The sequence below is a fragment of the Carassius carassius genome, chromosome 34 (assembly GCF_963082965.1).
Source record: "Carassius carassius chromosome 34, fCarCar2.1, whole genome shotgun sequence".
Lineage (NCBI taxonomy): Eukaryota > Metazoa > Chordata > Actinopteri > Cypriniformes > Cyprinidae > Carassius > Carassius carassius.
In genome coordinates, this window is record NC_081788.1 from 3,238,552 (window position 1) to 3,360,447 (window position 121,896).

The 121,896-nt window shown below is 39.4% G+C and overlaps 1 protein-coding gene and 1 pseudogene across 4 annotated transcripts; one reads left to right on the forward strand and one right to left on the reverse strand.

The window, feature by feature from the left end:
- The first annotated feature begins 1,894 nt into the window (after positions 1-1,894).
- On the forward strand, positions 1,895-8,939 carry LOC132114714 (taste receptor type 1 member 1-like; annotated as a pseudogene).
- A 34,511-nt stretch (positions 8,940-43,450) lies between these two features.
- LOC132115325 (probable G-protein coupled receptor 153) lies at positions 43,451-121,648 on the reverse strand. 4 transcript variants are annotated; one of them, XM_059523729.1, is made up of 7 exons: positions 121,311-121,648; positions 77,339-77,911; positions 51,916-52,348; positions 48,149-48,338; positions 46,567-46,739; positions 44,887-44,906; positions 44,199-44,634 (listed from the first exon to the last, which is right to left on the reverse strand). In XM_059523729.1, exons 2-7 carry the CDS (start codon positions 77,689-77,691, stop codon positions 44,352-44,354), a joined length of 1,452 nt encoding a protein of 483 aa, XP_059379712.1. In that variant the 5' UTR covers positions 77,692-77,911; positions 121,311-121,648; the 3' UTR covers positions 44,199-44,351. The 4 variants fall into 4 exon arrangements, with proteins under 4 accessions (XP_059379709.1, XP_059379711.1, XP_059379708.1 ...); XM_059523726.1 differs by lacking the exon at positions 44,887-44,906 and having other exon boundaries at positions 43,451-44,634; positions 121,324-121,648; XM_059523728.1 differs by lacking the exon at positions 46,567-46,739 and having other exon boundaries at positions 43,451-44,634.
- Positions 121,649-121,896: the final 248 nt, after the last annotated feature.

Below are 121,896 nucleotides of genomic sequence, written 5' to 3' on the forward strand. Positions count from 1 at the left end.
AGTCAAGTCACCTTTATTTATATAGCGCTTTAAACAAAATACATTGCGTCAAAGCAACTGAACAACATTCATTAGGAAAACAGTGTATCAATAATGCAAAATGACAGTTAAAGGGAGTTCATCATTGAATTCAGTGATGTCATCTCTGTTCAGTTTAAATAGTGTCTGTGCATTTATTTGCAATCAAGTCAACGATATCGCCATAGATGAAGTGACCTCAACTAAGCAAGCCAGAGGCGACAGTGGCAAGGAACCGAAACTCCATCAGTGACAGAATGGAGAAAAAAACCTTGGGAGAAACCAGGCTCAGTTGGGGGGCCAGTTCTCCTCTGACCAGATGAAACCAGCAGTTCAATTCCAAGCTGCAGCAAAGTCAGATTGTGCAGAAGAATCATCTGTTTCCTGTGGTCTAGTCCTGGTTGTCATCTGAGACAAGGTCTTTACAGGGGATCTGTATCTGAGGCTCTAGTTGTCCTGGTCTCCGCTGTCTTTAAGGGATGTAGAGGTCCTTTCTAGGTGCTGATCCACCATCTGGTCTGAATACGTACTAGATCTGGGTGACTGCAGTGACCCTCTGATCTGGATACAGACTGGATCTGGTGGCTACGGTGTCCTCGCAATAAGATAGAAACAGACTTATATTAGCATATATACCATTCTTCTAATGATGTACCAAGTACATTGGGTGTTATGGGAAGTGTTCCCGGTTCCGGTTTACCTAATTAATGCAGCCTAAAAATCCTTTAATGGATTTAGATATTAAAAGCATATTAATATGTTATGTCTAAACCAGGTTAAAGAGATGGGTCTTTAATCTAGATTTAAACTGCAAGAGTGTGTCTGCCTCCCGAACAATGTTAGGTAGGTTATTCCAGAGTTTAGGCGCCAAATAGGAAAAGGATCTGCCACCCGCAGTTGATTTTGATATTCTAGTTATTATCAAATTGCCTGAGTTTTGAGAACGTAGCGGACGTAGAGGATTATAATGTAAAAGGAGCTCACTCAAATACTGAGGTGCTAAACCATTCAGGGTTTTATAAGTAATTAGCAATATTTTTAAATCTATACGATGTTTGATAGGGAGCCAGTGCAGTGTTGACAGGCCCGGGCTAATACGTTTAAACTTCCTGGTTCTAGTAAGAACTCTTGAACTAGCTGTAGTTTGTTTACTAAGCGTGCAGAACAACCACCCAATAAATAGCGGGAAATAGTTAGGCTGACAGAGAAAATTTCAGAATTAGAGACACGCATCCAAACTTGAATTGAGGACAGTAAGAATGTTAGGGCTCTAGATACAGCTTTGGATGCGTCTAGCTCAGGGATTCCTGTACATTGTTCGGTCCAGCAACGGAGCCCCTGCAGCAGGGCAACTGGGTGACAGTGAGGCAGCATAGTCGCGGGTCAAAACACTGCTCTTTTGTTCAGATAAAAAATTAAACAGGTTCTCCCCAGTCTGATGAAACCTGATGAAAGTGCTCTAGTTATTGGCGATTCTATTGTATGGAACATGAATATAGAGACACCAGCCACCATAGTCAAATATTTACCGGGAGCCAGAGCACCTGGAAAATTTAAAAGTGCTGGCTAATGCTAAACGTAAATACAGTAAGATTGTTATTCATGCCTGCTAATGATGTTCGACTTCGCCAGTCGGAGATCATTAAAAATAACATTAAAGAGGTATGTGAACTTGCAAGCATGATGTCAGACACTGTAATATGCTCTAGTCCGCTCCTTGCTTACCGTGGTGACGAGATGCATAGCAGATTGTCATTACTCAATGGCTGGATGTCTAAGTGGTGCCCGCAGAATAACATAGGTTTCATAGACAATTGGACGAGCTTTTGGGGCAGACCTGACCTGTTGAAAAGAGATGGACTTCATCCCTCCTGGGATGGCGCCGCTCTTCTCTCTAGAAATATGGCAAATAGTCTTAGAGTTTGTAAGGTGAGGTGAATGTTTTCAGGATTTCTCAGAGGGCAGGCTTCAAGTATAACTCTTTTGAAGTAATGGTGCTTCATATAACATTATCCAGAGAAACAAATGTTAATGATAAATCCCCTGTGATTTTTGTACTGGCTACTGTATACAGGCCATCAGGGCACCATACAGAATATATTAAAGTGTTTGCTGATTTTATATCCGAGTTAGTGCTGGCAGCAGATAAATTTTTAATAGTTGGTGATTTAATATCCATGTTCATAATGAAAAAGATGCATTGGGATCAGCATTTATAGACATTCTGAACTCTACTGGGTTTAGACAACACATCTCAGGACCATTGTTGAAATCATACTCCAGATTTAATACTGTCACGTGGAATTGATGTTGATGGTCTTGATATTATGCAGCCAAGTGATGATATCTCAGATCATTATTTAGTTTTGTGCAAACTTCGTATAGCCAAAACTGTAAATTCTACTTCTTATTAACCTCTTAGCCAGCACAAAGATGTCCTCGTTCTCAACGCCTTTCAACTTGCATGTGTCAGTGTTTATGAATAGGTTAAATGAAACGGGACAAATTTAATCTTGGCAATCTATGTATCATTATAAAAATCTAAGCCTCAAGCATCGACGACAGATCACTGTTTTTCAATGGAAAGCTTATAAAAACTGTATTTGCTACATTTGTGTAAGCAGTACACATAAAAACATAAGCAATGAAAACGATGTACATATCAGATACGTTGTAATAACGAGTCATAAACTCATTCACAGCTGTAAATCCCGGTTTAGTTAGAAAGGTAAGGGTCCACTCAACGACATCTCATGAAGCACGTTTAGTCCAACGATGCAATAACGTTGTAATATGGATCATAATTCCTTTGTTTACGTTTCAGTTCTTCAGCGACAGAACTGTTTGTGTCCGTTATGGAATAACTCACGGTCGGAAACTGCGTCTTGGTAGTAAAAAAATGGCATGGTTTTGCAGCGTACAGTGTCACGAACAGAATGAGGCGATCCACCGGAAAAAAGAATGAATGAAAAATAGGCGAAAGATAGTTTATTTGAATTTTGGCGCTCCCTCGTGACGCGCTCTGACGCACCTGTCAGCTGATGGAGGCAGAACTTATAGCGATCGCCTTTTTCTTTGATTGTTTTATTTTTCAACCGTTTTAATATATGTGAGAGTATGTTTTATGTTGAATGTGAATGTATCTGCATGATTACCATCTGTTTGAGTGCAAATCAGCTTGCTATTACTATATGATCACGGCTATCAAAGTGAACACGTCTATGTGAATAGAGAGAGGGGATTATTTACTTTATGGCACATTTGTGTTATTACCATCTGTATAAGTGGCCATCGGCACATCAGCACTTATTTGCATCATAATTAATTGTTAATGCTGCATTTCTAGCAATCTCATGATTTTCTGTAATTGGCAAACAAAGTTAAATCTTTTTTTATTTTTCTTATTATTCTTATTTTTCTTACTCCAATTATTCTTATTGTATTTTTCTAGTGCTCAAATAAATCACTTATATGATGTCTAAGTTTCTGTCTAGTGTTTTATAACTGAAAAAAACTAACCTGTGTACTTGTTTCGTCTGGTCAGATGAGAACTGGCCCCCCAACTGAGCCTGGTTTCTCCCAAGGTTTTTTCCTTCTCTTTCAAAGGTGAGTTATGGAGCTTCTAGCTATACATTAAGCAATAAACTTCAGTATCCTTCCTTTGTTAAAACAATCCCTTGCAACAAAAACCTGATAGAGATGATTATTCACATCATACGGTGGTTTGGATGGAATTGGGTTGCCCTTCTTGGTAGCCAAGATGATTACAGCGAAGACGGTCTAAGAATATTTAACAAGTATATAAGCAATACTGGCATTTGTTTGGCATATCAAGAGGCTTTAGGCCAACAGGAAAACTACAGTCAAACACTTAAAAACATTGATATGCTCAACATCAATGTCATTGTTATTTTCACTGTGCCACCATATGGAAGAAAAATTATCAAAGCAGCCATAGCAAATAACATCCAAGGCAAAGTGTGGATTGCAAGTGAAACTTGGGCTATGAATCCACAGATTCCGAGAGAGCCAGGGATTTGGAAAATTGGAACAATCATTGGCATTACGGAGAGATCATTTTCATTACCAGGATTTGATAAATTGATCTACAAAGACAGGAGAACGATGAATGCTTACTGTGCTGAGAGTAACGTCCAGAGTAAGAATAAGACATGTAATCAAGTTTGTGATTACTGCCCACTGTTGACTGCAGAGGAGATTATAAACGAAAATCCCTCATTCTCCTTTGCCATCTATGCTGCTATATATACCATAGCTCATGCATTACATAAGGTTCTGCAGTGTGACATGAATGAATGCCACAAAAACATGACAGTTAAACCATACATGGTGAGTAATTATATCATAATAATGACATTTTTCATGAAAAGTAATTCTTAATAATACTGTTTGTCCTTTATTCGGAGGCATTTTTACCACACTTTACAACAGCTTCTGGAACAAATGAAAATGTTGGAACTTCCCACTTAATGGCCATCAGGTGAAATACGATGATAATTGTGATCCAACCGTCAGTTTTGCAATCATACTTTGGAATACTGAAACAAATCCTCTACAGTTTGATATGGTTGGCACATATGATACATATCCAGAAATTACTTTTAATATCAACAACTCGCTCTTGCACTGGCATAACAATGGTTCTGTAAGTTATATTTTCTGCAAGTATTTATCTAAACTTTTACCTTAATTTGATGTTAATTACACATTTTCCCATTCCATAAAGGTTCCATTCTCAAACTGCTCTGTTGAGTGCAAAGAAGGATATTTGAGGGAACCTGATCGATATCATAGTAGCTGTTTTCTGTGCAAAAAATGTCCACGTAACAGCTATGTGAATTATTCCCGTGAGTACTTGAAGCAATGTGTGGCAAAACATTGGAATTTCAGCTTTCTCAGTCCATGCTATCAAGGAAAGATAAGGGAAGAGGGTAAGAAAAGGCAAAAGAAAATGCACCAGATGATAATTCATCATCTAATATATTTGAGGGAATAAATTTTAATATTTAAATATTTAGTTGTTTTAGTCAAAAAAAACAGGGTAGGACATTTTTTAATGAAGATGATGTGAATGCAGAGAGGGCTGTGAGAAAAGAGATCAGGGCTGAAATTAAAAAAGCTAAATTAAGGTATAAGCAAAAAATTGAAGCAGATTTGAGAGGTAACAATTTAAAGAAAACCTGAAATGGAATGAAAACATTGATTGGGTCTAATGATAAAGCCAACAGAGTTGTCCTGGATGGTTTTTCATCTGATAAACGTTTGGCTGATGAATTTAATGTATTTCATTCTCTATTTAACAATTTAGATATTAATGATGAAATGAAAGGTACCAGGGCTATCACACAGGCAGCTCCATCCATTACTGTTGACAGTAGTACTGTGGCTAACATTTTCAGGCACAGCAGATCAAAAAGTCCGGGGCCAGATGATATTTGTGGGCAATTATTAAGAACATGTGCTGATCAAGAAGCTTTGAGAAAATTATCAAAGAGGCTGTCCTACTGCAGGTTGGAGATCAGTTACTCATGTCAGACTTTTATTTGTTGATTTTACTTCTGCTTTTAACACCATTCAGCCCTTTCTGCTCACTGAGAGACTGTTGCAGATTTTAACCTTGATTTGAATTTGGTGGGCTGGTTATTGGATTTTTTAACAGACAGATCCCAGAGTGTGAGGGCCAACAGCACCCTATCTGAAGTCACTTTTACATCCACTGGTTCCCCCCAAGGTTGCTGTCTGTCGCAGTTTGTACCAGGATAGATACATACTTAAGTTTGCTTATGATTCTGTCATTGTCAGCCTGCTATAGGGGGATGAGCGGGACCATGGGCCAGTCCTCAGTGACTTTGTAGAGTGGTGCGATAGTTCCTTTTTACAGATGAATGTATCTAAAACTAAGGACATGGTCATTGACTTTCGCAGGACACCACCTACCCCTACAGTCACGGTTATTAAAGGCACGGACATTAAGCTCGTGGAGACATACATATATCTTGGAGTCATTTTAGACAACAAACTGTGTTTTGAACCTTTGTTTGAAGCTATCTCAAAGAAAATCCAACAAAGACTGTACTTCCTTAGGAAAATGAACACTTTTAATGTTTCTTCAGAAATGATGACTCTGTTTTACCATACTTTTATTGAATCAGTTTTATCTTTTTGTATAGCTGCTTGGTTTGGAAGCCTCTCCCTGACATATAAAAACAAACTTGGTAGTCTGGTCAAAGTGGGGAGCAAGACTTCCAGGAGAAGTCAGGCTCAAACTGGGGAGTTATACATAAAACAGGTCCAGAGGAAAGCTAGAGTCATAGCTCATTCACAGGATCATCCCCTTAGAACAGAGTTTGAGCTTTTGTTCAAGACCTGAGCGGTGCTATCGAGTTCCTAGCTGCAAAACAAAGAGAATGCAAATTTATTTTATTTCGTCAGCTGTGAGACACCTTAATGGCACTTAGCACTTTATAATACTTGATTGTGTCCTGTATTTTATTTATTTATTTATTTGCACATTATGTACATTGGGCGTTAATTGTGAATTCCTTCTCTGCTGGTTGGTCTTTTTTGGTGAGTGTTGTGGTATGTTTATGTGTTTTATATGGAGCATTTGCTGCAAATCCAATTTTCCCTTGTGGAACAATAAAGGTACTTTGAATGTCCAAACTATGGCCTCTCTGCCAGTTGTGACCCAGAAATGAATTTCAAATGGACTGCAGCTTGTGTAAAATATATTATATGTGGCATATACATCCCAAATTAAGCTACCGCTACTGTCAACTTAAGCTACTGTCCAAGAGACAAAGTATGCAATATTAATGTTAAATCAGGTGTTGATGCCACTGGTCTCAAATGTTAGTTTGGACTGGAGCCCTGTATGTAAGCTGGTATTGTGTGGGTGTGTGTATATATACAGTATACAGAATTCAGCCCCCAGGTGTGTCCAAACATTGAATCTGGCCCTCTTTAAAAAAATTAAATAAAAAGTTTGGACACCCCTGCCTTTACCCCAACTCCAGATGATTTTAATAATTAAAAGTATATCAAACATGTATTTTGCAAATATTTTTCACCATATGTAAAATGTAAATGTGTTAGTTAACAGATTGACAGATAGTTTATGAACAAACATTTGTACAATTTAATTTATGGAACTCTATTAATATTATTATAATAGTTTGTATTTGGTATTTGGCGACAGATAAGTTTAAAAAAAAACAAAGTTGAAGGGACATTTTACCCCATCTTCTTCTTTTGTGCTTTCTCTCAATAAGTAAGACAGTGCTGTGCAGAGCTCTAATGCAGTTTACTGCTGTTCCATTCTCCATCTTTCGCCACAAACCAACTCTAATGATCTCATTATTTTAATGAATCACCTCCTTGTTAACTGCATGGTTACCAAACTGGCATTCAAATCTTTGTGCAGTGCACAGACCTCTGGAGGGGCAGGGGATTAGTGGCTTTACAAGGGAATCGGTAGACACTGTCTGTTTTTAAAATTAAAAATAAAATGATTATTCCATTGCTTTATCTGTTTTGTTTTGAAAGAAAACAAAAACTAGGATTATCTATTTTGTACTGTTTGAACTTCATGATCAAAAATGTCTAATTTTGGTTGCATTGCATTCATATTATTTTGCTGCTTTTCAGGGAGCCCCTATACCTGTTCCTTGTGTGCAGAGGGTGAATGGTCTATTGAGGGCAGCACATGTAAGACACGTACTGTTGTCTATCTTGAGTTCACAGAAATCCACTCCATCACTGTCATGTTTTCTGCCACATGCCTAATTATTCTTCTTATTGCCATTTTTTGCCTTTTTGCCTACAACTTCAACACACCAGTGGTAAAGTCTGCTGGTGGTAGCATGTGTTTCCTAATGTTGACTTGTTTGATAATGTCTACAATAAGGGTGTTCTTTTTCTTTGGAAAACCCACACCTCTACATTGCCTTCTGAGAAATGTTGTATTTGCATTTTTCTTCACTGTTTTTCTCTCCTGTATGGTTGTCCGTTCCTTTCAAATTGTTTGTATCTTCAAAATGGCTGCCAAGTTCCCTAACATGCACAGCCTTTGGGTAAACACAATGGACAGTTGTTACGGATCACTCGGGAAGCTGAGGAGTAACAGAATAAAGATGTTTATTTGACACAGACACAAGCAGAGGAGCAGGTAGTGATGAATGATGATGAGGAGGGATCCGTGCAGGTAGGGTGAAGACTTCTTGGAGGGACGGTGAGCCACACACATGCACACAGGGGAATTGGTCTTTGGAGAATTGCTGGAGAGAGTAGAAGAGGAGTTAGTCCTTATAGTAAGCATACAGGAATGATCTTGCCGCGAACGTGACCGGACAAAGCTTGAGTGCGTGTGTGGCTTTTATGGTGCTGAGGTGATTGGAAGGTGATGTGGATCAGGTGGGTATAATTAGAATGCCGGTGAGGGTGTGCGTCGTGAACAACAGTGGCTCTTTGTTGGATTTTTTTCTCTCATTCATTTAACTTCTTGTGTACTTTGGATGACTCCCAAACCCTCCAGTGACTCTTTAACTTTAAAAGACAAGATCATACTCAGCTGTGAAATGAGGAACACTGTAACTTTAAGCATAGTTGTGTTTTTAGGTTGGTTTCTTGGATTCCTGTGTCTCTTATTTTTTTACATGGGAAGAGATCAGCCAAAAAATTATAATGAGGCAAAATCAATAACTTTCAGTCTCATTTTGTACAATGTGAGCTGCATTGTATACTTCACAGCATACCTCATTCTCAAAAGCAAATACATCCAGCTTGTTAATGCGATGACACAGCTATCTAGTATACATGGAATTATCTTCAGTTATTTTATACCAAAATCTTACGTTATAATATTCCAACCGCAAAAGAACACAGATCCACTTGTTAATTAATATTAATATTAATATTACATACCTCATTTAAATCTGTTTTTATGTCTGTTTTTGTTGGTGCTGTATTTGAACATTGTTAAGAAAAAGCAACTCCCTTGATAAGGCAAAATGTTTTAATACACTTTAAAAAGGCTGCCGGTGGACATTTTACATGCTTACATAAGCCTAAATGTTGATTAAAACAGCCCCTGTTGTGATTAAAAAAATTTGCTCACCCTGTCTTTATTTGTTCATTTTCATTTTCTTCCAAACATGCATTTATTTCTTCCATGGAACACAAAAGAATATCCTTTTAACATTATATTAAGAGTGATTTACCAGAACACTGGTATATTCATATAGATGCATGAGATATGTCAAAATAATTTTTTTTCAACCACAGATTAGTAGTACAATTTTTTACTTGACTCATGATAATTTAACAATATAGCCCAATTTATATTTTTACTTTAATAAATACAGGTCTTCCATTATATAATTTTTTTTTTGGGATCATATTCAACTATACCTGAATGAACAAATTACAGGGTTCTTCAACACTAGGCCTGTCCTGCTGAGTTTAGCTTGGATGCTAACCAAACACACCTGAACATTAAAATCTCAAATGAAAGCTCTTGGTGAGCTCTTTGTACTATTCAGCTCTTTGTTATTCATTAAAAACCTAAATACTGAAAATAATAAGCCAGTTGGTGCCAAAAGTGTATAACTGCACGTACACCACTTTGGCATTGACAAATGTATGGAGGCTAAAGTTTGTGGATAGCACATGAGTCAAAATGACTGACACAACAAGTAAGCCTGGTAGGTCAACCATGAGAAGACAACAGTTCTTAGCTACTGAAGATGTACAGTACAGACCAAAAGCTTTGACCCACCTTCTCATTCAAAGAGTTTTCTTTACTTTCATGACTATGAAAATTGTAGATTCACACTGAAGGCATCAAAACTATGAATTAACACATGTGGAATTATACATGGAATTATATATATAACAAAAAAGTGTGAAACAACTGAAAATATGTCATATTCTAGGTTCTTCAAAGTAGCCACCTTTTGCTTTGATTACTGCTTTGCACACTCTTGGCATTCTCTTGATGAGCTTCAAGAGGTAGTCACCTGAAATGGTCTTCCAACAGTCTTGAAGGAGTTCACCGAGAGATGCTTAGCACTTGTTGGCGCTTTTTGCCTTCAGTCTGCGGTCTGTACTGTATAATTGAGCTTGTTTTGTGACAAAGAGATGGATGATAGAGAAAATCAAAATATACAGCATTTGCTGTATCTACAGTAGCTAGCAGGTATTAACCAATAACTTACATTCTAATGGGATTTCATATAGGCACTCCACTGCTTAGCGACAAGAGAGAGAATGCAGAAAAGGTATTATTATTATTGTTAATAAAAATTAGTTCTGCAATTTATTAGTCAAGTCACCATTATTTATATAGTGCTTTAAACACAATACTTTGCGTCAAAGCAACTGAACAACATTCATTAGGAAAACAGTGTGTCAATAATGCAAAATGACAGTTAAAGGCAGTTCATCATTGAATTCAGTGATGTCATCTCTGTTCAGTTTAAATAGTGTCTGTGCATTTATTTGCAATCAAGTCAATGATATCGCTGTAGATGAAGTGACCCCAACTAAGCAAGCCAGAGGCGACAGCGGCAAGGAACCGAAACTCCATCGGTGACAGAATGGAGGAAAAAAAACCTTAGGAGAAACCAGACGAAACCAGCAGTTCAATTCCAGGCTGCAGCAAAGTCAGATTGTGCAGAAGAATCATCTGTTTCCTGTGGTCTTGTCCTGATGGTCATCTGAGACAGGGTCTTTACAGGGGATCTGTATCTGAGGCTCTAGTTGTCCTGGTCTCCGCTGTCTTTCAGGGATGTAGAGGTCTTTTCTAGGTGCCGATCCACCATCTGGTCTGGATATGTACTGGATCCAGGTGACTGCAGTGATCCTCTGATCTGGATACAGACTGGATCTGATGGCTACGGTGACCTCGGAAAAAGAGAGAAACAGACTAATATTAGCGTAGATGCCATTCTTCTAACGATGTAGCAAGTACATTGGGTGTTATTGGAAGGGTTCCGGTTTACCTAATTAATGCAGCCTAAAAATCCTTTAATAGATTTGGACATTAAAAGCACATTAGTGTGTTATGTGTAAGCCAGGTTAAAGAGATGGGTCTTTAATCTAGATTTAAACTGAGTGTAATAAGAGATTAAAAGAGATTAATAGAGTGTGTCAGCCTCCCGAACAATGTTAGGTAGGTTATTCCAGAGTTTAGGTGCCAAATAGGAAAAGGATCTGCTGCCCACAGTTGATTTTGATATTCTAGGTATTATCAAATTGCCTGAGTTTTGAGAACGTAGCGGACGTAGAGGATTATAATGTAAAAGGAGCTCATTCAAATACTGAGGTGCTAAACCATTCAGGGTTTATGAGTAATAAGCAATATTTTAAAATTTATACGATGTTTGATAGGGAGCCAGTGCAGTGTTGAAAGGATCGGGCTAATATGGTCATACTTCCTGGTTCTAATAAGAACTCTTGCTGCTGCATTTTGGACGAGTTGTAGTTTATTTACTAAGCGTGCAGAACAACCACTCAATAAAGCATTACAATAATCTAAACTTGAGGTCAGAAATGCATGGATTAACAATTCTGCATTTGACATTGAGAGCATAGGCCGTAGATTAGATATATTTTTGAGATGGAAAAATGCAGGTTTACAAATGCTAGAAACATGGCTTTCTAAGAATTGCGATCAAATAGCACACCTAGGTTCCTAACTGATGACGAAGAATTGACAGAGAAGCCAACAAGTCTTAGAGAGTGTTCTATGTTATAAAATGCAGAGTTTTTAGGTCCTATAATTAACACTTCTGTTTTTCAGAATTTAGCAGTAATAAATTACTTGTCATCCAGTTTTTTATATCGACTATGCATTCCATTAGTTTTTCAAATTGGTGTGTTTCACCGGGCCGCAAAGAAATATAGAGCTGAGTATCATAACCAAAACACTGAAAGCTAACACCATGTTTCCTGATGGTATTTCCCAAAGGGTAACATATAGAGCGAGAAGAGTAGTGGCCCTAGTACTGAGCCTTGAGGTACTCCATACTGCACTTGTGATCGATATGATACCTCTTCATTCACTGCTACGAATTGATGGCGGTCATATAAGTACGATTTAAACCATGCTAATGCACTTCCATTAATTCCAACAAAGTGTTCAAGTCTATGCAAAATTGGTCAGTTGTGTCAAATGCAGCAATAAGATCCAATAGAACTAAAAGAGAGATACAACCACGATCAGATGATAAGAGCAGGTCATTTGTAACTCCAAGGAGAGCAGTCTCAGTAATATGATACAGTCTAAATACTGACTGGAAATCCTCACATATACCATTTTTCTCTAAGAAGGAATATAATTGTTGTCTAACCCCAATAGACTTCAGAATGTCTATAAATGCTGATCCCAATGCATCTTTTGCATTATCAACATGGATATTAAAATCACCAACTATTAAAACTTTATCTGCAGCCAGAACTAACTCGGTTGTAAAGTCAGCAAACTCTTTAATAAAGTCTGTATGGTGCCCTGTATACAGTAGCCAGTACAAACATCACAGAGGATTTATCATAGGGCTGTGCAAAAAATTAAATGCGATTTTCATGCACATCTCATCAGTAAAGATGAGAAGCGCCTGGAAGCGCGATTGGACTAGTTTTGGACTAGTTTTGAGAAGCAACTTGGCAGGATTTGTTGTGAAAACCTGGCAACCCTGATCTGAATGCACATGCTGGAGAAATACTTCTAATCACAGGAGCAATCTTTACTGATGAGATGCGCATGAAAATCGCATTCGATTTTTTGCACAGCCCTAATTTATCATTAACATTTGTTTCTCTGGATAATGTTATATGAAGCACCATTACTTCAAATGAGTTATACTTGAAGCCTGCCCTCTGAGAAATCCTGAAAAAGTTGTTATAAATTGAAGCATTTTATTACTTCAGTATCATTCAGTTAATGGTATTTGCTATCATATATTTTATTACAAACCCTAGTAAAATAGTAATATACTGTATAGAAAATACATTTATTTCATGCTAGTTCAAATCTATTAACATTTTATTTGCTTAATTTATTGTCTGCACCCCCTGGAACACAGTCAGAAATCTTGAACCATAGCTCACACATACTTGCATGTATTTATATGAAATTTTATATGAAACTCTGAGCCAAACAACTTTCACACTCTACGTCATAGGCTCAGCCCAACAGGAAATCAGCTATTCACGGCTGTTTAAAAAAAAGCATGCTCTGGAATTTGATATACTCCTCTGAGAACTTTTAATAATTTGCCCCGAAACTCAGTGAATATGATCTCAAGACATGGGGGATGCAAAATTGCCAAGGATTTCTGATATCTTGAATGGTTTGTCCATGGCGAGAAGATGAATTTATGGCAAAAAATGAGAAACAGGAAGTGTCTAATAACATCCACATACATTTTCTGATCTTGATCAAACTTCAGGGGGTTGTTCGTTGTAAGATGCCTAACGCATAGTTGTGACTATTAGGAGCCAAAATTATAGCGCCACCAACTGGCAACAGGAAGTGTGTCTTTTTCAAAATGCTTTGAATTCAGCATTCTATTTTTATTCTATTTGCTTCAGACATCATAAGAATAATGTCAAAATACAGCTGATACAAAACTATTGACGTTATATTAATATCTATAATATTGTTGCCATGGCAAAGTGTCAAACTTTAGCATTTCTTTCTGGTGATTTTGAAGCATAACATGCTCAGGACTTCATGAAACTCAAAACATATCAGTATTAATGATAGATAGACATTGGCAAAAGCTCATAAAAGGGCATGGAGGAGGCACTCTATAGCGCCACCTTTTGTCAAAAGTGGGGGGTGGGGGGGGGGGGGGGGGGTTAGTTTTAGCCACAGACACCAAACTCGGTACATATATTGTTCTTATCAAGCCGGACAACTTTCTATTTTACAGTCATTAGGTACAACCAACAGGAAGTTGGCTATTTTTTTGTGTGAATTTTTCAAAATCATTCTGTAAATTAATTCATACTCCTCCAAAAAGAAACAAGTAGTTCACACAAAACTGTCACCATGATGCCAATATACTGAAGATGTTAAATTGCGAACAGGTTTAGGATACCTTGAACGGTGTGGCCATAGCGATTTATTAAAGTTACATTAAAAATACAGCAGTTATTTTCCTATATCTTTACAATTCTTTATTCTAACTCTTCATAATTTGTATATATGTAGAAAAGGTCATTCTTAGGAAACACATTAGGTTTCATAACTTTATCATGCTCAGGGACCCCTAGAAAATTAAAACTATCACAAACCTAACTAAAATGTGTAGACTGTAATACCAAGGATGACCACAAGATGGATGAAAGAATGAAAAACAATTCATAGAAATGCACTGTACTCTCAGTATTATTTTAAATAATTATTGTAGCGCATTTAAATAATTTATAAAACTCTTTAAAATAAAAATTATGTATTTTACAAAAGTTAATATGAATTTTACCGGTAATATAAGTTTATTATTATATCACAAATGTTTATAGATCATTAAAATTATTTTTAAAAATAGTTATAGATCATGAAAAGTGTTGGCAACAATTTATAATAAACTCTCTTTGGTTTACATTAGTTAATGCATTAACTAACATGAACTAACACTGAACAATCTATTTTCTGATCATTTATTAATCTTTTTTTAATGTTTGTTAACCATATCATTAAAAATATTCAAGTTCATGTTAATTCACAGTACATAAATTAACCATAAAAAATAAAACTTTACATAAAAAATGTATTAATAAATAATGTATTAAAATATGTTTAACTAAGCTTTAATTAACATTAATGAATGCTATATAAATATTTTTCATGTTAACTAATATAGTTAAATAATATAGTCTTACTACAAGCTAAGTATGAGCAACACATTTTTACTGCATTTATTTGTGTTAGTAAAATTTTTTATATGTTAATTCATGGTATAGTAACTGATGTACATTAACTATACATTTTAATTATGTTGTAATCCATTTGGAACATAATAATTAACTAAGATTCATAAATGCTATATAAATTATGTTCATGTTAACTTATATAATGTTAATAACTGAAACTTTATTGAAAGTGTAACCGAAGTTTTATATATTGTGTTGTGTGTGTGTCTCTTGATGGTTCGGATTAACCCTTTCATTGTTGTATCCCTTAAAACCAAACTGCTAAAGCAAGTGTGCCCAATCCTGTTCCTGGTGATCGACTGTCCTACAAAGTTCAGCTCGAACTCCAATCAGTTACACCTACCTTTAATTTTCAAGCGATCTTGAAGACCTTAATTAGTTGCTTCAGGTGTGTTCTTGTTGAGGCTTTCGAAAAATAAAGCCTCAACAAGTGTTGACATTTCCCAACATCACAGCAGTAATGACTTTACTACTCAGACAGTGCACTATAGACCCCCTGAGGAACAGTTCCACTCTTTCTCTACTAAAGGAGAGGAAGAATTGTATAAACTTGTTAAGTCATCTAAACCAACAACATGTATGTTAGACCCTATACCATCTAAGCTCCTAAAAGAGGTGCTTCCAGAAGTCATAGATCCTCTTCTGACTATTATTAATTCCTCATTGTCATTAGGATATGTCCCCAAAACCTTCAAACTGGCTGTTATTAAGCCTCTCATCAAAAAACCACAACTTGACCCCAAAGAACTAGTTAATTATAGACCAATCTCGAATCTCCCTTTTCTGTCCAAGATACTAGAAAAGGTGGTATCCTCCCAATAACTGTATATTCCTTCTTAGAGAAAAATGGTATATGTGAGGATTTCCAGTCAGGATTTAGACCATATCATAGTACTGAGACTGCTCTCCTTAGAGTTACAAATGATATGCTCTTATCATCTGATCGTGGGTGTATCTCTCTATAAGTTTTATTGGATCTTAGTGCTGCATTTGACACAATTGACCACAACATTCTTTTGCATAGACTTGAACACTTTGTTGGCATTAATGGAAGTGCATTAGCATGGTTTAAATCGTACTTATATGACCGCCATCAGTTCGTAGCAGTGAATGAAGATGTATCATATCGATCACAAGTGCAGTATGGAGTACCTCAAGGCTCAGTACTAGGGCCGCTACTCTTCACGCTTTATATGTTACCCTTGGGAGATGTTAATTACAGAGGTGATAATTATAGGACCTAAAAACTCTGCTTGTAATAACCTAGAACACTGTCTAAGAATTGATGGTTGCTCTGTCAATTCTTCATCATCAGTTAGGAACCTAGGTGTGCTATTTGATTGCAATCTTTCCTTAGATTCCGTTTCTAGCCTTTGTAAAACTGCATTTTTCCATCTCAAAAATATATCTAAATTATGGCCTAAACTCTCAATGTCAAATGCAGAAATGTTATTCCATACATTTATGACCTCAAGGTTAGATTATTGTAATGCTTTATTGGGGTGGTTGTTCTGCACGCTTAGTAAACAAACTACAGCTAGTCCAAAATGCAGCAGCAAGAGTTCTTACTAGAACCAGGAAGTATGATCATATTAGCCTGGTCCTGTCAACACTGCACTGGCTCCCTATCAAACATCGTATAGATTTTAAAATCTTGCTTATTACTTATAAAGCCCTGAATGGTTTAGCACCTCAGTATTTGAATGAGCTCCTTTTACATTATAATCCTCTATGTCCGCTACGTTCTCAAAACTCAAAACTACCTAGAATATCAAAATCAACTCCGGGCGGCAGATCCTTTTCCTATTTGGCGCCTACACTCTGGAATAACCTACCTAACATTGTTCGGGAGGCAGACACACTCTTGCAGTTTAAATCTAGATTAAAGACCCATCTCTTTAACCTGGCTTACACATAACATACTAATATGCTTTTAATATCCAAATCAGTTAAAGGATTTTTAGGCTGTATTAATTATGTTAACCGGAACCGGGAACACTTCCCATAACACCCTATGTACTTGCTACATCATTAGAAGAATGGCATCTATGCTAATATTTGTCTGTTTCTCTCTTATTCCGAGGTCACCGTAGCCACCAGATCCAGTCTGTATCCAGATCAGAGGGTCACTGCAGTCACCCGGATCCAGTACGTATCCAGACAAGATGGTGGATCAGCACCTAGAAAGGACCTCTACATCCCTGAAAGACAGCGGAGACCAGGACAACTAGAGCTCCAGATACAGATCACCTGTAAAGACCTTGTGTCAGAGGACCACCAGGACAAGACCACAGGAAACAGATGATTCTTCTGCACAATCTGACTTTGCTGCAGCCTGGAATTGAACTACTGGTTTCGTCTGGTCAGAGGAGAACTGGCCCCCCAACTGAGCCTGGTTTCTCCCAAGGTTTTTTTCTCCATTCTGTCACCGATGGAGTTTCGGTTCCTTGCCACTGTCGCCTCTGGCTTGCTTAGTTGGGGTCACTTCATCTACAGCGATATCATTGATAACTATCAGATATAATCACAGAGTTATTTAACTCATTTCCCTCTACCCATTCCAAGGCCAACAAAATTGCAACCAGCTCTGTTGTGTATACTGATAAATTATCTGTTATTCTTTCCTGACATATTACCCCATTCTTTGGTATATATACTGCTGACCCAGCGTGTCCTGTCTTTGGATCCTAAGAAACATCTGTAAATATGAATGTATAGTCAGAGAAATGCATATCCAGATAATATTCAACAATATCCCTCACTGCTACTTCCTTTGACTTACTTTTGATTTCCTTATGAATGCCTAAATCTACATCTGGTATAGGGAAAAACCATGGTGGAATAGGAGGGACTGAAACCGTTGAATAGTACTGTAATTTATGTAACCCAATATTCTCAGCTGTCGCATCGCCAATCCACCCAAAACTTTTGTAATTGGACTTTCCATGTTCCCAGCAATCTTTTAAGATAGCTTTATCTGGGTGGCTATCAACTTTTCCCTTCACATTAATCCAGTATGCTAACATCAGTTATACCCTTCTGATCCTCAAAGGCATCTCATCCATTTCCACTTGCATAGAAGATACCGGCGATGTTTTAAAAGATCCACTACATATCCTTAGAGCCTGAGCTTGTCCTGATAAACAGCGTAGGATATTAACAATCTTTTTACATTTATTAACCAATTTTTCCAAAAGAATCTTCCATGTCAGTTTTTCATCAAACCACATCCCAAGAAACCTAATAATCTTCATTTGCTCAAGAGGCTGACTGTACAATTTTAAGGATACAGGTGTGATCTTATGCTTTTTTGAAAAACATATGACTTGTGTTTTTGACACTGATAATCTAAATCCCCATTTTTTTGTCCATTTTTCCACTTCCTTAATTGCCTCTTGCATTTTTGATTTAACATAATATTCATTACGGCCACTAAACCATAATGCTCCATCATCAGCATACAGGGATTTTCCAATTTTATGTTTATGTTAATCATAATATTGAATAATAATGGGCTACATACACTACCTTGTGGAGTTCCGTTCTCTACTGTATATACCTCAGAAAATTCTGCACCTACTCTTACCTGAATATTCCTATTAAACAAAAAATCCAAAATCCAATTGTATACTTTACCACCAATTCCTAATCGTAATTTAATCAATAACCCTTCTTTCCAAAGCATATCATATGCTTTCTCTACATCAAAGAAAACTGCTATTACCACCTTCCTATTAGTCTGTGCTTTCCTAATATCGGATTCTAAACATAATAATGAATCCTTTGTACTTCGCCCCTTACGAAACTCACTCTGATATGGGGAAAAAGGGTCATTGCTTTCTAAATAATGGGTCTGTAATTCTGTATCTGTAATTCTGTATAATATCTGTAATTATTCTTTCCATTATTTTACACAACTGCGATGTTAAAGCAATTGGTCTATAACTAGACGGGTCAGACGGGTTTTTCCCTGGCTGTAAAATAGGTACTATAATTGCATGTTTCCACACTGATGGAAGCTGACCAATTTCCCAAATTTTATTAAAAATTTTTAGTACTATTTCTTATGTCTCATCTGTCATAATTGCTACCATTTTGTAACATACCATGTCTTTTCCTGGAGTAGTCTGTTTTGCATTAAGGACTGCTTTTTTCAACTCAAACATATTTAAAGGTACATCTAATGGATTTCCGAATGTCCTTTCTTTTTTAAAACATCTGGGAAACTTTCTAACACTTTCCTTCTGTTCACTTGTGTTTCCTTAGTGAGGTTCTCAGAACTATGCACTTACCTAAATGTTTGAGATAAAACTTCAGCTTTTTCTAAATTAGTAACTGCCACTTTATCACCACTATTTAATACAGGTAATTCATAATTCCTTCTAACTCCTCCCATCCTCCTTATTATTCCCCATATATCAGATAACTTCACATCCCTTCCTGTTTCATTACAGAATTCCCTCCAGAAATTGCGTTTTTGTGTCTTAACTGTTTTCCTAACTACTGCCTTCTTTCTTTTATACTCTATCAAAGCATCCTGAGAATGATATTTCTTAACATATTTAAAACTTTGTTTTTAGCTTTAACTGCTTTACTGCACTCATCATTCCACCATGGTACATTCTTACCTTTCCTATTTCCTTTACTTTTAGGTATTGTTTCCTCAGCTGACAATAGTAGTTCATTTACTAATACACTATTAAACTCATTTATTCTTATTTCTTTATCCTCATTTTAAAGTTTAAGACATTTTACAGCACAAATGATCTGAAACTGTTCCCAATTCGCATTATCTATTTTCCACCTTGGAATATCTTTTGTCCTTTCTTGACACATCCCTGATCCAACTTTAATTAGAATAGGGAAATGATCACTACCTATTGTAGATTCCTTATCTACACTCCATATACTAATGCCTGCTATTGCACTGGATACAAAAGTTAAATCAAGTACTGATTCAGTATTGTTTATGCTGTTAAACAGTGTACCCTCAACTTTGTTAAGACATACCAACCATTTATCATCAATATATTCTTCTAAAGCTAAACCATTTGCATCTGTACTGTTACTTCCCCATAATGTATTGTGTGCATTAAAATCCCCACATCATATTACCTCACTGAGTGGTGATCCCACAATATTTTCCAAAATACTTCCCTCTATTTTCCCACAAGGATTATAATAATTTATTACATCTATAGAACCTTTACTTGTCCATATCCTTATCGTAATTGATTCATTCTTATCATTTACATTTATAATTTTATAGCTTAAACCATTTTGTATGAAAGTTACTAATCCTCCCGCTCTACCATTTTCTCTATCTCTCCTAACTGCTGAATATCCCTTAATGATAAAATCTAACTCTGATTTCAACCATGTTTCTTGTACACATATTATATTTGGTTTCTCTTTTAACTCATCTACATATTTCTTAAATTATTGGCCATTAGCTGTTAAACTTCTAGCATTCCATTGTAGTGTGCCTACATTTACCACCATTTAGTCTATACCAACATTGTGCTGGGTAGACTGAGTGTCTGTACTTAAGTTATCCCTAACTGTTTCCCAAACCATTCCTTTTATCCCCAAATTTTTTTCAGCTGCTTTCACAATAATTTTAATCCTTTCGGTACGACTCGTTGTCTGTGCAGAACAGTTGATAACTTCAACCATAAAAATTATGTTTGCTGACAACTAAATTGTCTTTCCTTATCTCTTCATTTATTATGTCATTTCCAATGCCCTCATTTTGTTTTGGTATTACATTCACTCTGGGGACAAGCTTTACTGCTCTAATGCCTTCAGTTACCTTAATTCTTTGTACCTCTTTGGCTCTTTTACTAAATTCACAACCCTGGTATGCTGCACTGTGCTCCCCTCCACAATTGCAGCATTGATTGCGAGCTTTGTCACATTCATCATACTCATGGTCTCCTCCACACTTACTACACCTCTTTTTTCCTTTACATACAGCCGCGATATGCCCAAACCATTGACATTTATAACATCGATGTGGTGGAGGGATGTACAACTTAACCACATAACTCATAAAACCAACAAAAACCTTATCTGGTAACGTTTCTCCTTCAAATGTAAGCATAACTGATAAGCTGTCGCAAATGTCTCCAAATCTCTTAGTTTTGAGTCTTTTAGCTTCGCATACTTTAGCCTGCTTAATGTTTGCTATTATAGCATCTGTCTCTACATTTACCGGAATGCCTTTAATGACTCCTCGGACTAACCTTTTGTCATTAGCCTTTGAACATTGCACTAGTTTACCATGAATTTTACTCATCTTAACTGCTTTTTTGAGTTGTTCTTCGTTTTTACAAAACACCAGAAGTTGTCAATTTCTTAATATTTTTGCACTCTTTACCTCTCCAATTTCTTTACTTAGACCTCTTGTAAGTTGTATCGGATTCCACTCTCTGAACGTGGTACCTTCTTGCCCCAACTTAACAAATACCTTATATTGTTCCCCACCATACTTTAAAGATGCACTTTCACCACAATCAGTTGTATTATTCTTTTTCTTTTTACTTTGATTAATATTCCACTCTTCGTTAACCTCGCTGTCTTCCAACTCTCCAATGCTCCCCACCTCTCCTGTCTCACATGGACAACTTGTTGACTGAGGTGTGTGCTTTTATGTGGTGGTGAATTGATGACTGAATAGTGAACAGGGGCTGGTGATTAATACTCAGGTGAGGGAGTGCGCTGTGAGTGGCTGAGTGATGAGCCTGATCGACTTACGTAAGCATCTGCAATGTGTGCATGTGCTAAACATCTTTGTTTCTCCACGTCTCTCATATTTTTAGATGTAATACAAACACATTTGAGGACTATGATGTTCCACACTTTTGTTAAGGTTATAGAAAACAAAAATCAAACATAATCTTTACATAGGAATTATCTTTGCACTAAACAAATTGACTAAAAATCATTGAATTACGAAATGCTTAAATGTGTACGGGATTTGGCAAAAGAGAACTTTAGCTTTAGTTTTTTGAGAAACTTGTTCATGCCTTAATCACCAGCAGGGTTTATTGTAATGGTTTCCTCACCGGTCTTCACCGGTGCATCTCATCCAGAACGCCGCTGCCAGAATTCGGACTAGAACCAGAAAATCTGAGCATATCACACCAGTCCTCAGGACCTTACACTGGCTTCTGTCACCGGCTGACTAATCCGAGCCAGATATTGTTTTTTTCCGGTTGGCCCAAAGCGGGGAAATTATCCCAGATACACGTCAGGTGTGGGAAGAGGACGTGTTGGATACCGATTGGAGGATCAGGAAGGAAGCAGAGATATAAAAGGGGCTGGTTTATGAACAGAAAGAGTAGTTTTTAGTTCCGCTGTTGTTCCACACGATACGGAAGTGGCTGGTGTGGCGTGGATGTTGTGATTTACAGGCTGCAACGGAGAATCCAAGGAAAGTGGATATTGGAAGTGCGGAGGAAGATAAGTGCTCAACCTTTTTGTATGTTGTGTTTACATCTTATTGTGGATTTAGTTGAAGGAGCGATCCTATGTTTGGAAGGCCCCTGGGTGAAGGAGATCATTGAATTCGTATTGGGAGAGGACAACACTGTGTACTGGCGGGTGAAAACTTTATGAACATTCCTTGTATATTGTGGAGAGTGGATGACGGATGTGGAGGGAGACTAACTGCCTTTAAGAAAGTGTTCTGACTGCATATTTCCCCGTAGCAGTGGGTAACCCCCCCCCCCTCTTTTGTGTTGATCTAATAATCCTCAGTGCTCGTGTGTTTACTCAGGGTTGATTGTAGTGCCTTGTGTTGGAGATCGCTGGGAAAGACGGAGAGACTCCGGTGTACGATATATATGCCTGCCGTGGTCTGCCCCCTGTCTTCGTCCATCTGACACGCCCCGCCAGGACTCTGAGCCCGAAACGGGAATACACCGCGGATCTTCTTTCACTGAGTGTGTGGAGTGCGGTGAGTGCTGCTATATTGAAGTGTACACACGAGAAGAATTGTAGTGTCTTTGTGGTGTGTGGTGTTTGTCCGTGGCTGTGTCCCCGGTCGTAAGAAGGGATCTGACGGAGAGGAGCAGTGTATTGGTGGCGACCACAGTCTTTACCTTAAGTAAGCTGGAGCTTGGACGTGTTGGAGGCGCCTCTGGAGGAGGTTGGATGACGTCGCCCACGCAGCAATCTCTGTAAGCTTTTAAATCAAAGCCTTACCCTTGCATCCACGTGACGTTGTGTCATTTGCCTTGTCAGCAATCACCGGCCTTGTGCGTGTCGTCTGTGCTGTCTCTTCGCCGAGGGAAGCGAAGGACAACAGCCAATCCTCCCCCGTGTGCCCTCCTGCCAAGCTGGGCGGGAAGCCCAGTATTGTTTGCAGTCTCGCCTGTAAGGCCCACCAGCCGTCGGTCATCGACCAAACCCGTATCTGCTTGGAATACCGACCTCTGAATATCTTCAGTGGTGAGTAGCCAGTTAACAGCCCAGCCCTGTGAATACTCACCTGTGTATTGAACTCTGTACTTACCTGAGAGCTAGAAACCCCTGCATGCTAACAGCCCAGCCCTGTGAATACTCACCTGTGTATTGAACTCTGTACTTACCTGAGAGCTAGAAATCCCTGTATGCTAACAGCCCAGCCCTGTGGAAACTCACCTGTGTATTGAACTTTGTACTTACCTGGGAGCTAGGACCCCTGCACGCTAATAGCCCAGCCCTGTGAATACTCACCTGTGTATGGAACTTTGTACTTACCTGAGAGCTAGAACCCCTGCACGTCAACAGCTCAGCCTTGTGAATACCCACCCGTATTGAACACTGTACTTACCTGCGAGCTAGAACCCCTGCACGCTAACAGCCCAGCCCGTGAATATCCACCTGTGTATTGAACACTGTACTTACCGGAGAGCTAGAACCCCTGCACGCTAACAGCCCAGCCCTGTGAATACTCACCTGTGTATTGAATTCTGTACTTACCTGTGAGCTAGAACCCCTGCACGCTAACAGCCCAGCCCTGTGAATACTCACCTGTGTATTGAACTTTAAACTTACCTGGAGAGGAGTCGGCTGGAAATCAAGGGCTGAAGTGGAGTGCTGTCTAGGAAGGGCTGAAGAGTAGCATTATTGAGGACTGGAATCCGTATCTGTGGACAAAAATAGTTCGAGTCATCAGTAGTTTTAAAGTTTCCTCTCCCCTTTTCCCCAAGCTTTTAAATAAATAAAATTGTTAATTTTTAATCTTGGTTGTCTGTCCGTTCATTGGGGTGTTGTGGGACCTCCTCGAGGTGGAAGTTAGAGGGAGGAGCGAGACCCGTTAAATTGGTGGTCCGCTCTGTCCTGCGACACTTCCAGTTACATTTGATATTAAAAAAAAAAGTACTTTTACTTGTTTATAAATCATTTAATGACCTAGGACCGAAATACAGGTGCTGGTCATATAATTAGAATATCATCAAAAAGTTGATTTATTTAACTAATTCCACTCAAAAAGTGAAACTTGTATATTCTATTCTTTCATTACACACAGACTGATATTTTTCAAATGTTTATTTATTTTAATTTAACATTTACTCGTTTCTTTCAACATTTCCTCTTGACAGTTGATTTTAATTGTTTGCCCCACTAGCTGTGTATCTTTTTTTTATAGTTTTTAGATGAAGACTATTCTCAGAGTTTGGTCAAACATGCCTGCAAGTGTTCACAGGAAAACAAAAACAGTATAAGATAATTAAATGAATGTTTAAAGAGTGTTTAAACTGAGATTGGATACCGTTCTGTCTATGATGCTGTCTACTTGTGTCACAAAGACACATAATAGCCCCTAGCTCAACTTGAAAATGAGTCTTGTTATCTTTATCTTTATCTTTATCGTTATCTTTACCCTTATGATCGTTTCACTTAATACAAACCCCATCTATTACAATTAAAGTTAAATTAAAGCTAAAGACATTAAAAGTCAAGGATACCACAGACACTATGTCCGTTTGTCTGTGTCTCTGTAACTCACACCAGTAAATAAACCAGAGATGACATGTAGAGATGATTCATTGAATGGGGCATGTTTTAGTCCATTTTAGACGGTCTGCACCGACACACAGACACATGTTTAGGTATAGATCTGACCAAAAGGTTTGATCCGAGAAACACGCATGACTGGAACTGCATGATTTTCGTAATTGATCTACTTTCATTAAAACAGCATAGCGTGAAGTTACTCTCTTCCACAGCACGGTCGCCTGAAATGTTGTAGTACAGTATATCTTTATTTTGATTTTTTTTCTAAATATGGAAACATTTATTCAGCTTAAATATTAGTTGTTAAATGTTTACAAAATTGTCATGTCTGATGTTTATATTTTATGAACATTTTATATACTTTATCGTTTTTAATTTTATAACATATATTTCAACAAACCTTAAGGACTGAAAAATAGATTGTAAGAAGTTTTGTTTGTGAGTGTCTTTTTTTTCTGTAAACGGTACTGCTGTAATGTTGGTGAGCTCTTTGTGTTCTTGCATTCACTGTGTTCATATACGTCACTTGCTTAGCTATGATGACTTTCACCTTGATATTTTTTTTTTCTGAATTGCTAATGCAGCCTTTTCACACCACAGTCTGAACAAAATTAAGCATTGCTTGGTAATTGTTCTACAAAGTATTGATGGTAGTGTAAATATTGTCATAATAACAGTTGTCTGTAGTTTTGGTTTATTGTAATCCATTACATACATTTCTATCAAAGTTATGACATTATCAAGACAGATTTGTTCTGAAACAGTTTAACTCTAAGTTCTTGTCATATTTTAGAACCATTTTACAAGCAATAGCAAATAAACTGTAATAATGTGAGAAATGTTGAAGGTGTCTGAATAAATTTTGGTTTGATTGTATATTTCATTTTTACATTGAAGACTTTCCAGTGCTATTTTACATTTTAATTATTCAGTTTCTGTACCTTGACACCTACAAACTTGAAAAAAAAAACTTAAACATTGTGTAAATAGCACAGATAAATAAAAACGAATGAACATACAAATTAAACAATTTCAAACAGGGCCCATTAGTACAACCTTCACTGGGGCCCCGCTGACCCCAGCTATGGCCCTGGGTGCAGAAGCAGCAAGGACTCATACTCATTGTGCTTTCACACAGGACGCGTTTGCAGTCCGCTACTCGGTACGTAAACGATCGATCACCTGGAACGCACTGACGGACCGCAACTGTGTGGACGCTGGAATCCGTTAACATGGGTGCAAAAAAAAAAACGAAACACATACACACTGCAGATGGATTATGTGTGAAACAGGCGTAAGGTTGTTTGCACATTGTGCAATGTCGAATTCGTTTACAGCTTTCTCAAGCAGTTTGTGATGCATTTTGGAAACGAGATGAGCCCTGGTCTAATGCACCACATGTCTTCAGAAACCCATTCTAAAAGACTTACTTTTAGTCATTATTTTATTTGGGTAGCACACATATTCTGAATGCCTTCGGCAGAATTCAAATGAGACATTTTAATCTAGATTAATTCCAAGATTACAGTGAGATTAATCTAGATTAAAAAAATGTATCTATGCCCACCACTAATATATATATATATATATATATATATATATATATATATATATATATATATATATATATATATATTTATATTACAGCTATAATTCCCTTTTTTTTCAAATGCCGTACACACTTTTGCATTTCATAACTCAGTTTTCATTTTTCCTATAACCTTTACAAAAGTGAGAACATCATAGTTCTCAAATGTGTTTGTATTACAAGAGTAGCCCATCTAACAAATCTGACAGATGTAAAGAAACAAAGATTTTTAGCACAAACACACATTGTAGATGCTTACATACACCAGAGATGTTGCTTTATTCCAATTCCTAAATCTAGGTATGTAAGAAAAACATTGTTATTCTTAGCTGTGACACATCCTTGACATAATCTCTTGGCATGAATAAATAGTCATAAATGTTTTAGCACAGCTATTTACACACATAGTATGAGAACTGTATATCATGTCACTTGCATAGAAAATTCATTAACAGTTTATCAGGGTCAAAAGGAAATGATGATAATAGTCGAAACATCCTTAGCTTGTACATTTCTTTCCTTTTGAAAATCACAGCTGCTGGTGCTTTAATTTTTTTGTAAACCTTTTAACATGATACTTACAAAATAGTTAAATAGTCAACATGTACAACTTTTGTGTTCTAGGTGAGAAATTTACACCAATAAAGGTTTCATGAACTTTAGAAAACAGCATGTATTCCTTGTGGCTGTTAAACACCTCGGGTAAATAATTTGAAACGTAGGTCTGTCAAATGAGAAAAGTTCAGTCATATATTTACATACATCAGCTGCCATAACACCATGACCGGTTTCCCACTGAAGCTAAGCAGGGCTGAGCCTGGTCAGTACCTGGATGGAAGACCTCCTGGGAAAACTAGGTTGCTGCTGGAAGAGGTGCTAGTGAGGGCAGTAGGGGGTGCTCACCCTGTGGTCTGTGTGGGTTTTAACACCCCAGTTTAGTGGGGACATTATACAATCAACAAGCACCGTCCTTCGGATGAGACGTTAAACCAAGGTCCTGACTCTCTGTGGTCATTAAAAATCCCAGGATGTCTTTCAAGTCAAGTCAAGTCAAGTCACCTTTATTTATATAGCGCTTTAAACAAAATACATTGCGTCAAAGCAACTGAACAACATTCATTAGGAAAACAGTGTGTCAATAATGCAAAATGATAGTTAAAGGCAGTTCATCATTGAATTCAGTGATGTCATCTCTGTTCAGTTAAATAGTATCTGTGCATTTATTTGCAATCAAGTCAACGATATCGCTGTAGATGAAGTGACCCCAACTAAGCAAGCCAGAGGCGACAGCGGCAAGGAACCGAAACTCCATCGGTGATAGAATGGAGAAAAGCCTTGGGAGAAACAAGGCTCAGTTGGGGGGCCAGTTCTCCTCTGACCAGACGAAACCAGTAGTTCAATTCCAGGCTGCAGCAAAGTCAGATTGTGCGGAAGAATCATCTGTTTCCTGTGGTCTTGTCCTGGTGCTCCTCTGAGACAAGGTCTTTACAGGGGATCTGTATCTGGGACTCTAGTTGTTCTGGTCTCCGCTGTCTTTCAGGGCAGTAGAGGTCCTTTCTAGGTGCTGATCCACCATCTTTTTTTTTTTTTTTTTTTTTACTTTCTTTTTATTGGGAAAAGCAAAACAATACAATATTTCCATTCACAGATACAATTTATCCTTTTTTCCTTTTTTCTCCTTCTTTAAACATACATGAATATGTACATGGACACATATACACGCATATAAAACACACATATACACACATATATACACACATATACATATATATATATATATATATATATATATATATATATATATATATATATATATATATATATACATACATACACATATACATACATATACACATACACATACATCCCCATGCACACATACACATACATATACATACGCATTAAAATATGCATAATCAAAAACAAACCAAAAACACTTTGATCAAGATGTAGGAGAAAATAATTACAATGGATCACAGAGTACTATAATAAACAATGAACAACCCCCCCATCCCCTTGGCACACCACGACCAACACACATATTACTGGTTATTTATGCAATGCAAACAGTACAAAAAAAAAAAACAGAAAAAAAAGAAAAAAGGAAGGCACACATTCAATTGGGTAGTACCACTAAATCAGTGAAATAGGAAATAAAAGGTTGCAATTTATGGAAAAATCTGACTGTACATCCTCTCAACGTGTATTTAATTTTCTCATGTTTTAAAAAATACATGACGTCTCTGAGCCATCGGGAGACAGAAGGATATTTAGCTGACTTCCAGTGTAACAATAAAGAGCGCCTTGCTAGTAAAGATGTAAAAGCTATGATGTCCTTTTGTGTAGGGTTAAGTGCAAGCGAGGGGTCAGGAATTCCAAATATAGCAATCAGAGGACAAGGTTGGAGATTTACCCCCAGAACAGAGGACATAATATTAAAATAACCCAGCCAGAAATCTTTCAAATCAGGACACAAAAAAACATGTGGCTAAGATGACAAGGTGAGCCATGACATTTATCGCATTTGTCTTCCACGTCCAGATTTTTTCAGATAGTCTAAGCTTAGAGAAATATACACTATGTAAGACCTTAAACTGAATAAGCACAAGTCGTGGTAGAACGTATCCTCTCTATGGCCTGTTCCCAGGACTCCTCCTGTATTTGTATTCCCAGTTCCCTTTCTCATGTACACTTAAGTTTGTCATTTGAATCATCGTTTAAAGCTAAAATAATGTCATACAGCTTAGAAATGATTCCTCTGTTATGAGGGACAAATGAAAGCATGGTTTCCCAGCAATGCTCTGGAGGTAAAGAGGGGATATTATGGAAACACTTAGCGACAAAATTATGAGTTTGAAAGTAGCGAAACAGATGACTAACAGGGAGTTCATAGCGAGATGACAAATTGGTAAAACTGTCGAAGACACCGTCTACATATAAATCTCTAAATTGTGTAATACCCTTGTCATACCACAGTGAAAATGTCGAATCCGAAAGCGATGGAGGAAATAAGTGGTTGTCATTGATAGGACCCAAGGAAGAACCATTTACAAATTTAAAGTGTCGTCTAAATTGATACCAGATTTTGAGCGTGTTAAGAACCACTTGATTATCGGTATATAGAGAAGGTGTTGTGGGTAAAGAGGTATAAAGTAAAGCAGGTACAGAAGATCCCCTACAGGATGATAGTTCCAATTTACACCAAGAGGATCCAGGGTATTTTAACCAGTAGCAAAGTTTATGAATGTGAGCCGCCCAATAGTAATTAAAAAAATTAGGTAATGCTAGTCCCCCACTAAGTCTGCATTTCTGCAGTAGAGTTTTACGAATCATAGGTGGTTTTCCACCCCAAATAAAAGAACAAATTAACTTATCAAGTGCGTCAAAAAAATCTTTTGGCAGAAAAAGAGGAATTGACTGGAATAAGAATAGAAATTTTGGTAAAATATTAATTTTGACAACATTGATCTTGCCGATTAAAGAAAGGGGGAGGTTACCCCATCTTTGAATATTGGTTGTAATCTTAGAGATAAGGGGAGTGAAATTCTCAGAAGCAAGGCTAGACAAAGAACGAGTCACGTTGACACCGAGGTATTTGAACCCTGATGGACTAAATCGAAGAGGCAAATCTGACTGTTGCATATGACATGCTGCAGTATTAATGGGAAAACACTCACTTTTCTCCAAATTTTATTTATAACCTGAAAAAGAGCTGAAGTTCTCCAGAATACTTAAAACAGCAGGGATAGAGAGTGAAGGATCAGATATATACAATAGCAAATCATCCGCATACAATGATAGTTTATATTCAGTTCTATTAAGGATGATTCCTTTGAATAAAGGGGAAGATCTTAATGTAATTGACAGAGGCTCGATAGCAATAGCAAAGAGCAAAGGTGATAAGGGACATCCTTGGTGAGTTCCCCGTTCAAGGGTAAAATAATCAGAATAAACATCATTAGTATGAACACTGGCCTTAGGAGATGAATAGAGGAGGCGAATCCAAGAAATAAAATTTTCACCAAATCCACATTTTTTTAAACTGCAAACAAGTACTCGCACTCTACCCCATCAAATGCCTTCTCGGCGTCCAAAGAAATCACAAGCTCAGGAAGTTCAGCAGAGTGTTTAGAGTAAATTATATTAAAAAGTGTACGGGTATTAAAAAACAATTGACGTCCCTTTATAAAACCATTTTGCTCTTCGGATATAATATGAGGAAGCACATTCTCTAAGTGGGATGCAATTACTTTAGCCAATACCTTGACGTCAGCATTAAGCAAAGACAATGGTCTGTAAGACCCACAGGAGGTTGAATCTTTGTCCTTTTTGAGAAGGAGAGCAATAGTGGCTTGTGTCATGGTTGGTGGTAAAGAACCACTTTCCAGGGATTCAGTGAATACGGATAAAAGTAATGGTGCCAATTTGCCAGTAAATTTTTTAAAAAATTCAATCGGAAACCCGTCGGGGCCTGGGGCTTTATTAGATTGCATGACATTAATTGCATTTAATACTTCTTCAAGAGAGAGTGGAGAGTCTATTTGCATGGCAGTAATAGAATCAATGACAGGGTTCGAAAGATTCTGAAGAAATGTATTCATTTTAGTGTTATCTGTAGGAAATTCAGATTTATATAATAAAGAGTAAAATGATTTAAAAGTAGCATTAATTTCTAAGGGTTCTGCAGTAATAGTGTCATAAGTGTTTTTAATAGTAGGTATCAAACGGGAAGTGGCCTGTCGTCGTAACTGATGTGCCTGTAAACGACTTGCCTTATCACCATGTTCATAGTATGAGCCACGGCTACGTAGTAGCAAGCGCTCTGCCTCTTTAGTTGAAATAAGATCAAATTCTGCTTGCAAATCGAGACGCTGCTTAAGTAGCTCTGGAGAAGGGTTCAATGCATATTTCTGATCAAGGTTACTAATCACAGATGTAAGTGCATTAAGCTTACGATTAATCTTTTTATTAGAGAGAGCAGAGTAAGAAATAATTTGACCTCTCAGGTAACATTTAAGTGTTTCCCACAGCAATGAATACGAAGAGGAGTCATTGTGATTAAAAGACAAGAACTCATCAATAGAATTTGAAATGAGTACACAGAAATCTTTGTCTGCCAAAAGAAGAGAGTTAAATCTCCAAAGTGGTGGGCTAGGTTTATAATTAGAGAGTTGAATATCTAATAATAATAAAGGTGAATGGTCAGATATTACAATACCTAAATAGTCAGAAGAATTAACACATGAATTAAGTGTACTATCAATAAAAAAGTAATCAATTCTAGAGTAAGAATGGTGCACCTGGGAAAAGAAAGAGAATTTTTTAATAGATGGGTTACAGGATCTCCATGGATCAATAAGACCATTCTGTTCCATAAAATCAGAGAATGCTTTAGACATAGCAGATCGAGTCAGATTTCGAGGATTAGACCGATCCAAGATTGGGTCAAAAACACAATTTAGATCCCCACCAAGGATCAGCAAGTGTATGTTCAAGAAGGGGATGTTACTCATAAATCTGTTAGCGAATTCAACATCATCGAAGTTCGGGGCGTATACGTTTACCAACAAAACCTTTTTTTGAATCAGGGTCCCAGCAACTATGAGATATCTGCCATTCCTATCAGCAATAACATCAGTGGATGAGAATTGAACTTTTTTGTTAATTAAAATGGCGACCCCCCCTTGCTTTTGAATTAAAATTTGAGTGGAAGACTTGGCCTACCCAGGGGCAATGTAACCTACACTGATCTTTCACACAAAGGTGAGTCTCCTGCAAAAATATTAAATCAGAGTTTAAACGTTTCAAGTGCGCAAAAACCTTAGATCTCTTAACAGGATTACCCATACCACGTATATTCCAACTGATGAATCTGAGAGGTGTGCCTGACCCAGCAATGCTGGGATATATATTGTCATTAACCATCTGAATAAAAAAAAAATTAAAATGGTCATACAGAGCTGAGGTGAAACACCCTATTCCCCCCCACCCCAACAATCCCTTAAAGACAAATACACCCAAAGTCTCCATATAACCACAGAACAAAGGAGACAGCAGTGTTTCTCACAATAACCACAAGTTGTCCACAATAGTGTTGAACAACTCGGAGACCATGCCGAACTAACAAAAGCGAGAGAGAAAAGAAAAAACTCCCGCCGATCTCAGCATTATTTAACAAATGCACATGAATACAGTAACGCACGTGAAAATACTAATAAACAAATAACAGTAGGTCCTCAGTCTTGCGCAAATAGATGCAGAAGCCATAAAATAAGAAAATACAAAATATGGTATAGTCTTGTTAACAATGTCCAGTAAGATTGAGGAAAATAAATATAAATAAAATAAAAATGTACCTGCTACAAACAAACCATAATTACACTAATTTAGTAAGTGTAGCAAGCCAGAAAACCATCTAATACTGAACAAATAGAGATTTAAGACTGGAGTAGAACAGATCTGAAAAGCTATTGGAGCTCACCCAGGAACCAAAGTTTTGACAAAGTCACTGGCTTCCTCCGCAGAAACGAAATCCTTCTCAACACCGTTGTATGTGATGCGAAGTTGTGCTGGATGAAACAGACCATAACGCGCACCATCAATGCCACGAAGTTGGCGTCTGACCTCATTGAATGCAGCCCGAGCCCGAGCTATCTTGGCGGTGTAGTCAGGGAAGACTGAGACGGTCACGCCTCTGACTTTTATCTGTCGGAGCTCTCTAGTGCGGCGCATAATGTCCACACAGTCACTGTGATAATGAAACCTGCACACAATGGCTCGCGGACGGTCACCAGGCTTGGGTTTGGGTTGGAGGGTCCGGTGGGACCGGTCCAAAAGCGGCTCCTTTTCCAGATTGAACGCTTCCTTCAGCAAGGCGGCCACAGCTGCAGTGGTACAGGTGTCAGGGCCCTCCGGTACTCCCACTATCCTAACGTTGTTGCGCCGTGATCTGGACTCCAAGTCTTCACATTTATTTTCCAGCTTGGCTACGTTATCTGTGAGGCACTCGATTGTAGTTTCATCTCGGCGATGTCATCGGAGCACTCAGTGAGTGCGTGCTCCATTTCTCCAACCGTACCTTTAAGCTTGGACATGATAGCCTCGGTAGCAGCTTTATCATTCGCCAGCTGTGACTTTACCGCTTGCAGGTCAAGCCTAATAGTAGGCAGAGCATCCACGAGTGTATCCTGGAGTTCCTTTTTAAAAATATCAGCAATCTCTTTCCTCACCGAGGCCAAGAACTCGAGCTTGAGTGCATCGGTGTCAAGGTTAGCATGCGCCGAGGCGCCCTCGACCTCTGAAGCAACAGATGACCCACTCGAGGGTGTGGTCGCGATTTGAGGACTAGGCCGCAGTTGTGTCTGAATAGTTTTGCGAGTTTTAGAGTTCTTTCCAGCCATCTTACGCAGTCCAGAGTTAGACTTCCTAACAAAAAAAAATCAGCGGAGGAAGACTATGCTAAATATGTGTCGAAAAAGCACAAAAGAATTACAATATTAATCAAAATCGGCAGGAGCTTCCAAACTCACGTCTTACTCCATTAGAGCTCAGCAGCGCCCCCCGATCCACCATCTTTTAACGAATTTAATATTGAAAGCATATTAGTATGTTATGTGTAAGCCAGGTTAAAGAGATGGGTCTTTAACCTAGATTTACACTGAGTGTTAAAAGAGATTAAAAGAGTATGTCCACCTCCCGAACAATGTTAGGTAGGTTATTCCAGAGTTTAGCCGCCAAATAGGAAAAGGATCTGCCGCCCGCAGTTGATTTTAATATTCTAGGTATTATCAAATTGCCTGAGTTTTGAGAACGTAGCGGACATAGAGGATTATAATGAAAAAGGAGCTCATTCAAATACTGAGGTGCTAAACCATTCAGGGCTTTATAAGTAATAAGCAATATTTTAAAATCTATAAAATGTTTGATAGGGAGCCAGTGCAGTGTTGACAGGACCGGGCTAATATGGTCATACTTCCTGGTTCTAGTAAGAATTCTTGCTGCTGCATTTTGGACTAGCTGTAGTTTGTTTACTAAGCGTGCAGAACAACCACCCAATAAAGCATTACAATAATCTAACCTTGAGGTCATAAATGCATGGATTAACATTTCTGCATTTGACATTGAGAGCATAGGCCGTAGGTGTCACCTCGGCATCATGGCTAAATTCTCCAATTGGTCTCCGACCATCATAGCCTCCTAACAATCCCCATATCCACTGATTGGCTTCATCACTCTATCTCCTCTCCACCAAGCTGGTGTGTGGTGGGCGTTCTGGCACAATATGGCTGCCGTCGCATCATCCAGGTGGATGCTGCACACTTGTGGTGGATGAGGTGATACCCCCTGATTATGTAAAGCGCTATATAAATGTAATGAATTATTATTTAGAGCTTTTGAGATGGACACTTGTCTGTATATCTTCCAACCCCAAACAAACCACATTCCCGTTAACAAACATATTAAAACATTATACCAGTCCCCTACTGTACTACATCACTGTAGGGAAACAGACAGGGGAGAAGCTTTGTGTTCTGGGGTGTTCAACAAGGGTGTTGACCTAAAACACAAACTCGGAAACAGACAACCTCCTTGCTTAGGGCTAGATGCAGATGGGGCAGTAGCCACTGTACAGTGTACACTGTACAGCACGTAATTTCAACATTTATTCTCATAGTCTATCCCTATGCAAAGCATGCTGGGAAAATCCACTGCCCAGTTTCAGTCAATGCAACATAAATTATTTATCTAGGCCCAACTTAACTTCAATGGTAACTTCAAAAGTTAACATTTTACAATTGTAATTCCATTTAAATTAAACTTATGCATTTAGCAGACACTTTTATCCAAAGCTAACATTTTTTATCTAACATAAAGATAAAGTTAAAGTTCCCTGAGAATCATAAACATAAAGTTCCCTGAGAATCAAACCCACAACCTTTTGCACTGCTAACACAATGCTCTACCACTGAGCCACTGGAATACATTTAATATAATAAAATTGAGTGCAAATGACAACTGAATAAAAAAAAAATGTTGTTTTAGCTTATTCTATTTAAGTAAACTGATCAAACAACGAAAATCTAATGAGTGTGGGGGTTTTCACTAACATTGTGGCAAATGAACTGGAAGCACACAAGACAAATCACTTTCACCCATAACAACTTTACAACCATACAGCATCCAGGCAACATTGCTGTGGAGAGATCTAATTACTGTACAATATGATTGTAGTGGTTACTTTCAAGGTCAAGCTGCCGAAGAAGATGCTGCAGCTGCTGCTGATTCTCTTGACATCAAGGCAATATATACATCATGCAGAAGCAAAAATTTTAATACACAATATGTTTGGTTACTTATTTATATTTTATCATGAACAAAAATAAATAAATAATATATATATATATATATATATATATATATATATATATATATATATATATATATATATATATATATATATATATATATATATATATATATATCATCTGAGCAGATGACACAACTGCAAATAAATAAATAGGATAGCGGAAGATGCCCCCTAAAGAACAAATTGGGTTTACTTTTAAACTGTAACAGACAGATTTAGGTTTAGCCTATGCAGAAAGATGTTGCATCAGCCAATGTGATATTACAGGAATTAATGAATATAAACATTTTCTAATTTATTTATGACACAAAATGTAAAATATTAAAATAGGGGCAAGATGGCCCATACTGGAGAAAATTGGCATATTTTAATAAAAGGTCCATTCATAGTGTTATAATAGTCATAATAGCAACACTATGAATGCAAATTTAATTTACACTCAATTAACCTATTGGTTTTAGCGAAAGAGATGATGTCTAAAATCTTATTAACATAAATATTTAATAACAAAGCCACAAATTACAATAAGTTCATCAAAAGTGGTGAGATGAGATTTTGTGCCATCTATAGTCAAGAAGGCGGGTGGGGGTGGGGGTGGTAGGGGTCTGTCATCTTACCCTGGCTTAACACAATTACCTATAGTGGTCTATTTTTTATTTAGATATTTTTATTATTATTATTATTTCTAACAAACACTGACAGTGCGAATAAAGTAACGGAAACAAAGAACATGCATTTATTTTGTTTTTTTGAAGTTACAAATCTGAGGACAGCACATTCTTATGACTTTTCATAAGTATGTTATGATTTGACAAATTGGCACTCATGGCACCCTGAGGGTTAGGTTTTGATGCATCATAATTACCTACAAATTGTACAATTTTGTCAGATTGTACTAATTCATTTGAAAATGCAAACCTCAGCAAACCTAACCTACTATAGTTACAAATACTCAACTTTTCTGTTTTCTGGCCAGCAAAAAAAAAAAAAAAACATAGGCCTGAACTCCACTGACCACTTTCAGGATTAATTGGAACAGCAACTACAAACCATTTTTCTCAATGTCGGTGCCTCATTGTTGTGCTTGTCTTGTTGAACATTAAATTTTAACAGTTTGTAAGGCCAGTCAGTAAACCATTGCTTGATAGGAACTGTGCACACACAGAAATTTATCGTCTCCAAACTGCTGCAACAAATCTGGATACGCACCATTCTCTAGAATGGTCCTGGAGGGCCACTGTCCAGCAGAGTTTAGCTCCAACCCTAATCAAAGACAACTGAAGCAGCTAATCAATGTCTGAAGCAGCTAATCTCAATGTCAAGATCAATAGAAAGCTACAGGCAGATGAGTTTGATTAGGGTTAGAGCTAAACTCTTCAGGACAGTGGCCCTCCAGGACTGAAGTTGGCCATCCCTGTTCTTGAATGTCATTATGATTAGTTTCACTAATGTAATGCAATAGTCAAGCCTATGTAGGTAATCATTATTTGAGGTGGGGTTAAACAATTGTTTCCAACAGAATAGTCAAGAGAGACAGAGGTGAAAGACAAAAAAATAAAATAAAAGTTTAGGACACCACAGATCCAACGATAAAAATCCACTTGAAAATAATAAAGTAACTTACCTTTCATCACTGTAATGAAGTGTGTATATTTTTTTTCATCTTGCATGACAGCATACCAAGCTCAGCAAGGACATTTTGGAGGATGAACATATTTAAAACATTGATTAGTTTACAGTATAATATATATACAAATTTACTTTAAAATATAAACCTACAATAAAAATACTATTCACTGGTGTAAAAAGTTAAAAAAAAGCCATGATTATATATATATATATATATATATATATATATATATATATATATATATATATATATATATATATATATATATATATATATATATACATGTTTTTACACTTGGGGAACAATTCTTAACCATGTCATCTGTATTTGAATCTAACGATTTCAGCGATTTCAGCAGACAATTTGATTCAGCAATAAAAGATCAGACTGACAAGGCACGTAAGGCTTATTATAGCATAATAAAATCATTGTTAATCATACACTGAACACAGTTATAAATGATACACTTTTGTTTTCACCCCCATTTTTCATGAGCTGAACTCAAAGATCTAAGACTTTTTATATGTACACAAAAGGCCTATTTCTTTTAAATATTGTTCACAAATCTGTCTAAATCTGTGTTAGTGAACACTTCTCCTTTGCCGAGATAATCCATCCACCTCACAGGTGTGACATATCAAGATGCTGATTAGACAGCATGATTATCCAACTGGCCTCACAACCGCAGACCACATGTAAGCACACCAGCCCAGGACCTCCACAGCATCTTTACCTCCAAGATCATCTGAGAACAGCCACCCGACCCGAGTGGGTAAATGCTCACATTTGATGGCATCTGGCACTTTGGAGAGGTGTTCTCTTTACAGATGAATCCCAGTTTTCACTGTACAGGGCAGATGGCAGACAAATGTATGTAGTTGTGTGGGTGAACGATTTGTTGATGTCAACATTGTGGATAAAGTGGCCCATGGTGGCGGTGGGGTTATGGTATGGGCAGGCGTATGTTATGGACAATAAACACAGGTGCATTTTATTGAATGCATTTTGAATGCACAGAGATACTGTGTGTGGCCCATTGTTGTGCCATTCATCCACACGATCACCTCATGTTGCAGCATGATAATGCACAGGCCCATGTTGCAAGGATCTGTACACAATTCCTGGAAGCTGAAAACATCCCAGTTCTTGCATGGCCAGCATACTCACTGGGCATGCCACCCATTGAGCATGTTTGGGATGCTCTGGATCGGTGTATACGACAGCGTGTTGCAGTTCCTGCAAATATCCAGCAACTTCGCACAGCCATTGAAGAGGAGTGGATCAACATCCCACAGGCCACAATTAACAATCTGATCAACTCTATGTGAAGGAGATGTTGCACTGTGTGAGGCAATTGGTGGTCACACCAGATACTGACTGGTTTTCGCACCCCCCCCCAGACCCCCCAAAACAGTAAAACTTTACATTTTAGAGTGGTCTTTTATTGTGGCCAGCCTAAGGCACACCTGTGCAATAATCATGCTGTCTAATCAGCTAAACCACAGGTGATATGCCACACCTGTGAGGTGAAGGGATTATTTTGGCAAAGGAGAAGTACTCACTAACACAGATTTAGACAGATTTTTTGAACAATATTTGAGAGAAATAGACCTTTTGTGTACATAGAAAAAGTCTTAGATCTTTGAATTCAGCTCATGAAAAATGGGGGTGAAAACAAAAGGGTTATCAATTTCAAAGATGATCAAAAAATACATTAAAAAAAGCTGCTGATGAGGAATTGTGTAAATGAAAACAGTCTGTCTGTAGAAATTGGCGGACACAAGAGCAGGAGAACAGGGAGCATGGAGTCGTGGAGGACAAGTTGCATTTCTTCACAGAGTGCACCAAATAAGATCACTAGAGACAATTATTTTTTATATGTCGAAATATTTCAATTTTCCTTTTAAATATATGTATGGGTTTATTATTTCATTTGTTTGTGTGTGTAATATGTTTGGCAAAATTGTGCTACTCTACACATTCATACAATTAAGCACAGTCATGCTCATTCAAACTGAACTGAATTAAATTGAGTTGAAAGAGAGAGAGAGATTATCTGTTCAATGAATAGATTTTAACACAGTGCATTTTCATGAGTGCATTGACACAACACAATATTGTACCCTCAGAAGTTATTTTTAAAGCTTAATTAAATTACATTTTAACATATAATATATGATTGTTTGAAACTGAATAGGTCTGGTTGCATTCATTATTAAATGATTCACTATACACACTGTGCTACTGCAATAGTGATCACCCTCACCGTTAATGTAGACTCAAATTTGTGTCTCAAAAGTGACTCAAAGTGGCTTATGTTTCAGTGCTTATCATTGTAGATAAATGTGAAATATGTCATATATAAGTGGTTATACAAAACTAGGCTTAGGCCATTTCAATTTGATCTTAGTTAATATATATTCTGTCAGGTACCAATTCTTTTTACACATTCATTTTTAAGCCATCTCAACTATGATGTAAAACACAACTCTCTTCAGAAGCCAATGACAAAAAACAAAAACAAAAAAAAAAACACTTGTACAACCATCCAGAGTATAGGAGGAGGAAGATTCTTATTGATGCCCTTAATGTATATATAGTTGAAGCTGCCTAGGTATCAAGCACGATTTGATATTTCAACACCAATATCTGGCTGTATGAAATGTACAAACGTGCATGCTGGCAGCAAGTATATATGTACTTCAGATGCAAAACCTCTAAGTCCACCTGAGAATGTCCTTTTTTCAAATGTGAATTCAAATGCGGCCCGCAATATGCTGAATAAAAAAATAAAATAAAAAACTTTCAGTTTTACAATTAATTTAATTTTTTTACATTAATTAAACATTTTGGCTACTAATGAAATATAAGCTATATCCTCATGTTTTTATGTGAAATTATTTTGTTTTTTTATATATTATCTTCAGACATGAGCAGACCTATTCACATAACATTACGCATTTAATGAACACATACAAGCGCGCACTTTGGCAGAATTCAATTCAAATAGTCATCAACAGCCATTAGTCAAGGTAAAATTGAGCATCAGAATGGACAAATGTGTTTTTAAGGGAGAAAAAAAGAAATGTGAATAATGCCAGCGAATGAACACGTACAAACAAGAATAGTCGCAGTATCAGTAGTGAAGGAGAAGTGCTGGATTTTCGGTTTGCCCCGCTACTCACTTGAAGAAGTCCTTAACTGAAGAAATGTGTCAAAACATCTCTGGAGAGAACCTCATATTATTAAATTCGAAAGTGCTTTCCATATTTGGATCAACATAGGCTACATTTGTGAACGCACATTTTCTGCAAAGTTGCGCGTCTTACAGACTGCATCTTAAAGCCTCTTTATACTTTCTGCGTCTGCTAGTCCGCTATGGACCGCTAGGTAGGTATGACGTAAAAATCGTCATCGGAGAGTGTGTGCCGAGGCTCTGAGCAGACGCCCGCGCGGACAGGTGCACGTGGTCATTAGGCTTCAAAAGCACAATTGCACATGTGCAGGCAGTGTGAAGAAGCTCATTGCTACTCGAACCTGTGCAATCTGTCAATAAATGAATATAAAGACAGCGATGTGCAATAATTCTGGGCAATTGTTTGTTAACATGTTTGTTGCAGAGCGAACCATCAGCCTGCGCATTCAGAAGTATAAATTGAAGTCTGCGTCCGCGCTGGCCGTGTCTGCGTCCGGATTGCTCATGCTGAAAGTATAACACAGGCTTTACAATCGCAACTTCTTTGTGCTGTTACTCCTTTCGAGCTGAATCTCACATAATTGCTTTATTTATGGGGAGTATATTTATTTATTTATTTCAATGAATGTGATAGATTAGATATCATAATATTTAGGCTATAATATTATAAATCAGGTTGGTTTGTATTGGTGACGTAATGTGTAAATTATATGCGAGACTTGCACTGGACCATAGTGCTGCTGGCTGGAAAAAAAAGGTTGAGAACCACTGTTCTATGGCCTCAGTTGAAGAGCCTTTTAAAGCACCTTTATTTTTAAGTGTGTATGTCCAGTAATTTCATTTTAATGGCAAAGAACAGGTTATTAGTCAGTTATTGAATGCCTTTTTTTTCAAAAATGTCCAATGCTATTTTCATAGGAGCTTGAAAGAATAAAAAAAATAAACTCAGATGGTCTTTGCATCTGAAGTCTTCATATATAGTTTATATTTCATATATATGTATGCATGTTTATGTGTGTGTGTGTATGAATGAACAAAATAAACGAACAAATTATTTAAAAAACTGATGTTTTGGGATATGTGTATAAAATCTGGTTAGATACAACATTAACTAATTCAGCAAATACCAAATTTCAATTCAGTGCTTATGTCAACTATAACAAATCAAATTGCACCAGCTTTCTAAAGGTCCTATTCTCCACATGACAAAAGATTATGTCACTTATATTGTAAAAAGTGCATGTCGACTTCAGGCTATGGATGTTTTTAAATTGTGTCACTTTTCATATTATAATTTGTTATGGACAACCAGACAAATAAGACTGTAATCATGAGAATATGCATTAGATATACATTTTCAATCATCACAAAGAACTTAACACAAACTCATTTAAAACATTTCTGTGAAAAGAAACATTTTAGCGTTTTTGACATACATGTCTGAATCAGAGAACCTTGTGCTTCAAAGATATGAATTCAAATAATATAACAAAATATATTTTCGTTTTACTTAAAAAAATAAATATATTAAAAACATGCCACACAACCAAAAACAACAAAAACACATTTAAATAGTTAAAAGCATTGTAAAGAAACACTATATAACTAACCTTTCCCCCACCAAGTTGACCTTTGAGATTATTTATTTATTTATTCTTTTAATTAAAGTGTAACTAAACCCCTGCTCAGAGCCTGACTCCACCCACTGACAATATTTGAAAAATGCTGAAAAGTGGGCAGATCACAGCAGAGATAGAGGGGACGAGCCGAGGGCGGGGCTGAGCGAGTGCGGCGTGATCCTGAGACTCGCAGTGACGGATTGATTGACAGCTGCTGTCAGAGACGCTAAAATGGAGAGTGACTGTAATGACGCAAGTAGCTTTGCAACAGAGCGATCATTTGAAGTAAAGGACTTTTCTCCTCCACCTTCACCTGTTCATATCAATTCGAGCCGCTGGCTCAAACTGCGGTCTTAACTCCCGCTCCGCGTTGCCTTTCAGCGCGAGCTGTGTGGAGAAGCCCATCTCCACCTCCACTGCATTGGAGAAGCACTCCCGTGTAAAATGCAGTCTGCACACTCCAGCTCTAGGCGGGAACTCGCGGTCTTCCAGGCCAAGTGCATGCAACCACTGGCGCCTAATTTTAAAGTCTGCTGGTAAACTATGCAGTCCAGCAGTGCTGTCACAGCCAGCAACACACCTACGTACCATCCTGACCACTGTACTAAATACAGATAAATCTACGCTAACTTGAAGATATAAATAACTCTATAATTGATATGCTAAATAGATGCTATAATAGTCTATCCTGATCGTTTTCAATACTCGCAATTCTAACTCCTGACTCACTACAGTGATTTTGACGGAACAAGATGGTTTTATACTGACAAGGGCGTGGTAGCTCGTACCAAGGGGCGTGGTGAGCTGGAAACTGCTTACGTCACCTGCCACCGCTTACGTCACTTGCCACCGCAACATCCAATAGGAAAAATCAACTGCAGTAGCCACCGTTCAACCTGAAGAGGGCAGCACTCAGACGTTTTTACACCATATATTGTAGAATTAAAACACTTTATACTCAAATGTCAAAAAAGTTACTCGAATCAATAAACAGCAGTAATAAAGCCCCATTCTTATCGATCATTAACTAAAAAAAGTTGGTTTAGGGTTTAGTTACTCTTTAAGGTAGGAAAAAAATTGAAATCTTCAAATAAGCTCTTTTGTCAAGTTTCAATCCTCCATCCACCTATATTGTTGACGTTTATGAGCAGAAGGCCTAGTGCTCATTTCCAACTTTAAGTGCTGAGCTTAGGACACTTATCTGCTGCTCAGCTTCCCTTGTCTTGAAGGTCCACTGACCCTATAATTCAGCCCTGCATCAGCAACACATAAAAAATAAAACGACAACAAAAAAAAACAACAACAACAAAACAAATTCACTGATTATGTCCTTATACCATTTTGAATCCATCACATCTCAAAAATCCCAGTTCCAAGTTAACAAAAACATTCCACTTAGTCAAAACTTTAATACTAATAAGCATATCAGGACCTAGTTTAAAACACTCATAAAACTGTTACTCAGTTTGTGGATCCTATGGATGTCATAAAGCCTGACGATGCAGATTGTGAGCTTATAAAGTTATTTGTGCTTCCTTTGCTTTCCCCTTTAGGCAGGTGCTTCTGGTCCACCCAAGCAGATGCATCTACCTGTCCCGTCCTAATACTTAAATTAGATAGATCCCCTGTCCGTGCACCCTGTCCCAACGGAACAAGCTCTGATGCATGCTTGGGATCATGCCTGTGTTCAGGGCATCCCTTGATGTCTGAGCTTTCACCACTGCCGCTCCTGCAGTCGTTACCACCCTTCGTCTTTCTCTGCAGATCCTGAGTGATCTCGCCTAGCGTGGCTCCTTTGCCGTGGTCAGAGCAGCGTCTCAGCACTTGAGGCTCGCGCTCAAAGTGTGTGAGTGGGAAATGCGGCAATAAGACAACGTGCTGCTCAAAGGTCTCTGGAACCAGAGAGATTGCAGAGGCTCGCCACGGGCTTCTCAGTGGACTAGCCAGTGGCGTCTCGTCAATGAAGTTAATCACTTCGTCGCGGCTAAAGCACTTGAAATCGTCCTCATGACGCTTGACTCGTGGAATCTGCTTGAGTGAATGCATGTCCTCGGATCTCCTCCTTTTGCGGTGTGGGTGGCTCTCCTCGTGGTAGGATGCCGGGCTGCTCCGACGTCTCTCGTGGCGTGGTGAGCTGTATTGCGGGATGACAATGATGTCCTCTGTGGAGCCCCAGTGATGCAGGTAAGACGGGATCTGACCGGTGGTCCACATGTCGGTTTCGTCGTGGGAGTATCTTCTTGTAGGGGGCACCTGGAGTAACACACAAGCGAATGAACCGGGACATTTCTAAAAGCAAAAAAAATTCTGTCTCAGCTCTAAGGACCTAAAACACGTTGTCAAAGCTTCAATGGGATTCTGTGAACTATGATGGCAACACAGGCCTGTTTTCTCTTTAAAGTACTAAATATTCATAGATCTACCTTTTAACAGGGATAAAAATGTGGACAATTTAATATTATTTTGCTTAGTTTATAATCACTCATTCTACAAACAGATACTCACATTCCACATTGTTCTGAGAACTACACAGGAAAGACATTAAATTAGTTTCTAGTATATAAAAGAACTTTAAGTGCACTATCCAAAGCATACAGCACAAGCCTAACATGAAAGCAACTGTACTGGTTAATGCAGGAATGAGACAGCAGTTTACAAAAAAGCCCTGCATATGCATTATGAGGACTGATTGATAGGTGTATTATACTTTGGCCAGTAGAGGAAAGCAAAGCATCATTTAAGCAATGGCATTCAGTTACTCTGCTGACTTGTCTATTTTATAAAAGCTTGTTATTTTGCTTTAAAAACAAAACATTTTTGTTATATAAAATTTGTCTTAGTTACTTCAAAATCGATAGACAGTTTTAAATATTATTGTTTGGCAGCCTTTAGACATCAAAAACAGTAGCAGCTTGTACTTCCCAATTATTATAACATTCCAATATTTTACATAGCGATGACAATGCAAAACACTTGTGAAATTGAAAAAAGAACTTTATTTCTACTGAAATAGTACTCTAAAAGTACCAAAAAGTGAATAATGTTCTAATGCAGACACATCGGCTTTCAGTTCTTTATCAATATGCATCAGTGTTTTTTTGCTGAACATCACTGGATCAATTCTAAAACACACAATGTTAATGGTAGTTTAATAAACTTTGAAGAGAACTTCAAACGTTGTTTCGTGCAACGTTTATAGCAATAAAATCAGCAATGGGAAGCAGTCAAGCACTGCAGATTGCCTAACAGAGCTTTGGGAAGTGTTCGGCATGCACATTTATGGCATATTCTCCACATTTAACCTCCAAATCTAATTTTTTATTCCAGACATACAGGCATAAATTTAATATTTTTTTTACACACAGAGAAAAATGGATGATATATATAAAAGGTCAATGAAAGTTACATGTGGAGGTTGCATATGAGCGCTTAGGGGCAATATGTGAAGTAATCATTGAATGTAAAAAGTTTAAAAGTTTGAAGTGAAGCATTGCACAGCTCTAAAACATACCAGCAGCCTTTTATACGAATTCTCAATTACATTGTAAGCCTTTATAGTATTATGGAGGTGGTTCAAATTATTGGAATGATTTTTTTTATTTTATTTATTCAGTACTTTTTATATTCAAAAGAACAATCTAAATTTGGATTTCTATGAAAGTATAAATTCCTACCCAGATCACACATCAGCTGTGCCTCTAAAACTACACATATACAACTAATAAAATTAATGTCAAAGTCATAGTATCAGTATCAAGGGATTTTTACAATTTACTGAGTATGTTTTTAATCCAGACTTCTCTTTGCAACTGATTAAAATTTGCAATGTCTTCAAGCTTTTAACTTTAAAATAAAAACTGAAAAGGCATCAGTGGAAGTTGCCCTGCAATGTTAGAAATACGACATAAAAATTCCAAGATGTCACTGGGGTGAAGAAACAAAAAGATTTGTTAGATCATACCCCCCACAAAAAAAAATTGCAATTTCACATTTTTGACATTTAAAATATCTAATAGGTCACACAACAGGAATGTCAACTAATTCCAGTAATATTGTTGCCAATTATATAGTGACTATAGCCTACGTTTTTTTGCAAACACGGAGGTGGAGGGCCATTGCAGCATGCACATTTTAGTTCAAAATAGAGAAAAGATCAATTTGAAAACAAAATCAATGGAAATATACCTGCAAATAGTGCATTTTATCTTCCTGAAGCTCCCTCAATGGATAACACCTTTCTAAGGTTGAGAATTCGTACTTGGCAATACGGTCTACCGTCATGATATCACCAGCAGAGCTATAGTCAAATGGTCTGTCAAATATTAAGTCCGGATGAATGCCTCCATTCTGGCTGTTTTCTGCAAACGCAGAAAGCATATATATGTATCAGGATTAAAAATCAGTGTGCTCAAAATACACAGACAGACAGACAGACAGACGGATAGGTAAAAAAAAATAAAAAAAGAAGGAAAACAATTCAATTTTACAGATTTTCGATGGCCGCATTAGAATTTGACGTTGTAAAAAATTGGTTCATGTGAAATCATTAGGATCCACTGAAGTGTCTTGTACTAAACATTGCGACTGACTGACTGTCCCTGTTTATTAATAAATAAGTGCTATAGATTGCAGCTAGAGCAAACTGTCATTTAAACATATTCCCTAAAATATTTTTGGGGGCAAAAGATCGTTTGAGGGGTGCAAACAAGTTTTTAAAACTTTAAAAACAGCTGTAGGGCAATGTGATATGTTGATCTTTAGGCAAAATGGGGGCACAGAGCGGGATGATCAGATGAGATTAGCTATTAGCACAGGCAGCTTAGCATGCATTTGAGTGAGACACAAGTACAAAAAGCAACCCTTATACATACAACTGAGTTGTGTTACACAAGGCAAACTGTCTGGAAAGAAGCAGAGCACTGGCAAAATTAAGATAAAAGAATCCATTTCTTGCACATATTCCTTATGATTGCAAACTTAGAAATGAGAAAGGGCTGAATAGCAGGAAGGGCAATGAAATACAGCTAACAGCAAAGTCACACACTTAACACCTACATTCATCAGTATATACTGACAGCCTCAGTTCATGAATCGTTTTTGATGAAGCATATTAATCATATAATTATCACGTGACCACTAGATATTTTTATCTAGATAACCCCTTGTTTCTATATTTTTGAATTTGTTTTTATGTTTTAATATTAACCATAAAAATTACAACGTAACTATATATTGCAACCAAAATTCCATTGTTTCTGCCAAATAACTATTGTCATTGCTGTAAAATCACAGTAATTTAATATGAAATCTCCTTGAAAGGGTGTAAGAAGCTTTTTTCTGTAATTTTAATGAATCATTTTATTTTTTGATGACAGTGGTGGCTAATACAGAGTTTTATTAGTCAGATGCCTGTAGCAACTATGGTATTTTGGCCATTGGCCCTGCAAATCTGTAGGGGCCCTTTGGTCACATGTCAAATGAGTAGTGACATCATGCAACTCTGTGACACTTTACTTTTAGAAGCAACTTTGCAGCACAACTTCTACAATGGAGCTCACTCCAAAAGCATCCTAACAGGTATTCCAGTTATATATATTTCTTGAGTGTATGTCAACAAAGATATTAATGAGATACTCTTTATGAAAATAATATCTATCCATCTCAAAATGTAAATCACGTGGTAAATCCAATGACTGTAGTCATCACTGGTTGAACACAGCTTTGCTTTCTCCTTGGAACAAGCTAAAGGAAGTTCAGTGATACTTACCTTCATCCACTTCATCATTGGACATGATGGCCACACATTTCTCCCAGACCATCTTGACGTCTGCTCTGTAGCGGTCGCAAGCCCACAGGAACATGGGGAGCAGGATTGATTGTGCTATGGAGCACCAGAGGACACACAGGACCATCCAGCTATAGGAGCGGTCAAATTTCAGGCTGGCAAAGCTCACCACCTACAATGGAGCACTGCAATTATTTACATGTGATAAAGCTAATTCAAATGACATCAATTCAAATGATAACTATAAATATAATTATATCCTGTTTTATCCACCTACATAAAATACATAATTAGGCTTATTACTGTACTTAATTATTATAAACTGTATAAAACCTAACCTATTTCATAACTTTCAAATATTACAGAAAAACTGTCACCGCATAATGTATTATTAACTCCAAATCTTGTCACCAGTTAAGGTCTAGCAGCAAGGTGTAAAGTAACAAACTAGTGATTGTACACATGCACCATACATGCTAATATTCAGAGATTCTATATTTAACCCTCTGGAGTCATTTGTGCTTTTTTCAGTTTCTTATAAATATCTAAATGGGTAAAGTCTAATCTCACTGTAATCAGCAAAACCTGGGCTATAATCATATGTGAGCAGCCTGTATGTACATGATTGTATTTTTGAGAAAAAAAATGTTATGCGTGGTTAGTGAAAAACGAAAAATGTTAAAACACTTGAATAAGGCCATAAAACACATAAAGAACAATGGTTCCCGGGATTTTTGAGAACTGGAGCTTGTAGCCTAGAATTTTTCTTTCTAAATTATGTGAAAATCTTCTTGTTTACTCACTTACAGAAAACAATATATTGATTTTAATTTTCTAAGACACTTTTTGTTGGTAAAAGTCATATGCAAGTAGGCATCAACTATCATGAAACGTGAAAAACGGACATCGCGTTGTTTTCATATGGATTACTTCATCACAGAATATTTGTTTTCGGCAGCACTTGTTTAGTTTAAATGTAGACATGGTGTCAAGCTTTCTATAGATATCTCTCTCATGTTTCTTCGTTGAGTATTCACGGAGTTACAGTTCATTTTAATGACGTGTTTGTAAATGAAGATCAGCGCAGACAAAGGCTGCAGACAGCACACCTTGTTTGTTATCTTTATTTTATAAGTGCACAAAGTTTTGTTGTTATTATGTCTGTATCCAAAAAAGTAGACCCTTTATAGATTCGATTGATGTATTGCTCTTATCTGTACGATCAAAACTGAAAGTGTAATTTAAGTTCTTTTCGGGGTTATCAGGAGAAAATGACTCATAACGTGTATACGCGTTAATCGACTCCAGAGGGTTAATGGCTTTAGTGTATGAAGATGGGTTTAAGAGCAGCACTTATTATTGTGGCTTGGTAGGTTTTTGTTTCAAAGGCCTATGAGGAGAACAGCAACAGGCATTTGATGAACTGGCAGTGAAAGTGACATGACATGTGGCCAAATATGGTGTCCCATACTCAGAATTTGTGCACTGCATTTATCCCATCTAAGTGCTCAAACACAGCAGTGAGTAGTGAACACACACACACACACACACACAAACACACACCATTAACGCACACCCGGAGTAGTGGGAAGCCATTTGCTACGGCACCCGAGGAGCAATTGGAGGTTCAGTGCCTTGCTCAAGGACATCTCAGTCATGAGTACTGAAGGGGGAAGACAGCCCTGTTCATTCAATCCCCCCACCTACAATTACTGTTGGTACTGAGTCTCAAACCCGCAACCTTCAGGTTACAAGTCCAACTCTCTAACCAATAGGCCTCGACTACCATAAATTGTTGATAAGTGTTTAGGAAATCTAGAGTTACTTCACACACAACACTGATCTTGAATGACTATGCTATAAATACCAGTGTTGGTGGGGGAGAATCAAATATGTGAAAATTATGGTTTTTATTCAAATGCGGGTCAGGGTGAAATGGCTGGACTGCATGCATGAAAATTACTACAGAACAGTGAAAAAAAAAAAAATAGATGGATGGATGCAAAAATATAGCAAACCCACTCCAACAAACTCCACACAAAAAGGCTTAAGCTGTATGATTGCTGCAGAACATGCACAAGGTGGTGGTGTTTCTTTTGTGAGGCATTCACTTGTTTCTTGTTTCATGTGTGGGATGAGATGCCTGAGAACTTTCCGAACTGCTTGTGTTCTGTCTTGTGACTTATCTATAGTGCTAGAAGGTTTACCAAGCCTCCTTTTGAACCACATGAGTCAGCTTCAGATTAAATTCTGACTCTTATGGCAGTCTTTTTGTTGGCATTTACATCCCTTAAGAGGATTGGTGATTTACAGGCTATATCAGTGACATAAATTTTGTTTCCTGACTGGTGAAAGTTTTGGTTTACCTAAGGTTGTATATCTTTGGAGGACATTTGTGTATTGGCAGGCTTTTCCTTTCCAACACTTTTATCAGATTTTAGATTCTGACACTGATTTGAGCTATGAATTGCAACATTCAATGTAAAATCATATGTATGTAACCCTGGGTCCCTGAGAAGGCTTTAGACAATAGTGTTGTCAAGAGTATCGGTATAAAAGTCATATGCGAGTAGGCGTCAACTATCATGAAACGTGAAAAACAGACATCGCGTTGTTTTCATATGGATTACTTCATCACAGAATATTTGTTTTCGGCAGCACTTGTTAGGTTTAAATGTTAAAAACATTATTTGGTACCAAGTCAATACTCTCATTTTTAAAGCACAAGCAGCCTTTCCACAGTACTGGTAGTAGTGTTGACCCGCTGACAGGCCACTACTGTCAAATGCTCCTGTGTTTGTGTGAGTGTCTGAGAAGAGCAAGTCAGAATCAGTAAATCAGAATTGCTAGAGTTTGTTTAGCTTGAGTTCTGCACTCTCGCAAACAGTTTTGCTCTAACCAGCAAAGTATAAACACAATGTATTTGATTATAGCAGGAGATTTCACTCAGTCAGTGAGCTTGTGCTGCAGATGAATGGCGCTGAGCGTCTTTACTCACTTTCTTTGTATAACCCATTCATAATTTGAATAAAGGTTTTCATGTACACACTGCAGGAGTGATGACTATTTTAAAATGCGGGACTGAATCTGAAATTTTTATGTTTGACATTGTGATAACCATAGCAACAGACAGTACAAAATCCATATGATGTGTCAGAATAGATAAATTATTGAACAATATTTGAAGGCCACATGTTAATGTTTTTATTGTATTGACTTATATTAAAATTTGAAATTAGTACAGAGAAACATGTAAGGAACACATCCCAACAAACCATCAAAAAGTAAGCCACATTTCTACTGTTGTTTATATGTTCTATGTTAATTTTATGACTGAGTTCGCAACATATTTACGTAAAAAAGAAAAGAAAAAAAAGGATTACTCCGATTAATTAGCACAATTTAAAATTAAACATTAGAATAACTAATATATTGTTTCAGCTTAAAAAGTATGTGTTTGGTGCTTGACTTAAAATTATACGTTTAGTTAACTTTAGATTACATATGTTGGATATTTAAGTTATCACAACAAATTTCTTATAACTAGCATTTTTCACAGTGTTGCTGGGATTTTTGGATGTTGGATCATCAAAAGCACTCTCTTCAATGATAGTACTCAAAAAGTCAATATCATTCATAGGTCAATCAAGGCAACTCCTAACTCATATTCCTATGCAAATATAATCACCACTGAGACTCAACTGAAGACTGCATCTCATGTTCTCTTAAATAAAGACAAAAACACTCACCAATATGGGGAATCCAGTTAGAAAGTCGTATATGAAGACTATTCCACTAATCAGATAGGTGATCTGCAGCGATGTCTTAACGGGCTCTGAGCCGTCGATGGATGAACGCCTCTTGCCCTGGGCATCCTCCACTACAATCGTGGGTACGTTAAATTTGTTCTTGTCCACGTTTTGACCCATCTGGATGGAAAAGGTCTGGAAGAGGGCAATTCCAATACAGATGACGCCCATCACTACACTCCCACTGATCAGCAACAGGAAGCAGACACCAAATCCCAAGCCAATCTCGGTCACAATGAAGCGACAGTTGTCGTGGGTGTAAAAGCGCTCAGTGGTATCATGCCAGCCCACAGCGGGCAAGGTGGACAGAATGAATGACACCATCCAGATGCCCATGACCGTATGGACAGCCTGCTTTTTGGTGTTACTCAACCTGGCAGAAGATAAAAGACATTAAAGATTATAATGTTAATAATGCTAGAATGAACATACTTTGAGATTAATTAAAGAGATTAATAATACTAGATTACAACATCAAGCTAAAAAAAAATTTTCCTGTGTTCGTGCCACATCAATCCTTAAGTTAATTTTACTGAAGATGGTTGTAACAACTGGTTGAATTGTATCATCGTCAGTTAGAAACCATTTACAGGGATGAAAAAACCATCAAACCATGTCCACCACTGTGCCACACTTTTCTAATAGTGTTTAACTTCACTCCACCCACTGTTACAACTCATGTTATAACAGCACCTTTTGCACTTGCCATTCGTTTACAAAGTGGGAAAATTATATCAATGTTTAAGATAAATTTTGCAAAAACAAAACAGACAAAATCAGACTACAGAGTTATAGATGGTAAAACAAAAAAGTCATACTACCATCCCCGTCTCCCCTATCTAACACCCACCTGTCATGATCATGTCTATTTCTGATTGATAGATTTAAGTTCCACCCTATTTTTTTCTAATTAATGTTCAGTTTAACTTGAAAATGTCACATTACCAAAGTAAAATAGGTTGCGAACAGTGTTTTATGTTGACTAAACTAGCGTTCCACTTTTGAGCACAGCACTGATTAGAAATTATTTGACTGAATTACTTAAGAGTAAAATCTTTACTAAAAATAAAATATTTATTTAATTATGATTTAAGGTGCTATTATAGTGCTAAAGTGGAGTGCTATATTAAGGACTGCTTTGTCAGCAAAGAGAAATAATGATTTTTACTCTTAGGACATAGACGTTCCAGTCATGATTATCAAAAACATTTTATTTATTTATTTTTTTACACGGTGAATGCAAATGTCAGTATATGTCAACTAGCTTAATTAATGTTTTCCCTCAACACGAGACACAATTTTCTAACTTTTTTTTTTTCACAATCATAATTCTCACAATTCCTTTATGTTAAGATGTGCTTTTTAGTGTACAAAATGTTATAAACTTTCATTTTTGTAGTATCATTGAATAATTTTTCCTGGTTTTAACCAGAGGTTCAAGGTTTTATCATATTGACCACTGTAAATGTCGTATTGCACCAATACTCATGAAAGGAAGTCGTGGCCTACTGGTTAGAGTTCGACTCCTAACCCTAATGTTGTGGGCTTGAGTCTCAGGCTGGCAATACCATGACTGAGGTGCCTTTGAGCAAGGCACCGAACCCCCAACTGCTCCCAGTGTGCTGCAGCATAAATGGCTGCTAGGGCTGGGAATCGATTCCAAAAAGAATAGATTCCGAGGCGTTGGGAATCAGGTGTCGAATCCATCAAGGGGAATCAACTCCTCATTAAGGGTCTTTTTCAGTTCAACAAAGCTAACCAATGGAGTCTCTCAAATGGAAGTCTACATCCTACAAAGGCTGCACACATTTAAATTCACGAAAATAAACAGAAAGGAAAAGAGTCGTACTGAATATTTGAATTTTATGATGTAGCCTTCTGTTTCAGAAGCACAATTCACCAAGAGCCATATTTACAAGAGTTGCGAGATAAAATATCAGAATCAGAATCAGAATCAGAAAGAGCTTTATTGCCAAGTATGCTTGCGCATACAAGGAATTTGTTTTAGTGACATAAGCTTCCAGTAAACAGAGACAACAACACACAGGCAAAAAAAAAAAAAAAAAAACAAAAAAAAAAAAATTTACAGGAGAATTACAAATTGGCAAATAAATAAGTGTATAAACAATTGTGCTATAAATGATAATGGAATAGGATTGAGTGAGATGCAGGAATGTTCTAGGATGGAGGGGTAACAAATAAATATAAGGATATTGCACATTTTTGCATAAGCATACGTTTAAGTGGGAAACATTTAACTGTTCATGAGGTAGATTGCCTGGGGGAAGAAACTATTCTTGTGCCTTGCTGTTCTTGTATTTGCGGCTCTGAGGCGCCGGCCAGATGGCAAAAGTTCAAAGATGGGGTGACTTGGATGTGAGGGATCCAGAGTGATTTTCTGAGTCCTTTTCCTCACTCTGGATGTGTACAGTTCTTGGAGGGTGGGCAGGGGAGCACCAATAATCCTTTCAGCAGTCCGAACAGTTCTCTGTAGTCTTCTGATATCTGATTTTGTAGCTGAACCAAACCAGACAGTAATTGAAGTACACAGGACTGACTCAATGACGGCTGAGTAGAACTGTTTCAGCAGCTCCTGTGGCAGGTTAAACTTCCTCAGCTGGCGAAGGAAGTACAACCTTTGTTGGGCTTTTTTCACAATGGAGCCAATGTGATTGTCCCACTTCAGGTCCTGAGAGATGGTGGTTCCCAGGAATCTGAATGACTCCACTGCAGCCACAGTGCTGTTCATGATGGTGAGTGGGGAAAGTGCAGGGGGGTTTCTCCTAAAGTCCACAGTCATCTCCACTGTTTTGAGCGTGTTCAGCTCCAGGTTGTTAAGACTGCACCAGACAGCCAGCTGCTCAACCTCCTGTCTGTAAGCAGACTCGTCACCGTCCTGGATGAGGCCGATGACTGTAGTATCGTCTGCAAACTTCAGGAGCTTGACAGAGGGGTCTTTAGAGGTGCAGTCGTTGGTGTACAGGGAGAAGAGCAGAGGGGAGAGAACACATCCCTGAGGGGCACCAGTGTTGGTGGAGCAGCTGTTTGACATGAATTTCCCCAGTCTCACTAACTGTTGCCTATCTGTCAGAAAGCTGGTGATCCACTGACAGATAGAGCTAGGAACAGAGAGCTGGGTCAGTTTGGTTTGGAGGGTTGTTGGGATGATGGTGTTGAAAGCCGAACTAAAGTCCACAAACAGGATCCTCACATAAGTCCCTGTTTTGTCCAGATGTTGCAGGATGAAGTGCAATGCCATGTTGATTGCATCATCCACGGACCTGTTTGCTTGGTACGCAAACTGCAGGGGGTCCAGTAAGGGTCCAGTGATGTCCTTCAGATAAGCCAGAACCAGTTTTTCAAACGACTTCATGACGACAGACGTTAGAGCCACAGGTCTGTAGTCGTTAAGTCCTGTTATCTTGGGTTTCTTTGGAATGGGGATTATGGTGGAGCGTTTGAAGCAGGAAGGCACTTCACACAACTCCAGAGATCTGTTGAAGATCTGTGAAAAGATGGGGGCCAGCTGGTCGGCACAGATTTTCAGACAGGCTGGTGTAACGCCATCTGGGCCTGGTGCTTTTCTTCTTTTGTTTTTCTTGAAGACCTGGCGCACATCATCTTCACAGATTTGAAGAGCAGGAGGTATGGAGAGGGGGATTGCAGGAGGTGTTAATGGTTGTGTAGGGAGATGGTCAGAGTGGGTGTTGGGGGTTTCAAATCTACAATAAAACTCATTCAGGTCGTTAGCAAGTCGTTGATTAGCCTCAGTGCAAGGGGATGGTGTCTTGTAGTTTGTGATGGCTCTCAGTCCTCTCCAAACTGAAGTAGAGTCGTTGGAAGTAAACTGGTCTTCCAACTTTTTAGCATAGGTCTTTTTAGCCGCTCTAATCTCTTTGTTCAGTGTGTTCCTGGCCTGATTGTACAAGACCCTGTCCCCATTTCTGTAGGCATCCTCTTTGGCCTGACGAAGGTGTCTGAGTTTTACTGTAAACCATGGCTTATCATTGTTGAATGTTAAATAAGTCCTGGTAGGAATGCATATATCCTCACAGAAACTAATATAGGATGTCACAGTCTCTGTGAGTTCGTCCAGATCGGTGGTAGCAGCTTCAAAAACGCTCCAGTCTGTGATGTCAAAACAAGATTGTAAATCCTGCTCTGTTTCGCTGGTCCATCTCTTCACAGTCTTTACTACAGGTTTAGCAGATTTAAGTTTCTGCTTGTAGGTCGGTATAAGATGAACCAGACAGTGATCAGAACGTCCCAAAGCTGCTCGTGGAACAGAGTGATATGCATCCTTTATTGTGGTGTAACAGTGATCCAGTATATTACTGTCTCTGGTGGGACAGGTAACATGCTGTCTGTATTTTGGCAGTTCACGGGAGAGATTGGCTTTATTAAAGTCCCCAAGAATGATTAAAACAGAGTCCGGGTGTTGTTGTTCTGTGTCTGTTAAAGTTAGCGAGTTTCTGTAAAGCCAGACTTACTTGCGCTTGAGGTGGAATGTAAACACTAACCAGAATGAGCAAGTGAAACTCCCGCGGCGAATAGAACGGCTTGCAGTTGATAAACTGCGTTTCTAGATCAGGACAGCACATCTTCTCTAACACAGTTACATCTGTACACCACCATTCATTGATGTAAAAGCATGTCCCGCCGCCGCGCGATTTCCCCGTTGATTCTGCGTCGCGATCCGCTCTAAACAGCTGAAAGCCCGGCAGATGGAGTGCGCTGTCCGGTATGGCGTCATTCAGCCAGGTTTCCGTGAAACACAGAGCAGCAGAGTGAGAGAAATCCTTATTTGTCCGAGAGAGCAGAAGGAGTTCGTCCGTTTTGTTGGGTAGAGAGCGGAGATTTGCGAGATGGATGCTAGGCAATGGCGTTCGAAATCCGCGCTTCCTGAGTCTGACGAGCGCTCCCGCTCGCTTTCCCCGTCTGCGCGTCCTGAAGCGCTTGATCAGCGCCGCTGCTCCTCCGATAACAATGTTCAGTAAAACGTCTGTATAATAGAAATCCGGAAAAATATCATGTGGTGTGTTCTGCCGAATGTTCAGCAGTTCATCCCTGGTGAAACTGATCGTGTTTGTTAAACAAAAAACAGGAAAAACGAACAAAAACAGTACAAACACTGGAGAGCCAAGCACTGAAGCAGCCATGTGCGGCGCCATCTTGGAAAATATTATTTTATATTTTAAAACAATGATTCAGAGGTTATTTTACAGTTTTGAGCGCTGCATGCGAGAATAGATCATGACGTCACTGAGGGTCTTGATCTTATTACAATCTAAAATACTACAAACCCGATTCCAAAAAAGTTGGGACACTGTACAAATTGTGAGTAAAATATAGTGGAGAAATATCAGAGAGGAGTTTCTCAGAGAAAAAATGCAAAGAGTTTGAAGTTATGGGCCTTTATCACAGTGCACATGACGTCACTCCCAAAGGCGAATAGTAGTGTAAACCTACTTCCCGTCTAGTCTGTAGCAATAGCAGCAAGCACAGCGAGGAATTGTTGTTGCGTTCCTAAATGTTCTAATAGTTCTACTAAACAGCCGTATCTCAGTTTCCATTCTTTTCCAACTGATGAAAATGCGAAGAAAATGTGGATTCATGCTATTCGGCGGGATGAAGGCAATAGTTTTGCAGTTTTAAAAGGGAGTACGTATGTATGCTGGCAACACTTCACAGAATCTGACTACTCGTCAACAGCCGATCGTCCAGGTTCGAATGGAACAACTGGGAGAGTGCCTCGCTGGACAGGGAGAGATAAAGAAAACCCATGCTGGGAGGCTCTCGCTGCATCCGATGGGGTATCAACTCAGAAAATCGAACGGGTAAGCCGTGCCAGCCGGGGGGGGGGGGGAGATGTGAGGATAGAGGAGAGAGTTTAGACAGTATTTGACGGGAGGTTGAAACTTGTGGCGTTGGACGGTTCAGCCTCACCTACCGTCAAATGGAAAGGTAAAGTTATGTAGCCAGGAGACTCTTGCTGACGTCAGACGGGAGCACACATGATCGAACGGCTAAGTGTTGCCAACCATAGACTGAAAAAGTAAGATTGGTAAGCCTCTCTGACCATAGAAAAGGAAAAGTTGATTTGTCTAGCTGGGAGACTCTCGCCGACGTCCGACGGGAGCTTGTACTCACGGCATCGAATGGGTAAGCCTCTCCGGATGTAAGATGGAAAGGTAAAGTTGTGTGGCCAGGAGGCTTTCACCAGCATCCAAAAGAAACTATATGCTTGCTGTATAAGCTGGGTCAGCATCACAGGCCGTAGGATGGAAGAGGTAAGTTTGGGTGGCCGTGAGGCTCTCGCCAACGTCCGATGGCAGCTTGTACTTACGGCATCGGACGGGTAAGCCTTGACGACCGCAGAATGGAAAAGGAGGTTCTCACCAGCCTCTTGCGGGTGCTGGATATTCGCAAAATGGATAGGTCAGCTTGGCAGCTGTAAAAGGAAAAGGAAAGGTTGTCTGGCCAGGAGGCTCTCACCGGCATCCAATGGTAGCACACTTATCGAATTGGAAAGCTTTGCTGGCCGAAGGATGGGAAAGGTAAGTTTGTCTAGCCAGGAGGTTCCCGCCGACATCCGATACAGTACACACATACAGACAATCGAAATTGCGTTACTCTCAGACCCCGGTGCATACAGATAACATTAACATTAAAGCCTAAAAATCTAGATCAAATATAAAATGTAGATACAGCTATACGATAAGGGAATGTAAAAAAAGGCATTTAATAAAATTAAAAATAAAGTTAAATAAAGCAGCGCAAGGCAAATGACAGATAGAGTGCAAATTAAATGAAGTGAACATCAGTGCAGATAAAAAAAAAAAATTCTACTCAAGGCATCGAATGGGTAAACCTCTCCGGGCGTAGAAGGAAAGGTAAAGTCATGTGGCCGGGAGGCTCTCGCCGGCATCTGGTGGGAGCTCAATACTCACGGCACCAGATGCATAAGTCTCGCCGTCCATAAAAGGGGAAAGTTGAGGTTGACTAACTGGGAGTATCTCACCGACATTTGATCTTAGCCCATGGCCTCAAACGGGTAAGCCTTTCTGGCCATAAAATATGAAAAGGTTTTCCTTTTTTTTTAAGTTTAACGCCGTTAGTGGAAGGGAAACATTCACTCGGGATTTAAATACTCACGGCATCAGACGAGTAACTCCGCCGGTAGTTTGTCAGAAAAGGCAAGGTTTGCTCGACCGGGAGGCTCTTACAGCATCTGATGGGAATTCAATACTCACTGTATCGGATGGGTGAGCCTTGCCGGTAGTTGGAGAAATATTTACTCCGCTGGGAGCACTTTGCAGCACCTGACAGGGAGTGTGATACTCAGAGCAATTTGAGTTGTCTAAAGGGGATGCTATGAGGATTATTTGCGTAGTTGTTTAGCAAATCCAGTAAGATGCTTTCGATAACTTCAGAAAATCTTTGATCGGCTTGCATTCAAAGTTAAGCGTAGAACGAAATAGAATTTCCTGTCCTGTCAGTGTACCTCGAATAAGTGCCATGGCTTCGTGCTTAAAAATGGCATCGTCATCCGACAGAATTACGTCATAACATCGTTTAACGAACTTTAGCCGCGAAACCTGCATTTAGCCAAAAAAGCCGCAGTGAAAAGGCTGAGCTGCGACGGGAAGCGAGGACAACCCAAGTTGTTATCAGTTCTCAGTTCAGAAGCCTGCATCTCTGATGGTATGGGGTTGCATGAGTGCATTTGGCAGCTTACACATCTGGAAAGGCACCATCAAGGCTGAAAGGTATATCCAAGTTCTAGAACAACATGACAATGCCAGACCACATACTGCATCAATTACAACATCATGGCTGCGTAGAAGAAGGAACCGGATACTGAAATGGCCAGCCTGCAGTCCAGATCCTGCAGTTTCAACTTCCGGCGTACCGCTACGATGGCGTCGCTGACGAGCGCTCTGTGCAAACGTTGCTGTTTTTCGTGTTTTTTTTTTTTGCGTTATTCGTGTTACTTAGTATACTTAATTTTGCTCAGACAGTACAGACTCTACTACAGTATGATCGACAAACACTACTGGACATCCGATCAAATCGGATAACAAAAACTTGTTAACAAAACTTCGGCTCGGAAACAACGCCGCCTCTGAACTCCAGCTTCAGCGTCTACGCGCTCCCTCTGTTGCCGGCTTGCGTCCTAAGACACAGTCGGAAAAGGAGGAAAGGCAAGCGTGCTAGAATTCTATGCAGATCGCGGAAAAGAAGTTGTAATCCTCCTCTCCCTACCATCTTGTTAGCCAACATACAGTCTCTGGATAACAAACTTGACAAACTTAATGCGAGAATCACGTACCAACAGGACATTCGCAACTGCTGCGTTCTGGCTTTCTGTGAGACGTGGTTAAACTCAGAAGTACCCGATACGGCCATTACACCGCCTGGATTCTCCGTTTTTCGTCATGACAGATCGCTAAACTCTGGTAAGAGCAGAGGTGGAGGTGTGTGCTTTATGATTAACACTCGCTGGGGCACTGATGTTACAGTTTTATCTACACACTGCTCCCCTGAGATCGAACTACTCTCCGTTAAAGTGCGCCCCTTCTACCTCCCGCGGGAGTTTAAATCAATAATTCTCACAGTTGTTTACATCCCGCCTCATGTGGACAAAACTAAAGCATTGGACGAACTGTACAGCACCATAAATTCTACCAACACATAAATTTCCCCACTCGAGGTGATCAGACATTAGATCACTGCTATTCAACACTAAAGGACAGTTACAAACCCCTCCCCCGACCAGCATTTGGCAAAGGGGACCACATTAGCATACTGCTGTTACCAGCATACAGACAATGCCTCAAACAGGAAAAAACGGTTCCTAAAACAGTCTACAAATGGAGTGAAGAGGCCATCTCCACAATGCAGGACTGCTTTGATTCCACAGACTGGCAGATGTTTCGAGGTGCAGCAGGAGACAACATACAGGAATACACAGACTCTGTGATAGGCTACATTAACAAATACACAGAGGATGTTGTTCCATCAACTAACGTTAAATCATTTCCAAACCAGAAACCATGGGTCAACGGTGAGGTGCGGGCCAAATTAAGAGCACGGACTGCTGCCTTCAACTCTGGTGATTCAACTGCTTATAAGAAATCCAGGTATGACCTTCAAAGATCAATAAATTCAGCCAAAAGAGACTTTAGGGACAGAGTGGAGTCAGAATATCATGGCTCTGACCCCCAACGCATGTGGAGCAGTCTAAGCTACATCACAGACTACAAAGGAAGGAAAAGCAGTGGTGTGTCTTTGTCTGCCTCTTTACCAGATGAGCTCAATACATATGACATACTATGCTCATTTTGAGGCAGATAATACATTTCCTGCTGTGAAAATACCTGCTGACACTGACACCTGCCCCTTTGTTCTTACCACACACAAAGTGAGTAAGGCCTTCAAGAGAGTCAACGGCCGCAAAGCTCCAGGCCCAGATGGCATACACGGACGTGTCGTGAGGGCCTGTGCTGTCCAGTTAGCAGATGTCTTCAACAACATCTTCAACCTCTCCTTGAGACTTACAGTGATCCCCACATGCTTCAAGCAAACCACCATGATCCCTGTTCCCAAGAAAACTACTGTCTCCTGCCTGAACGACTACCGTCCTGTAGCACTGACATCAGTCATCATGAAGTGCTAGTCAAATCCCACATCTGCTCCTCTCTGCCTGACACCTTGGACCCATTACAATTTGCTTACCGTTCTAACAGATCTACGGATGACGCCATTGCAATGGCCATCCACTCTGCACTAGAACACTTGGAGGGAAGAGACACCTATGTGCGGATGCTGTTTGTTGATTACAGCTCTGCATTTAACACCATCATCCCTACCAAACTCATAGCCAAACTGAATAATCTGGTTCTTAACAGTCACTTATGTAACTGGGTCCTGGACTTCCTTACCGGAAGACCCCAGGTGGTCAGAATTGACAATCACACATCCTCCTCACTTATACTCAGCACTGGTGCCCCACAGGGATGTGTACTCAGTCCTCTCTTGTACTCCCTGTTCACATATGACTGCTCTGCTAAGCATAGCTCCAACACCATCATCAAATTTGCTGACGATACTACTATCCTAGGACTCATCACTAATGGCGATGAGACATCCTACAGAGATGAGGTTAATGCACTCACTACATGGTGTGCTGATAACAATCTCTCTCTAAACGTCAGCAAGACTAAGGAGATGATTGTGGACTACAGGAAGTCACAGAGAGAGGGTCACGTTCCCCTTCATATCAACAGAGAGATAGTAGAGACAGTTAAGAGCTACAAGTTCCTTGGCATTCACATCTCTGAGGATCTTTCCTGGAGCCTACACTCAGAGACCATAGTGAGAACAGCCCGTCAGCGTCTCTACTTCCTGCGGAGACTGAAGAGGTTTGGCATCTCCTCTAACATCATGTAAAACTTCTACCGGTGCACTATAGAGAGCATTCTGACAAGCTGCATCACTGTATGGTACGGCAACTGCTCTTCCTTGGACCGCAAAGCTCTTCAGCGAGTGGTGAGAACAGCAGAGCTCATCATTGGACATAAACTCCCAGCCTTAAAGGACATCTATCAAACTCGCTGCTTGAGAAAGGCTCGCAGCATCATTAAGGACCGCACTCACCCTGCCCATATCCTGTTTGCCACACTGCCATCTGGCAGACGTTTCCGATCCATCCGTTCACGGACAACCAGACTTAAGAACAGCTTCTATCTTCAAGCCATAAGACTACTTAACAATCAGCTGTCCTCCATCTAAAAACGGAATACATGTTGCTCTTATGTTTACTTCATTGTACTTGCACTGCCACTTTTTTTAATATTCCTTCATGTAACTCTGTGACACTTTACAATGACTTTTGGACATTGCTCTTCTCAGGAATACATCTGAATGTGTGCTGCTCTTAAGTTTATTTATTGCATCTGCACTGCCACTTTAATTTTCCTCCATGTAGCTCTATGTCACTCTACAATGAAATTTTAGACACCGTTCTACCCCAGTAATCACAATATTACCTCAGGACTTCTTATGTACACCATAACTCTAAACACTGATTACCTTTATTATACCTGTTATTTCCACTTATTTGTATATAATGCTCTGTTCATGTCTTTCTGTTTAAGGGCACCGTAGTCACTCAAAAATCTCAGTGCTCTCCATGTACGTCTGTGTCTTATGTCTTGTAATTGTCACTGTATGTCTGAGCCTCATCACAAGCATTACATTACATTTATTCATTTAGCTGACGCTTTTATCCAAAGCGACTTACAATTGCTATATATATATATGTCAGAGGTCGCACGCCTCTGGAGCAACTAGGGGTTAAGTGTCTTGCTCAGGGACACATTGGTGTCACACAGTGGATTCAAACCCGGGTCTCTCACACCAAAGGCATGTGTCTTATCCACTGTGCCAACACCACCCCACAAGCATTTGAATGCCCAGTTTTCCCCAGTGTTAACTATGCAAATGACAAATAAATGCCTCTTGACTCTTGACTCTTGAGATCTTTCACCCATAGAAAACATTTGGTGCATCATAAAGAGGAAGATGCGACAAAGAAGACCTAAGACAGTTGAGCAACTAGAAGCCTGTATTAGACAACAATGGGACAACATTCTTATTCCTAAACTTGACTAACTTGTCTCCTCAGTCCCCAGACGTTTGCAGACTGTTATAAAAAGAAGAGGGGATGCCACACAGTGGTAAACATGGCCTTGTCCCAACTTTTTTGAGATGTGTTGATGCCATGACATTTAAAATCAACTTATTTTCACCTTACAATTATACATTTTCTCAGTTTAAACATTTGATATGTCATCTATGATGTATTCTGAATAAAATATTGATATTTGAAACTTCCACATCATTGCATTCTGTTTTTATTCACAATTTGTACAGTGTTCCAATTTTTTGGGAATCGGGTTTGTGTGTGTGTGTATATATATATATATATATATATATATATATATATAAAATACTATTTTTTAAAACATTTCTGTCAGCCAATGATAATTATAAAAGAACACATCACAAGCATAGATCAGTGGCCGAGAGCGCATCTGATTGACAGATAAACCATGAGCTCTATCAGTTATTAATGTTATAGTTATTTTGTTTCAGTGTACAGTTTGTTATAATCGTACAAAGTATACAGTCAAAGTTAACTTCATCATTCAGCTGAACTGTTTCTGATTCTGATCGATTACTGATTCTTGTAATCAATTCCTATCAATTCCAGAACAAGGAATTGAAATTGAAATCGATTCCAAAAATTGTGGAATCGAACAGCTCTAATGGCTGCCCATTGTTCCAGGTGTGTGTTCACTGCTGTGTGTGTGCACTTTGGATGGGTTAAATGCAGAGCACGAATTCTGAGTATGGGTCACCATATTGGCTGTATGTCACATCTCTTATCACTGAAAAATAATTTAACAGTGTGATTAAGAGTATGTCACATTAGTGTTAATTTTGTCAGCTATTTTGAGTTTTAGTCTTAATCTTAGTTCCGTGTTAAATGTCCTTGTTAGTTTTTATCATATTTAGTCAACCTTATTCTATTTAGTTTTAGTCAAGTTTTAGTCAAGTTTTAGTCGACTAAAAGTCTCAACATTTTAGTCTTGTTTTGGTCAAAGAAAATCTAAATTATTTAGTCTAGTTTTAGCCAAAGAAATCATTAAGTATTTTAGTCTAATTTTAGTCAATGAAAACTTGACATTTTAGCAATAAGATTATTATTAGTTAACCATACAGCAGTGTTAATTTTGGCAGCCATTTTTAATTTAGTCTTAATCTAAAGTACATTTTAGTTATCATATTTAGTCAACCTTGTCCTGTTTTTGTTTAGTCAAGTTTAAGACAATTAAATGTATGAGCATTTTAGTCAGGTTAGTAAAATTTTCATCATGCTATAATGGTTAAACTGATAGAAATTATTTGTACTCAAAATTATAATCGTAATGAGAAAAGAAAAGGTAAGTGCTAGTATTAGTTGGTCAAGTGCTGGTGAAAAAGATGTCTTTAGATGTTTTTTGAAAATGTATAAAGACTCTGTTCAAGAGTGTTCATACTGTTCAAGTATATAATGTGGACTCATACATGGTGTATTTTACAATATTTTTACTATTGCACTAATTTATCATAATGCAATAGTAAAACAACATAAACGGGGCAAAAATGCATTTTATGTTTAGAAACATTTTGAGTCTCCCCCTCCCTTGGCTCACAGTGCTTTGGTCCAAAGGCCTCTTTTACATCACCTACACACACACAAGTCCAGTAAGTGAGAACAAAGTCAATAGTTGCGAAACTCCAGTAAGGTTGTCTAAGCTATTTTATACACTTTCAGATGAAGAGATTATTTTATTTTTTATAACAGATCTATTTTTTGATGAGTCGTTATGTTAGCAATAATAAGATTACCTGCTTGACTGAAAGGGTTGCCAGGTTTTCACAACAAAACCCACCCTATAACTACTCAAAACTAACCCAAAAGTAGCCCAAACTAACCGTGTTTCGAGGGCGTCCCCTGGTATAAATCGGATTCCGGGGGCTAAAATACACATGATTGGGGTTGCTTCAACACCAGGACATGAAAAACAACCAACTGAAACAGTGGTAAAGTAGCCCAATTCCACAGGAAAACCGCAGACTTGCTAACACTGTCACAGACAGAAATGTCTACAATGGACACGAGCGCTCTCGCAGCGTGACCACAATTTGAAGTTTTCTTATTTGGCACGGTCTCCCTGCTGCATTAGTAAGACTTTCTTCTGTATTATTTTTGTCCCCTTCAAAAATTGCTCTTGAGAAATTTTATGTTAATTGCTGTAAAATACTGGACAATTCAAAATTATGTAAAGCCTCCAGTTCTTTGAGCAGTAAAGAAAATCTGCTATGCATTGTGCACTGCAGAATGTCTATAAATGTTGAATGAGGTTTACATATGGGAACTAAATTCATGAAATGCTTTAGGAATTACTATATATAAATGATTATCCTAAAATATCAAAATAGAACAGCCTAGACCTAAACTATACCTTATAAAACTCATATTCCTAAAAGGTGAGCAATCAGAGGACATAAAGAATCTTATGTTGTAAAGCAGACAATGGACATTGGTTTTGTTCATACACTTGTGAGCTGACTTGCTGACTACTCCCTACATTGGCAGCATCTAATTGAATCTGAACCCAACAGGTGACCAATTTGAAACTGTACATAGGCAGTGGCTGGTCCTCAGCAAACAATTAAAGTAGCTATTTGCTACTTTTGCTATAATTTGCTATTTTTATTTTATTTTATTTTATTATCAATGATTAAATGTCCTTTAGACCTGAACTAAGTAAGCCACAAGCTCTAAAATAAACTATGCTGGCAATAGTACATTCCCTGCCTATGTGCTGTAGTTATTGGCGATTCTATTGTACGGAATGTGAAAATAGAGACACCAGCCACCATAGTCCACTGTTTACCAGGAGCCAGAGCGGATGACATCTTGGCAAATTTAAAAGTGCTGGCTAATGCTAAATGTAAATTCAGTAAGATTGTTATTCACGCTGGCGAATTTTAGGGGCAGACCTGACCTGTTGAAAAGAGACGGTCTTCATCCCTCATGGGATAATGCCTCTCTTCTCTCTAGTCAAGTCAAGTCAAGTCACCTTTATTTATATAGTGCTTTAAACAAAATACATTGCGTCAAAGCAACTGAACAACATTCATTAGGAAAACAGTGTGTCAATAATGCAAAATGATAGTTAAAGGCAGTTCATCATTGAATTCAGTGATGTCATTTCTGTTCAGTTAAATAGTGTCTGTGCATTTATTTGCAATCAAGTCAACGATATCGCTGTAGATGAAGTGACCCCAACTAAGGAAGCCAGAGGCGACAGCGGCAAGGAACCGAAACTCCATCGGTGACAGAATGGAGAAAAAAACCTTGGGAGAAACCAGGCTCAGTTGGGGGGCCAGTTCTCCTCTGACCAGACGAAACCAGTAGTTCAATTCCAGGCTGCAGCAAAGTCAGATTGTGCAGAAGAATCATCTGTTTCTGTGGTCTTGTCCTGATGGTACTCTGAGACAAGGTCTTTACAGGGGATCTGTATCTGGGGCTCTTGTTGTCCTGGTCTCCGCTGTCTTTCAGGGCAGTAGAGGTCCATTCTAGGTACTGATCCACCATCTGGTCTGGATACGTATTGGATCCGGGTGACTGCAGTTACCCTCTGATCTGGATACAGACTGGATCTGGTGGCTACGGTGACCTCGGAATAAGAGAGAAACAGACAAATATTAGCGTAGATGCCATTCTTCTAATGATGTAGCAAGTACATAGGGTGTTATGGGAAGTGTCCCAGGTTCCGGTTTATTTAATTAATGCAGCCTAAAAATCCTTTAACTGATTTGGATATTAAAAGCATATTAGTATGTTATGTGTAAGCCAGGTTAAAGAGATGGGTCTTTAATCTAGATTTAAACTGCAAGAGTGTGTCTGCCTCCCGAACAATGTTAGGTGAGTTATTCCAGAGTTTAAGCGCCAAATAGGAAAAGGATCTGCCGCCCGCAGTTGATTTTGATATTCTAGGTATTATCAAATTGCCTGAGTTTTGAGAATGTAGCGGACGTAGAGGAGGTGCTAAACCATTCAGGGCTTTATAAGTAATAAGCAATATTTTAAAATCTATACGATGTTTGATAGGGAGCCAGTGCAGTGTTGACAGGACCGGGCTAATATGGTCATACTTCCTGGTTCTAGTAAGAACTCTTGCTGCTGCATTTTGGACTAGCTGTAGTTTGTTTACTAAGCGTACAGAACAACCACCCAATAAAGCATTACAATAATCTAACCTTGAGGTCATAAATGCATGGATTAGATGGATCACTTGTACAACAAAAGGCACTTTTAATCACTTGTACAACAAAAGACTGCTTTGTAACTAATATTCCTGATTTATCTGAATTCCTTTGCCCATCCAAATACTCAGAACTTAAAAGAATCTATGGCCTCTCTCTTTTCTAGCGTTTTAGATACGGTTTCTCCTTTACGCTTAAGGAAGAAGACACCGTGGTATAATGAGCAGACACGCACCCTAAAGAGAGAGCAGCCCTAAAGAGAGCAGCCCGGAAAATGGAGCGCAGCTGGAGGAAAACGTCTCGGTTACATCTACATCCCGAGAAGGGAACGAGACGATGCGTCGATAACGCCTTGGGAACGCATACTGTGTGAGTGCGTCTGAAGCATCCATGTCAACTAGTCCAATGGCAAGAGTGAGCGTCAGGAGTGACGTCAAAGCCCATGAATTGATAAAAACCCCAACCGGAGCAACCGGTGTTAGCTTCGACAGTGCCGAAGCAAGTCGATCACAGCAACGAAGAAAGTATGGCAGGGAGACGCATCGTCTCATTCCCTTCTCGGGGAACTGAGGTTACAGACGTAACCGAGACATTCCCCATTGAGGGAGAGACGATGACGCCTTGGGAACGAGAATACCCAAACCGCCATATTACAAGTGCCTGAGTGTCAGCCAGAAAAAACCAACACCTCAAGAATTAAAAAACCTGAGACCCAGGAGTAGCTTCCAGGTCTAGGCTATAAAACCTGACGAATGTGAGTGGCGAGGACCAGCCTGCCGCATCACAAACATCCTGAAGAGAGGCCCCAGATAATAGGGCTCTAGAGGCCGCCATACTCCTAGTAGAATGAGCTCTGACCCCCAAAGGGCACAGTAGGTCAGAAGACTCATAGGCAAGAAGGATAGCCCCAACTATCCACTTACTAAGTGTCTGTTTAGTGGCAGGAAGACCTATCTTAGGTGACCCAAAGTAAACAAACAGCTGATCGGATTTCCGAAAAGAAGAAGTCCGATGAACATAAGTGTCCAATGCTCGAACCGGGCATAAGAGGTTAGACTTTTCCTGGTCCGATGATGCAAACGGGGGAGGACAGAAAGCCTGCAGAACAATAGGTCTCGGAACAAAGGTTGGTACCTTAGGGACGTATCCCTGCTTAGGGTAGAGAAATGCTTTGACCATCCCAGGTGCAAATTCAAGGCAGGTGGGAGAAACCGTGAGAGCCTGAAGGTCTCCGACTCTTTTAAGGGACGAAATAGCATGGAGAAAAGTAGTCTTAAATGAAAGAAACTTCTCAGAGACTGAATCTAGGGGTTCAAAAGGAGCCCTAGAAAGGCCTTCTAAAACTATAGTCAGGTCCCAGGTCGGCACTCTAGTACGAGTTGCAGGTCTCAGCCTCAAGGTGCCACGAAGGCAACGAGAGATAAGAGGGTCTCGACCCAGAGATGCACCACCCACTGGGGCGTGGAAAGCCGAAATGGCTGCCACGTAAACCTTTAAGGTGGATGGACATAGACCAGAAGTGAAGCGGTCTTGTAAAAACTCAAGAACTGAGCCAACAAAACAGTGGACGGGGTCACACTGATGTTGGTAACACCAAGAAGAAAAAACATTCCATTTGAGTCTATAAAGTTTCCTCGTAGCTTGAGCTCTGGAGCTAAGAATGGTCTCCACAACCTCAGTTGAGAGACCACTCTCTATGAGTTGCGCCCCCTCAAAGGCCACACCCAAAGCTTCCAAATCTCTGGCCGGGGGTGAAATATAGTGCCCCCTGCCTGAGATAGAAGGTCTTTCCTGATCGGGATCTCCAAGGGAGGACTGTCGAGGAGATGAATCAGGTCCGCAAACCAGATTCGAGTCGGCCAGTGTGGAGCTACGAGAAGTAGACTTACTCCGTCCTGGAGGACTCTCTCCAGAACTCCTGGGAGCAGAGCAACAGGGGGAAAGGCATACAGACGTAGCCTCGACCACGTCTGAACCATAGCGTCCAACCCCAGGGGGGGCTGGATGAGTAGGGAAGAACCATAGTGGACAGTGCGCCGTGTACTGAGACGCAAACAGATCCACTTCTGCTTGGCCATAAGATTCCCATATGAGCTCCACCACCTCGGGCTGAAGCCTCCATTCCCCTGGCCTCAGCACCTGTCTCGACAGGGTGTCCGCTCCAATATTCTGAGTCCCTGGGATATACATTGCTCTCAGAGAGCGTAATTTCCCCAGGGACCACAGGAGGATCTGGTGCGCTAATTTGCAGAGTGGGTGCGAGCGCAGACCCCCCTGACGGTTGATGTAAGAGACCACCGATGGGCAGGAAATGCCTCAAAGCTTTGAAGACAGCCATTATCTCCAGGCAGTTGATGTGCCAGGAGTGATGATGGCTCTCCCACAGACCCTGAGCTGAGCGGCCTTCCATTACCGCTCCCCAGCTGGTAAGGGAAGCATCTGTCGAGATGGTAACCCGATGACAAAGAGTTCCCAATACCAGACCCTGGGACAGGAACCAGTGTTCTCTCCATATGACCAAGGCGCGGAGACACCGCCACGTGATCTTGATCGTACAAAGTGGGTTTCCCCTTGGGGAGAACCATCTGGTCCTGAGCCACCACTGTAAAGGTCTCATGCCCAGCAGGCCAAAGGGGATCACATTGGACGCTGCTGCCATGAGACCCAACAATCTCTCGAACTGTTTCACAGTGCGTGACTGGCCTAGCTTTAGCTCTAATGTGGCTGTGAGGATGTTGGCTATACGAGCGGGCGAAAGAGTGGCTCGCATCGTGACCGAATCCCATACCACCCCAAGAACAGTGGTCCTCTGTAATGGAGACAGCACACTCTTCTTGGTATTGAGCCTCTAACCCAACTTCTGTATATGAGCGAGGACGACATCTCGATGACGAACCGCCATGACGAGCGGGGCCAGAGCTGAGGCTGCAGCTTCGTGAATGTGTGGCGTGAGAGAGCTAGACCAAAGGGAAGTACCCGATACTGGTATTCTTTGCCCCCGAAAGAAAACCTTAGGAACTTCCTGTGCTGAGGGAGGATGGAGATATGGAAGTACGCATATTTTAGGTCTATCATGACGAACCAGTCCTCGGATCTGATTTGAGTCACGATCTTTTTGAGTGTCAGCATCTTGAATTTTAATTTCTGAACTGTACGATTCAACAGACGAAGATCTAAAATGGGACGCAGCCCTCCATCCTTTTTTGTCGGGAGGATACACCTGCTCTATAGCATTTTTCGCTAACAGAGATTTTACATCTTGCTCCATGACCAGAGCCTACTCGGGATGCACTACTGTGAGCAACACCCCGTTGTAGCGTGGGGGACAAGAACCGAACTGGATTCTGTAACCCTTCTCTACTATCTGCAGGACCCATTGAGATATATTCAGCAGACTTTTCCATTCTGTCAGACATTCTACTAAGGGAACCTCTCGAGGCTGGCCTCTGGTGTAATTTGAACAGCTAGTTCGGGGACCTGAATCCGAAGCACAGGAACCACCCGAGCTAACCGCTCTTGAACCCCCCTCAGAGGGAGCGAGCCTGATGCAGCGTCTGGGAGACACAGCGCCTGAGACCCGCTGGAGACCGCTGCGCCGTGAGACACCAAGGGTGGCGCGGTTGGCAGGACAGCCCCGTGAGAGCACCGAGACCGGACGGGCACCGTATACTGAGGTGTACATCGCACCGTCTCGATTGGGGCTGCCCTCACAGGTCTGACCCATTTGGCGTCAGGACCTTTTCTTCTGAGCCGAAGCTTTCTTAGCGAGAAGAACGGTCCTCAGATCCGGCTTCTGCTTAGATTGCTTTGGCTGTGAGTGCTGGCTCGGTCCCCGTGATTTTTGAGGAGGAGCGCGAGATGCAACACTCTCTTTTTGAAAAACACGATATGAGGAGCATGATGGCTGGGGCTGCCTTGCACGCCCAGCAGCCTCAGGAGGATTAGATCAGCGAGGGAGAAAACTTTTAAAAGCTTCAGATTGCTTTTTATTTTTTTGAAATCTTTCAACCACTTCATTCACAGCATCACCAAACAGACCTTCATGAGAAATGGGAGCGTCTAAAAGGAAAGATCTATCTTTATCTTTAATATCTGAAAGGTTAATCCAAAGGTGTCTTTCTGTAGAAACCAAAGCAGCCATAGATCTACCAATAGCATGTGCTGTTTCTTTAGTCGCCCCGAGAGATAAATCCGTAGCCTGACGAAGTTCACGAATTTCGTCACGGCTGACTCCCTCACTGTTATCTAACTCCCCCAGCAGCTCAGCCTGATAAGCCTGTAGCAAAGCCATCGAGTGAAGGCAAGCTCCCGCCTGACCTGCTGCTGTGTAAGCTTTACTCACTAAATTTTATGTGATCTTTAACCCTCTGGAGTCGATTAACGCGGATACGCGTTATGAGTCATTTTCTCCTGATAACCCCAAAAGAACTTAAATTACAGTTTCAGTTTTAATCATACAGATAAGAGCAATACATCAATCGAATCTGTAAAGGGTCTACTTTTTTTTGGATACAGACATAATAACAACAAAACTTTGTGCACTTATAAAATAAAGATGACAAACAAGGTGTGCTGTCTGCAGCCTTTGTCTGCGCTGATCTTCATTTACAAACACGTCATTAAAATGAACTGTAACTCCGTGAATACTCAACGAACAGACATGAGAGAGATATCTATAGAAAGCTTGACTTGTCTACTTTTAAACTAAACAAGTGCCGCCGAAAATAACAGAAGATATTCTGTGATAAAGTAATCCATATTAAAACAACGCGATGTCCGTTTTTCACGTCTCCCTTCATTATATCTAATGTGACCACGCCCCCGCGCTGAACGCTCTATTCAGATTCAAACTGAAGCGCGCGGCTTGAATATGCCCATACAGAAGAAAAAGCAGCCAGACTGTTCTTCAAGTTTTTATTTTACTGTTTGCTTCGCGATGAGAGGAATAAGACATAATTCACCCCAAAAAGATGTGATGTGGTTGAGGATTTGAGAAATGGATTTCCTCAGAAAAAAAAGAATGAAGCACTTTATTCAGCAGAGATCATAAACATGAGTAAGTCTCTTTTTATTTATTTATATACTTGTACTAGTTTTCACATAACGTGTAAACATTTTACTAGTTAGTCTTTTTCCAAACTATAATTCCTGACTAAATGTAAAATCAAGTGAAATATTATAAAGTTTCAATAACAATATACAATACTATACCATTCAAAAGCTTGATGTTAATAATATAAATGTAACAAATAAATGTAACTGTGACAAATGTAACAAAAAGTGGTGTTCTTATAATTTATCCCCCCTAAAAAAACTGAAAAATATTCTCAGCTCTTTTCAACATTAATAATAATAATAATAGTAATGGTAATAATAATAATAACAATAAATGTTTTTTTTGGTAGAAAATAAGATTGTTAAAAGGATTTCTGAAGGATTGTGTGACTTGAGTAATGGTTAAAAAAATTTGTTTGAAAGTCAGCTTTGATTGTTCCTAATAAACTGTTTAACTGCTCCCCCAAGTGGATATTAAATTATGTTGTGGGATAATTAAATATATTCTAAATAAACTACAAACATAAAATTATATACATTTATTTTGTCTTCACCTTCTTTCTTGTAACTCCTTCCTCTCAGTGGCACAGATGACTGAAAGGCTCATTATGCAGGCCTTTGTCTTCTCAGGTGTAAATCACAATGATATTCATGATAGTTGATGCCTACTTGCATATGACTTTTACCAACAAAAAGTGTCTTATAAAATTTAAATCAATATATGGTTTTCTGTAAGTGAGTAAACAAGATAATTTTCACATAATTTAGAAAGAAAAATTCTAGGCTACAAGCTCCAGTTCTCAAAAATCCCAGGAACCATTGTTCTTTATGTTTTTTTTTTTTTTTGCCTTATTCAAGTGTTTTAACATTTTTTGTTTTTCACTAACCACGCATAACATTTTTTTTTCTTAAAAACACAATCATGTACATACATGCTGCTCACATATTATTATAGCCCAGTTTGTGCTGATTACAGTGAGATTAGACTTTAACCATTTAGATATTTATAAGAAACTGAAAAAAGCACAAAGGGCATAACAAAACTTCTCCAGGCCCCAAAAATACCCTTAGACTCCAGAGGGTTAAAGGCTTCGTGGGCAAAGTCGGGTTCTTAATAGACGAAGCTAAACCAGGGGAAAGATAGCTCACGAGCGTCTGTTCCGCCCGGGGCATCGCTTCATAACCATTTTCTTTCAGCCCTCTTATATCAGAAAGGCTGAAATGATATGGCTTATTCCACGATCTAGACAGCTCACTGTGAAGATCAGGAAAAACTGGAAGACCCCGTGATGTAGGAGATGTTTTAGAAGACAGAAAACGCTCTTCTAATTTGCTTTTAGGACGAGCGCTCTGTTTATCAGATGGCCAAGATATATGTAACTTATCTACAGCTCGTGTTAATACATCAACCAACTCCTCATATGCTGGGGAAAGAGATGGCGAATCCTCTTCCCCCCTCATTGTGTCACCTTCACTGCCCATTACATCTAACTCCTCGGCGCTAGAGCAACGAAGCAATGAGCTCTCCCCCCGGGCGGAAGAAGCCGCGGGGTGGGCTTCCGACACCAGAGTTTGAGCTATGGATCTCCCAGGTAAGGGAGGAGAAAGAGCCCTCGGACCCGTCTCTAACCCCGCTGAGAGATCCATTTGCAAACCCCAGGAATGCATTCTCCGTTCTGCCTCGGCAGAAGCGGGTCCTGCACCCTGAGGAGCGCGAGGCTTGCCGCTCTTCTCATCAAAGAGTGACAAGCGGGAGCGGAGCATGCGAAGCGAAAGCTTCTCACAATGCGGGCAATCAGTCTCCACAAAGGCTGATACCGCATGCTCCACTCCCAAACAAACTACACAAAGCTCGTGTGTATCCCCACCCGTTAAATACCGCGGGCAGGGAGAAGCACACTGTTTGAATAGTTGCTTCGCCATGTATATAAACTTTGAACAAGACAACAGTAAATATGACAGACAGGTTTGACACAGATCGCTTGCTGAGGCACAGAAAGCTAACACCGGTTGCTCCGGTTGGGGTTTTTATCAATTCCTGGTCATGACGTCACTCCTGACGCTCACTCTCGCCATTGGACTAGTTGACATGGATGCCTCAGACGCACTCACGCAGAATGCATTCCCAAGTTATCGACGCATCGTCTCTCCCTCGATGGGGAACTAGAGGTATTTCTAGAGGTGGTTACAAGTGGTCTGCAGTACTGGCAAATTCTCTGAAATGCCTTTGGAGACAACTTATGGTAGAGAAGTGAACATTTAATTCATGGGCATCAGCTCTAGTGGACGGACATTCCTGCAGTCAGCATGCCAATTGCACGCTCCCTCAAAACTTGCAACATCTGTGGCATTGTGCTGTGAGATAAAATACATATTTTAGAGTAGCCTTTTATTGTGGCCAGCCTAAGGCTCACGTGTGCAATAATCATGCTGTCTAATCTGCATTTTGATATGCCACACCTTGAGGTGGATGGATTATCTCTGCAAGAGAGAAGTGCTCACTAACACAGATCTGTAAACAATATTTGAGAGAAATAGCCCTTTTGTGTACATAGAAAAAGTCTTAGATCTTTGAGTTCAGCTCATGAAAAATGGGGGCAAAAACAAAAGTGTTTCATTTATAATTTTGTTCAGTGTAATAATCTAGAACATTGTCTAAGACTTGATGGCTGCTCTGTCAATTCTTCATCATCAGTTAGGAAAATAGGTGTGTTATTTGATAGCACTCTTTACTTTGAAAGTCACATTTCTAGCATTTGTTAAACTGCATTTGTCCATCTCAGAAATATATCTAAATTACGACCTATGCTCTAAATGTCAAATTCAGAAACTTTTATTCATCTGTTCATGATCTCAAGTTTAGATTATTATAATGGTATATTGGGTGGATGTTCTGCACACTTAATAAACAAACTCCAGCTAGTCCAAAATTCAGCAGCTTAAGTTCTTACTAGAACCAGGAATTATGACCATATTAGCCCGGTTCTGTCAACACTGCACTGCCTCCCTATAAAACATCTTACAGATTTTAAAATCTTGCTTATTACTTATAAAGCCCTGAATGGTTTAACACCTCAGTATTTGAACAAGCTCTTATTGCACTATAGTCCTCCACGACCACTGCATTCTCAAAACTAATAATACCTCGAATATCAAAATCAACTGCAGGAAGCAGATCCTTTTCCTACTTAGCTCCCAAACTCTGGAGTAACCTACCTAACATTGTTTGGGAGGCAGACACACTCTGTCAGTTTAAATCTAGATTAAAAACCCATCTCTTTAACCTGGCTTACACATAACACACTAACAATTTTCTAATATTCAAATTTGATTTTTAGGCTGCAATAATTAGGAAATCCCGAACCGGGAACACTTTCCATAACACACGATGTACTTGCTACATCGTTACAAAAATGGCATCTACGCTAATATTAGTCTGTTTCTCTCTTATTCCGAGGTCACTGTAGCCACCAGACCCAGTCTGTATCCAGATCAGAGGGCCACTGCAGTCACCTGGATCCAGTACGTATCCAGCCCAGATGGTGGATCAGCACTTAGAAAGGACCTTTAGAGCCAATGTCAGCGGAGACCAGGACAACTAGAGACCCAGATACAGATCCACAGTCAAGATCTTGTCTCCTAGATGGCCATTGGGACAAGACCACAGGAAACAGATTATTCTTGCCTGGAATTGAACTGCTGGTTTCGTCTGGCCAGAGGAGAACTGGCCCCCTGACTGAGCCTGGTTTCTCCCAAGGTTTTTTCTCCATGCTGTCACCAATGGAGTTTTGGTTCCTTGCCGCTGTTGCCTTTTGCTTACTTAGTTGGGGACACTTCATTTCCAGCAATTTCGTTGACTTGATTGCACAGATCCTATTTAAACTGAACTGAGCTGGATGATGACATCACTGAATTCAATGTTGAACTGCCTTTTTGCATGATTGACACTATTTTCCTATTAAATGCTGTTCAGTTTCTGTTACAATCTGTATTGTTAAAAGCGCTATATAAATAAAGGTTAAAAAAAAGTTGTGGGTTTCATCTGCTAAATGCATAAATGTAAATGTAAATTAAGACTTTTAAATTAAGACAGACACTTTCTGTGTCTGTTTGCCTCTTTAAGAAGAATCGCTTCATGTATTCCCCAACTGTAAGTCGCTTTGGTTAAAAGCATCAGCAAAATGACTAAATGTAAATGTAGAATTCTCACATTTTTAATTTGTGGTTTTATTCAATACATAAATACAAATTACCCTCAATTTCAAAGACAGTTTAACTAGGTAAGCATTTGATGACCTGTTTGAAAATTCCAAACAGCCTTTATGTATAATTAAACATTAAAAGCTAATAATATCCCACTATAAATTAATATGTCCCTTATTAATGTCCTTGTCCTTATCAATGTAAAAAGCCTTTTGCTTACCTATAGTTGACAGGCCAGCGGACCATCCACATGCGGTGGTAGGACAGGGAGGTGACGGAGAAGCAGGTGACCAGGGTAAGGGTGTAGAAGGTAGAGACAAACACCTTGCAAAGTCCTTCGTTCCATTCATAGTTTGAGTGCTGTCGCCGCAACTGAATGACGCAATACATGGTGATAGGAATACCCATGTTGAGTATGTGTGTCCCAGCCAGTGTGCAGATGAGGAATTCCAGAGGCTTCCACTTCTTCTGCTTGGCGCTTACACTCAGGATTCCCCAGGCATTGGCCAGGATGGACACTCCTGAGCAGACCAGCCAGGCCAGTGCATTAGTGCTGATGACCTCATCGTTCATGATGGAGAAACCTGTGAGAGCTGATGGGGGGTGGAATGGCAAAAGGTGTGGGAGCAGCCGTGGACAGAGACAGATGCCAGGCCCAAACAGACATTCCTACAGGGACGGACAGTCCTTCCACTGGATGTGCTAAGAGGACGGGGAGGGGGGCATAGCAAATTGAGGGGGCAGTGGGGTCGGGTAGAAGAGGAGCACACGCGCTGACACTGCCGTAATAATCCTGCAAAAAAAAAAAAAAAAAATAGAACAGAAAATAAAATAAAAGACAGATTTTATAAACATGTGAAGAGAATGAACAAGAATATAGAGACAAAGAAAAGACAGATGGAAGACTTATAGTGGCATAGTTAATTATATGCAACTAGATTCAGAATTCCTACACCTACTGACCACTGAATTTTCATGACTTTACCACTCATTTATGGTTTATAGAAATCCTTTATATAGACACTGCTGGGCCGGATTACAATTTGTATTTCAGTAACCAGTTTTGGGAAGTTTATTTTGGAAATGCAATAGGTTATAGATTACAAGTTACCCTATTAAAAATGTAGTGTAACTATTTCAGTTACTTTATTAATGTAACTGATTACATTTTATTAGACTTTGATTATTTTTCTAAATTTCTAATGTTTTCAACTGTCATTTTCAAACATATAAACCAGGCAGGTTTAAAATTACAGTAGTGCCCCAATTCCAGAAAAGTTAAGAAGTGTTGTAAAATGCAAAAAAAAAAAAAAAAGAAAAATAATGATTTTTTTCATTCTCTTTAAATTTAAATTTGGAAAAGATTTTCAAACTTTACACTGAACAACTTAAATGTATTTTGTAAATATAAACAAATTTGGATTTTGATGGCTGCAACAAACTAAAAAAAGACAGAGGCTAAATAAAAGTAAAAAGGTTATAGAATATCCAACTTAAAATGTTTTGAAACAGTTCACTGTAAGCAGGTGAATTGGTAATAGGTGAGGGTATCATGTTCGGGTATAAAATTATATTAGTATTCTGATTCTGAAAAAGGGAGCATCTCAGTCTTTGCAAGCAAAGCTGGATCATGGCTCATCACTTTGTGCCAAATTCCATGATAGAAGTGTCAAATAGATCAAAAATTGCATGTATTAATGCAAAATCACAAAGAATTTAGGTATTTCACCAACTACCATACATAATATTGTGAAAATATTCAGAGAATGCAGAGAATCTCAGTTACCCTGTGTATGGTGAGGAAGGAAACCTCAGTTAAATGTATTTGAGCCGTCATGCTGCAGTGTTAAATATAGCAGCATGGGCTCAGGAGTGCTTCTGAAAACTGCTGTCACTTAACACAGTCTGTTGCTGGATTAATAAATGCAACCTGAATCTCTGTTACTTTGCGAGAAAGCTCTACATCAATTTTATGCAGTGATTCCGCAGGGTACTCTGGCCAGTGCTCATTTCAGATAGTCAAAAAGACAGTGGAAATGTTTGCTGTGCTCGGATGAGTCCACATTTAAACTGGTTTCTGAGAAAAATGGATGTTGAGTTCTCAATTTGTGGCATTTATGCAAAGACACCATTGACATGGAAGCATATATTGGAATTGTACAGAGACATAAAATGCCATCAGTGTGCTTTCGTTGTTACAGATGAGGTAGTGCTAAACGTAAAACAAAGTGAGAGAAGAGGATCTGGAACAAATAAGGAGTTTACTGATGACGAAGGAGGTACAGACTATATTAACAAGATTGCATTTAGCATACATTCAAACACATCAACAATCACGGACGAGGAGGAACTGAACAGAACGGGTATTTATACACACAGAAGTTAATGAGGGAACTGGAGACAGGTGCGGAATAATCCATTAACTAAAACAAGAAGAGGAAGGTGACCAAATAAGGGAACAAAAGTTCATTAACATGACAGTTCGCCCCCTCCCGGAACGGTGCGTCCTCGCACCGCAAGAGGAATACCAGCGGAGGGAGGGTGGTGGTTCTGGAGGCGGGCGAGGAGCAGGCCAGGAGCAGGTGACGAGGGAGCATGGAGGTAGGGACCAGGGCGGAGTGGATGGAGGGAGGAGCCAGGGAGGAGCCCAGAGCAGGAGGAGAAGGGGCCGACGACACCAGGGGGCCGACAGGCAGAGACTGCACCGGTGGGTGAGGAGCCCAAGATGGAGCAGCACAGCCGCAGAGCCAGGTTGACGTCGAGGATCCGGAGGGCCTAGGTGGAGCAGAAGGCTCTGGCGACCAAGGCGGAGGCAGGGTCCTGGAAGACCGCTGTGGAGCCGGAGTGACTGAGGATGATGGTGGAACCAGAGGGAAGGAGGAGCCTGACAGAGCTGGAGGGATGGAGTGACGAGGTGAAACTAGAGGAATGGAGTCCCAAGGTGGCGGATGGTCGACGACTGACCAAGGTGGAGCCGGAGGGACGAGGGAGCCCGGTGGAGCAGGTGGGATGCCAGGCCACGGTGGAGACGAGGGAGCTAAGAGCCAAGGCGGAGCCGCTGGGTCAAAGGACCGAGGAGGAGTCCAGGGCTCGGAGGCTGGAGGTGGAGACAGGGCCTTAACACGCCAAGGTTAGTCCAGCGGAGAACCATCGCGCCCAGATGGCGCGGACTGAGGGTGAGCAGCAGGGATGACGAGGAACTGGCTGGTCTAGGAGGGGGAGAGAGAGGAAGGATGGGAGGAAAGACAGGAGGATCAGGGCTGGACGGAACCAGCGGAAGTGGAGCAGAGGGACCGGCAGGTCCAGGAGGAGGTGGGAGAGGGAGGCTGGGAGGGAACACAGGAGACACAGAAGATTCAGAGCTGGGCGGAACCAACGGAGACACAGAAGATTCAGGGCTTGGCGGAACCAGCGGAGAAACGGAAAATTCAGGGCTGGGCGGAACCAGCGGAGAAACAGAAAATTCAGGGCTGGGCGGAACCAGCGGAGAAAAAGAAAATTCAGGGCTGGGCGGAACCAGCGGAGAAACAGAAAATTCATGGCTGGGCAGAACCAGCGGATATGGAGCATAGGAACTGACTGGAGGAGGTAGGAGTGGGAGACTGAGAGGGTATACAGGGGGATCAGGGCTGGACGGAACCAGCGGAGAAACAGGAAGATTAGGGATTACCTCCATAGACCAGTCCATTAAATCCATAAGTTGCTCCATATTTCCAGAGATCGCATACAGCTCACCCTCAGTAGCAGGAGTGTGGGCAGGGCTTTCCTCCACGCCCTCGATCTCCACTAGGACTCCCTCGATGCACGGTGTTGCCGGCTCACACACCTGGTCAGTCGCGCTCTCGACATCCTGAATTGGCTCGGGCTCTGCGGCTGCGGTGGGCTCTGGCTCCGTGTGGCTTGATGGTGGCTGGCTGGTCTCTGGGTCGGGAGTGGGGCTGGAGATATCCTCCTCGGCAGTGCTGATGGTAAATGAAGAACCATTTTTCTCCAGCACCCACTACACAAAAGCGGCGAAATCCTCTCGGGGACCGTTCGCTGGTAGGCGTGCCTTACTCTGCTCGCTCAGGCCGGTATAGAAAAAGTTAGAGAGCGAGCGGTCGGGGAAGTGAGTAAGGCACGCCAGATCTAAAAAGTCCCTGGTGTGGTCCTCCAGCGAACGGTCCAGTTGCTCCAGGCATAGGAGACGGACTGCTGGGATGGCCATTCCGGGAGAGGAGGAAAAAAAAGCAAAAAATAAATGAAAGAAAAAACGCCGCTAAAATAAACTATACTGTTTAGGTCCGTGATTCTGTTACAGATGAGGTAGTGCTAAACGTAAAACAAAGTGAGAGAAGAGGATCTGGAAAAAATAAGGAGTTTACTGATGACGAAGGAGGTACAGACTATATTAACAAGATTACATTTAGCATACATTCAACAAACACATCAACAATCACGGACGAGGAGGAACTGAACAGAACGGGTATTTATACACACAGAAGGTAATGAGGGAACTGGAGACAGGTGGGGAATAATCAATTAACTTAAACAAGAACAGGAAGGTGACCAAATAAGGGAACAAAAGTTCATTAACGTGACATTCGTAGACACAGAGTGAATGTGCTAGATCAGTCCAGATCTGTCTCGCATTGAAAATGTATGACCAGTCATGAAAAGGAGAATCAGACAATGATGATCAGACTTCCGAGCATCTGAAGTCTTGTATCAAGAGAGACTGGATGAAAATTTTGCTTGCAAAACTTTAACAATTAGTATTTTCAGTTGCCAACAATTAAACACTGCAATTAAAATGAAAGTTGATGTGACAGTGGTAAAAATGCCTCTGTCCCAACTTTTTTGAAGTGTGTTGCAGCCATCAAAATCCAAATTTGTTCATATTTACAAATTAAAATTAAGTTGGCCAATGAAGCATCAGAAACTATTTCTTTTATTTTAGTGAATTAAATAAAGGTTAAAGAGAATGAACAAATTTATGAATTTAGCAGACACTTTTATGTAAAGCGACTTACAATGCATTCAGGCTAACATTTTTTACTTAACGTGTTCCCTTGGAATCGAACCCACAACCTTGCAATGCTAACACAATGCTCTACCACTTGTGCCACAGGAACAAATAACATATTTCTGATTTTATGGCATTTCACAAAATGTCCCAATTTTTTGGCAGTCGGGTTGCAATTGCTGTCAGATTTTCAAAATCATTCATCACTTGAATTAAGTTTATAATAATTAAATTTTAAAGCACAGCCATAACAAAATCAGACTTACTTTGAGATCATTGTGAAGTTAAATACAGATTTAAAATCATAACAAGAAATAGTTTAATTGCTATGATACAGTTTTTTAAAACTAAATCAAATTTTTGCATAGCTATGACAGGAAACACTGGAATCTAACAATGCCTAAAAAAAACAAAAAACAGTTAATCTAAAAAAAAAGCATTTGCATAAGCCCAAATAACAAATAAAATAGTTACAGAATAATCATGTGTCCTATTCTCTTTACTAAACTCCTGAGACATTAGTGTCTCATATTTTAGAGCAGTCACAAGTCAAGACACCTTTATTTATATAGCGCTTTAAACAAGAAAGATTGTGTCAAAACAACTGAACAACATTCATTAGGAAAACAGTGTGTCAATAATGCAAAATAACAGTTAAAGGCAGTTCATCATTGAAATCAGTGATGTCATCATTCAGCTCAGTTCAGTTTAAATAGTATCTTTGCAATGATTTGCAATCAAGTCAACGATATTGCTGTAAATGAAGTGTGCCCAACTAAGCAAGACAGAGGCACAGCGGCAAGGAATCAAAACTCCATCGGTGACAGAATGGAGAAAAAACCTTGGGAGAAACCAGGCTCAGTCTGGGTGCCAGTTCTCCTCTGGCCAGACGAAACCAGCAGTTCAATTCCAGGCTGCAGTAAAGTCAGATTGTGCAGAATAATCATCTGTTGCCTGTGGTCTTGTCCCGGTGGTCATCTGAGACAAGGTCTTTACAGAGGATCTGTATCTGGGGCTCATCTAGTTGTCCTGGTCTCCGCTGTCTTTCAGGGCTGTAGAGGTCCTTTCTAGGTGCTGATCCACCATCTGGGCTGGATATGTACTGGATCCGGGTGACTGCAGTGATCCTCTGATCTGGATAAAGACTGGATATGGTGGCTATGGTGACCTCAGAATAATAGAGAAACAGACTAATATTAGCGTAGATGCCATTCATCTAACGATGTAGCAAGTACATTGGGTGTTATAGCGTATTAGTGTGTTATGTGTAAGCCAAGTTAAAGAGATATGTCTTTAATCTAGATTAAAGTCCCATCTCTTTAACCTGGCTTACACATAACATACTAATATGCTTTTAATATCCAAATCCGTTAAAGGATTTTTAGGCTGCATTTATTAGGTAAACCGGAACCGGGAGCACTTCCCATTACACACGATGTACTTGTTATAAGTTTCGGTTCCTTGCCGCCGTCGCCTCTGGCTTGCTTAGTTGGGGTCACTTCATCTACAGCGATATCGTTGACTTGATTACACATAAATGCACAGACACTATTTAACTGAACAGAGATGACATCACTGAATTCAATGATGAACTGCCTTTATTTGTCATTTTGCATTATTGACACACTGTTTTCCTAATGAATGTTGTTCAGTTGCTTTGACGCAATGTATTTTGTTTAAAGCACTATATAAATAAATGTGACTTGAATTGACTTGACTTGAATCAAGATTTTAACTGCAAGAGTGTGTCTGCCTCCTGAACAATATTAGGTAGGTTACTCCAGAATTTAGGCGTTAAATTAGAAAAGGATCTACCGCCTGCAGTTGATTTTGATATTCTAGGTATTATCAAATTGCCATAGTTTTAAGAATGCAGCAGACGTGGAGGACTATAATGTAATTAAATTATGTAATTATGTTACATGTAACTAGTTACTCCCCAACACTGTCAGTCAGGGGTGGACTGGCCATCGGGAGCACCGGGACATTTCCGGGTGGCCTGACGGTCATTCTGGCCTGCCGGCTGCCGCTGTGCAGTCAATCAGACTGACGTGCAATAGGCTGGAATGCAACTGCGAATTAATTGACGGTTTTATGAATCTACGAATCAGGCGATCGCGGAGTGAAAATGACACCACCACATGACCAAACATCAGCGATGCACTGTCTAATTAGCTATATCCAGAGAAAAAGTGGAGCCGTAAACGCATAGGAGGAGCAGAGAGGGAATGTATAAAAAGGAGAAAAGCCCTGGCCACAGACGCAGCAAATTGCTGAAAAATCCCAGCCATGTTCGCCAGTAAGGGAGCAGGTCGGTCAGAATTACATTTATATTTAGTAGGGATGGGACGGTTCACTGAAAAAAACCGCGCTGAGACCGCTGTTCAACTTAAATCTGACAAAGCATCTGTAATATGGTTTACTATAAATTACACGTAAAACAAACAGGGTTCAGCTAACATATGTTTATGCTGATGGAAGCACATTCTGGATTCCCAGACATTACAACAGCGATGAAAAAAGGAAAAAAAAAAAAAAAAGAAACCTGGACAAATCATTCACTCTTGTTCAAAACTAATATGAACACTGTATCAGTGCATTCTTTTAAAGTGACAGTCTTTATATTAATCGAACAGCAACAACAAATAAATCACTCACTGCTCTTGTTTAAAAAGCTTTTTTTAACTTTAATAAAGAATAATCTTTAATTTATAGTCCAAAATGCAATGCTGTTTTACATTTGATTACTTCATTTAATTTCTTTACCTAAAAACTATTTGTATTTTTACTCTATTGTATTTATTTGTGCTATTGCTTAGTTAGAATATTCTTAATAATATGATAATATATATTTTTTTTGAAAGTATAGATTTTCCATAAACATAGCACATACAACGGTACCGAAACCGTTACTCTAAAACCGTGAAACAAACCGAACTGTGAAAAAGTTGAACTGTTCCACCCTAATATTTACATAATCATTTGGCAGATGGACGATTTCATTCAAAGCGACTTACAATAGATACAATCTATTTAAAAAACAGTATTTTTTAGTGCCAAAATTGACCAGAAATTGATTTTCCATTTCTAGCCTACAATATGTAGCCTAGTGTACAATGCTTATTTATTTTGAAGGTGACGAAGGAAGCAACAGTAGCACTAGTGCTGCAAGTGCTACTGCTGTTGAACAAGAGGGGGTTGACAGTTCAACTTTTGAGTCAGAGCAGGAACCTTCAGGTAAAGTTTAAGCTATAAGCAAAACTTAACATGCCTGCTATACTCTTAGAAAAATATGTGCTTTTATGATTTATAAGGTCATAGGACTGTGATCATTGGGACATACAATTGATGGCTGCATAATTAATATAGATTATTGAAAGTGCTTATCTCATATTGCAGAGAAAGTCGATGTGCAGAGTTAGAGAGAGAGAGGGATTAAGGGAAAGATGATAGAGACAGTGAATGCCTTGATACTTCTTGATACTCCATTTGATTATTTTTGGCCCGTCCACAGTCTAAGGATTTAGATTTTTTAAGTATAACCCAATTCAAACAACTGAAAGAGCCAAAGAGTTTAGCAGTCTGGTGGACACATGAATTGGGTGGTGATGACAGCAGCAACAGAGGTGGCCTGGGGTGGAGTCAAATTCCCGGCCTGATTTACTGTCCCAGTCCGCCACTGCTGTCAGTAACCCAGTGGCTCTCAATACTGGTCCTGGCACCTCACTGCTCTACACATTTCGTATGTTTCTCAGATCATCAGCACTTTATGACAGAGGTCCATCAACTGAATTTAGAGTGTCAGATTAGAGAGACGTCCACTCAGAATTAAGAACAACTGCACATTGGCATTATTATTTTACAAATGCCTTAAATAAAACAAAAGCATTCTGATCACTCACAAATATAGCCACTTAAATATTTTTTCAACTTTATTTACTTGTGTCACAATTGAATCTTTTATTTTTTTATAAATAATGAAATTCACATATTTACATGGATTTTGGCACGCTTTCCACAATGGTTCAATGGCTACACTTACATGCAACCAAATAATCAATTTGTAATTGGATTGATGGCTCAGTCAGGCTGAAAAGCCTTCATGTAAACACCTTAATCGATCTGATTAAGCACGATTGGAATGAAGTTTCGATCAGATTGAAGGGGGTGGCTTATTCCTTTTCTAATACAATTGAGAGTGCATGTAAACACTCGGTCGGATTGAACCCGGAAACTGAAAGTACTGCGCATGTGCAATAACGCAGAAATAGCACAATGACGTATGGACGTGCAGAACAAGTGGCTCTTCCCTTTGAATAAAGTGTCGTATGAATGCATGTCTTGTCATTATAAAACCCTCCTTTCACTCTGTAACTGTGAAGTTCAAGTTCAAAATCTTTACTTGTCCCCAATGGGGCAATTCGTTATGCAACAGATAGTATAGTACAAATCACACACAAACACACACAAAAGCAATCAATAAATAGTAAGTCACTAAGTTATCTGTGGTTCTTTATAGAATTGAGAATGGCTGCAGGATCAAAAGAGTGTTTATATCTATCTATTGGTTCTGAATTTTGTGAATTTAAAGCGTAATCCTGATGGCAACATCTGAAATTCAGCCTGTAAGGGATGAAATCTAGCAGGATAGATTAAACGATAAAAGAAATCCTCCAGGCCTCTCTGCATAGAACCTGTGATACAGTTGCTCACCTTAATTAACCTTGAAAGGGAGTTTTTTTGTTTTACAGTGATGGACCCATACCAGCAGATTAAGGAGAAGGTAAGAACCGACTCAACAAAGGACCTATAAAAAAGGGTTAACAGGGTCTTATCCACATTAAACTTTGCCAGCTTCCTCAGGCAATACTGGCGTTGCTGGCCTTTCTTGCAAAGCAAGCTGGTATTTGATTCAAAACACAACTTATCATCAATAATGGATCCTAGATACTTATACTCTGTAACAACCTCTATTTCTTGACCATTTATACTATTTTTTTTAAATTGTGTGATTTTGCGCCTAAAATCAATACACATGTCCTTGGTCTTAGAGACATTAATTTCAAGAAAGACATCCTGACACCATGTTACAAAGTGATAAATGACCGAACTGTGTGAAGTTTCCTTATTGTTCAATAAGCTGGCAATAACTGTATCATCAGCAAACTTCACAAAGTATTGGTCTTCAATCACAGAATGACAAGCGTTAGTGTACAGAATATAGAAAAGGGGGAAAGAACACACCCCTGGGGTGAGCCAGTTGATGTAAGGGCCAATTCAGAGAGATGGCCATTTACTCTCACTCGCTGGGTTCTATTTGTGAGGAAGTCTAATATCCAGTCCACAAGGTAGGCCTCCAGTTTGAACCGATACAAGAGCTCTCCTCTCTTCCTTCTCTGCAAATGTCTTCACGGCTAAAACATCCTACTACCACAACAAAATTAACAGCTGTTGTGACGCTCGGACACTCTTCAAGACTTTCTCTTCTCTTCTTAATCCGCCGCCACCACCTCCTCCATCGACTCTTACAGCGGACGACTTTGCAGTTTTCTTCACAAATAAGACGAGATCCATCAGCGGCCAATTCTCCACACCGCAGACTGAGGACAAATTCACAATGACCGATGCACACTCTTTCTCCTCCTTCTCCCCACTCTCAGAGATGGACGTCTCTGAACTTCTCCTGTCCAATCATCCTATTACTTGTCCACTTGATCCGATCCCCACTCACCTCCTACAAGCGATCTCTTCTTCAGTCATACCTTCGCTTACTCACGTTATCAACTCCTCTCTTCACTCTGGAACATTTCCCTCAGCATTCAAGCAGGCTCGGGTAAGCCCACTGCTCAAGAAACCATCTCTAAATCAAGTGCTTCTTGAAAACTACAGACCGGTATCCCTTCTTCCATTCATTGCAAAGGCACTTGAGCGAGCGGTGTTCAACCAGTTTTCTATGTTCCTTGTACAGAACAACCTCCTGGACAGCAACCAATCTGGCTTCAAAAGTTGCCACTCAACTGAGACTGCTCTGCTCTCGGTTACTGAAAACCTGCGACTAGCAAGAGCAGCTTCAAAATCCTCGGTACTCATCCTACTGGACCTTTCTGCTGCTTTTGACACTGTTAATCACCAGATTCTCCTGTCCACCCTCAGAAAGATGGGCATCTCTGGAACTGCACTCCTGTGGGTTAAGTCCTACCTCTCTGACAGATCCTTCAGTGTGTCTTGGAGGGGTGATGTTTCAAAGTCACACCACCTTGCTACTGGGGTTCCTCAAGGCTCAGTACTTGGACCACTTCTCTTCTCAATCTACATGACATCATTAGGATCTGTCATTCAGAAGCATGGCTTTTCTTATCACTGCTACGCTGATGACACCCAACTCTACCTCTCATTCCAACCAGATGACCCGACGGTAGCTGCTCGCATCTCAGCCTGAGTGACATCTCTAGCTGGATGAATGACCATCACCTTCAGCTTAACCTTACGAAGACAGAACTCCTGGTGATTCCAGTTAACCCATTGCTTCATCACAACTTCTCTATACAGCTGGGCTCATCAGCCATTACTCCTTCGAGGACAGCTAGAAACCTAGGAGTTGTGATGGATCATCAGTTAAGCTTCACAGACCACATTGCTACAACTACCCGGTCCTGCAGGTTTGCCTTATACAACATTAGGAAGATTAGACCCTTCCTGTCAGAGCAAGCAACCCAACTTCTTGTCCAAGCTCTTGTTCTCTCCAGACTGGACTATTGTAATGCTCTCCTGGCGGGCCTTCCTGCATGTACTGTCAAGCCTCTGCAATTGATCCAGAATGCAGCAGCGAGGGTTGTCTTCAATGAGCCAAAAAAAGCTCACGTTACTCCGCTCCTCATCAGGTTACACTACCAGTAGCTGCTCGCATCAAATTCAAGGTACTGATGCTAGCCTACAAGACGACCACTGGCACGGCACCAACTTACCTAAACTCATTGGTTAAATCTTATGTGCCCTCCAGAAGTTTGCGTTCTGAAAGTGATCGACGCATTGTGGTACCAATTCAAAGAAGTTCAAAATCACTCTCAAGGACCTTTTCCTGGACTGTGCCCAGCTGGTGGAATGACCTCCCAATCTCAATTCGTACAGCTGAGTCTTTACTCATTTTCAAGAAACAGCAAAAGACTCATCTTTTTCGCCTGCACTTAACCAACTAACACTAGCACTTTTCCTTTTCTTGTCTTTTAATAAAAAAATAAAAAAATAAATAAAAAAAACCCTACCTATGCGTTCTATACTAGACTAACTGAGACTTGTCATGGCACTTGTATACTGTTGTTGTTCTCTTGTTGACCTGACTGCTTCTATTGTTCTCATTTGTAAGTCGCTTTGGATAAAAGCGTCTGCTAAATGATTAAATGTAAATGTTCTCAACCAGCAGGTGGGGCTGAATGTTGTTAAAGGCTGACGAGAAATCCACAAACAGTAGTCTGGCATGATTTCTATTGCCCTCAAGGTGATTAAGAATGAGGTTGAGTACTGTTACAGTTGCACCCTAGACCCCTCTGTTAAGTATGTATGCAAACTGTAGTGTGTTAAGGAGTCAATTTGTCATAGATGACAATTCTCTTTTGATCAGCTATTCAAAGCACTTAATCACAAGTGACGTAGGGCTGTGGGACTGTAATCATCATGTCTTAGGGTGGCTTTCCAACAGAAACTATAATTGACTGTTTCCATAAGTCTGTTCCAGAGGTGGGTAGTAACGAGTTACATTTACTTCGTTACATTTACTTGAGTAATTTTTTGGGGTAACTAATACTTTTCGGAGTATATTTAAAGATGGGTACTTTATACTCTTACTCGAGTAAATTTTTGGGGAAAAATCTGTACTTTTACTTCGTTACTGTGGGCGTCGCTCCTCTCGTTACTTTATCTTAATGCAATAAATGTTATAAATGCTTCAGTTTATTCCAAAGGCGCCGTCTACTTTTCTCTGGGCAATGAGCGATGCCCATTCGCGAATGATTCATTCTTTTGAGTCAATTCTGTTCAAAGGCTTGATCAAACCAATTGGCAAACGAGTGAATTGGTTCATGAATCAGTTTGAATGAGTCGTTCAGTTCCCTGCCGCGCGCGCTGAGCGACTGAAGTGGTTCACTCGGAGTTGTAACGTTTAAGAACATCAGCAGCGTTGAAAACGTGGCTATGGATCTGCACTGAATTGAAAGCAAATCTGCAAAGGCTATTATTTGCTTGCAATGGAGATCCTTATTAGATGATCACCGCGTGTGCTGTCTACTGTTTAACAGGTAATAACTTGGGCTACATTCGAGTACAGTACACAATACCACTGTGACATTAGTTTGTTGTACATGTGGCTTATAACAGAGGGGAGTCAAGTTGAATGCAGCTTCCAAAAGACAAAAAATAGCCGATTAAGATTTTATTAATTTTAATACAATAACACCGGTGCGAGTACGTTCAGCAAGTCATATCATCGGCTGCTAAATTCAGATCTGTGATCGCTTGCTGGTGCTTAGCCAGAGACAGACGCATTTTTACAGCACTGCGCATTATAACCAATCACACATGATTCTTTTGAGCTTGTTATTTGCTCTCTTTCTGAACAATGAAAGATTAGTAGCAATATTTATATCACATTAACTTTCAATGTTAAATTCACATTTAATATAAAGTCAGTCGTATAAAAAATATGTTATGGCATGACACCTATATCTGTTACTTAAGTAAACAGACAGGGTTTTATAATAAATTAGGCTACATAAATTGGAGTAAAGGCTGATTAAATATATACATTTATACACACACACATACATTACATACATTTTATCTATATATCTAAATAAAAATAGGCTCAGTATATATGACCCAAAGTAACTAGTAACTAACTACTTGAGTAGATTTTTTATCCGATACTCTTTTACTCTTACTCAAGTAACTATTCAAGACTAGTACTTTTACTTTTACTTGAGTAAATATTTCTAGAAGTACTTTTACTTTTACTTGAGTACAGTTTTTGGGTACTCTACCCACCTCTGGTCTGTTCTTCTGTTGGCACATAGATTGATTAAACATTTTATTAAAAATAGGGCCTAGCTGTTCCGCACAACAAGAAAGAACACGGCTGCCAATAAAGTCTGGGCCCGGACTTGTTTTGGCTTTGCAATATTTAAAGGTGTTCACAACATTCTGTGCAGAGAAACATACAGCTGATTGAGGGTGGGACGGTAAAGACTGTTTTTGGGCAATAATTTTGCTACTAAAATCATGTTTATCAAATCTTGAATTAATTTTTTTTAGTTCTTGGGCCAAGGATATGTCTGAGGTGAAGCCTTCCAATGCCACCTTATTCTTTATTTTATCATTTAGACTCACCATTGTTTTAATGCTGTCCCATGCTGAGCCTAAAAGATTATTACTCAGTTTGTGTTGCACTTTAAGTTTATAATTCCATTTAGCCCTTTTGATTTCACGTTTAATCTCCTTTTGAATACTGTGATTATTTTGTCTAAATGCTAGATTTTTCTTTTTTCACCCAAAAAAGAAAATTATGTCATTAATGACTCACCCTTATGTCGTTCCAAACCGTAAGGCCTCCGACAGTATTCTGTACATACATTTTCAATGGAGGGTCAGAAAGCACTCAGACTAAATCTAAAATATCTAAAACTGTGTTCCGAAGATGAACAGAGGTCTTACGGGTTTGGAACGACATGAGGGTGAGTCATTAATGACATAATTTTCTTTTTTGGGTGAAATAACCCTTTAAGTTGTTTTCTCACCCATGGCTTGTTACTGGGGTATATTTTGACAACTTTTTTAGGAATAACAGTGTCCTCAAAGTATGCAACCCATGTGCTGACCACATCAGTCAATTCATCTATGTCCCCTGAAGATTGGACAAAGTCCTCCCACAAAATACAGTCCATACAGCCTTGCAGAGCCAGTGAATGGGTGAATATAAACAACAGTTACAAAGATCTGCAGGAATTCCCTGGGTAGATAAAAGGGGCGCATAGAGACTGAAAATAGTTCAATGTCTTTTGTACACAACTTTTCTCTCAATAGCGTTGTTTTGCACTAGCGCTCATTGCTCATGACTTGCCAGTGGTCACTGAAACCCGATCCATGAAAAAAAGGAGCACCAAAACCTCCAATGCAATGCCAGCATCCGAATCCCCTTCTCCCAGCCATGTTTCTGTCATGGCCAGGATACATGCTTCTATAAATTAATGTTGATATCGAACATGGGCTTGCACTTCATCAGACTTATTTTGGAGGGACTGAATGTTTGCAAAGAGCTCCTGTAAGAGCTCCCATTCTTTACATACTGCCATTTGATATCTACAATATTTGGGAAGGTTAAATCAGGAGGTGGCCTAAAGTTAGCTGGTTGATCAAACTTCAACAGATAATCCCAGTTAAATACAGGGAAGTAACTAGTTACATGTAATGGCGTTACGTAATTTAATTACAAAATTATTGTAACTAATTAGTTACAGTTACTACGAAAAAATTAATAATTAAATTACAGTTACTTATGAAATTTTTAACGATTACAAGGGGGATTACATTTGAATATTTACACACATCCACATACAGATTTAACTGATTTCTTTTCCAAATTGCACTGACTATTCTGAGACATACCGCCCTAATAATTTCCGGGATGCGGAAATACAGTCTGGTTCGTAGAATCCAGTCATAAAAACGGAATGCCTACCGCGGACGGAATATGCCACATTTTGGATGACTAAATCAAAAGTAGGTCAGTACACTTGAATCAAAACATGACATGGACTAGTGTCTGTGAATATTAAGCCCCAAAACTGCAATATATGACTTGCACATTCTGCGTGTTGGAAATCAGGCGTGGACTGGACACCGGGAGAAACGGGACAATTCCCGGTGGCCTGGCAGATGATTTGGCCCGCTATTTAATATCATTATTTTATAATTGCACGCCGAATGTACTAAAATGATCATTTGCGAATCTGCCATTTGATAATTAAATCTCTAATAAATCATGAATTGTTAGTCGTGACTCGCGCGCTCTCCGCGCCTCCGCCAAACGGTTTGGATCAGACTCAGAGTACCTAATCAATGCGAGAGAGAGAGAGAATAGAGTGGACTGTGGAAGCGCACAGCTGGAGCAGAGAAGCAGAACTACTGTTCAGGCTTTCAGATCAGTTTCATCCTGTAAAGATGCTTTTTTGTCTTTGTTTTTTTTATTTATTTAATCAAGCAGCAGCACGTTGCTCATCAGTCATCACTCAAAATACTATATAAAGGACATCATTATTATCTGTTGTAATGTTACAGTAGTAATCTAGCTGAAAAAAATTCTGATTTTTTTTTATAGGTTTAGGGGGAGCTACAACAGACAACAACACAACCGTTACAAAAATTAACATTTTAATATTTAACTATAAATCCAGAGAAAATGGTTACTATTGTTTAACTGTGGTAACCAAAAATGTAAAATTATTTTACACATTTTTTTTTATATAAATAAATTATTTTATTTAAAAATAAATACAAATCCATTTGCAAAAAAAAAAAAAAAAAGGTTATTTTACTTTTATATAGGCTAATACAAGCAAGGTTAATTTTTGTAAGGGAAAAACATGACTCGTGTACAGTATTAGGATTTTTCTATTAAGATATTGTAGTATTGTAGAGTATTGTAAAGTATAGTTTTGTTCAATCTTGAGTATTAAAGTCATGAGAGAGATGGATAACAGGGCAAAATAAAGAGACTGAAGAGAAAAATGGAAGTGAAGGTGCAGTCCAGGAGAGAACTTTTAATTATTTAGCATTTTCCCCAAATTAAAGATTTAAACCTTTTTTTATGTCAGGTCCATACAAAAAATAGTTTTGTCCATGAATTTGTTTGTATGAGTTTGAATTTTCCAGTCTAAATTTTTTTTTTCAGTAAATTAATGGCAAAGACATGGTTTCATTTACTACACATAGGCCTACTGAAGCTCGCAGTGTTTTCAACCTCTGCCGCCTCAATATAGGAGTACACGAGCACATAAACATAATTTCTAGAACTGCTCTGTGTCACTTCATGTGCATTTTACTTATTTTGAGAAAACTATCAACATATCCAAAGAGACAGCAGTTTAAAAAACACCAATGTTTCAGGAGTTTATTACACAGAATACGTAACATGCTTATTAGATAACTGTATTTAAGTTGATGTATACGCTTTTATTTATTATTCTTTAATTTTCACAAATTTAGAAAAGTAATCAAAAAGTACTCAAAATTAATTTATTACATTACTTTAATAAAGTAATTGAAAAAGTTACACTACTATTACATTTTAAACAGAGTAACTTGTAATCTGTAACCTATTACATTTCCAAAGTAACCTTCCCAACACTGGTTATATAAAATCTGAGACTGAAAGGTGCCGCACCAGGCCTCCGCCAGATGGAAAATTTCCCACAGCAGCACCAGCAGTGTACCACCTACAGACCATTTCATTGTAACCGGTCAGGAAAAAAGTGATCACAACAGAGCTGATCATGTGCATAAATTGCGATAAATGTGCTAAAAAAAACAATCAGATATAAAAAGGGCAACTCTAATTTTAGTGAATTATACAAACAACAAACAGAAAACCATCACGCTACCATGTCGCTGCGTGCACATGCGCCCTAGATCCAAGTGAAGTGGAGCAGGAAATCCTCCCACCAGTCCTTGATTTTGATTCTCATTCACAGGCAACCCGTTTTGGGCATTTTTACTGCGCGATAAATATGAGCAGCACCTCACAGTGGTTTATATAAATATAAATATATATATATATATATATATATATATATATATATATATATATATATATATATATATATATATATATATATATATATATATATATATATATATATATATATATATATATATATATATAGCCTATCCATAAATAGACAAAATATTAATTCTGCTGTTAAAAACAAATAAAGAACCTGTGTAGGAGAGTGGTTAGTATGTGCAAACAGTAAGAAACTCTAGAGTTGTGGAGTGTGCGCATGTCAAAAAAAAATCTATTCCGATTTGAACCTTGTGACATATAAACGCACACATCAACCTGACCACTTTATTAAGCGTTCATGTAAACACTACAATCAGATTCATCAATTGGAATGAATTCAGTCCGATTGAACAAAAAAATGTGCATGTAAACGTAGCCACTGAGGAAACACCACTCTAGCTCCTAATTAAAAACACCTAAGCATGCTAATCAATGCCTTCAGGATCATTAGAAAATCACTGGTAGGGCGAGTTTGATCAGGGTTGGAGCTAAACTCTGCAGGAAAGTGGATCTCGCGAGCCAGATTTGAGTATCCCTGCCCTAGTCCCCACTGTGGGTCTGCTACATGGAGATGAGGACCACTGTCCCTAAACTCTCAGCTCCATCCCTAATCAAACACACAAGATACCTAAGATAACTAAGTTTGTCCTTTCAAACAAATCTGATAAGCACCTTGTGTGTATGTATGTGTGTGTAGGTATGTGTGTGTGTGTCAACACAGAAGCAGCCAGCATTAATGACAAATATCTGAGAAAGATTTTTTGCTGTTTGTTTTTGCCGAAGATGCCTGACAAAACCAAAATCATGCTGATGTTTATTTATTATGAAGGGTATATACTAAACCAAATGCTGTCTTGTATTTTTCTGTTGTGGAGTTACAAGGGTTTTTCAGTTGTAGTTTCCCCTATGGTTGGAATCTCATGCAACTCGGCATGTGTCCCGAAAATGTCCTGTTGTCTATGTATATCAAGTTTCATTAAAGCAAGGGTTTAATGCTATTTCATGCATTCTGGGTTGTTTACACTGTTAAAGAGTTTGATTCTCATGCTAAATGTGGCCAAAGTAAAAAATAAAATAAAATAATGAGTTGGACATATGACAGAGTTTTTATTGGGCCAAATACACTTCCTCAAGGGTTCGTACAAGTTTTGTAAAGTTTTCTTTTGAGTATGGCCCTTCATGACGTCATGAAGGGTGGAATTCCTTGTATGGGCACTTTTCCTGGAAAAGCACGCACACACAGTAACCAGAGCATGAAAATAAAATAAACACATTATAAGAGGAAAGGTGTCTGATGTCTATGGGGGTGTGAATTGTTTCAAAACCAATTTCAAGTATTTTGTAGCAAATCACACCACTGTTTGAAAGCCTCACAAAATAAAAAACATTTCAATCCACTGCCAATCTATTCAGGCCCTCCAAATTTTGTCCATAAGCATAGACATAAAAATGTTGCAACGCAACTCCAAGAAGCCAAGGATAACAACAAGACTTGCATACACATCTTGACTCAGTCAGTGTCAAAGTACATGAGTCAGCTATCCAAAAGAGACCACACAGCTGCACCCTTCATGTGAGTTTAGCATGGAAGAATCCACTGCTGTCAAAGGGGAAAACAAAATTAAATGTATCAATAGTAGAGATGCTGATGGAGTCTATATACATACTTTCCTAAACACCCATAAGACTGAATTGAGAGCAACAGAGATTTTCTCTTGCATCGCTTACTTCTCAGATATTTCTTCTAAGAAAAATAAAAATAAAACCTAAGATCTTCAGTTTTAGAAGACCTCAAATCATTGAGCTCAAATTTAACAACATATCAATGTATGCAATCAAAAGCCTTAATAAGATCCCAAGAACACCAAAGAAAGAAACCATCCAGACAGACTTATCTATGAAAAACATTAAGAAAAAAAGGAAAAGAAAAAGAAAAAAGGGGCTAGCTATGACTATCTGATATTGTCAGTAATGACAGCATTTAACAGTGCTTCGGGGAAAAAGAAATTCCAGCTGTTTATTGATAAGACATTAAAGTGAATATGGACTGTGGCTGCATGGCCTTCATTCAAAATGTATCTGATGTTTAATAATTGACGCCCTGACATACTCCACATGCACCTGATAAAAAAGAAAAAAGAAAGAAAGAATCCAACCATACACACAGAGCTTTCTTGCAGCTTGCAGCTCTTCTTTGTATTTTTTGTATTCCAAAATAATTGTAATTTTGTGGATTAACTTTCCCTTAAACTCTTATTTTGAGAATACATGATCGCTGTGTTTTATGTTTGGGAGCAGAGCACACACAGTCTGCTCCCTTTCTCCATCCTCACTCTCTAAATACAGTGCTCTCTTGGGGCACGGAAGCACACTCTGCAGTTTCTTCACTCCTGAGTGAGAGCACGGTGCTAAACCTCTCTTCCTCTGAGGAGGTTGATGTGGTCAGCACATCGATACAGAAAAGATTGAGGCCACCTTAGTAGATGGTTGATGTAGGATGCAACTTGTGCCGTAGCCAGGTTAAACATTGACAGGGCAGCTGAGAAGCAGGATGTTCATCCTAAGAGTAAATTGGATGGACACTTCCGGTGTGCTAAATCATAACCTCCACATCGGGACCTACTGGTTTTCCCTGATCTCCACATCGAGGTGTTGAGATCATAGGTTAAACCAGTTTCAGTTAAGCTCTTCAGACCTTATGTTGCGAATTATTCTAACATTAGGGGGCTGAATGAGCAGGGATATAGGGTGATGCCAAAGGTGGGACAGATGCATGAGAGCTACAGTATCTGTCCCCAATATAGCATCGTCCCTGAAGGCAGATAAAGCCTACACGGTGGACAGGTCCCTCTGGGGAAGAGTGGTTCACACCTAATTATAGGGTGCCCATCTTTCCTAGTTGACCTCAGGAGGCCAGTCTGTTAACCCCACCACTTTGGGTGCACTGGGGCACAACGGTCTACATTGTCAGTTCTCAGTGTCTGCCCAGAAACTTGGTGGCACTGGGAGGCTCATATCCTCTAAGGATGTTATCAAGCAGCCAGTTCGCTTTGTCGCTACTGATCGTCTGTTTCAGGGCACCAAGCTGATTGCTGAAGAGACCAGTCTCAAGAGAATGGTTCCCTTAATTGGGAAGAAATGTTTCACACCTCATTATATGGAGTCCATCTCTCCTCAGTGCCCTCAGAAGGCTAATCTGTTAACCTCACCACCTTTGGTTTTTGGGCACAGCAGTCTTTAGCGAGCACTGTTCTCAGCTGCCGCCCAACAACAGTATGCCACAACAATGCTCGTTCCCTAAAATGAGGTCATTAGAGCCATAAGGTTGGTTGTTCCCTGCCGGTAATCCACTTCAGGGTGCCAAAATGACTACTCCAAATACACCAGAGGCCAGTCTCTAGAGACTGGTTACCTTAGTAGACCTCTTGGCAGTGTGGAAACTTCTGCCAAATTTGTCTCAATTGGTCCTGCAGGTGGTGTGTCCCAGGCAGGCTCTTGTAGTGGAACAGGAAGTAGCCATTCTTGTGAGCAAGGAGGCCACATAAAAGTACTGGCAGCCCTATCATCCTGGAGCCCAAGACCGGTTTCCCACTGAAGCTAAGCAGGGCTGAGCCTGGTCAGTACCTGGATGGGAGACCTAGGTTGAAAACTAGGTTGCTGCTGGAAGAGGTGCTAGTGAGGGCAGTAGGGGGTGCTCAACCTGTTGTCTGTGTGGGTTCTAGCACCCCAGTGTAGTGATGGGCACACTATACTGTCAAAAAGCACCATCCTTCAGATGAGACGTTAAACCGAGGTCCTGACTCTCTGTCATTAAAAATCCCAGGATGTCTTTCGAAAAGAGTAGAGGTGTGACCTCGACAACCTGACTAAATTTGCCCATTGGTCTCTGACCATCGTGGCCTCCTATATCCGCTGATTGGCTTCATCACTCTGTCTCCTCTCCACCAGTAAGCTGGTGTGTGGTGGGCGTTTTGGCGCAATATTGCTGCCGTCGTATCATCCAGGTGGATGCTGCACACTGGTGGTAGATGAGGAGATACCCCTGACAATGTAAAGTGCTTTGAGTGCCTAGAAAAGTGCTATATAAATGTAAGGAATTATTATTATTATTATTATTATTATTATAACTTGTTCCTCCAAGAGGGTGTCTGGGTTCTATATCTGCCACTTCATTGTTCCATGGAGGGATGGGGAATTGTATCCATTTACAGGTCTGAATCTAAATCATTTTCCCAAAATGTTCACATTCAAGATGCTGAAGACGCTGTGAAGACACTGAAACCGGTTCTGATTCAAATCAAATCCAAGGACTAGTTTGTCAACATAGAGGACACATACATACATGTATCCATCCTTCCACAACACAGAAAGTACCAGAGGTTTCCTTTTGGGGCCATGATCAAGGTCAAGCAGCTATCGCTTATGTGCCTTAGACGTGTAGGAAGCCTTGGTAGCCTGTCACTAGGCCCAGTGTTGGCGGCTTGCATAATGCTAATGACAGATGCATAACTTACAGACTGGAGAGAGGTCATGAGTGGCCGTTCTGACCAGGGTCCTTTGGAAGGCCATGATTTCATGTTCAAACTTAAATTGCCTGGTAATGCTGGCAGTGTTTTATGCACTGAAACACTCCCTTCCAGACCTGAGGGGCCATCATGCGCTTTTCTGCACAGACAACACATTGTGGTCTCCTACATCAACCACTAGGGGGGTCTGCGTTCATGCCCACTATACAAGATCCTCCTGTGGGCTCAGCAAAAGCTTTTTTCACTGAGATCAATTTACAACCCGGGTACCTAAATCAGGGAACAGACATCCTGTATAGACAGGGGTTGAAGCCTGGTGAATGGAGGATACATCCTGATCACACTATCCACTCTGGTTCTTCCTTTTTATATCCAGTTCCTCTCGAACTGGATACCATGGTACAAATGTGGTTGTGTCTGTATGCCTTTTCCTCAATTGCTCTGCTTCCAGGAGTTCTGGAGAGAGGTCCGTTTATTTCTACAACCCGAATTCCGGAAAAGTTGGGACGTTTTTTAAATTTTAATAAAATGAAAACTAAAAGACTTTCAAATCACATGAGCCAATATTTTATTCACAATAGAACATAGATAACATAGCAAATGTTTAAACTGAGAAAGTTTACAATTTTATGCACAAAATTAGCTCATTTCAATTTTGATTTCTGCTACAGGTCTCAAAATAGTTGGGACGGGGCATGTTTACCATGGTGTAGCATCTCCTTTTCTTTTCAAAACAGTTTGAAGACGTCTGGGCATTGAGGCTATGAGTTGCTGGAGTTTTGCTGTTGGAATTTGATCCCATTCTTGCCTTATATAGATTTCCAGCTGCTGAAGACTTCGTGGTCATCTTTGACGTATTTTTCGTTTAATGATGCGCCAAATGTTCTCTATAGGTGAAAGATCTGGACTGCAGGCAGGCCAGGTTAGCACCCGGACTCTTCTACGACGAAGCCATGCTGTTGTTATAGCTGCAGTATGTGGTTTTGCATTGTCCTGCTGAAATAAACAAGGCCTTCCCTGAAATAGACATTGTTTGGAGGGAAGCATATGTTGCTCTAAAACCTTTATATACCTTTCAGCATTCACAGAGCCGTCCAAAACATGCAAGCTGCCCATACCGTATGCACTTATGCACCCCCATACCATCAGAGATGCTGGCTTTTGAACTGAACGCTGATAACATGCTGGAAGGTCTCCCTCCTCTTTAGCCCGGAGGACACTTGTCCCTTACGCACAGAGATTTCTCCAGTTTCTCTGAATCTTTTGATGATGTTATGCACTGTAGATGATGAGATTTGCAAAGCCTTTGCAATTTGACGTTGAGGAACATTGTTTTTAAAGTTTTCCACAATTTTTTTACTCAGTCTTTCATAGATTGGAGAGCCTCTGCCCATCTTTACTTCTGAGAGACTCTGCTTCTCTAAGACAAAGCTTTTATAGCTAATCATGTTACAGACCTGATATCAATTAACTTAATTAATCACTAGATGTTCTCCCAGCTGAATCTTTTCAAAACTGCTTGCTTTTTTAGCCATTTGTTGCCCCCGTGCCAACTGTTTTGAGACCTGTAGCAGGCATTAAATTTTAAATGAGCTAATTAAGTGGATAAAAGTGTAAAATTTCTCAGTTTAAACATTTGCTACGTTATCTATGTTCTATTGTGAATAAAATATTGGCTCATGTGATTTGAAATTCCTTTAGTTTTCATTTTATTAAAATTTAAAAAACGTCCCAACTTTTCCGGAATTCGGGTTGTAGTAGCCCCATTCTAGCTGGCCTAAGATTGGCTCTCGGACCTAGTGGCATTTGTCAGCATTGCAGAATGGGTATTGCGGTTCCCAAAGCTTTTCTGATGCAGCGTAGGTTTCCTGAAGGGGAAGGTCTCTAGGTTACGTATGTAACAATGGTTCCCTGAGGGGACTGAGATGCTGCATCTCCCTTCCATATTTACTGCATCCCTATGAGCGCCCATGACATGTCGCCATTTCACTGGACTGAGTTCACACATGCTTCAGGTCCCGGTCACACAGAGGTATTCCCAAAGCGTTTCTGACACACTGTCTCATTACCCCTCTACATAACCTTTAGTTACGACCCTTTAACACAAATAAACAGATCAACAGATCACTGAACTTCTATTTTAAAGCATTAAACTGGTTGCTTGCAATGGCATTAATCTGACAAATATTCAAGAACTGTATTGCATATGGTCATTTTTATTAAGTAAACTGAGCAAGCAGCAAAATGATTACTGGGTGTTCTTTCAAGTAAAAGACTTAACTTCATCCAACAGCATTTAGCTAGTTCTGGAAGTTTTTGTATAGTGTTTGTTGATTTTCTACTATTTTTTAAGAATATTTAGAAATATTTGTATACACAAGCATATTAAAGTGAATTAACTGTCAGGAGTAATCTGACCTAATGAAGCATAATGCATAAATGCTCACATGCAATGCTGACCAGCTGCACAATGAGCTGAGAGAAAAGTGCTTATTAGTAGGATGTTTTTTATTTATTTTTTCTGTAAAGCACAACTGTCTAAGATTGCGGCTCTCATGTTAGTATTTGAGGCTTTTCCAGTTGCAAGGAATTCTTCACTCAAAAATAAAAAATCTGAGATTCATCATTGAAACATTAAAAGAAAATGAATCAGAATAATGAAAGCATGAAAGCTGTTATTTTTTTTTTCTAACCCTAATCTTTAAGTTAAATGGATGGTTATTCAGCCTTCCAAGCTCCAAAATGGACTAAAAAGCACCTAAGTACCAGAATGACTCCTGAAACCAAATGCTGGCCTTATATAGGTAAGAAACACAAGTCTAATTTTTCAGATGCATATATTTAAACTAGGTGAAAGTGAAGTGACCCATACTCAGAATTTGTGGTCTGCATAACCCATCCAAAGTGCACACACACAGAGCAGTGAACACACACACACTATGAACACACACCCGGAGCAGTGGGCAGCCATTTTTGCTGCGGCGCCCAGGGAGCAGTTGGGGGTTCAATGCCTTGCTCAAGGGCACCTAAGTCATGGTATTGCCGGCCCGAGATTCGAACACACAACCCTAGGATTAGGAGTCAAACTCTCTAACCACTAGCCCACGACTCCCCTCCAAGGTGGGTCATGTGACACAAGAATGCTGTTTACTATCAATAACATCACACTTGACACAACACATTTGTACAGTCGTGGCCAAAAGTTTTGAGAATTACATAAATATTAGTTTTCAAAAAGTTTGCTGCTAAACTGCTTTTAGATCTTTGTTTCAGTTGTTTCTGTGATGTACTGAAATATAATTACAAGCACTTCATACATTTCAAAGGCTTTTATCGAAAATTATATGACATTTATGCAAAGAGTCAGTATTTGCAGTGTTGGCCTTTCTTTTTCAAGACCTCTGCAATTCGACTGGGCATGCTTTCAATCAACTTCTGGGCCAAATCCTGACTGATAGCAACCCATTCTTTCATAATCACTTCTTGGAGTTTGTCAGAATTAGTGGGTTTTTGTTTGTCCACCCGCCTCTTGAGGATTGACCACAAGTTCTCAATGGGATTAAGATCTGGGGAGTTTCCAGGCCATGGACCCAAAATTTCAACATTCTGGTCCCCGAGCCACTTAGTTATCACTTTTGCCTTATGGCACGGTGCTCCAACGTGCCGGAAAATGCATTGTTCTACACCAAACTGTGTTTGGATTGTTGGAAGAAGTTGCTGTTGGAGGGTGTTTTGGTACCATTCTTTATTCATGGCTGTGTTTTTGGGCAGAATTGTGAGTGAGCCCACTCCCTTGGATGAGAAGCAACCCCACACATGAATGGTGTCAGGATGCTTTACTGTTGGCATGACACAGGACTGATGGTAGTGCTCACCTTTTCTTCTCCGGACAAGCCTTTTTCCAGATGCCCCAAACAATGGGAAAGGGCTTCATCTGAGAATATGACTTTGCCCCAGTCCTCAGCCGTCCATTCACTTTACTTTCTGCAGAAGATCGATCTGTCCCTGATGTTTTTTTTGGAGAGAAGTGGCTTCTTTGCTACCCTTCTTGACACCAGGCCATCTTCCAAAAGTCTTCGCCTCACTGTGCGTGCAGATGCGCTCACACCTGCCTGCTGCCATTCCTGAGCAAGCTCTGCACTGGTGGCACTCCGATCACCTTCCTTTTAACATGTCAAGTCTGCCATTCTAACCCAATCAGCCTGACATAATGATCTCCAGCCTTGTGCTCGTCAACATTCTCACCCGAGTTAACAAGACGATTACTGAAATGATCTCAGCAGGTCCTTTACTGAAAGCAATGAAATGCAGTGGAAAGGATTTTTTGGGATTAAGTTAATTTTCATGAAGGACTATGCAATTCATCTGATCACTCTTCATAACATTCTGGATTATATGCAAATTGCTATTATAAAAACTTAAGCAGCAACTTTTCCAATTTCCAATATTAATGTAATTCTAAAAACTTTTGGCCACGTCTCTACTTCCTGTTGGCCTTCTGTAGCAAATTGTAGCTCCGTGTAGCTGTTTTTATTTTATTTTTTCTCTAGAATCTTTATCTTACTATCACTCTCTGTTTTTTAAAGTGGTAAAATATAACTTAATTCACACCATATTTCTGATATTATCGATCAATCTTATCAGATTAACTTTGATCGTTCACTTTTATTTTATATCCGTGAGTGCAGTACACCTGCAAAGCGTTAGCACTCGTTAGCTTGTCATTAGCGTTTTCATTCGAACCTATCGCTGTTTTCTTTTCTCCTCTCCCTCGCTCCAGTTTTTCACAAGTTCATCAAACAACCGCAGTAAGAATATTTCATCAAGCACGGTGAGTAATGGGTTCTCCCATCATTGTTACTTGCACCTCTTGCCACATGTACAGTTTATCTATCTCTGTCGCTGATGAGGGATTCACATGTGATAAATGCAGGGAAATAGTTAGGCTGACAGAGAAGATTTCAGAATTAGAGACACGCATCCAAACTTTAATTAAGGACAGTAAGAATGTTAGGGCTCTAGATACGGCTTTGGATGCGTCTAGCTCAGGGATTCCTGTACATTGTTCGGTTCAGGAAACAGAGCCCCAGCAGCAGGGCAACTGGGTGACGGTGAGGCAGCGTAGTCGTGGGTCAAAACACCGTTCTTCTTTTCCGATCAAAACATTAAACAGGTTCTCCCCACTCAGTGATGCACCCACTGAGAAACCTGATGAAAGTGCTCTAGTTATTGGTGATTCTATTGTACGGAACGTGAATATAGAGACACCAGCCACCATAGTCAAATGTTTACCGGGAGCCAGAGCGCCTGACATCTTGGCAAATTTAAAAGTGCTGGCTAATGCTAAACGTAAATACAGTAAGATTGTTATTCATGCCGGCGCTAATGATGTTCGACTTCGCCAGTCAGAGATCACTAAAAATAACATTAAAGAGGTGTGTGAACTTGCAAGCACGATGTCAGACACTGTAATATGCTCTGGTCCCCTCCCTGCTTACAGTGGTGATGAGATGCATAGCAGATTGTCATCACTCAATGGCTGGATGTCTAAGTGGTGCCCACAGAATAACATAGGTTTCATAGACAATTGGACGAGCTTTTGGGGCAGACCTGACCTGTTTAAAAGAGATGGTCTTCATCCCTCCTGGGGTGGCGCCACTCTTCTCTCTAGAAATATGGCAAATAGTCGTGTTTATACTTGACTAACTGGGGCCCAGGTCAGGAAGCAGACAGACTGGCTAAACCGACCGTCTGCTAGCTGCCTCCCATCACAGAGGTCAGTTTATTCTCAGCACATAGAGACTTTTTCACCTAGATATCACACTATAGAGACTGTGTCTGTTCCCCGAACTAGACAAAACTAAAAGCGTCCAAACCAAGTTAAGATTAACAGTTTAATTGAGGTTCAACAAATAAAAAACAGAAGCAATATGGATAAACAAATGATAAAGCTTGGCTTATTGAATATCAGATCCCTTTCTACGAAAACACTTTTTGTAAATAATATGATCACTGGTCATAATATAGATGTACTCTGTTTGACAGAAACCTGGCTAAAACCTGATGATTACATTATTTTAAATGAGTCCACCCCCCAAGATTACTGTTATAAACATGAGCCACGTCTAAAAGGCAAAGGTGGAGGTGTTGCTTCAATTTATAACAACGTTTTCAGGATTTCTCAGAGGGCAGGCTACAAGTATAACTCGTTTGAAGTAATGGTACTTCATATAACATTATCCAAAGAAACAAATGTTAATGATAAATCCCCTGTTATGTTTGTACTGGCTACTGTATACAGGCCACCAGGGCACCATACAGACTTTATTAAAGAGTTTGGTGATTTTACATCCGAGTTAGTTCTGGCTGCAGATAAAGTTTTAATAGTTGGTGATTTTAATATCCATGTTGATAATGAAAACGATGCATTGGGATCAGCATTTATAGACATTCTGAACTCTATTGGTGTTAGACAACACGTTTGAGGACCTACTCATTGTCGAAATCATACTCTAGATTTAATACTGTCACATGGAATTGATGTTGATAGTGTTGAAATTATTCAGCCAAGTGATGATATCTCAGATCATTATTTAGTTCTTTGCAAAATTCATATAGCCAAAATTGTAAATTCTACTTCTTGTTACAAGTATGGAAGAACCATCACTTCTAACACAAAAGACTGCTTTTTAAGTTATCTTCCTGATGTATCGAAATTCCTTAGCATATCCAAAACCTCAGAACAACTTGATGATGTAACAGAAACTATGGACTCTCTCTTTTCTAGCACTTTAAATAAAGTTGCTCCTTTAAGGAAGGTTAAGGAAAACAGTTTGACACCATGGTATAATGAGCATACTCGCACCCTAAAGAGAGCAGCCCGAAAAATGGAGTGCAGTTGGAGGAAAACAAAACTAGAGGTATTACGTATTGCTTGGCGGGAAAGTAACATATCCTACAGAAAAGCATTAAAAACTGTTAGATCCGATTACTTTTCTTCTCTTTTAGAAGAAAACAAACATAACCCCAGGTATTTATTCAATACAGTGGCTAAATAAAAGAAAAATAAAGCCTCAACAAGTGTTGACATTTCCCAACAGCACAGCAGTAATGACTTTATGAACTACTTTACTTCTAAAATCGATACTATTAGAGATAAAATTGCAACCATTCAGCCGTCAGCTACAGTATCACATCAGACAATGCACTATAGACCCCCTGAGGAACATTTCCACTCATTCTCTACCATAGGAGAGGAAGAATTGTATAAACTTGTTAAATCATCTAAACCAACAACATGTATGTTAGACCCTATACCATCTAAGCTCCTAAAAGAGGTGCTTCCAGAAGTCATAGATCCTCTTCTGACTATTATTAATTCCTCATTGTCATTAGGATATGTCCCCAAAACCTTCAAACAGGCTGTTATTAAGCCTCTCATCAAAAAAACACAACTTGACCCCAAAGAACTAGTTAATTATAGACCAATCTCGAATCTCCCTTTTCTGTCCAAGATACCAGAAAAGGTGGTATCCTCACAATTATATTCCTTCTTAGAGAAAAATGGTATATGTGAGGATTTCCAGTCAGGATTTAGACCGTATCATAGTACTGAGACTGCTCTCCTTAGAGTTACAAATGATCTGCTCTTATCATCTGATCGTGGGTGTATCTCTCTATTAGTTTTATTGGATCTTAGTGCTGCGTTTGACACAATTGACCACAACATTCTTTTGCATAGACTTGAACACTTTGTTGGCATCAGTGGAAGTGCATTAGCATGGTTTAAATCGTACTTATATGACCGCCATCAGCAGGGGCGAAAATCTCATCTAAATGTTGGGGGGGACAATAAACATAACATTTCTCACGAGCAAGTTTTGAAGGGGACACCAATAAAACAGGCTAAATTGTACTTAAGAATATGGGTACAGAGAGGAAAGCCTTAGTATTGCATGGAGACCGTTCCATTATCCTTCTTCTCAAAATTTCTTTCTGGTTCAATGAAAAAGCTGACTAAATTGACCAAAACATTCTTCAAAACTATTTTTTTTTTTTGCAATGTTTTTGAAGTTGTTTACACAATCAAGCCACCAAAATACAATGGAATTTGAACTTAACTTCAACTTTTATTTATTTATATAGCACATTTAATAGCAATTTTGTTGCTTCACAGTTATAATTAAAACATGCATATATAAAAACATTTTCCATGCCTAGCAAAATGAAGGCATACACACTCTTAGACATACACCCTCACACAACTGTATAGTGAGATCCGTATAGACGTGAAAGACAGGGGAAAAAACAAACAAAAATAATAATAATTTATTACATCAATGACTGATTTGTTCAAAAAGTGGATTCACTCAGTTAGGAAACACCTCCTCAGTGTGTTTCTCAAAGACACAATTAGTGCTGTTACTGCTGTAGCTTAGTTTTCAACATCTTTCGTTGGTGAAATAGAGCTAAAACAGTCAATATGGTGCCTAAAATGCACTTAATATTAACTTCTTGATTATTAAATTTTTATAAAAATCTAAATCACATTTGTTATGCTAATATCTGGAGAACAACTGCACTCTTAGTATCATGTTATATTAGATTAACTATATTAAATGAAATAAACTGACCAGTGGCGGCTCGTGAATTTTAAAATAGAGGAGGCAAACTAATTGTATTGGTCTGGATCCCTGCCAATTGTTATTATTATTATTATTATTTGCTTAACCACTTTAAAATGGCTTTTTGGCAGCTTTTAGTCAGAAACCATAAAGAAAATATATTCAATATCGTTGCTCATTATAAATACTTGGTAAATTATCAGCCCAGCCGCTCCGGGAGACGTTCAAACCATAGACTGTATAAAAAAAGGTGCAAACTAATAGCACGTAATTTATGTCTCTATGATGGTTGGTTGATATTCCAGAAGGGAGGCTAGTCTCCTCTATGATGTTACTTTTCTCAGCACTCCTCAGCGCTGAAAGTGAACACTCGATGCTGATTGGATGCCCCCTGGCCTCCCCCTCCCCTTCTCTTTCACTTAGCGGTTTTAATTACATCAGCAGATTCGGCACATTCGCGATAGAAAAGCGGAGCTTTCGTGTGATGGTATTACAACTGTGAAATTACAAACAAAAATATATACATTCTGAGACATGAACTGAAATGAATAATGAATTTTATTAACATTAAATCTTCCTCATTTTCACCTCAAAATTTGGGGGAACCCTGCCTCCCCTGCCTCACCCGACGAGCCGCCACTGAAACCAACTAAATCATAGTGAACGCGGGAAAATCTAAATGCGCACCCGCACTAATCTAATCTAACGTACAAGACTTGTATATGCGTACACCATGAGTGTGTAAGACGTTATTAAACAAGCTAGGTAAACGCCTGTATTAAACGCCTGTTATAATGGCTAACAGCGCAGACTACATCGGTGACAAAAGTAAATTGGTACACAATAATATTTTTTGGACACGACTTATTAATGACTCAGCATTATCTATATTAAAGAGAAAATAATCACGTCATCAGATGTTTAATGTGAATAAAGTAAACTTGACTTATGGAGTTCCACAACAATTGTTTTCTCGCACCGGACTTTGTGTGTGTGTGTGTGTGTGTGTGTGTGTGTGTGTCAGTGGTGGTGAGGTAAAAGGGGAGCAGGCAGTGGACAAAAGCACTGTGAGGCAAAGCAGGGGGAACTCGAGATGTTTAAAACTTCTTTTGTTGTTGCTCAGTTTGCATTTGTATTGTTTTACTACTTACACAATTATTTTAACTATATATCATTATATTATTTACAATACACATATTTCAATTATATTTTAGGGGGGGACAACCCTCAGATGCGGGGGTCCGGACCCCCCCGACCCCCCCACGATTTCCGCCTATGGCCATCAGTTCGTAGCAGTGAATGAAGATGTATCCTATCGATCACAAGTGCAGTATGGAGTACCTCGAGGCTCAGTACTAGGGCCGCTACTCTTCACGCTTTATATGTTACCCTTGGGAGATATCATCAGGAAACATGGTGTTAGCTTTCACTGTTATGCTAATGATACTCAGCTCTATATTTCTTCGCAGCCCGGTGAAACACACCAATTTGAAAAACTAATGGATTGCATAGTCGATATAAAAAACTGGATGACGAGTAATTTCTTACTGCTAAATTCTGAAAAAACAGAGGTGTTAATTATAGGACCTAAAAACTCTGCTTGTAATAACCTAGAACACTGTCTAAGACTTGATGGTTGCTCTGTCAATTCTTCGTCATCAGTTAGGAACCTAGGTGTGCTATTTGCACATTTTGGATGACTAAATCAAAAGTAGGTCAGTACACTTGAATCAAAACATGACATCGACTAGTGTCTGTAAATATAAAGCCCCAAAAATGCAATATAGTGTCTGTGGAAATCAGGCGCGGACTGGACACCGGGAGAACCGGGACAATACCCGGTGGCCTGGCAGCCGATTTTGCCCCACTATTTAATATCATGTCATGAAGTGTTAGTTGTGACTCGCGCGCTCTCCGCGCCTCCGCCAAACGGTTTGGATCAGACTCACTCAGAGTAATCAATGCGAGAGAGAGAGAGAGAGAGAGAGAGAGAGAGAGAGAGAGAGAGAGAGAGAGAGAGAGAGAGAGAGAGAGAGAGAGAGAGAGAGAGAGAGAGAGAGAGAGAGAGAGAGAGAGAGAGAGAGAGAGAGAGACTATGGAAGCGCACAGCTGGAGCAGAGAAGCAGAACTCCTGTTCAGGGTTTCAGGTCAGTTTCATCTGTAAAGATGCTTTTTTTGTCTTTGTTTTTTTATTTATTTAATCAAGCAGCAGCACGTTGCTCATCAGTCATCACTCAAAATACTGTATAAAAGACATCATTATTATCTGTTGTAATGTTACAGTAGTAATTTAGCTGAAAAAAAATTCCGATTTTTTTTGTAGGTTTAGGGGGAGCTACGACAGACAACAACACAACCCTTACGAAAATCAACATTTTAATATTTAACTATAAATCCAGAGAAAATGGTTACTATTGTTTAACTGTGATAACCAAAAATGTAAAATTATTTTACAAATGTATTTATTTAAAAATAAATACAAATCCATTTGCAAAAAACTAAACAAAAAACAAGGTTATTTTACTTTTATATAGGCTAATAAAAGCATGGTCAATTTTTGTAAGGGAAAAACATGACTCGTGTACAGTATTAGGATTTTTCTATAAAGATATTGTAGTATTGTAGATTATTGTATAGAAAGTATAGTTTTGTTCAATCTTGAGTATTAAAGTCATGAGAGAGATGGATAACAGGGCAAAATAAAGAGACTGAAGAGAAAAATGGAAGTGAAGGTGCAGTTCAGGAGAGAACTTTTTTTGTCCCCAAATTAAAGATTTAAACCTTTTTTATGTCAGGTCCATACAAAAAATAGTTTTGTCCATGAATTTGTTTGTATGCGTTTGAATTTTCCAGTCTGAATTTTTTTCCCAGTCCGCCCCACCTGTAAATTAATGGCAAAGACATGGTTTCATTTACTACACATAGGCCTACTGAAGCTTGCAGTGTTTTCAACCTCTGCTGCCTCAATATAGGAGTATACACGAGCACATAAACATCATTTCTAGAACTGCTCTGTGTCACTTCATGTGCATTTTACTTATTTTAAGAAAACTATCATCATATACAGAGACAGCAGTTTCAAAAAAACAACAATGTTTCAGGAGTTTATTACACAGAATACGCCACATGCTTATTAGATAACTGTATTTAAGTTGATGTATATGCTTTTATTTATTATTCTTTAATTTTCACAAATTTAGAAAAGTAATCAAAAAGTACTCAAAAGTAATTAGTTACATTACTTTAATAAAGTAATTGAAAAAGTTACACTACTATTACATTTTAAACAGGGTAACTTGTAATCTGTAACCTATTACATTTCCAAAGTAACCTTCCAAACACTGACCATATTAGCCCGCCCCTGTCAACACTGCACTGGCTCCCTATCAAGCATCGCATAGATTTTAAAATATTGCTTATTACTTATAAAGCCCTGAATGGTTTAGCACCTCAGTATTTGAATGAGCTCCTTTTACATTATAATCCTCTATGTCCGCTACGTTCTCAAAACTCAGGCAATTTGATAATACCTAGAATATCAAAATCAACTGCAGGCGGCAGATCCTTTTCCTATTTGGCGCCCAAACTCTGGAATAACCTACCAAACATTGTTCGGGAGGCAGACACACTCTTGCAGTTTAAATCTAGATTAAAGACCCATCTCTTTAACCTGGCATACACATAACATACTAATATGCTTTTATTATCCAAATCCGTTAAAGGATTTTTAGGCTGCATTAATTAGGTAAACCGGAACCGGAAACACTTCCCATAACACCCTATGTACTTGCTACATCATTAGAAGAATGGCATCTACGCTAATATTTGTCTGTTTCTCTCTTGTTCCGAGGTCACCGTGGCCACCAGATCCAGTCTGTGTCCAGATCAGAGGGTCACTGCAGTCACCCGGATCCAGTACGTATCCAGACCAGATGCTGGATCAGCACCTAGAAAGGACCTCTACATCCCTGAAAGACAGTGGAGACCAGGACAACTAGAGCCCCAGATACAGATCCCCTGTAAAGACCTTGTCAGAGAGGAGCACCAGGACAAGACCACAGGAAACAGATTATTCTTCTGCACAATCTGACTTTGCTGCAGCCTGGAATTGAACTACTGGTTTCGTCTGGTCAGAGAAGAACTGGCCCCCCAACTGAGCCTGGTTTCTCTCAAGGATTTTTTCTCCATTCTGTCACAGATGGAGTTTCGGTTCCTTGCCGCTGTCGCCTCTGGCTTGCTTAGTTGGGGACACTTCATCTACAGCGATATCGTTGACTTGATTGCAAATAAATGCATAGACACTATTTAACTGAACAGAGATGACATAACTGAATCCAATGATGAACTGCCTTTAACTATCATTTTTGCATTATTGACACTGTTTTCCTAATGAATGTTGTTCAGTTGCTTTGACGCAATGTATTTTGTTTAAAGCGCTATATAAATAAAGGTGACATTGACAATGAGCAGGCCTGTGAGCAGAGCCGGGGGTATGTCAGGTATCATTTACTCACACATGCTTCACTCTATAAAATATATATATTTTTTAACAACCTCTGCATATAAAAACCTAGAACACAGTCTAAACACTTGATGGCTGATCTGTTAATTCTTCGTCAACAGTTAAAAAACCTAAGTGTGCTATTTGATAATAATCTTTCGTTTGAAAGGAATATTTCTAGCATTTGTAAAACCGAATTTTCCATTTTAATCATATATCTAAATTACGACCCATGCTCTTAATGTCAAATGCACAAAAAAGTTAATTCATGTGTTTATGACCTCAAGGTTTGATTATTGTAATGCCTTATTGGGTGGTGGCTCTGTCCACTTAATAAATTCCAGCTGGTCCAAAATGCAGCAGCTAGAGTTCTTACTAGAACCAGGAAGTATGACCATATTAGCCAGTTTCTGTCAACTCTGCAATGACTCCCTATTGAGCAACGAATACATTTAAAATTCTTGCTAATTACTTATGAAGCACTGAATAGTTTAGCTCCTCAATACCTGAGCGAGCTCATATAGCATTATTGTTCTTCATGTCTGCTGCAATCTCAAAATGCTTACCATTTGATAGTACCTAGAATATCACAATCGACTGTGGGTAGCAGATCCTTTTCCTATTTAGTGCACAGTCTCTGGAACAATCTACCTAACATTGTTTGGGGGGCAAACACACTCTTTCAGGTAAATCTAGATTAAAGAGCACTGATCTCTTTAACCTGGCATACACATAACAGACTGTCACATTTCTATAATTCAAATCCAAAAGTTACAGGATTGTTAGCCTGCATTAATTTGGGTCAACTGGAACTGGGAAAACTCCCATAACACCCAATGAACTCATTACATCGTAAGAAGAATGGCATCTATGTTAATATTAGTCTCTTTCATTAATATTCCAAGGTCAAGTTAAGTCAAGTCACCTTTATTTATATAGCGCTTTAAACAAAATACATTGCGTCAAAGCAACTGAACAACATTCATTAGGAAAGCAGTGTGTCAATAATGCAAAATGACAGTTAAAGGCAGTTCATCATTGAATTCAGTGATGTCATCTCTGTTCAGTTTAAATAGTGTCTGTGCATTAATTTGCAATCAAGTCAACGATATCGCTGTAGATGAAGTGACCCCAACTAAGCAAGCCAGAGGCGACAGCAGCAAGGAACCAAAACTCCATCGGTGACAGAATGGAGAAAAAAACCTTGGGAGAAACCAAGCTCAGTTTGGGGGGCCAGTTCTCCTCTGCTGCAGCCTGGAATTGAACTGCTGGTATCGTCTGGTCAAAGTCAGATTGTGCAGAAGAATCATCTGTTTCCTGTGATCTTGTCCTGGTGGTCGTCTGAGACAAGGGGATCTGCATCTGGGGCTCTAGTTGTCCTTGTCTCCACTGTCTTTCAGGGCTGTAGAGGTCCTTTCTAGGTGCCGATCCACCATCTGGTCTGGATACGTACTGGATCCGGGTGACTGCAGTGACCCTATGATCTGGATACAGACAGGATCTGGTGGCTACGGTGACCTCGGAATTAAAGAGAAACAGACTAATATTAGCGTAGATGCCATTCTTCTAATGATGTAGCGAGTACATCAGGTGTTATGGGAAGTGTTCCTAGTTCCGGTTTACCTAATTAATGCAGCCTAAAAATCCTTTAACGGATTTGGATATTAGAAGCATATTAGTATGTTATGTGTAAACCAGGTTAAAGAGATGGGTCTTTAATCTAGATTTGAACTGCAAGAGTGTGTCTGCCTCCCGAACAATGTTAGAAAGGTTATTCTAGAGTTTAAGCACCAAATAGGAAAAGGATCTGCCACCCGCAGTTGATTTTGATATTCTAGGTATTATCAAATTGCCTGAGTTTTGAGAACGCAGCGGATCTGAAGGATTAAAATGTAACAGGAGCTCATTCAAATACTGAGGTGCTTAACCAGTCAGGGCTTTATAAGTAATAAGCAATATTTTAAAATCTATACGATGTTTGATAGGGAGCCAATGCATTGTTGACAGGATCGGGCTAATATGGTCATACTTCCTGGTTCTAGTAAGAACTCTTGGTGCTGCATTTTGGACTAGTTGTAGTTTGTTTACTAAGCGTGCGGAACAACAACCCAATAAAGCATTACAATAATCTAACTTTGAGGTCGTAAATGCATGGATTAACATTTCTGCATTTAAAGTTGAGAGCATAGTCCGTAATTTAGATATGTTTTTGAGATGGAAAAATGCAGTTTTACAAATGCTAGAAACGTGGCTTTCTAAGGAAAGATTGCTATCAAATAGCACACCTAGGTTCCTAACTGATGACGAAGATTTGACAGAGATGCCATCAAGTCTTAGACAGTGTTCTATGTTAATACATGCAGAGTTTTTAGGTCCTATAATTAACACATCTGTTTTTTTCAGAATTTAGCAGTAAGAAATTACTCGTCATCCATTTATATCGACTATGCATTCCATTAATTTTTCAAATTGGTGTGTTTCACCGGGTCGCGAAGAAATATAGAGCTGAGTATCATCAGCATAACAGTGAAAGCTAACACCATGTTTCCTGATGATATCTCCCAAGGGTAACATATAAAGCATGAAGAGAAGCGGCCCTAATACTGAGCCTTGAGGTACTCCATACTGCACTTGTGATCAATATGATACCTCTTCATTCACTGCTATGAATTGATGGCGGTCATATAAGTACGATTTAAACCATGCTAATGCACTTCCATTAATACCAACAAAGTGTTCAAGTCTATGCAAAAGAATGTTGTGGCCAATAGTGTCAAACGCAGCACTAAGATCCAATAGAACTAATAGAGAGATACAACTATGACCAGATGATAAGAGCAGGTCATTTGTAACTCTTAAGGAGAGCAGTCTCAGTACTATGATACGGTCTAAATCCTGACTGGAAATCCTCACAGATACCATTTTTCTCAAAGAAGGGATATAATTTTGAAGACACCGAATAAAATTTTGAGGACACCGAGGTCACCATAGCCACCCATATCCAGTCCATGTCCAGACCAGATGGTGGATCAGCACCTAGAGATAACCTCTACACTACAGCCATGAATGTCAGTAGAAACCATGTCAACTAGATGTGTCCCAGCGTAGACCTCGCCACCTTGATGACCGTTGGCACAAGACCACAGAAACCAGACAATTCCTCTGCACAATCTGAACTTTTTTTCTGGCCAGAGGAGAACTGCCCCCCATGTTTTTTTCTCCATTTCTGTCAACTATGGAGTTTTGGTTCCTTGCCACTGTCGCCTTTGGCTTTTTTGGGGGGGGACATTTGACTGATTCCACAGACACTATTAGAAGAGATCTGAACTGGATGATGAGACCACTGAATCATCAACGAAATGACTGTAGCTGAAAAATGACTCTCTGTTGTTGTCCTGTTATTACACGCAATATTACCACCTAACATTAGTATATTTTTGTTAGCTTGTTTTCTTTCAATTAAGGTTTTGTGTTTATTTTTGGAACTGATTTATCATAGGCCTCATTAATCCGAGCAAACATACCTTCATTTTTGAGTGAAAAAATAAAATACAATTATTTGTGGATAATTTTGTCAGTATTAAATAAAATTTGAAAAATACTTGCACTGTTTATTACACTAGCATGCTCTAAAGTTTAACCAATAAATTTGTTTTGAAATGCTTTTATATAAAAAAAAAAGAAATTCCACACTGTGGTGTTACCGGACTACAACTCACATTATGCTGCTGGAAGGACCACAGAGCCGAGGATAATCAAAATGGTCTTTATTAATCCAATACAGGAGAAAATCCAACAGGGAAAACAGGAGGAAGACACACATATGGATTTGACCTGACAAAACTGAACTGAAAGGACATTGCTTATAAAGACAGGCTAACAAGGGAGCTAAGGATACACATGTGGGAACTAATCAACAATCAAGGAGAGACAGAAACTGGGACACAGAAAAAAAAAAAAAAACACAGACGATATGTCCATAGTTCTGACATTTCCCCCCTCTCCCGGAAGGTGCATCCTCACACCATAGGCAACAACAGGAGGTATAGGTGGGAGGAGGCTCCGGTGGAGGACGGACCCCAGGAGGGGGCCAGCAGACAGAGACGATAGAGGGAGGAGCCAGGGGGAGCTCGGAGCAGGAGGACTCCAGCTGGACCCAGGCCACAGTCATAGTGACGGCCCAAGGTGGAGCCGACGGTGGGAGGAGCCATGGCTGCTGACTCCAGGGGGCTGACTAGTCAACTAGCCAGGGGGAAGCTGAGGATCCGGGGGGCTAGGGTGAAGCCGAGGTCTCTGGCAACCAAGGCAGAGATCCAGAGAGCCACAGTGGAGCCAGAGCGACTGAGGACCAAGGTGGAGCTGGCTGGAGGAAGGAACCCAACAGAGCTGGTGGGATGGAGCGACTAGGTGCAGCAAGTGGAGAGGACTCCAGAGGCGATGGTGGGTCAACGCCCGACTATGGCAGAGCCAGAGGGACGAGATGCCATGGGGGATTGATGGTTGACAGTGGAGGCGAGGGAGCTAGGAGCTGAGGTGGAGCCACTGGGACTACGGACCAAAACGGAGCCCGGGCCTCAGAGGCTGGAGGCAGAGTTGAGGGAGACTCCAACCACGGCGACGCTGGAGAACGGCAGTCCCGCGGGGCTCGCACTGTATAGATCGTGGGCTAAGGGCGAGCAGAGGGGCTACCAGACAACAGTGGTGGAGGAGGCAGGAGCGGGCACTGGAGGATCAGAAGCCCCCTCAGGGCTGGATGAGGAAACCAAGGATGAAGGAGAGCTGGACGGGACCAGTGGAGACGACGGAGAGAGGGGGCAGTTCAACCTCCAGTTCCAATTCCCAATCAGTAAGATCCTTCTCCTCTTTTTGGCCCTTTTGGTGTTCCATAGTCTGCTCACCCTCAGCCGCTCTCTCCCATGTGGGCACTCTCGCACCTGGTCTGACGGGTTGGGCTCTGGCTCTCCATCATCGATGGGCATGGGCTAATGCTTCGTACAATAGAGAGATGGTGGGCTGGGTTCTGGGCTGGGAGAGGCACTGGCAGTCAGTCCCTGGGAACAGGTGGGGAACAGAGATCCATTTCTCACCAGTGTCCACTCCACGAAGGCTGTGAAATTTGCTCGAGGACCATCCTCAGACAATGGCATATTGTACGCAGTGTTCAAACTGGCTTCGTAGAACGCACAGAGGGCATCGTCCAGGTAGTTGGTGAGGTGCGCAATGATCCAGGTCAGTATGGTGTGTCCCCCGAGCAAATTTTCCCCCTGCTCCAGCAGGAGGAGGAGGTATTCCGGGCAAAGAAGGGGATCCATACAACACAACAGAAAGAAAAAGGATGGAGGAAAAAACAAGGAAAACAAACGGAGGGTAGACACGCAATTTACACTGTTTTGGTGAGGTCTTCTGACACACTACGCTGGAACACAGAGCCAAGGATAATCAAAATGGTCTTTATTAATAAAACACAGAAGTAAATCCAACAAGGAGAACAGGAGGAAAACACATGTATCAAACTAGTAGACCCGCCAAAACTGAACTGAAAGGACATTGCTTATAAAGACAGGATAATGAGGGAGCTAAGGAGACACACCTGGGAACTAATCAGCAATCAAGGAGAGACAGAAACTGGGTCACAGGGGAAAAAACACACATAGACAAGTCCATAGTTCTGACAACAACAAATAGCTTATAAATGTCTTGTTATGCTATATTATCACCTAACTTTGGATCAGCTTGTTTTCTTTTAATAAGGACTGGTTTACATTTAAATGTTTTTTTTTGTAGGCCTCATTAATCTGAGTTTACATACCTCAGTTTTTGAGTGAAAAAAGCCATATTTGTGGATAATTTTGTCAATATTAAATCAAATATGCAAAAATTTTTTACACACTCTGATGTTTAAAAAATACATTTATTTTTAAATTCTTATATCATGAAAGAAAATTGCAAAAAAAAGAAAAAGAAAAAAAATTCTCATAAATCTCTTGTGCTATATTATCACCAAAAATTGGATTCAGGGATTTTTTTTTTAATTAGTGTTCCTTCATTTAGGACTGGTTTTGTATTTAAATATGAATGGGGGAGATTGGAAATCTGAGAAATATTTAGTGTTCAGAAGCATGTTGATAATTTTCATGTTCACACATGTATTTGTGCCTGCAAATACACTGCTCAAAAATGAAGGGAACACTTAAATCACACATTGGATTTCAATAAATGAAATATTTAATTAAAAATTCTTTATTTATATACATTCTATATGTGACAACAATCAAAGGAAATCAAAATCATCAACACACTGAAGTCTAGATTCAAAATCACACCAAAAATCAATATAAAAAACGAAATTTACAGGGTGATCCAATTAGCATGAAGTTTATCACAGCAACATTGGATGCTCCGATAAATAATATCCAAGAGGTTCTCAATTTGATTCAAGTCTGGGGAACATAAAGACCAGTCAATTGCATCAATCCCAATTTCATCTAATAACTGCACACTCTTGCCACTGAGGCCAGGCATTATCATGCACCAGGAGGAAACCAGGACCCACTGCACCAGTGTAAGGTCTGACAGTAGCTCTGAGGATTTTATCCTGGTACCTAACAGCAGTAAGGTAACCACTGGCTAACATGTGAAGGTCTGTGCAAGCCTCCCCAGACCATTACTGACCCACTACCAAACAAGTCATGCTGGATGATGTTGCATGCAACATAATATTCCCCATGGCATCTCCATATTCTTTCACATCTGTCACGTGTGCTTAGTGTAAACCTTCTCTCATCAGTGAAGAGAACAGGATGCTAATGATGAACCTACCAATTCTGGTGTTCTCTGGCAAATGCCAATCGAGCTGCATGGTACCAAGTTGTGATCACAGGTCCCACTACAGGACATCGGGCTCTTATTCCTCTCTAATAAAGTCTGATTCTGACAGTTTGATCCGAAACATGTACACCTATAATCTGATAATTTTTGACATGGAACACCACAAGTGTGAATATATATTTTTTTGTGTGTGTGTGTGCACATTTACACATTTTTTGTACAAAATAAAAGCTTTTTAAAACAAATTTCTTGGTTAAACATTAGAGCATGCTAGTGTGATAAACAGTGCAATTTTCATATTTTGTTTAATATTGACAGAATTATCCACAAATAAAGTGTTTTTCACTAAAAAAACTGATGTACGTAAGCTCAGATCAATGATTCCTACCATCAATCAGCTCCAAAAATAAACACTAAATATATTATTATGTACACAATTAAATACACATGATAAAGTTGCAATGTAGTATATTTATAATATAATTTTAATGTAGTACTGAATAAAAAAAAAAATTAAAAAGTGTATTTCTTTAAAGCATGTCAAATAGCATTGAATCAATGATTTAGTTAAACTGTACAGTACTTTAAAGAAAACGTTAATTTTTTTTATAAAAGTTTAATTATTACAAAGTGCACTATATAAAAGTGTACTTAAATGTGAAACAGTTATTTTAGTGCATTTTCTTTAAGTACACTTACTGTAAGTGGCCTTTTATTTCATTATTAAAATTATAGTATCTGCTTTATACAGTTAAATATACATTTAAGATTTAAAGTACTCCACAAATGCACATTCAGTAAAATTGAGCACACTTCTTTTAAACAGATGTAGGCAGTACTTCATATTAACGGTCACAGATATGTTGTTGCTTATAAGACTACTACATTAATACAGTATGTTGCTAATCGTTAGTTCACAGCAGCTAATGCATTAACTAGTTGTAATGCATGAGACCTTATTGTAAACTGTTATGACTGATATTTATTTATTTTTTTAGATAAAATTCACAATGTTAATAATGTACAATTAAATCCTTGCAAATGTAGCTGTTTATTCAGTAGAAGAAGCATGTTTATAGTGACCCTTTTACATAAATGTTGATTAGTTCCTGAGTAGTAAAAATAAATGGTAAACCTTAACATTTCTTAATGCTGAAAAAGGTTATCTTAGATAAAGTTTATCTTAGATAAAAAAAGAAAAAAAGACAAAAACGTGACAGAACAAGAAACCACATTGCTTGGAATCCTAAAGCAGCCACGTTTTCAAAAAAAAAAAGAAAGATGAGAAATAGGCCTATGTTATACCTGATGAGTAATATAGTAATACTCACTGTAAAGCAGATGATGGCTAAACGCATCCATTTACAGTCAACTTAAGGAGGGAGCTGTCGTCGATATGCTTACAATATACGTTTATGATCTCAATGCCATTTGAGACGTCTTATTTGGAAACTGTTACTTATTAGACAGACAAATAACGTGTTTGTGGTTTTGTACACTGTAGTAGAAATAATAAATGACATTTGCAGTAATAAATAGTTGACTACAGTCGTGTAGGTGTTCAGTATAGCCTATGATGTTTGTAATATGAGCTGGGCGATATGTCACATGTGATAATGTTGAACTGTACTAAATGTAGCGACTCTTCAACTCACATTTGATCATATCAGCTTCTTAGGCCATCGAAAGAACACAAAAATGTTAAATCACGTTAAATGTTTTTAACCCGTCTATTTAAACAATATTTAAAATCTCTTGCATTAAACCAAAATGCACGAACGTGTTTGGCTCAAATATGCATCATAAACATGTCAAACAGACAGGCATCTCCACAAAGACTATGCTTACTGTTTAAGTGATTTGCGAAAGGAAACGTTACCTTGGTAACCCACCTTTTTGTAGACATCTGTCGATATCTCCAGATTTAAATATATTGCTGCTTCATTGGCAACCTCTATTTCCTCAGTTTCGGTTTGTGCGCTATTTTATTCCAAATACAACAGCGCTTCAGAAACGGAAACAATATGGCTAAATGTGGCAGTAACCGTTGGAGAAAGACCACCATTTACGCATCCAGAGGTGAACAGTAGATGAATCCATGGTGGAGAGCGATGAAACAACATTGGTTGTCCGTTATCGCGACGTCTCATTGAGGTCTTGCTGGAGGAGGAGGAGGAGGAGGATGAATGAGCATCAGATGATGGGAGGCTGAGATCAGATCTCCTCTCTCTCTCTCTCTCTCTCTCTCTCTCTCTCTCTCTCTTACTGACTGTGACTAGATGAGGTTAGAAAACCTGTAGTTTTAGCGCATACAGGGTTTCTGAACGGTCAATGAGTCGATTAAAAGAAGTTAGGTAAAACTAGTCCAGGTCGAACTGAATCCATTTTTTTTTAAATCACACAAAACCTATTTATCACGTTTAGGCTGAAGTCAGCAAAAATGGGTCACGTTTTGCTAAATGACT

Coding starts and splice junctions, on each gene's coding strand:
- LOC132115325 (XM_059523726.1), bottom strand. CDS start 77,691: ATGAACGATGAGGTCATCAGCACTAATGCACTGGCCTGGCTGGTCTGC. Junction 52,349..77,338: donor CGCTGGCCTGTCAACTATAG/GTAAGCAAAAGG, acceptor ATCTTCTGCCAG/GTTGAGTAACACCAAAAAGC. Junction 48,339..51,915: donor TAACTGGATTCCCCATATTG/GTGAGTGTTTTT, acceptor GCTCCATTGTAG/GTGGTGAGCTTTGCCAGCCT.